The 128491-nt window shown below is 31.7% G+C and overlaps 5 protein-coding genes, 1 long non-coding RNA gene and 1 other non-coding gene across 8 annotated transcripts in view; 3 read left to right on the top strand and 4 right to left on the bottom strand.

Moving 5' to 3' along the window:
• LOC108782388 (glutamate receptor ionotropic, kainate 2) overlaps positions 1 to 14306 on the top strand; it is a 21747-nt gene extending 7441 nt beyond the window's left edge. The window contains exons 4-17 of one of the 2 annotated variants that reach the window (XM_018550663.1): positions 3610 to 3824; positions 7024 to 7329; positions 7578 to 7676; positions 7843 to 8019; positions 9623 to 9844; positions 10040 to 10258; positions 11656 to 11740; positions 11954 to 12092; positions 12247 to 12384; positions 12700 to 12898; positions 12977 to 13061; positions 13189 to 13335; positions 13424 to 13692; positions 13998 to 14237. In XM_018550663.1, the coding sequence (XP_018406165.1) occupies positions 3610 to 3824; positions 7024 to 7329; positions 7578 to 7676; positions 7843 to 8019; positions 9623 to 9844; positions 10040 to 10258; positions 11656 to 11740; positions 11954 to 12092; positions 12247 to 12384; positions 12700 to 12898; positions 12977 to 13061; positions 13189 to 13335; positions 13424 to 13692; positions 13998 to 14237 (2540 nt within the window). Of the gene's footprint in view, positions 1 to 3609; positions 3825 to 7023; positions 7330 to 7577; positions 7677 to 7842; positions 8020 to 9622; positions 9845 to 10039; positions 10259 to 11655; positions 11741 to 11953; positions 12093 to 12246; positions 12385 to 12699; positions 12899 to 12976; positions 13062 to 13188; positions 13336 to 13423; positions 13693 to 13997 lie in introns of both variants that reach the window. The other variant, XM_018550664.1, reaches the window with a different exon arrangement.
• A 791-nt stretch (positions 14307 to 15097) lies between these two features.
• On the bottom strand, positions 15098 to 15180 carry TRNAL-CAG (transfer RNA leucine (anticodon CAG)). The gene has a single exon. It is a non-coding gene; the product is annotated as a tRNA-Leu (tRNA).
• An 11876-nt stretch (positions 15181 to 27056) lies between these two features.
• On the top strand, positions 27057 to 66662 carry LOC108782399 (nose resistant to fluoxetine protein 6). Its single transcript, XM_018550677.1, has 12 exons — positions 27057 to 27510; positions 30771 to 30967; positions 51275 to 51483; positions 61901 to 62154; positions 62252 to 62422; positions 62730 to 62823; positions 62888 to 63007; positions 63134 to 63299; positions 63866 to 64041; positions 64760 to 64889; positions 65245 to 65562; positions 66537 to 66662. Exons 1-12 carry the CDS (start codon positions 27057 to 27059, stop codon positions 66660 to 66662), a joined length of 2415 nt encoding a protein of 804 aa, XP_018406179.1.
• Positions 66663 to 74663: 8001 nt separating this feature from the next.
• On the top strand, positions 74664 to 116084 carry LOC108782391 (uncharacterized). The gene is made up of 6 exons (XM_018550668.1): positions 74664 to 74730; positions 101136 to 101237; positions 103968 to 104153; positions 108500 to 108517; positions 109158 to 109326; positions 115519 to 116084. The coding sequence occupies exons 2-5, from the start codon at positions 101153 to 101155 to the stop codon at positions 109301 to 109303; spliced, it is 435 nt and encodes a 144-aa protein (XP_018406170.1). The 5' UTR covers positions 74664 to 74730; positions 101136 to 101152; the 3' UTR covers positions 109304 to 109326; positions 115519 to 116084.
• A 211-nt stretch (positions 116085 to 116295) lies between these two features.
• On the bottom strand, positions 116296 to 117796 carry Surf6 (Surfeit locus protein 6). Its single transcript, XM_018550667.1, has 4 exons — positions 117599 to 117796; positions 117460 to 117504; positions 116705 to 117207; positions 116296 to 116540 (listed from the first exon to the last, which is right to left on the bottom strand). The coding sequence occupies exons 1-4, from the start codon at positions 117714 to 117716 to the stop codon at positions 116319 to 116321; spliced, it is 888 nt and encodes a 295-aa protein (XP_018406169.1). The 5' UTR covers positions 117717 to 117796; the 3' UTR covers positions 116296 to 116318.
• Positions 117797 to 118987: 1191 nt separating this feature from the next.
• Positions 118988 to 120562, bottom strand: LOC108782387 (uncharacterized). The gene is made up of 2 exons (XM_018550661.1): positions 119885 to 120562; positions 118988 to 119653 (listed from the first exon to the last, which is right to left on the bottom strand). The coding sequence occupies exons 1-2, from the start codon at positions 120560 to 120562 to the stop codon at positions 118988 to 118990; spliced, it is 1344 nt and encodes a 447-aa protein (XP_018406163.1).
• A 122-nt stretch (positions 120563 to 120684) lies between these two features.
• LOC108782404 (uncharacterized) lies at positions 120685 to 121245 on the bottom strand. Its single transcript, XR_001940993.1, has 3 exons — positions 121166 to 121245; positions 120958 to 121097; positions 120685 to 120750 (listed from the first exon to the last, which is right to left on the bottom strand). It is a non-coding gene; the product is annotated as an uncharacterized LOC108782404 (long non-coding RNA).
• Between the last annotated feature and the right edge of the window lie 7246 nt (positions 121246 to 128491).

Here is a 128491-nt window from a genome sequence, read left to right on the forward strand (position 1 = left end):
CGTTCATGCGGTCTATGCGCATGATTTGTAATTCGGAACGAGCAACGAGTACCGGACAATACAACAGTGAACGGACGAATATTTGCGATTTGCGATGGAACAGCGATTACAGCAATTGCATGATTTCCCGGTCTTATTAGAGGATAAAAATGAAGTATTAACTTTATTTTTAAATGAACTTTAAAAATGAATACTTTATAATAAATGAAGAGGATATGGCGAAAGTAAGCCAAGATAAAATTAATGGCATTATTTTAACTTGATTTATTTAATGTATAGATTAGACGTTATATTGATTAGGAATTATACGCGATCGACGTAATCTATAATTTTTTCAACTCCAATTTGTTTTCCACGTAATTTATCTACCATTAATAGAAAAAATAACTTCTGCATATCAAATAAATTAGAAAAACAAAGGACTCTTTATGTAAACATATAATTAAGTATAGAAAAAGGACGATAAGGGTCAAGTAATAAAATGAAAATAATAAAACGGTTAAACGTTAAGTATGTAATAAAAATTTTGAAAAAAATATATCGAACTAAAACTTAAATTACAAATAAAACAATATATTTAAACGCTTATAACATAGATTTGAAATTACGCAACCAGTTTCGACTCTAATTGGTTTGAGTCATCTTCAGGCGTCTTCAAAATTCTAATATGTAGTTTAATTTAATCAAATATTAACTTTTCGATTTCTCCCATTAAATAAATACTATTGGTAATAAAGGAAAATCGTATACTGACCAATATATCTGTAATTATAACATAAAATAGACCAGCATACATCTCAAACCAAGAGTCGAAACTGGTTGCGTAATTTCAAATCTATGTTATAAGCGTTTAAATATATTGTTTTATTATTATTTGTAATTTAAGTTTTAGTTCGAAGCATTTTTTTTCAAAATTTATTACATACTTAACGTTTAACCGCTTCATTTTGTTTCATTTTATTACTTGACTATTATTGTCCTTTTTCTATACTTAATTATGTTCTGCATATCACTTAAAAGATATGCCTTCGACTTCATTTTCACTATCGCCGAGTCGGAACTGTCATCGGAACATTCATCATTTTTCTTTATGGGCTTTCTACAATAAACCATTACTTAAGTTTTAAGTGTTAAATCTTAAGAAATTTACCAATCACAATCGAATGTGAGAAGAATAATCGACTGTGAGTGGTCAATTTCTTATGATTTAATACTTAAAACTTAGGTAATTGCTTATTGTAGAAGGCCTATTAAAAGTATTAAAGAAGAAATTACAATTATTGGAAATTGTTTATTACGTCTTGTATAGCGTCTATCTTGAACTCGCATAGAATCATAGGAAATCGTTCCGAATAACTAAAGCGCTTCATGCGCATTGACTAAACGGAACGATTTCAAAGCGTTACGCACCAGTAATGCAATATACGCGTTTCATGCGTAAAGGTCATCTACAATAGGCACGTAATATACGTAACGTAACGTCCGTAACCGTAACCGTAATGGGCCTTCTACAATAAGCCATAAGTCACAACTCACATAAGTGTTAAGTCACAATTATAAGTCATAAATCTTAAGGAATTTGCATCTACAATAAGTCGTATTAGATCGTTGCATCATAACAGTTCAGCAATTAGATTCAACAATTAAATTCGACAAGTTTGATGAGTTCCATGTCATACATTTCTTGTATACATTCATATTCCATTTTTAATACGATATAAATCACTTCGATCAAAATATTCTCGATTCAGTTTTTAGAAAATATTTTAACAATATGAGACCTTCTTCAACGGACTCTTATGGTTCAAAAATAATACATTCTTCAAGGGCGAATGAGAGTGCAGCGTTGCTCTTGATACGCAATAAATAATAACTCTTATTATTGAATTAAATAGAAAATATTATTTATTCAATAATGGATCATAATATATACGTTTCGACTCATATCGAGTCATCTTCAGTACATTTCCAAAATAAAATATATTAAAATAATATTTGTGAGACACATCACATCAAATTGGCAGAAAAGATGTTATAATCTGTTAAAGAGTAACATGTACCAATCATTATAAAAATTAATACCAATTTTATTATTTAGATTCAAGTGACATACCTCACAAATCACAGTAAATCTCAATCATTGAATAAAGTTGTACTCTCATTCGTCCTTGAAGAATGTATTATTTCAGTTTTTAGGTTATACGAAATCAGTTTTCTCGTAAGAAATGGCAGACACATACTGCTTTTTGATTGGTAAGTCATAACGTAATCATAAGCTATAAGTCAGAAGATTCTGTAAGAATCGCTGAAGAAGGAGCCTGTGAGTTCCCAAACGTACGACATTTTTTGTTAGTTTTTTATATTGTAAAATTTAAGAACTTTATACTGCGTGTAAAATTTTTATATTGTAGAATTTAAAAAATTTAATTATTATTATTAAATTTATTTAGCTCGATTTAAACCGTTTAATTAAATAATTAAACAATTATTTAATTAAAATAAATTGCAATTGTTGATAACAATTCAAAACAATGGGATTATTTTTTTAGGTCACTAAAATTTGTGTATAAATTGAAAAATAAAACGGGTTGAAAAGAAGGCTTTATATTGCACGCATTTATTCTAATTTTGGATAAATTTCCGAAAATGGCCAACGCCCAATTATCATGAAACTTGGCAGAAATGCTCCAAATGACGTCAAATGAATGTCCTTAAAAGGATTTTCACCGACAAGAAAGTTTAGTGCCAAAAATATTTGAATGAAGTTGCAGAAATAAAACGTTATTCTGTACACTTTTAGACTTTCAACGTGAAGCGATTTTTCTCAAAAAAAATTTAAAGAATGACGTTTTATTTCTACGTTGTAAAGTGTATACGTGGATATAGTGAGTTCCGCCCCGCGTGCAACAGTATAATTATAAAAGTCGTATGCACGCACGCACGCACACGCACGCACGCACGCACGCACGCACGCACGCACGCACGCACGCACGCACGCACACACACACACACGGGCGGGTGCAAGGCCTTCGGCTTCCCCCCCCCCCAAACCCACACCGTCGACAGAGGTCTGCCCCGACAGTACTATCATAGCAACAGTACAATCGTAGAAATCGTGTGCCCCTGTGCGGGGGGGGTAAAAGTTACTTCGCGTGGAAAGTTCAACGTTTCTGAACAGGGAAAGGTGTAGAATATATACTTCATATCATGCATGTATAGCATACGTTAAAACTATGATTGTTAATATCTGTTTAACGAAGGACGAGCGACGGTTAAAACCTGTTGCAGGTTACTCAGGGCCATGATCTTGACAACATATGTCAAGGTCAAGGTCATCGGAGGGTGGTAACCCCTTTTGTAAAGGTTTAACATGTAGTATACTAAGAATAATAAGCACAAAATTCCATAACTTCATTCAAACATTTCTAGCATTAAATTTTCTTGTCGGTGAAAATCCTTTTAAGGGCATTTATTTGACGTCATTTGGAGTATTTCTGCCAAGTTTCATAATAATCGGACGTTGGCCACATTCGGAAGTTCACCCCTAATTTTAAACATATTGTAAATTTATTATAATACATAATATTCGATAATACTTTTCATATATAGCTTGCGAACTTCTTGAGGAAGGCGTGGCAGCCATTTTTGGACCTGTAAGTAGGCATACTCGTGGTATAGTTACGAGTATTGCTGCTCGATTTGATATACCGCACATTGAATATGTCTGGCGGAAAGACGAAGGATTAACAGAGGAAAACGAAAGAAAGAAGATCTTATCACCAATGACCATAAATGTATTCCCTGCCAGTGAGCAAGTCAGCCAGGTCAGTCACTATACATATAAAGAAGTGTTTTGCAACAAAAATTGCTTTTGTTGACACACTATGGTATATTATAAAATTTGAAAAAGCACTGTTTAACACTGCAAATAATAATTCAATTTATCGGTTTGTATGATAATTTTTAGTTGCATCTAATCAAACGTAGTCTACGATTCTAACAAGGTAAATCTACCCAAGAGCGACACTTTGATATTGATGAGTTTTTAGTATGTTGTTCTCCAGATAAAAATAAGCGGCACGTATTTTTTTTATATAAGGGGAGGGGGGAGAGAGAGAGAGAGAGAGAGAGAGAGAGAGAGAGAGAAACACCCCTTTGAAAAAAATCAGTTTTTCTCTTTCGAAACGAATATCTTCGAAACTATAAGAGGTAGAAAAAATTTTCTAGAATGAAAATTGAATGGTTTTATGTGTACTTTAGAACTATAAATAAAAAAACATTTTTTAAAATTATTTATTTATAAGAAATTTAAATTTTAAATTACATTTCTAAAGTACTCTTCAGCTATTCAATTTTTATTCTGGAAATTTCTTCTATCTCTTATAGTTTCGAAACATCTCAGGGAGGGTAGGAGGGCCCTAGTAGGCCCCCTGACGAGAGTGCTCAGAGCTAGCATAGCACTGAGACACGTTCCGAAAGCCTGGAGTGACACCAGAGTGATATTTATACCAAAACCAGGTAAAAATGGCCATGTGATGGCCAAGGACTACAGACCTATCAGCCTCACATCCTTCATCTTAAAGATGTTGGAGAGGCTCATTGATAGGCATCTGAAAGACTTCTACCTTCTTGCTGCTGAACCTATCCCAGTATCCTTATAGGGAGGGCAGATCTACGGATACTGCCCTACATCATCTTGTGAGCGGGGTTGAAGTTCAGATGGCTGCAAAAGGATATGCAATAGGTGTCTTCATCGACATTGAGGGGGCTTTTGATAGCACCTCAAATACGTCAATTAAAGACGCCATGAACAGATTTAACGCTCCAGAATCACTGATCGACTGGACACAAAGCATGCTGAGGGGCAGAAGACTGACCGTCAATCATGGCAACAACTCAGTTGAGGGGAGGCCGGCGGCGGGCTGCCCGCAGGGAAGGGTGCTCTCACCCTTGCTGTGGTGCCTGGTGGTGGATGAACTCCTCACAAAACTGAAGAAATCAGGCTTCGAAATCTACGGATACGCGGACGACGTGGCCATTATCACCAGAGGTAATTTCCTCTTAACACTCAAGGAACGGATGGACGAAGCCTTGGTAATTGTTCAAAACTGGTGTAGGACGAGGGGACTGATGGTAAACCCCACAAAGACCTCGGCCATGATCTTCACCAGAAAATACAAACCGGAACCCATTGAGACATTAAGGCTCTGGGGAAAGGAAATAAATTATGTAAATTCAGTAAAATATTTGGGGGTCCTATTAGACCCCAAATTGAGCTGGAAACCACACCTCGAGGAAAAGAGGAAGAAATTCTACACCTCTATGTGGGCGTGCAGAAGAGCCATGGGAAAGAACTGGGGACTAAACCTCACGACAGCCTTATGGCTATACAAGATGGTATTGTTACCAAGACTCACGTATGCAGCAGTTGTCTGGTGGTTGAGGGCGGAAAAGGTGGAGGCAGGGAACTTGCTCAAAAGCCTACGGGGAGGATACCTGAGAGCTGCAGCAGGGGCCATGAAAACTACACCAACTGAGGCGCTGCAAATAGCACTCAGTATTCCGCCCCTAAACCAGGTGATCAAATACACAGCCAGGCAAACAGCATACAGATTAAGATGTCAGGGTGAGTGGAAGGAAACCAGGACCGGTCACACAAGACTGGGACTTTCTGACAAACACCCTTTCAATCTAAAACAAGACAGGATCTCCAGAAGACATCAGTTGGTAAAGACTTTCAAAGTTCAAATACCGACTAGGGAGGACTGGAGCAAGCATGTTCACAAAGCCAATCCAGATGTAGACACTTGGTTCACGGATGGATCGGGAGCAAACGGACGATATGGGGCAGGTATTTATGGGCCCAGTATCAACCACAGGGTAAGCATACCAATGGGTGAGCTGGCCACAGTGTTTTAGGCTGAAGTGCTGGCCATCCAGAAATGTGCGGAACTCCTGCTAAAGGGGAAAAGCAGAAAACAAATATATATTTGTACTGATAGCAGAGCAGCTATCGAAGCACTTGCAAGAACCTCCACAGAATCATCTGTGGTATGGGACTGCATGCAAGCACTCACAACACTAGGGGTAACTAACCAAGTAACCCTAGTATGGGTTCCTGGACATCAGGGGATACCTGGAAATGAGGGAGCGGACGAGCTGGTAAAGCAGGGTACCGAAAAGGTCTCGGCTGAAAAGATCGTCGGAGTCCCATTTTCAGCAGGAACAAAAACGATCGAAGAGTGGCTTGAACGGGAGCACTCGAAGGGAGCACTCCTGGAAGGGGGCAGAGGGCTGTAAACGAGCCAAACAACTTATGGAATCTCCAAATCCAGCAAGAACCAGAGAGTTGCTGGCTATGGGAAAGGCTAAACTGAGAAGTGGCATAGGCCTACTGACAGGACACTTGCCCCTCAGAGCACATCTATTCAATCTAGGACTAGCGGAGCAGAAAGAATGCCGGCTATGTGGAGAAGAAGGCGAGGACAACCTGCACTTATTGTGCCGATGCCCTGCACTCGCTTGTAAAAGATACAGGTCCTGTGGACATATGTTTATGACACCCAAGGATTTTGAAAATGCGAAGGTTAGCAGTTTAATAAGTCTGGTAAGTGACACGAGGCTGGGCTTGACTGAATGACCTACGGAATAAGCAGGGAGCGACAAAGGAACCCCACGGATCTAGGTCGCGTCAGTAGGCTAATAAAGCCTACCTGCAATTAATTACTACTACTACTACTATAGTTTCGAAGATATTCACTTCGAAAGAGAAAAACTAATTTTTTTCAAAGGGGTGTTTCACCCCTTAAAAGTACGTATGTGCATGTATAAAAAAAATACGTGCCGCTTATTTTTGTCTGGAGAACAACAAAACTAAAAATTTATCAAAATCGAAGTGTCTCACACTTGGGTAAGTTTACTTATAATATGCAAGTTAAATCGTAATTTTGATACGTTACATTTAAAAAACACAATTATTATTTTTATTTTTGTAATGTATTATTAAAATAAATACAACTGCAGGCTATCGCTGATGTCATCGCATCAATGAAATGGCGAAATTTCGCAGCAATTTACGAAACTGACGAGGGACTGTCGCGCCTTCAGAAGACTTTAACACTAAAAGGAGATAAAGATAATCCGATTATGCACACGGTACGACAGTTAAACGAAGGGCCGGATTATCGCATGATGCTTAAAGAGATACGCTCTCTATCAGTGTGTAATATAATTATTGATGTCAACCCGAAAAAAATCATGGAAGTGCTCCATCAAGCAAAAGAAGTCAGATTATTAGCAGATTATTGCAATTTTGTTATCACATACCTAGTATGTATAGTATAATATAGTATATTTGTCATAATAATTATTAATAATAAAAGGGTACTTTTCAACATGATGCATTTTATATATTTAAATTCTGAAAAGATTGATGCTTAAAAAACTATGAACTAAACTTTTAAAGTTAAATAGAATAGATGAAACATAATATTGTACATTGTTCTTGTGTATCTCCAATTGCCAGAAAATAAATAACGTAAATAGTTTTTAAAATAATCTTTCCATTGAAATCGTAGGATTCATCCATATTATCTATTCTCGAAGTGCGAAATGGTACCGTCAATATCACTGGACTGAGCATGAGAGAAAATGATGCCATAGAAGGAATTGATTGGGTATTTATTCAAGAATCTCTTAATTTTTTATCAGTAATAAGTATAATATAATATATATTAATCATGATATAATCTCAAAAGTTTGTATTCTCTTATTGCATTTAGATTAAATATTTATATAGAATTAAACTGACAATTTGAATTAATCATGTTTTTGTATATGTAGCTAGATTCAGCGATCCTCTATGACGCAGTATTTTTGTTTCATAAAGCATTAGAGACTCTAAATGCGAGAAATATTGATAACGAAGAATATATGTCCATTGATCCTGTACCACTTTTTTGTACTAATAGTACTAGAAAATATCAAGTAGGACCTAATATTACAAGTGTTATGCGAGAGGTAAGAGATTTTCATTTATAGTTTCTTATAAGGATATAAGTACATATATACAAAGTTATTCAATTGATAAATACTTTTCTATATTTTTATATACAATTGTAAAAATAAAATCTTCAAAGTTAAGGAGGGAACCTAATTTTGGACGTCAAAAAAAAACGATTTTCGCAATTTTTTTTCTCAGCAACTACTAAGTGGATCAATACAAAATTTTAGGGAAGTTTTATAACATCTATAAACAATACAGAAATATATTTTTTTATTTAAAAAATCGTTATTTTACATTGTCATATTTTAATATGTTTATACCGCCGCGCAGCTGGAGCTGTTATTTTGTGTAATGTCTAGCGGATAAATTCTCGTATCTGAAATAAAGAATCAAAATTTTTTATTAATCTTGAAATTTTATCCTAAATGGATTAAGAAAACCAAGAACAAATACAGAATTAAAGAAATTGTATGAGTTTAAAAAAAAAGTTACAATTTTTACGAGAAATTTTCGAAACTTCTTTATGAAAAAACAATTGTTTAGTTACATTTTTTTAAAAACGTTTTTAGTTCATCGAGGATAGTAGGTTATTGGATAACTAAAAAGCTTAGAAAAAAGTGAATCGGTCAAATACTTTTTTTCTGAGATGTTACAAAAACTTGAAAAACATGGTTTCGAGAAAAACGCATTTAAAGTTTTCGATACGATAAAATTATATAATAGTTATTACAAACTTACAGCAATTAGATGCTAATCTGCCATACCAGCCCCATATACAAGAGAAGTATATTTTACTCACGGACTTAGGAATAGAGGGACGGTGCATAACCTAAAGGGGTGAGGCACATTCGCGGCGGGGGGTGGCCGCCATGTTGGTTTCTGAGATCGCACACATAGGACAGTGTATGTGTGAAAGGTGTGAAATAAAACAGTATAGAATAATAAAGTTTAAAATTTTGTTAATCTTTTATTAGGTTTTTGTTTATCTTTTTTTTTGTTTATGTTTTCTAGCTGTCACACTAACACAGCTCAAGCGGAATGTCACTGACACATGTCTATGTGTGAGTTCTCAGAAACCAATATGGCGGAGAACGGTTCCCCCTGCATGCCTGAGAGAAAACCCCCTCTTGCCTAAAGTAGGACTTTATGCTCCGTCCCTCTATTCCTAAGTCCGTGATTTTACTTCTCTCTAACTTATTACACCAGTGTACATTAGTTCAGGAGTAGCAAGGGCAGAAACTGAAAACAGACCGTGGGAATACCAGCTCTCCTACTGTGCGACCGTATACCTGCGTGAAGTGTTCCTGTTCCGTCAGATAAATTTATCGAAATACTTCGAATTTCGGTTTGTTACTTCAGGAACTATATTTTCATGAGTTTTACTATCGATTTATGACAAAAAAATCAAAAATTTTGAGTTTGTAAACCAGGTTCCCCCTTAATGTTATGCCATACTAAATCTATGAAATGTGATTAAAATAATAACAATTTGCAAATTTTTGAATATAATTAAATAAAATTATTTAAATATTTACAATTTAAGTGGTCTTATTTAATAATGATTATGTTAAATTTTTATTAACTAGTAAAGTAATAAAATGAATTTTTGTTACATAGTTGTCGAAAATGGGAAAGATTACGGGCGTTATGAACATTGACGAATACGGTCGTCGACAAGATTTTAATGTAAAAATTTTAAATTTTCGACCATCAGGTATAGTACAAACGGGTTTTTGGGAACCGTCAACTCGTATAAATATCATACGGACTCAAAAGGAGCAAGAGAGCTACTTATACAAGTCCATGGAAGAAAAGATATTCACGATTAGTTTAAAAGTAGTTCGTATTATTATTTAACACGCCAATTAATCCTCGCATTATATAGTATATATAATTTTCCTATGAGCATTCTTCTTTCTCTCTTTCTTTCTATCTCTCCTTGTCTCTCTCACTCTTTCTTTTTCTTAGCTATCTCTACTCTAAATTATATAAATATTTTTGGAGAAATATATAAAACATGTAATAACTTTTCAGAGTCCTCCGTACATTATGGAAGTAACAGATGGTTCAACACGCGGAGAATTAATCGATCAAAAACGCTACGAAGGTTATTGTATCGATCTGATTCATTATATCGCAGATTTTCTACGTTTTAAAGGCGTAATATTTGAACTCGTACCTGATAAACAACACGGCAAATATGATCCAGTAACAAAGACCTGGAATGGACTAATTAGACGTATTTTAGATCGTGTGAGTAAAACGTTTTGCAAAGATATCGCTTTAAAAAAGAATTTGTCTTAAATTTATTTTTATTCCCTTATTTTCTTGACTAATATAAGCAAAAGTGCTTTAATAAAGCTCTGTAAGTATAAAACAATATTATATAGATATAATAAGAACAAAGAGCCAGTTATGTGAAAACGGATTTAATTCAGATATCTGATTCTGAGATCACTCAAATCAGACGTTTAGTCCCGCAAACTAGCTTAGATTTCAACGATAATTTTGTGCACTGTTACGATGTGTAATACCTTCGTATTTTGATTAACGGACGTTCAACATTTTACTCATACAATTGACAAGAATATCACTTTGCTACCTTTTGACTTTATTGACCAGAAACATAAAATAAAGAATGCGAACTAATATATCACATACATTAAGATGTCTACTGAATTTCATAATTATTTTAACTTATGTTAGATTTTAATGATTCTTATTAACAAATAATTGAAGAATTAAAGGACTCTTTTATATAACAATAATTAATACGTTAAAAATGGCGTCAAATTACAATTTAAATTCTGAATCTGATAATTTATTCTAATATTCTATATTGCGAAGAATATCACGTAATTTTTGGCGTTTCGTCCCGGCTTCCACTACTGGACTCATCAGTAAGGTATTGTAATGGAAGCCTACCTTAAACGCCGGTGTAAGTTATTAAATCGAGATGCTATATAATGAGATATACGCGTGTCTCAGCACTTGCGAGAATTTGCGAATATCGATAGACCTCTGATGGCGGGTCGACGTAGTAATATTCTTCGCAATATTTATCCAAGGTAAGAAATAACGTTCTATTAATATATGTAGTCCCCCCAAATTGCGCGCCGGACAATTGTCGGTCTTGCAACGCAAATCTAATAATCTGATTTTTAAATGTCCCCTCTTCTTAAATTATTGCGCGCCGAAAGATTTTCGGTCTTGCAACGCAACTCTAATAATCTGAAATATCCCCCCTCCTAAATATTTGCGCGCCGAAGGATTTCGGTCTTGAAACGCAATTATAAATGCTAAATCTAATTTTTACTTAATGAATAGACTAACAATGTACTACCCGCGTTATTACAGCCCGCAGTTTGAAAACAAATAATTGAAGAATTAAAGGACTCTTTTATATAACAATAATTAATACGTTAAAAATGGCGAATAAGAATCAAATTACAATTTAAATTCTGAATCTGATAATTTATTCTAATATTCTATATTGCGAAGAATATCACGTAATTTTTGGCGCGCAAATATTTAGGAGGGGGGATATTTCAGATTATTAGATAAGATCCCTTATATAATATTGTCATGATAACAAACAATAATCTATTTCAGTAATCTGTTACTTATGATCTATTTCTTAAAAATTTCAGGAAGCCGATCTTGCAATATGTGATTTAACCATAACATACGAACGCAAATCCGCTGTAGATTTTAGTTTGCCGTTCATGAACCTCGGTAAATAATAATACAATTTAATATTAAAAAAAATGTTTTAAATGTAAAAAATATTCTAACATCATTGTAATTTGTTATTTATTATAAATTCTAGAAAAGATTTAAAAAATTAATTAAAAAATCTTAAAATATTGTAAAAGTAATATTACAATAATTAAAAATTTTATTATATATTAATTTAATAACAATATATTCCAATTTTATTTTTATCAGGTATAAGCATTGTATTTAACAAGCCGGAAGAGAAAATACCAGACTTCTTTTCCTTCTTACTCCCTTTAAGTACGGAAGTTTGGTTCTATATGGCTACTGCGTATCTCGTCGTATCGATAATGTTATTTTTTCAGGCAAGGTAAAATTTTTTTAGAGCTAAAATACCTTATAATTTTAACTAAAATGTATAATAATAAGAATTGTCCTTCTCAAATTAATACTAAAATTAGTAGAGCGAATATAACCATTAAAGAAATGTAACTTGCTTTCGTAAATTCAAATTGTTTCTCAAGAATGGCACCTGATGAATGGGACAATCCGCATCCTTGCAATGCCGATCCTGAAGAACTTGAGAACAATTTCAATTTTAAAAATTCGTTTTGGCTCACTATTGGTTCTCTTATGCAACAAGGGTCGGATATTTTACCTAAGTAAGTTCAATAATAATGTAATATTCACAATTATTATATTATGATTAATAAACATATTTTAAACATTAAAGAAATTATTTTTTAATCAAAGATTAATTTTTTAATGTTATTTTATGTATTTTACGTATTTCAAATATGTGGCATATAAATATTTTAACGAGTGACTTGATCTATATTAAATTTGTCTATTTTACTATTGTAATTATATTATCAAATAATTAGATTTGCTCTTTCGACGATTTAAACTATATATTATAGTTTTTTGTATATTATTAGTTTACAATATACTATAAAACAAAATCACTTTCATTATAGAGCGCCGTCTCTACGTATGCTTGCAAGTATGTGGTGGTTCTTTACATTAATTATGATCAGCTCATATACAGCGAATCTAGCTGCCTATCTCACAGTGGACAAAATGGACGCGCCTATTAAAGGTGTTGAAGATTTAGCTAAGCAAACAAAAATCAAATACGGTGCTTTAGAGGGTGGGTCGACATCAACATTTTTTAAGGTTCGTTAGCAGCTCATTTATTGATATTTAGCTCAATATAAAAAAATAACATATAGATAATTCAATATCCAATTGCAGGATTCAAACTATTCAACGTACAAACGAATGTGGGCTACAATGGTAGACTCCAGGCCAGGCGTATTCACATCAAGTAATGACGAAGGTGAACAATTCCAAAATCAGATATGCGTAGAAGAATCTTTCTTCTTTTTAAAACAGCTACGTTATTCGAAAAAACAAATTTTTTTTCACTTAGATTCTCTTAAACTGTCTATTGCGATATGTTCCAGGTGTCGACCGAGTTATCAAGGGCAAACGACAGTATGCCTTCCTTATGGAATCGACTACTATCGAGTACAAAATGGAACGCAATTGTGATATTATTAAAATAGGCGGTCTGATCGATAATAAGGGCTATGGCATAGCTATGCCGCGCAGTAATATTACAACTTCTCTGTATACATCCAATAAATTCTCCTATTTCTTTATCTTATATAAATCATTTCTCTTGCATCTCTTCCGTAGATTCTCCATATAGAACACCGATTGATCGTGCAATCCTGAAACTGGCAGAGAAAGGCGAATTGCAAGAATTGAAAAAAAAATGGTGGCAAAAAATTGGAGGAGGTTTGTGCATAAAGGATGAAACGGAAAAAAGTGCAAGCACAAGCGAATTAGGATTGGCAAGCGTCGGTGGTGCATTCTTCGTTTTGATGTGTGGTTGCGGCGCTTCATTCTTTATCGCAATTTGCGAATTTCTGTGGAATATACGTAAAGTCGCTGTGACTGAAAGGGTAAATTTTCACATTTTATGTATTTATTATTAATTTTAGAATAAATATTACAAATAAAAAAATTAAATTAATTTTCTTTCTTTTAACAAAGAAAAATGTATAAGATAAAAATTGTTTCTTTTTATCGTAAATTAAATTGTGAAACAAAATACACAGTATGCGAATTTTAACTATGTATTATCAATATGCTAACATTAAATTTAATAAGTTAGTTACTGCATTGACATTATTGTCAATAAGGACTAAACTGCATTGATATTATTGTTGATAAGAACTAAACAGAAACTTAATTATTTTTCATACAGATCACACCGTGGGAAGCACTAATTGCCGAGTTGAAATTTGCCGTAAACATCTTTGAAGTAACAAAACCCGTTAAAATTTCCAAGAGTAACAACAGCAGCGCAAGCTCCATGGGTGGACTTGGCAGAGCTGCATCCACGGCTCGATCTATTGTTGGTTCTTTCTTACGTCTTGATATGGTCGATAAATTCGATAAAGACCTCAACACAAACAATCGTAGTAATGATCGTAAAATTAATTGATCATTGCTAACTGAAGTAAACTACAAATTGTTTTAAATAATACACGAAAACTATAAAAATACTAATATAAGGCTCTATAAGTATAAAACAAATTAAATAAAAAGAGGCAAAGAGCCGATAATATAACAAAACCAAACCTTTAATACAAATAATATGTACAGTTCAACACAGACGTTTCGACTCTGATCGGGTCATTTTTAATATTACAAATATTTAATACAGATACATTCGTTATACAAGATTTGTTGTCCTACAAAAATTAACCAGTTCGTGTTCTTCATGCTTTGAGTCAATAACATGAAAATTCAAAAATCAAACTGTATATTTCCTTTTTCTCACAATTATATTTTTTTTAAAGAATAATAAGGTTTAAATTTGTTCACGATTTTTTAGAATACCAAGTTTTACACAATCTGATTTTTGAATTTTCATCTTATTGACTCAAAGCATGAAGAACACGAACTGATTAATTTTTATAGGATAACGAATCTTGTATAACGAATGTATCTGTATTAAATATTTGTAACATTGAAAATGACCCGATCAGAGTCGAAATGTCTAAGTTGAACTGTAGCTATATATTATTATTTGAATTAAAGGTATAGTTTTGTTATATTATCGGCTCTTTGCCCCTTTTTATTCGATTTGTTAAAACTATAAGTTATCTATGTATCTTGTAATCAGAAATAAATACATACAGATTAAATGAGTTTAATTACTGACATAAGACAACTAAAAGTTTTTAATTTAATTTATACATAAATTAATACAGATAAGTATAATAATATAAGATTTTTCATTGCAAATAACAATTGCAAAACAACTAGTGTTCTCACTGCTGCAATGACATAAAAAAAATTTGTCAGAAGTGGGATTCGAACCCACGCCCACAGAGTGGACTGCGACCTGAACGCAGCGCCTTAGACCGCTCGGCCATCCTGACTTGCGAATCGATTCGACAAAAAGAGCAGAAGAATGTCATCGAAATTCTAATTATAAAATATGTTTTTAAAGCTATAATAAATTATTATTGTAGCATGTTGTTGTATAAAATCAACATACAAATTAACAATACGTGAAATGCTCGTTAATGATAGGTATATTAAAAATTATATGAATTTACAACGATTTTAAATAAATAAATTTCAAAGTAAATAAAAAAGGCAAAAGAGTCAAAAATTAAAATAATCTTAAATGTGAAAATTTATAATATATTACGAAGATAAAAAATAGAAAAAAGATGTTGTTAACATTATGTTTTTATACAAGATATGTTGACATTTAAATAATTACATTACATTACATTACATGTTTCGGCTTCAATATCGAGCCATCCTCAGATTTTCCTCATATAAAAAATACAAAATAGATTCGCAGTGGATATTTAAGTTAGGAGTTCTCCGATGAATCAAACTTTGAATGATCAATTGTTCTCATGCAGTTGGTCGACTGAATGTAACCCTTCATCTTCATTAGTTCAACTATAAAAATTCAAAAAATGAGAACACTATGTGATAAAAAATTGTATTAGACCACTATATGTATAAAGTTATAACTTACCAGAGAATTCGTATATATATGTATATAAAAACAAGTCAATAAGTGTGTCTAATATTAAAAATGATTTCTTCCATACGGAAGAGTCAAATGTATATAAATAAGTGTGCACATTACGAGAGACAATCGTGGAACTGAACAGCGGTTAATTTTCGACTGGAATCGGTGATACAAAGTCAAATTCTGTTTATTATTGGTGTATAGGAATTGTGAAGGCCTATAGTGTCTGTTTGTAAATTTAAACTATTCTTTTGTTTTTTAATATTAACCATTTCAGAAATTAATCTTTTTCCATAACAAGGTTCTTCATCCAAAATTAAAACATTGTTCCAATCAAAATCTTTTTTCTATTTTTTATCTTCGTAATATATTATAAATTTTGACATTTAAAATTATTTTAATTTTTGACTTAAGAGTCAATATAGGCATAAGTGCCCTTTATTCACTTTGAAATTTATTTACTAACAAGAGTCCTTTATACATATTTTTATTGATTTTAAATAAAATATCGTAAATGATATTATTATACTGTAATCTACTATAACAATAATTTATTGCAATATTGACAAAAATTGTATATATAAATATACGCATACAATAATTTATATGAAAAAATGAATTTTCAGGTAAAAAAGCAGAACATCACACACACTGACAATATATATATATATAGGTTACTATATATTACAAAAATTGACAGAAATAATGAAGGGCCTGTATAAATTAATTTATTTTTACAGAATAAATTGTTAAAAATTGAATAAATACTTTCAAATGTAAAATAAAATTTCTTCTATTTCTATTTAACCAGAAAATTGCAAAAATAAGAAACGTGGTCCACGCGTCCATTGTCCAACTTCTTTCTGATGATTAATATTAACTTTAGCTTATATAAGTAATGTGTTAAAACTTAATATTTAGTAATATTAAAAAATTTTAATTAATAGCGATTCTAGTCGCTTAGCGTGGCTTTGTTAAAATTTCTTCAGATCGCGTGCGTGTTATCGACAAATGGAATAGCGTTTGAGATGAAAATCACTTCACCGACTGCAGATACACGGTCCTCAGTCGAGTCGGTCAAAAGAAAATCTTGAAAGCGTGCTTGGGAGAATCAATGAAGAAAATTATATTCCGTGAAGTATTGACTTTCACTTCCGCATGTGAAGGCTGACATACCCCACGTGCGTTCCGCATCGTTAGCATGTAACACTTGTATCAACATTTGACCGATTTGCTAAACATTCTCTTCTATTCGTACTAGCTTAAAATTACGATAGTTTGTAAAAATATGTTCTCTATGAAATCGATTACATCAAGCCTAGATTCTTACCTAGAATGCAGCAACCATAAAAATGTGTGATAATATTTAGCAAATCAATTTTCGTATACGCAAACATATATACAGTATATAGCGAACAAATGATTGTTTTAAATCTTCATATGACGATCAGCAAAAAACTTAATTCCATAACTTTTGTTTTCAAACAAATAGTTTACTTTTCGATTCTTAAACGATTTAATTGGGCATGAACTAGCGTCTTTAAGGAGAGTTGTCAACCTTGCAGTAATACTAAAATACGTTAATATGCTAATAATACTAAATATGCATGTTTATCTAAATATATAGCATCGTTTCTCGGACGCTATTTATATTCGAAATGTCGTAAGTTCCGCTTGATCCATATTACACATATACCTCGACTACTCGTAGTCAATTGAAATTGCTATATTTCGCAAGTTTCTACAATATTATTACTTTATATAAGAGATATGAAATATACATGGCACCAGAAAAATTCTTTTTTATAAAAATACATATGATCCCTTCTTTCTTTAGAACTTCTATGAAGAAGATCATAAATATAATAACGATATTATTTCTCAATTCTATAGGTAAATGTTCAAGCTTTTTTGGTTATCTATATAATCTATGTAAATCTCGATGAAAAATGAAATTAAGTTAAAATCAGTGCCAACGTGCCAAATCGCCACACAACCTTAATGATAACCACTGTTTGTAAAATCCCGAGGGCATCGGTGTGACTTGAAAGAGAAAGATTCAACGCCGGTACACGTAATACGAATACTTTCGCGATGCATCGAAAACAAGAGCAAAGATTCGAAACCGATCTCCCGCTTTCTGAGCAAGGACTGGTTCAGAACCGCGCATGCATGCAGTCGATCACGTAGAAAGCTCGGTTGCATAAGCCACAACCGGATCTCGCCAGACGTTGTTTCCGAGAAAGGGAAGGAGATGAGAGCAACGGCGTACGGATGATAAAGAGGGACAGATTGGGAAATTCGGAGAAACTTTGAAAACTATCGATGCACCGGGAACGCGACGGACTTCGCGGCTGGTGAGAGTCGCTGAAAGTTGTTTGTAACAATTTTACGTACATTGACCTTATGTAAACATTAAATAAAAGTGAAAACGCTGTATAAGATCGTTCTATTACTCAATTTTCGCTGAAGATCCGGGATTCGCTTGACACTCGTGTGTTATTATTACTTCCTTCTCGCGCTTGGATATTCCCGTAAGATTTAACGAAAAAAAATGTTCATTACAAGTTTATGAAATATGAGAAACATTAAGCAACACAGCAGGGTATGTAATAAAGGAATTAAAAGTATTTTCGACTATATATACTAATATCTACATGCCGGAATAATTTCTGTAAAAGCTTTTCTCAACTACATCTCTCTTTGGCGCATTGCTGTGAAATGTTGTCAGCTCGATTGCATTTTCCGTAAATTGGCTTGTTTACTTTAGTACGAGATAGTTTACCCGTTTATGATCACCGTGAGATAAAATAACCCGAACGTAATGTAAATCATTTCTTAAGAACATTAGGCTAAAATTAAAGTTTGAAAATATTATAAATTTAAAAGGTTATCACACATTTTTTTAAATAAAAAAATTCATTTTTTGAAGTTAACACATTTTCGAATTTTTTTATTACATGCAACGCCATTGTTCCATTTTCTTAAAGGATAAAATTTTATACTGTAATCTTTTTAAGTTAATTAATACTATTGATTTGATAACACTTTAAAAATGATTCGAACATTTTAACCCAAAGTAATTATCGTGTGACTTTTTTGAAATGAATGAGAATTCTGTGTGTATGATATGAACAAAATAGTGATGATTAAAATTTTGGACTTCTGTATTAAACAAAGAGAAAAAGCCGAATGTCGGCATAATGTCAGACATACAAGAGGTGTTTTATCATCGTTGTCTTTATCTTTATGTCGTTGTCAGTGAAAAAAAGCTTACACTTGCTTCCGGATACAAGACTCATATTTCTCCTGTTTACGACCGAATAAGCCAGATGCCTCTCAAGAGGAAAATTCCCTTCGCCTTGAACCCCTTTTTTCACCATTTTCCGAGCCATACTATCTAGAAAAATACCTGCCTCGTCAATTTCCGTCCTTACTCGACATCACTTATTTGCTGCCAATCTCAACCGAGATCAATCATCCCTCCTCTATTCACGTTATTATTTTAGGCGACAGAAACCTCCTTGTGATGGATGATATACGTAAACCTATCATTGATAAGAATGTTGAAAATTCCCATATATTAAAAAGGAATTTTCTCAGTGTACTTGTATATTTGGGGATATTATGTTTCGCTTATCGAATTTATTACTAAACTAAATATTCAATATCCACCGATTTCAGTTTTGGTATATGATATTATACATTTAACAAAAAGCATTGTTATCATATAAATATCCACGCGACAAAAAAATGAGTAATTAATACTGATTATTAATAATATTAATAACAATACTTTTAACTTAACTATAATTAGAATATTAAATAAATAAATGCTCTCTCTATACAATAATAAGTTAACGGGCGAGAATAGTTGTTTACATTGTAATGCAAATGGTTTCTAAGCCACTGCATACCTCAGAAATATAATCCATATGAGCCTTTTACTAATTAGCCATTCCTCTGATTTACATTCGTGACGGGAATAGTCTGCTAACAGTTTCTGAATTAAGCACCTGAACTATAATTCCCTCAACTAGAGCACCAAAACGTATATATTAATAATTACATAATTAAAACTACAGTTTACTTTTGTTTCAAACAAAAGGTAAACAGAAATAATTATATTACCGTCATTTTTTTATTAATCTTCGATTTAATTTAATATAAAGAAATTGTTATTTTATTAAACAACAATAAATGTACGACCTTTACGAGCAATAATTAGAACTTAAAAATTAAAATATCATAATACTTAAATTTAATATAATCTTACAAAGACATCATACATGAATTTTCAAACGTTTCGGCTACACAGAGCCTTCATCAGTGAATTACAATAATATATTAACAGTCTCAAAATAAATGGAACCATAATTTTCGGTAACAGTTAAATTATGTACTAGGAATTAATAACCTTCTTTATTGGTGTCCTTCTTCTTTTCAATCCACAACAGTCTCAACATCAATTTAGTCATATTAAAATCCAAATTTAGAATTTGAAAGATTGATTTCAGAAATGTTACACATTAAAGAACAACCAAAAGGGTTGAATTATATGAGAGATACTGAGCTATTGAGTGAATCTTATTCTTCTATTTTAAATAAGATTTCTACACGAAAATTTTCGAACTTTTAAGATATTATTGTTAACCAATTATAACATTATATTCTCTTGTATTAAAACTGATGTTTCCAATGAAGTTATGATTGTTTCCGTTGTTGTCGACCAATTATATTATTGTTGTATTGAGATAGTCGGTTGACTTTCAATTGTTCTGTGTTCGTTCATTACATTGTTGTCATGAGATACTTCAACATGTTATTTGACGTTCTTCTTTTTAATTTGGAAGCTTTTAAAATAATGGACAATGTAAGTTTTTACCTTGTATTAATAGCCTATTAAGATTTATGCTGACTTAATTTTTTGTGTAATTATGAATTGTATTTAGATTGTTTGACATAATTGAATTTCTCGCTTCTAAACGATCAAATTCTAAATTTGGATTTTAATATGACTAAATTGATGTTGAGACTGTTGTGGATTGAAAAGAAGAAGGACACCAATAAAGAAGGTTATTAATTCCTAGTACATAATTTAACTGTTACCGAAAATTATGGTTCCATTTATTTTGAGACTGTTAATATATTATTGTAATTCACTGATGAAGGCTCTGTGTAGCCGAAACGTTTGAAAATTCATGTATGATGTCTTTGTAAGATTATATTAAATTTAAATATTATGATATTTTAATTTTTAAGTTCTAATTATTGCTCGTAAAGGTCGTACATTTATTGTTGTTTTTTAAAATTGTTCGAGCTTGATATTATTATTTTGTTATTTTATTATATGTAATAATAAATTATTATTAATTGAACTTTAAATATATAGTTTTATATATCGTAATATTTGAATAGTAGTGTAAGTGCTATAGATCATGAGCAATGTTGCGAATATAGTTCATTTCGCAATGATTAAGTAATGTCTAATTTTGAAACTGTATGCTACACAAGTAAATATGTTTTTACGCGCATATATACATACAATATAATCTGATTTACGAATAGTGCTACAATGTAAAAATTAAATCTTACAAAGGGAGGGCGCGAGGATACTCACCGATTTTAAAAAGGCTTATGTATGTTAAAGTACTCTAGTAATAGAGTACTTTGGTAAAGGGATACGACCCAACTCTCAGTCGCCTTCTCGGCAATGGGTTTAACGTGACCGGTACATACGGAACTGTAAACTTTAAACCGGTTTTTCTCGAAAACGGCTGAGAGTTGGGTCGTATCCCTTTACCAAAGTACTCTATTACTAGAGTACTTTAACATTCATAAGCCTTTTTAAAATCGGTGAGTAACACCTCGCGCCCTCCCCTTGTTAGCTTTCGATAAGAAACTTTATTTATACGATAGTGTAAACACCATAAATCATAAGCAATGTTTACAAATGTAATTTATTTCATAAGGATTATATAATATTTAATTTTAAGACTATACCACATGAAAGTAAGAAAATACATGCTATTAAAGTACACTTAGTCTGCTTTACAAATAATGTTGTAGTATAAACATTAAATAAACTAAATCATATTTTTACAAACTGTTAATTATAATAAAATTTATGTTATTAATAAATTTTAGGATGAAAAAATACTAATATTTGTTTCATAAAACAAAATACTATTTCTTAGTACAATTATACTAATTAGCCCAGTAAAATGGGAAGTTTTGGTAGAAATAATGGTTACAGGTCTGCAAATTTGGGAACAGGCTTATTTTGTGCTCCTTTTGAAGTGTTCAAAAGTCCTCACCCCTACCCCCCCTCTGAGAGAAATGGGGGGGAGAAAAAGTGGTCCAAAAAATTAGTTTTTCGAAAATAACTCAAAAAGTATCAATTTTATCAAAAACAAAAACGTTAAGAAAGTTGTAGCTGACAAAATTCTGCACATTTTCTTTTTTTATTTGCCTCTCTACGACCAATAGGAGCCGAGATATATTTTTTTTTAATTTCGCCTTTTTTGAGGCAAAACGATTACGCGTACGCGCGCCGCGCGTTTATCACTTACATCTCGAGAATGGTCATTCGTATCGAAAAATGCTTCAAATAAAAGTTGTAGTGGATTTAATTACGAACAATTTCCTTTTTTAAACATTTCCGTATGATTAATATTGACAGAGAATATGATCATTTAAACATTTTTATAAGACACAATCGCTGTACGTTTAGCATAATAAAATCAATAATAAGTCGAAAACTGTAGAGTGTACGCACTTAGTGTATATAATGAAAGTTGTAGAGAATCAAATTTTGAATCAAAATGTACATATACAATATCGTTCTGGTAATCAGTATAAGATGATGCGGGAAGAAATCATGAAAAATTGCCATTGTCAAGCGTTTCTTTGCAAATAAGTATGTTTTGACTGCATTTAGACAGTAATGCGCCTAATGATTTTTTGAAGAGAATTAATTTATCTAAAAAATGAGCACCGGCTGAACTTCCTACGGTGAATAGTTCGCGAGTTACAGCTGTTTGAAGGTGTAACTGAAAATTGACATTTTATTAACAATTCGGATTTTCGCTTAAAAATTGCGGTTAAAATTTTTTTAAAAATCGGTTTTATCCTATTTCCAGTACTTTATATATATACAAAGGTAATACAATACCATAAATCGTTCACAAGGTGCAGTTTGTTGTAAAAATACATCATTGAAAACTGTAAATTTTAAGAAAATTTGAGTCGAAATTATTTATCTATTCCGTATTTCTTAAATATCTTCGTTTCTGTTCATTTTACGACAAAATTTGATAGAAACTAATTGAAAGCTTATAAAATTCCCTATAAATTAATTCTATCAAATTTTGTCGTAAAATGAACAGAAACGAAGATATTAAGAAATACGGAATAGATAAATAATTTCGACTCAAATTTTCTTAAAATTTACAGTTTTCAATGATGTATTTTTACAACAAACTGCACCTTGTGAACGATTTATGGTATTGTTTTACCTTTGTATATATATATAAAGTACTGGAAATAGGATAAAACCGATTTTTAAAAAAATTTTAACCGCAATTTTTAAGCGAAAATCGGAATTGTTAATAAAATGTCAATTTTCAGTTACACCTTCAAACAGCTGTAACTCGCGAACTATTCACCGTAGGAAGTTCAGCCGGTGCTCATTTTTTAGATAAATTAATTCTCTTCAAAAAATCATTAGGCGCATTACTGTCTAAATGCAGTCAAAACATACTTATTTGCAAAGAAACGCTTGACAATGGCAATTTTTCATGATTTCTTCCCGCATCATCTTATACTGATTACCAGAACGATATTGTATATGTACATTTTGATTCAAAATTTGATTCTCTACAACTTTCATTATATACACTAAGTGCGTACACTCTACAGTTTTCGACTTATTATTGATTTTATTATGCTAAACGTACACCGATTGTGTCTTATAAAAATGTTTAAATGATCATATCTCTGTCAATATTAATCGTACGGAAATGTTTAAAAAAGGAAATTGTTCGTAATTAAATCCACTACAACTTTTATTTGAAGCATTTTTCGATACGAATGACCATTCTCGAGATGTAAGCGATAAACGCGCGGCGCGCGTACGCGTAATCGTTTTGCCTCAAAAAAGGCGAAGTTTAAAAAAAATATATCTCGGCTCCTATTGGTCGTAGAGAGGCAAATAAAAAAAAAAAATGTGCGGAATTTTGTCAGCTACAACTTTCTTAACGTTTTTGTTTTTGATAAAATTGATACTTTTTGAGTTATTTTCGAAAAACTAATTTTTTGGACCACTTTTTCTCCCCCCATTTCTCTCAGAGGGGGGGTAGGGGTGAGGACTTTTGAACACTTCAAAGGGAGCACAAAATAAGCCTGTTCCCAAATTTGCAGACCTGTAACCATTATTTCTACCAAATCGATAAATTTCCTCCCATTTTACTGGGCTAAATTACTCTAATCAAAATTCAGTTTTGAAATAATTATTTGCGTACATTTTTTTCTTGCATTTTAAAATACCTGTTCAAAATATACATTTAATAAAATGTACTTTTTTAGCACTATATAAATTTAAAAATTTTGGTAAATATCTAGAAAAGGGGAGCCCCCCTCCCCGATGATCTTGACCTTGACATATGTTGTCAAGGTCATGACCCTGAGTAACCTCCCGCAGGTTTTAGACGGCGGTCACTATCCGTTAAAAAGTTATTAACAAAAAAAGTTTCAAAATTAACGTATCATGACATATGTTGTCAAGGTCAAGGTCATCGGGGGTGGCTCCCCTTTTCTGTACTTTTACCAAATTGTGCATTACAATATAAATAAGATTTGAATATATTCACAATTATATATTAATATTAAAATTTAAAATTATTTTACAATTTTTTAACAATAAAATTATCTTTAACTTGACAAAGAGAAGTAAGCTGTTGTTATATCAAATTTGATATCGGTTCGCTTCTTTTTGTCACGCTCAAGATAATTTTATCGCTAAAAATGTAAAATAATTTTAAACCGTTATATTTAATGTTCGACGCATATAGGAATTAATAATATTCCGTTTATATATATAATTAACTAAGGAATGATCGATGTATTTATTAATAGCGTTTCTTGTTATCGGTCATATTTCAAATAAGACTTTGTCATTCCTATATCATCCAGCCATCCAACTGGTTGAGTTAACTGTCTATAAAAGAAAGATTGACTATGTCTTATGAGAAAAATATATCTCATAGAATACCATAATTTTCATTGGATCTTAGTATATAAATTCATTGACTAAATGCTGAAGATGACTAAAAGATTTGCCGAAATATGTACAGTCAGCAATTAAAGGCTGCAACACTTTTTTAATTTCATAGATTTTTCAGAATGCAATCTACTCACCGAGCGATTTTTTCCTTACTTATAGATAAATACCGTAAATAAAAACCAATCGCTCTGTGAGTAGGCTGCATTCCGAATTCCATCCAAAAGAAAGTGTTGTAACCTTTTAGTTACTAACTGTACACATGAAATGTAATGTGTAAATAAATTCAAGTCTTTACTTACATAGCATTACACAATTTTAACAGTGCAAATTCGCAGCAACCTGTATTTTACTGTCTCTTGTTAAAATATTTATTTAAAATACACATTTTTTAATGTTGTATTTTTACGGTACAAGTTTAGATTTTTGTAAAAACGAGGTAATTTTTATATTATGCATTTTTAATACGAAACAAATGGTGTTTCTCATATTTTATATTCTATCTATGATGCCTGCACTATAAATAATTGCTGTTATATAGTATACGCGTATACGCGTGATGCAAAAAACAACTAAAATTTTTGCAAACTCTTTAATTGTTATTATTTATATAAGCACTCTTTACGTTGACGTGTGTAATGATTCATTACATTATTACAATTATGTAGAGCTGTTTTTTGTCATTATCGCGAACAGTGGATTAATAATTAGAAATGGAGCGTGTCCGATAATATAGGTATACTCTTCCGAGAGATTATGATGATGTTACGAGTATAAAATGTTGCTTTCGTTATAAATTTCATTAAAGAATGATTTACATCAAAGTATTTTGTAACAAAATGTAAAATGATAAATATTAATAACAAAATAATAATTAATATTCAAAAATCTTATTATATTATTAATATTAACATAATACTTAATAAGAATTAATAGTAAATATGTATTAACAGCGGAACAATAATAATAATAATATTCAATTTTTTCAACATTTTATTAATATTAGCTACTCAATCAGACACGTCTTCCACGAGTTCCACCACAAGCAAGTGGAAAAACCGGCTAAGCCACGACATTTCTTTGCAACCTGGAGAAGGAAATGCGTTTACAGCGGTAAAGTGCATCGTCGTAAGAGAAAGGGGAACCTACTATCCGCGGGTGAACGTTGCTGCAGACTTTATTCACTTCATTCAGTGCGTGATCCTTAGTCTGTCATATGTGCGGGCACCTTTCTCATTGGAGGAATCTCTTGTAATATTTCTCCATGTGTTCGTTAATCAGTGAAAAAACGTGAGCATATCGCAAAGTGCTGAATGTCGAATAGATTTTCTTCGTACAATTTACGTTATCTCTTTTCGAAACCTTTATCAGTGAAATTGAAAAAAAAATCGCAATTAATAAATATATTTTGACATCAAAATTTAACGAAAGTGAAAACTAAGAAAGTTTCATATAAAAATTAGTTTCATGGAAATATTTTAAATTTAAATAATGGTCTCTTTTTATTGCATGTTGCCTATTAATTAAACATTTATGAGTATTTCATACAAATAATACAACTATCATAACTATATTGTTATTGTGAGCATTATTGATTATGACAATCAATGCAGCGCTAAACTTGATATATCTAAATCATTGCAGTCCGTAGCAAATTCGCGGATGTTTGTTCGCCAAAATCAGTACCACAATTAAGCGTAATTCTCCAAATTCTGAACACTGAATCGACATTTCCTGCAATCACGTATCTCTTCAGGCATGCTCGAGAATCCAATCGAGTAAGCACTCATTACAACGGCATTACAACGACTTCCTAAGAGGAATTGCATCGAAAGCTAAGATGACGGGATCTGGAGATCTTAACGACGGAAATCGGTGAACTCGATCTTTTCCGTTTATAAATAAAAAAAATCTAGTCGATCATTTCCCAAAGCGCGAGTGAATTCTGCAAGGTGGATTCTTTAAAAATAAACAGAGGAAGTATGGCACGTTCGTTGAGTTACCTTTTCGTGATCGTATGCATTACTTATAAAGTGATCGCGGAAAGAGAATCAAACATCCTTAAGTTAAGCAGACCACAGAAGGTTGCTTCGAACGAGACTAAAACGACAAACTTTAATGTAACGGAATACACAACGAAAAAGAATGAATCAGGCAAACAGTCGCCTTTAATTGCTTTCAGCAAAAATAATCCGGAGTTGGACTGGAAGAATTACTTGAAGATGTTTGACGGAAACGAAGAAGAGCACCGAGATCTCGATGTCGATTTTATGAAGGAAAAACTCGAAAAGACGGCTAACAGTATACAATGGCTCGCTGATCTTTACGATCCTCTCAGGTGGGCCAGAGTGCCCGGAAAACTTCAAGACGAATGTCGAAGAGACATGGAAAGGTTTCTCAGTGCACTGAGAGACGGAAAACTCTGGGCGGCAAAAAGTAAGTAACTGGTTGATTAAAATCTAGTCGGAACCCTTTCAAGATTCCCCGAGATTGGAACATTTTTATATTGATTAATTTCCATGATTAAAAGATATAATAGCAGTACGTATTTTATAAATCTTATTTAACAATTCTTTGGAAAATTCTTGGAAAATAATTTAGGTTCTTCATACCTTTATATATATTATATTTCTTATATATATTATATTTATATATCTTATATTTCTATTTTTTTATAAAAATTTTGACAAAAATGATGAATTATTACTTTTTAAAAGTGATTGCGCAGAAAAAGAAAGAAAGAAAGAAGCAATATAAAAAACATAATTATGAAATATAAGTAATAATTGAGTTAAAAAAAAATTATGAGTAACAAAATCTGATTTTTAAACAAAAATCGTAATTAATTACTATAGAAATATATTCTTGAAGTAGGACGTAGGACTGAAGTAGAAATATTTATATTAAATGCACATAATTACTATGATTATCGATGAATTACCAAAGATTGCATCATTTTAGACGTCATCGTTTTATAAAACTCTTATAATATCATAATCGATCAAAACGCTATGACCTAGTTTGCAGCGTTGATTTAGTAAACTTCCTGACACTTTACACACAACTACTCTTGAATCTTTACCCTGTACGTTTCCTGCAAATACAGCATTACGGAAATGAAATTTGGTCGCTAAGAGATTCGGAAGAGAATCAACAATGAAGTCGTGCAAACAAATTGTCTTGAAGTATTAATATAAATTTAGAACGAAACTTCTTATGAGTTTAAAACAAAGAGAAGGTGAGAAAGAAAGATAGAAAGAGAATGCAATTGTTTGCATAAGACAAAATTTGTTTGAAAGAAAATTTTCCGTACCATTCAAAAATGTTATTTTGTTTCCTCTGTATATGCGCATTGTCTATTCTTTTTGTTTTTATACTGTTATAATAAATTTTCCAATAATTTACTTATACTATTTGATATTTTCTCTAGGGCTATAAATAAATTCCTTTTGCTTTAGATAAAAATAAAAATATATAGATGTATCACGTGTTTATATATAATTTAAGCACAGAATGGGCCATAACATAAATATATATAGAGAGAGAGAGAGAGAGAAATGCATATAAAATATTTATTATATACTGTTCAATATTCCGATAATCTTGGTCAAATAAGCATTTCCGATATTTCATGCAAATTTCTTCTGCCATATGAAAATCCGCAATTCAATGCATATCTGTATTGTAAGATATTATTGTGTATTTCAATTCAAACTGTATATGTATATTAATATCGTATAACGAAATTTAATTAAAAGATTGTACCGTAATTATTAATTAAAAGAATATGAGAGGTACATCTACGAATTATTTTACATAAGCGACATAATCAATCACTACACAAGATTAACTAATAACGTCGCCATGGTCTACGATATCATTATCGGGACCGTCCGTCCGCGATTTAGAAAGTGAGAAAGGCTTGGGAAGCTGAAGTAGCCGACCCGATGAAAGCATGCAGCTGCAGCACAGCTCACGGGCTGCAAAGTCACATTCGCGGTACGCGGATTTATCATGATTTCCGGTCACGAGCTGCGTTCGCGTTATCGATATCCGCAGTAATAACAACGGACACATCAATGGCCAATTGGCCATGCCGTCCTATTTCTCATCGTGGCAAAATTTGCGAAACTGCAATCGCAGCAGCGCGACACACGGCACCCGGCACGGGCGGGAGCATCTTCGCGCCACCGCGATCCAAGGTATGTAACAGTGGTTTTTAAACGAGCCGAGAGTTGCACGTCTGCAATTATACTTAGAAAGCGATGCTAATTGTCGGAAGCAATTTTTTTATCCTTGACTCTATTAATGACTTGTTTATCCCTTGGATACCCAAGAAATGGGATGTTTAAAGAAACTGCATAATTATACACATATGAGAAAATTTTTGGAGCGTGATTTATTTTCAGAACGATCAAATGCAACTTTGCAGTCGCACATCACGCGTGTCTGTCGAGCAGGGAAAAGTTTTAAAATGTGCGTTAAGTCAGAAAAAGTCGAAACGACCGTTTTACGAGACGACGGAAATAATTGTGTTAAGCAACGCAATCGCGAAATATACGACGGGAATAAACGAAACTTGGGCAATTATAAAGTTACCGCGCGACAAGCAATAAAAAGTTGCATCGGCAATTTCGTGTCTCATTGTTGCGGAGATTATTTCCAAATGCTACGCGGAAAAAGGACTTGCATTAGGCAATCTCTTTCGATATTTTGATCTTGCGGCTGTCATAACACACCACAACGAGTCATTATTCTTAAAGCCAGATTACCCATCAATCAGTCGGACGCCGTTACGCCATGGTTGAGAATTCCATCGCCAAAATGCAGTAATAACTTTACTGCTCAAAACAATTCTACAGTGACTTTATAGCTCTTTCTGTCTATGCAATATATCACGAATATAGATGGAAATTGAATTACGACGTCTGACGATTTAACTTAACTTTAACTTTCGCTGAGAAGTCACATCGTCTTAGAACGAGGTGGAGAAATTATTATCGTCTATGAGTCGAAAGTATGCAGTACGCTTTATTTTAACACCGTTTAGATTACAGTCTCTTAAAATTTCCACAAGTTAATTTGCGTAATATCAATACTTGCAGATTATCGCACAAAATTGATCACTTTCGCGATAACAGAGCAGCGCATTACGTTCTTGCGGTGGTGATCGGTTGATGCGAACGTATGTGCATATGCAGAAAGCCCGACAACACTTTCTACTCTCGTGATCAACACGAGTCGCTTTACGTAACTGACAATGAACCTTCCGCCGACAACCGTGTAATCAAGCTCCACGGGGAACTTGAGACAAACGAAATTTTATTGCGCTCCCGGTGCAAACGGTGACAGACATTCAAAGAGAAAAACGGGGGAAAAAAGTTATGAAGCAATAGTAACCGAGACGCAGCAACCGAGCGGTAGCTACTCTGTTCCGGAAAGATCTCGAGAATATCTTTCCCGAAAAAGAAAACGCCGCGCATATTGTCCGTGCAAATATTTCCGCCAATTTGTCGCATGTCGTCATGCTTAGCTGCTTTACAATCTTCTACGATCTTAAAAGTCTCTTCTTTCTCACGTCCTTTATATAAGGGACGCACGATAAATGTCACACGAAAGTGGCACATTTATTTCGCTCGTTCCGCCCCGATGATTGACAATTATTTTTCACTGTTTCGTTTGGCTTTCCTTTTCAGTGTCAGACGCGAGTGGCCGCTACTCCTCGCAATTTCACTTTGGCAACGGTTTCTGGCTGGGCTCGATCACCCTTTGCAGGGAACTCAATATCACCGACGGAAAAATTATAATGAACATCGAGGAGCAATCACCTTTTCCCTTGAAATTTCACGTCGCAAGATTTTATCTAAATCTCCCGAAAGAGGTCGACTTTTCAGTGAGTAATAATCAGCTTACGCTATTACCACGTTACACATTCTTTACCACGAAAATTAGATAATTACTTAAATGACAGATAATAAATTTCATTCCGTGCACATTTATGTATATAATTGGTTTAAATAAATTTAAGAAATATCTTTCTATATGTATTCGTTTTTTTAAATGTATGATAATAAATACATATATATACATTTTTTTATATTTGATATATAATTAACTACTTATGTGTGTGTGACTGAAAAGAGGTATATTAATATAGTATTAGATTTCTAATTGCAAATAATCTTATCAATTCAATAAACTTGTGTGTGTTTTATTAAAACAAGAGAATGACGTATTGAATTAACAAAATTATCTCCATCCGACTAATGTCGTTAATATATCATTTTTGTCGTACAAAAGATGCATTAAGTAATTTAAAAATAACCATTTTAATTCTTCATTCTTTTCATCAGTAATTATATACTTGTGATTTTATCATTACCACATCATTAATCATAACGGGACACTACGAAGCGGATTATTATTATATGTGATGCGTTTTGTAAATTAGTGTATTTCCTATTCAATGACATAATTTCATCGTTTCGTACTTGTATATTGCGATAGTACATAAACTACACTGCACGGAAATTAATTAAGCACGCATCGATGCTCCGGGCCAGCTGACGAAATGGTTACAAGAAACTATATCTCTATATTTCTAAAATTATCCATCAGCTATTAGTTGCTACGTATTGCTAAGCAATGATTATTTACATGTAAATAATCATTGCTTAATATATTTACATGTATTAAAAAATAATAAACCTCCCAGGTCAAGACAAATTGAGCTATACAGGTTGTTAGATATATATATATAAATTTATTATAATATATTAACACTGGAACGTTTCGATTTCACAGAGTCCTCATCAGCCGTAAATAACCCCATGTAAATTAAATAAACCAATCAACTTTGAATTAATATACGCATTTTTAACATACAATATCGCTCAGATGAACAAATTAATTTTGACGATTGAAATTACATGTCTTAACTATACGGATGATAACACACAAATGATTTGTGTGTTACCATTTGTGTGTTACCATCCGTATAGTTAAGACATGTAATTTCAATCGTCAAAATTAATTTGTTCATCTGAGCGATATTGTACGTTAAAAATGCGTATATTAATTTGAAGTTGATTGGTTTGTTTAATTTACATGGGGTTATTTACGGCTGATGAGGACTCTGTGAAGTCGAAACGTTCCGTATATCAGTGTTAATATTATAATAAATTTATATATACCTGGTGGGACAATAACTTTGTCCACTTTGAATATCTCCGCTATTTTTAGAGATATGAAAATATTGTTATTACAAAAGTTGTAGGGCATCAAGAGAACTATAACATATGCTAGTCATAATTTTTTTAGGTGGAGGCGCTTCGGAGATTTCGAGGTCAACTTCATTTTTTTAAATGAAATTATATGAATTTTTTTCACTATATGATTTCCTTAATTATTCTGTACATAAAAGTATTAAGGTAGAGATATAAAAAAAACCAATAATTTACGAGTTATTTTACACATTCTTTTGGTGCATATTGACAAAAAATGTTTAATAATTCGTGAACTATTGACTTTTTGATAATCGTACCTTAATGCTTTTCTAAACAGTATAATGAGGTGAATCAATTGGTGTGAAGAAAAGTAAAGATAAAAATCATTGTCCTTTTATTATATCTCTTTCTCTCTTTTTTTTTAAGATTATTAAAGGGATCCTAAAGTCGTTTGTATTACCGACTAAACTATATAATTTTTGTATCGTAAATACTTTTTTTTATCATTCACAGATTCGAAAATCCTTTTACAAGATTAAAGTATAATATTTGCCTATAAGGTAAAATCTATGCTGAAAATGATAAAAACTTTCAAAATTGAGTTCTTTACCATTTTTTAGTCCAATATGGCGCTCCAGAGCTATCACATCGTTGCACGTCATAACAACATTTGTTTCATATAAAAGCTACACGATCTGTACTTAAGAAATAGTAGTCCACAGGCATTTCGCATGAAGAAACAGCATCAAGTGCTTAGAAACTTATTGTTAGACACTTTATCGCGACGAATTTACGATACGAAAATTAACAGGTAATGCGTGCATCACTGTCTGCGTGAGATATTAATGTGGTAGTATGTAAAGATATGTCGATGTGTTGTAAAACAGCGACATCTAGCAATTTCATTACAGTTCACGCTTTGTATATGAACAAAAATATTAATAATTTAAATAATATCGTAAAAAATTTGATTTTAAAATATTCGTCTGTGAAATGTTTATTGAGAATCTTTCTAAGAAATTTATTTTAAATAAAATAAAATCAAATTATCGTTAAATATACATAAATTAGAAAAATGAATCAATTTAACATGTTAAATAAAAAATATAATTAATATTCGTTAGCGCTTCTTTTCAATAAAATTAACATAAATAATTAACTCTGAAATATTTTTATTACCCTTCTTTAATTTATTTCATATATTTATATCTGTGCTATAATATATCTCATAATTATGTGATATTATTATTCTAATAAAAAAAATTTAATGTTGCAAATAAACGATGCACATTGTGAGCTTTATTTTATTATCTCTGTATATACGTTAACGCAATAAATCGACAAAAAGATCCTATACATATTTCGATAGTTATGCATGCATGCTAACATTATAATCTATCTACTTTAAGCCAATAAATCTGCAAAGTATTATCTTTATCTGTGATAATAGTTTTGTGTGCTTTCGATCTGAATTTTTAATTACTCGTATCTTGTATATAATAATATAAGTTTCACAGATCCATTGTATCATATTAAAACAGAAAAGAATTTAAAACTCATCAATATCAACGGGTAGCAACGGAGTGTCGTAATTACGTTGATATGTAACATACAATACAAATATATATTATATTTAGTCAGATTATATAATAACGATCAAAATAGTTAACTTTAAATAACAATTGTTTCATGTATTAAATTAATATTAGTCAATTTTTTCAAATAAAGATTTGGTAATAATTAAATAATTCTTGAAAAATAAATAATTTATAAAAATAAACTATATACTATACTTCATAGTTGCTCCATCAGCGCCCGATGCCTCCCAGACTTCCTCCTCCTATCAAATTTGTTCATTGCACTCACACTCGTGAAACCGATTAATTACACCGTAGTGTACCGATTATAATCCGATTATTACAACACTTTAAAAGGCATCCTTGTATCTGAAACAAAATGAAATATTATTTAAATGACGTATTTCAATTTCAATACTACTTTCCAACGTTTTTAAACATTATATTCTATTAGCAGTAGGACAATATTCGATTTAGATGCTTAAGTATGTGCTATCAGTTTCATTCTATTTTTATCATATAATATTGGGTTGGAGAAAAAGTTTTGCCGCATTTTATTAACTCAAAATTGTATATTGTACATTAAAAATTTAGCAATTACACCATGATTTTTTAAATTACGATACGATGATTTTTAACGAAGTTATGAGCAATTACAATCAAAATGTTCCTTTACTTAACTTGTGAATAACTCAGAAATAAAAAATCTTAAGCAACATTTTTTAAAAATAAATTTTTAGGAAAAACTTTAAGCTTTTACGTTAGATAGTTGAAAATTTCCGCATTTCTTCTTTAGAGGGGTAAACCGGAGAATAAAGGGCCACTTTTGCCATTTTTACTATAAAATAAAGAATATTTAACTTACACAGATCGCGTTGGTATTTTTCGAAACTAGAGACCTTTGGCTACAAAATACATGCAAGATAGTATGTATACATATATACCCTTCATTACAAAAGATATCGTAAATTTTGCACAGTAAGTCACTCGGCACTTCTTACCCCATATGCGAGGCAAGAAGGTCCACATAATGGAGTAAAAAGTACCAATACTTCTACATTTGTTATGTAGGTACAAATAGTAAAATATGAAAAGTAATTCGTTACCGTTACTCGTTACTGATTTGCAAAAGTAACTCGTTACCGTTCCACTACTAAAAAATATAACGAGTTGTTATTTTTTTCGTTACTTTTTTTATACTTATACAATATTATATGCAGATTTTTGCAGTAAATATAAAAAAATATAACAGAGAATTCTATCTTCTAGTAGAAGAATAAAGATCAAAAACTGAAATGTATGTATATATATAAAATAAATAATGAAAAGGCTCTATATGTATAAAACAATACAAATATAAGAAGGACAAAAGAGTCAAGTAAATTTATCAACAAAATACTTCAAATATTTAAAATTTAAAAAACGTTTTAATAAGATCTTTAAAAATTACAAATTAACAGATGTTTCGACTCCGATCGGGTCATTTTCAATGTTACAAATTATTAAAATTAAAATGAATAGTGAACGCATTCTTCTTCTGGTAATCGTAAAATATCTTACACAGTTTTAATTATATTTTATATTAATTGACTAAATAATTTTAATCATGGACTTGTTGCTTTATTTGTATTTTTGACAAGGTAATAGAACTTTTGTATTTATTTATTATTTTCTATTGTTTGTGATTTTATTAATTCGTATATAATTTTCATTAGGATCAATTTATACTTATTATTTCAACATATGACTATTGCTATACCGAAGACTTTATATCAGAAGAAGAATGCGTTCACTATTCATTTTAATTCTAATAATTTGTAACATTGAAAATGACCCGATCGGAGTCGAAACATCTGTTAATTTGTAATTTTTAAAGATCTTATTAAAACGTTTTTTAAATTTTAAATAATTGAAATATTTTGTTGATAAATTTACTTGGCTCTTTGCCCTTCTTATATTTGTATTGTATATATATATAAATTCTCAAATAAATTATTTACAAAATCATTACTCACAAATTAAATAATGCAGAATATTGCGTCTTGCAAAATCGTATCAAATGTCATTACATGATACGAAATATGTACTCGTATCGCAAACTACAAATACATGCAAGTAGCAGAAAGCTACAATAAAGCAAAGAACCTATAACTTACATAAAGTAACGATAAAAGTAACTAGTGAAATCGTTACCATTACCTCAAAAATGTAACTGCGTTACCAAAAACGTTATTCAGAAGAAAATATAACGACGTTACCCATTCGTTACCTTGTAACGGTAACGACGTTGCAAATAACGCGTTACTTGCCAATCCTATTTTTGTCTATTCGAATTCGTATTTTAAACAGCGAAAACTTTTTTTTGGATTCAATTGAATTCAATTGGATTCAATTAGATTCAATTAGATACAACTGGATTGAAAAACTGCGTTTCCTATTCAAAATTATGAATTGAACAGTATTCACTATGGTCACAAACGCATTGAAAAAGCTAATATTATTTTATGATTGAAAAGTATACAGATATGCTCCATGCGATTCCTATAAATGAATAAAAACGTATTTGAATTGAAAAAGATTCATTTTAACATTCATGAATCTGTATATATATATATATATATATTTCTGAAAATTTGAATCCATTTCAACCCATTCTCAGATACTGGGATGTTAATTAATATGGCAACTTTATGCTGGATGCTTATTGGTCCAACAGTTTTATATTATGCTCAATGCTCTATTATGCATTTCATGTGCGATACACTTTAGTTGACAAACTGTGTGGTGGAATTTTCTAGTAAATGCGTTATTACAGAGATACAAGGGAAGGATCTTTTTCCCCGAGGACCTTTACTCTCCGGTCTATCCTACATAATAAACCTACAAAGTAAGAAGAAAATTTTCCCTTTTTTTCAGCTTGTATTTGTAAAAATTAATAAATTTACATGAGCTAAAAAATTATAAAAACTTTTGAGAAATTAGAAATTTCAAACTTTAAAACCTTTTTTTACATTTAAATTTTGTTTATTTTTGACGAAGATATTATACCATCTTTAAAAATCTACGTGGTATTATCCTTATTATTTACTTAATTCTAATGATATGTATCATTTGTATAAAAGATTTGGTATCAACAGTTGGCACTGAGTTAAATTCTATATTCTTTCAAATTAAAAAGTAAAACACAAGTGGTACCATCTTTAAAAACCCATGTAATACTATTCTTATTAAATTCTACTAAATTAAAAAATAAAAAGATATGGTATTATCTTTATCTTCATATATGTATAATGAAACCTATAAAATATATGTCTGTATTCTTATTGAATGATCTTCTTATTTCAATCCAAGTGGTTTAATTCTTCTTTAAAAGAATTATATCACAATTAATTTAAAGACAATTAATTCAAACACATTTATTCGTCCAACCAAAGTAGTAACAATCTTCCTTGAAAACGTTATTATATTACAAAGTTGCATTGCTTTATTCATCTCAAGTGTTACCACAAAAAATTAAAGAATAACAATAAAAAATGAAAAAAATTTATTTAAATAATAAAATTTTTTATGTAAAAATACTTGGTGCTGCTAGATCGAATAAGAAAAACTATGAAAACTATCTAAAAGAGAGACAGAGAGAGAGTTATAAAAATTAATAAAAATAGATGTAAAGGTAATGATAATTTGAAAATAATAGTAAACTTGTTACATTTAACAAAAATAGAATTTACCGTTTATTTCTTTTTATATAATTCATTTGCATATATTATACGCGAATATATACACACTGCATACTTTAACTCTCATGGAAATGTTTCTTATCACTTTTATATTAAATGTCACATCCATTTTTTATGACGTTATTATATCGGGATCGAGATATAATTAACTTGCATATACAATACGCGAATATATACATACTGAATACTTTAATTCTCGAGGGAACGTTTCTTATCTTTTTTCTTTTAAATGTCACATCCATATTTTTACTATGATGTTATTATACCGAGATCGAGATCTAGCAGCACCAGGTGTTTTTACATAAAAAATGTTTCTATTTAAATAAATTTTTTTCATTTTGTACTTTTTTAATTTTTGTGGTAACAGGTAACACTTGAAATAAATAAAATAATGCAATTTTGTAATATTACACTACGCAACAAAATTATCGCAACAAAATTTTTCATCGAAATTTTGCCATTTTTCAAATGCGCATAATTCGGTCAATTTTCATCGTATCAAGACGATTTTTTTTTATTTTATAGGTAATTATCTGTACTTTAAGAAAAACTTGATACGAAATTAGTGCAAATCGATGCTGTATCTTCATGTTTTGATAAAGCCCAAGCATTTTTTTCTTAAAAAATTTGATTGTTTGACGCACTACCTGAATCGCCTCGATTTTTTTTTAAAAATACCACATAGACCATCGTAAAGTGTACTTTTCAACAAACAATTTGAAAAAAAATTCGAGTCTCTACGATTTTTTTTGACCGAGTAATGTCATTTTGAAATTATTCAGGCGTTTTTAACGAATATCGCGATAGAGTCAAATACCGAAATCTCATTATGGGGAAGGATCCGTGTTGAACATTAATTTTATTATGCAGAGTGAATACTAATAAAAAAAATACAGAAAAGCACAGGATATTTTATTTTCTTACTAAACATGCCTTATTGAAATTCAATCTGCTCAAATTATGACCCTGCTAGAGGCGGGATTGAGTCAAAGCGCCGTAGCAATAAGAATGGGTATTAATCGCTCGATGGTATCGCGTGTTTTTAATCGGTACCAAGAAACAAATACTTATCGTCGGAGGCCTGGTCAAGGTCGACTTAGGGTAATTACGAATCGGGAGAATCGCAACATTGTCAATGAAGCTCTGCGCGTCTCAACAAGGGTTGCGCGACAAATCGGGAATGAAGATTTCAGTAAGCCGAGGCATGTTTAGTAAGAAAATAAAATATCCTGTGCTTTTCTGTATTTTTTTTATTAGTATTTAGCGGAAAATATCATTTATATTTAATATTATACGGAAAATAATATACGGAAAATATCAACGATTTACGCCAAAAAATTGTACAGCAATGTAGAGCTATTCCAGCAAATACTTTCCAAATATTCATTCAGAGTTCCAGAATCGCCTTTATTATTGTTTAGCAAACAACGGAGAACATCTTGAACATTTGTTATAATAAATGATGAAATTTTATGCAGTAACTATGCTTTGCTATTTTCTTAAATATCTCCTAAAATAGTTATCGAACAAAAAAATGTTTCCTACAGAAGTTACTTGTTTTTTTACGTAGAATAAGATCCTGTAATAAAAAATATACATTTCCATTTAAAAAAATTAATTTGACCTTCAAATGACGTTGAAAACGCCACCCAAATAAAAAATTGAGAGTGCCATTCTCTTTCCCCCTCGAAATTATGGAATACGTGTTTTAACATTTTTTTGTATTTAGGTTTCATTGTATATGAAGATAAAGATAAAATCACATGGGTTTTACTTTTTAATTTAGTAGAATTTAAATATAATAATAGTACTACATGAGTTTTTAAAGATTAAAGGTACCACTTGTGTGTTTTACTTTTTAATTTGGAAGATATAGAATTTAACTTGGCGCCGACTATTGATGTCAAATCTTTTATACAAATGATACGTGTCATTAGAATTAAGTAAGTAATAAGAATAATACCACATAAGTTCTTAAAAATGATAAAGTTTAATATCAAATCTGTTATAAATTAATACGTGTTATAAAAATTAAGTAAATAATAATTATAGTTCTAATTTACACCATGGTGGAATTAGACAGGTGTTTACTAGGGCGGTATTCATAGTCCATCCTCATTTTAAGACCATCTTCAATATTTTACTAAACAGCAAATGTGATTAATAAGTTCCACAGCCGATTAAGTAATTGGCTTGATGAAACTGTACAAATAATACGTATTATTAACAGAGACCGAAAATAACAATTATCATAAAAATTTGATCTAAAAAAATCGTTGATAAGAAGTTGGTATTTGTTCACAGGAAAAACAATTACCTGAATACTATATTTAAAAAATTGTTCAATAAATATAATACCCATAAGAGAGAGATGGAGAGAGAGAGATATATATATATATATATATCAATTTGTATGTATTCTAGCTGTGAATAATCATCATAAATGATTAAAATTATTTTTGATTACTAATAACTGCTGATGTTGGAAATTTTTTTGGTTACAGAATGACCATTACTGATTACTAATAACTGCTGATGACGTAAATTGTTTCTATTGGTTCCCGGCAATATTAAATACAAACATGTTTTCTGATTGCTATTGGTCATTGTCGATTTTATATTATCAATTTTGTTATAACGTTTGGCGGGAACCAACAAAGTACATAATAAAGAAAAGACCGTTTTTTGTCCACTAACGGAAAAATGTAAAACATAATGAATCTTATAGATTTCGACTTGCTGAATACGATGGTGCTATTAGTTTTCATTGAAACTACAGGGGACATCGTCATTTTTCAAGTTAAAGTCCTATATTTTACCCTCTCTGTAATACATAATTTTCAATATACGAGTAGGTTATTTCATGTGAAACTTAGTATGCGAAGGTTCCTAATATTGTTAAACGGGAATCTAATAAATAAGACGAAGCTCGTTGTTGCTGGGCCCGACTGAGAGCGGTTTATAGAAAATAGTTAGCGACAGCAAAAAAGTAGCCAAATGGCATCAGCTATTTTGGATTTTTTATTTCGAATTTATCTTATTTATTAGATTTCCGTTTAGATTGACTTGCCCTCTTATCTGGAGACACGGTAGTGTCTCGGCGCTAAGCCAAGCGCAGCGACACTGCTATACATATCACAGGGTGTCATTAATCGATGAAGTCACCTATCGTTAGCAGGTAGAGTAGACCGAACTGAGTCGAAAAGTTTTATACCATTTTGCAGTTTACGTAATATTTAACAAGATATTAAACCTTAAAGATAGCCGAATAAACGCGTTCGTCGGGCCTACTATTACCGAATATCCGTCATCGTTAGCTTGGCGCTTGTCGCGCCGCGCACACTGCCGCGAGTCTTTAAGGAGGGATTCAGATCTAGAAGCTTGATTTTTAGGCTATTTTCATGAATTTTTTCTGAAAAATTCGTAAGGTCTATTCAAATCAGGGATTTTCCTACATATTAGTACATATTTCAAGTATCTTTCAGAATTTTTTTTATTATAATATTCCAAAAAATAAGTTCTATATAACAGTTTTTGTCCGATCGTGAAAAAAATAAAGCGTTGCACCATGATTGCGGCTGTTCTATTCATCTGAAACAAAAAAATCAAAGAGATTCTTAAAGCATATGAGTTTGGCTATCGTTACAACTAAGATAAAAAAATATTAGATAGAAAAAATGGCGTCATTTTGAAAATTACTTTCCGATTCTTTCGAATTTTTTTCATCTTTAAAGTGCTGTAAAATAAATAAAAGTAAACATTTTAACTTTATTGCAGTTCCATCGAGAATTATATATGCGCTAAAGATGTGCGGAAAATTTCATCGCGATTGGTCAAATACATTTTGAGAAATCATGGTCACCAGTTAAGAAAATGCTGTTTCAAGAAAAACGCGATTAAAGCTTTTTAACTGGTTACGTAGAGATAACACTCGAATAATATTATTTACAATCAATCTGCTATTCCAGGACCATAAAGGGCAATTTCCTCCTTCTCTTATATATCTTACAGAGTCGCTCTTTCATCTCTAACAATAAGTTGCGCTCATTGGTCTTTTCCGAAATCGGACGGCGCCGCTCTGATCGGCGAATACAAGCTTCGTTGCGGCTGTGTGCGTACATTTCCGCCTGCTGGTCAATAGTCACTCTCATTACGTCCATTAATTTTAAAATGGGTAGAAATCCTTCATTAAGTATTATTACGGCTAAAAAAGTCGCAATTTCAATCGTTTTTGCAATGCAAGTGTTTCGGAAAGAAGATCCAAATCATTACGTTTAAAGATTCATTATTATTTTGCGTTTCTGCATTCAAACATCATTCCAGCAACTCATCACTCGATAAATTTTCATAAATAGGTTTAATTATTTTCAATACAGTGCAGTAACTAAATTATCGCGCGAAATAGAAAAATTATTGGCATTTTTAGAAGTCTTCAATTTTTTTGCCGACATGCTCGTAAATTCTACATCCTTCTCAGCCGTAAATCGATTGCCCGTGAAATGTTGTTTTTTCTGACGATCTGGATGAGTTCGTTTTTCTCGAACTTTTTCTGCCCATTTTACTGCGTAAAAGTATACGAAATATGTATTTATCACACGAAGAACTTGCTTGCGTCCGCTCGTGCCAATGTTCAAACACTGACATACAAACAGATATTCCTCTACAGATAGGTTAAAATCGATCCTACTTTCAAAACAGAAGTTTCTAGTATCTTCAACTTTCAAAAATAACGGTCGCCTGAATTTAAATCGAAATATAATCCCTATACAATGCTTTATTACCTGCTTCTGAGCTCAGGGCGGAGCGCGCCCAGAGCTTCTTACAGAGGCACCTACAGTGCCGCTCCTGAGTGCGCCAACTTTAGACAATATAATTCGTTAATTTTAAACGCTTATAATTCAAAATTTTATTATAACCTCAATATTTTGGTATTAGAATTTTTGTCTCAAAATAATCTCAAGAATCTTCTCTTAAGCATCGTTCGTTTCTTTCACGAGCACCCTGTATATAAATCCTATTTTCTTATTTCTTTTCATAACAATTAAATCTTAACATTCTTAAAATTGTATTTCTTTTCGGATTTAACGCATAAAAGAAGTAATTTGCTCTTATCATTTATTTGGTTAAGGAAGTTGAAAGGAGAATGCAATATGTTAAGAATTACTTGAAATTTTAAACATAGCTTTATCTACAAAATATGCTTTTATGTAAATTTTTCAGATTTTTTGACCAACGCATTTTTCTGTAAATTAATAACAAAATTCTGGATTTTATATTAGACTATCTCTCTTTCTCTTATGAGAGACTCCATTGTATGTATAAGTTTTTAACAAATATAAATATTTGAAATGTTAAGAATTAAATAAATTTATGTTTAATGTATAAAGTATAACATATTAAAAATATATTTGAAGATTAGAACAACTTTTACTATTTAGATTATTAACAATAGTAAAAAACACAACCAACGATATGTTACTTCTGCCATTGAAACTGTTTGAGGGAAAAAATATGGCAACATTGTTAGGAGACGCGGAACATTTTAAATGTGAAATGTAATTCTTTTTATTATTTGTGTTGTAAATATTATAAAATGAATAATCCGTTACCTTCATGGTAAAGTTGCAGCAAATTTTTAAAATAAAATATATGTTACTCTCTAAATCTTTTAAAGTGACAATTTAGCCACTCTTGAAAAAAACTGAAAATTTTTCATTCTTGAACAATATAGTGGCAGATTTTCACTCTTTTAGAACGAAATTTCAATTCAAAGAAATAAAATCTCACTTTAAAAAAAAAAGTGAGATATTTTGTTCCCTTTGGAGTGAGATAGTAGTGAATGCAGAATGACACATTTCCTAACCTAAAAATGGTCAATTTTAATGATTTTGCGAAACAGAGCGATGCCTTTTTTCTGCTAGTGTTACCAACTTCAATTTTTCAGATTTATATCGTTGCCAAGTCATTCTTGCGCTAAAAATATTAGGTGTATATTGTACAATAATATTATAAGAAATTAACTTCTAGTAGTAGTAGTATCTAGTGATGATAGGATTTTTTTCGTTCTATAGACAAAAAACTGAGATTAGTGCGACAACAGTCATTTAAAGATATATTGAAAAAAATAGATATTCTTTATTTAATTATTTGTATTTACACGTCAAATAAATTTTTTTAAGTTTAACAATATTGCACCCATCACCACCAGTAGAATGCTCTTTAGTAGACAACAATTTCGTAGATAACAAATATTAATTCGCACGTAAAAATCGTTTATCAGACGAAATGTTCGAATAACTTTTGTTCTTAAAAAATAAAAATTTATAAAAATATGAAATTGCATTTTTTGTATCGTAAATTGTTTTACTATCTAATAGTTACTTAAAAATAAAATTATCTTAAAAATTATCTAGGTAAATTTTTTTAATTTTATCTTTTATTTAAATTGATATAAAATTAATCATCCTATCTAAAATATATTTTTGTGTGATTTATCTTATCTATGTTTAGATAATTTTTAATGATTTAAGCGCAACACTGGTTGCTTTTTAAATTTACAATTTAAGTCTGTCTTATAGATCATTTCTAAGCAAATGTATCGTTAAATCGTAAAATCACAAATTGTAATGCTTATAACTTTACATAAAGTTTTTACAAACAACTTCTTGCTAACCGTAAGACTAATTCTACAACGTGCTTTTTGTTTCCTGTTTCTTGCTGTTTGTCTCCGTTTGTCTCTTGCCTTTTTGATCAAGAAGGCAAGAGACAAACAACAAGAAACAGGAAACAAAAAGCACATTGTAAAATTAGTCTAAGATTTACGAGAAATTGTAATGTATTTACGAACGATCGTATACTTTATGATACGCGTAGAATTACAATTTCAGTCTTAATTTCTTACAAATCTTACGAGGATAAGTTACGAGCTTGGTTAGAATTGATCCATTAATGTGTTACGGTAATTCTGTGCTCAGACTCTAAATCTCTCTTTTCTAACTTCTAAAGCATAAACGTACAAGCAATATCGATAGACAAAACTGATTAAATAGATATACAGGGTGTTCATTTGAAAACTTTCCAGTTGATTATCTCGAAAAATATAAAAGATACAAAAAAAAAGTTAAAACACGTGTTCCATGATTTCAAGAGGGAAAGAGAACGGTACTCTCAATTTTTTATTTGGAGGGCGTTATCAACGTAATTTAAAGGTCAAATTTGTTTTTTTAAATGGAAATGTATATTTTTTATTACAGGATTTTATTCTACGTAAAAAGAACAAGTAACTTCTGAAGGAAACTTTTTTGTTCGATCACTATTGTAGAAGATATTTAAGAAAATAGCAAGTCATAGTTACTGTATAAAATTTCATCATTTATTATAATATTCATTTCAATTTTTATCAATATTTGTGCTATTTCAACACGGCCGATTGATTGCTTATGTATATGAAAGTACTATCAATAGGCTTTAATAATCAGTGTATAACATTTGATCGGATGCAAAGAACACAATTTTATCACATTAAAAATATCGAGTTTCGTACAAAAAAAAGAATATTTGCGGGAAGTATTACTTTTCTGTTTTAACTTCAAGAAATCTGCTACTGAAAGTCATTGTTTGCTAGTGGTTTATGGGGAACATGCTCAATCTGAAACAACTTGCAGAGATTGGTTTAAAAGATTTAAAAACAACGATTTTGACGTGAATAGCAAAGAGCGCTTTAGTCAGCCGAAAAAATTTGGAGATGAAGAATTGGAGGCATTACTTCAAGAAGATTCATGTCAGACGCTCAAAGAGTTGTCGGAAACATTAAATGTCGATGTGTCAACCGTTAGCAAACGTTTAAAAGTAATGGGAATGATCCAGAAGTTCGGAAATTGGATCCCACATGAATTGAGAAAAAGAGACATTACAAAACGTTCAGTCATTTTGAATTACTGCTCCAAAGACAAAAACGGAAGTCATTTTTGCATCGAATTGTGACCGGCGATGAAAAATGGATTCGTTACGACAATCCTAAACGCAAGAAATTATGAGTGTGTCCCGGCGAACCATCAACATCAATGGCAAAACAGAATATTAATGGAAAGAAGCTGTGCATTTGGTGGGATCAAGTCGGTGTCGTGTATTATGAGCTGCTGCAATCAAGTCAAACCATCAATGGTGAATGCTACCGATGTCAATTACATTACTCAATTTGAATCGAGCACTCAAAGAAAAAAGCCCAATACGCCAAAAGACATGATAAAGTTATTCTTCTCCATGACAACGCCAAACTACATGTTGCACGGTGAAGGAAATCTTGGAGGCACTTGGATGGGATGTCTTACTTCACCCGCCCCAGACGTTGCTCCATCAAATTACCATTTGTTTCGGTTGATGCAGCATGATCTTTCTGAGCAGCACTTCAGTTATTTCGAAGATATCAAAAAGTGGCTCGATGACTGGATTACCTTGAAAGAACCTGAATTTTTCTACCGCGAAATCTATTTGTTATCCGAAAAGTAGGAAAAGGTTATAGCTGTCAATGGACAATATTATATATAAAATATCAGGCATCTTTTTGATAAAATAAGCACAAGTTTTTTAGTAAAAAAACAGCGAGAATTAATTCAAGCACCTAATAAGATTTTTTTTTTTTTAATTTAGAATGATATTTTTTCCATCATGATATGTTTGTATCGTGGTGGAAAAAATATCGTTCCGGATTATTTGTCCTTTTTATTAGAGACAATGCCAAATATTTCTCAAGTTCAGTTTCATGCATTTTTTTTATTAGATATGTCACTAAGTTTTCTTTGAAATTCAACTTGTTCATCATCTATTTCTTAAGTAAGCAATGCAATAATGTTAAAATAATACCAACTATCCAACCAGATATGGTACATATCTGGTATCTGATGTATCCCTAGTTGCCACTTCGAGAGGCCTCACTATATCGAGATCGAGTTTCACGCAAATCCGTCAAAATTTCGTAATTATAGCCGCTATATTGGATCTACCATTTTGAATTTTTTGTTTTTAACATTAGATTCGGAACCAGCGACCTCAAAAACCCCTAGATATCAAGTTTCACGTAAATCCATCAACATTTTGAATTTTGGCAAAGATTTCGGGTCGTCAGGTGCATTCGCTAATCTCTAATTGTAATATTTCAGTAAGATCGCGTTTTGGGAGATAATGATGGCGTAAGACCGCCTAAAAGTGCACATCGCTCAAGAGTTCAAATTTAAAGTCAAGATATAAAATATTATAATATTAAGTTAAATTAACATATTAACAAACGCCAAAAAGTATAAGAAATTATGTAAAAAATACAAATATGAAGCCTATAACAGTCTAGCTTGGATCTTTTAATCGCTTACATATAAACTACCGCAATACTATCACGAATTAAATTAAATTAATAATTAACTGATATACGTAGTCCCTCCAAATTGCACGCCGAACAATCGTCGGTCTTGAAACGCAACTCTAATAATCTGAAAATAGCTGTTATAGGTTTCGTATTTGTATTAGTTATGTTCTTATATTAACGGTCTCTAGTATTGAATATTATATAAAAAAAATATATGTAGATATGTCAAGACATTACAAGTTTCAGTCCCTAGTTTGGACCATTCCTCAGATGATAAAAAAACATTGAATGAAATAATAGAATATAATTAAGAAACAAACATCATATTAAGTCAGTTGAAGATGAATCCTTTTTTCGAGTGATACCAGAGTTAATCGTTTGCGAGCAACTCTGGTATCACTCGGAAAAAGGATTTATCTTCAACTGACTTAATATGATAATCTTAAAAACTTAGTTTGATCCTCAATTATATTTCCATTATTTCATTCAATGTCTTTTATCATCTGAGGATGATCCAAACCAGAAACATGTAATGTCTTGACATATATAATTTTTTTACATAATTTCTTATACTTTTTGGCGTTTGTTAATATGTTAACTTAACTTAATAATATTTTATATCTTGATTTTAAATTTGTATAAAAATTTTATTACCGACTCTTACTTGTCCTTGTTCTTATAATTTTATTTTTGAAAGACAAGAGTCTTTACTATTTATTATTTTAACTGTATTTCACATAGAATGTGCTTTTTTGATTTGTTGATCTGTGTATAAAAAATCGTTATAATCGTTTCAGCGATAAAGGAGATATTTTAAATTTTATGATTTTGATCACTTTCTTTCTATATTTTTCAAGGATGAATTGATCAATTTCTACATTAAATCGTCGCTTAGTAAATCATTTATTTCATTTCATAAGATATTTTTACTTTGCTTACGGAGTCATTAGCACATTAAGTTTAGATTTATGATTTATGTTAAAGTTAAATTATATATATAATAAAAATTTTATTCATAATTTTTATTATATATATAATAAAAATTTTATTCATAATTTTTATTATATATATAATAAAAATTTTATTCATAATTTTATCTGAGCTGTGTTTGTGTTGTGTGTATGGTGTATTTTGATGTATATATATATATATGTATTTTAATCAGAGGCCGTAACTGTATAACCAAAATAAAAAAAGTTGTAACATAACACACACACACACACACACACACACAATTATATTTCCCTTTAAGTGATTCCGGCTATAAATAACCATTATAAATAATTAAAATTATTTTTGGTTACGAATAACTATTGCTGATGTTGGAAATTGTTTTGCTTACAGAATAATCATTACTGATGACGGATAACTAAAAGCAATTTCCGACATCAATAATGATTATTCGCAATCGAAAATAATTTTAATCATTTATAATAGTTATTCATAACCCCAAAAACAATTTCGTTATCAGTAATGTTATTCTGTAGGTTATTCTGTAATCTGTAATTTCTAATTTTATAATTTCCAACATCAGCAATAGTTATTCGCAACCAAAAATAATTTTAATCATTCATAATGGTTATTCATAGCCAGAATATATAAAAGTTGATATCTTATGAATAATTACATTTATTGAACAATTTCTTTAATATTTAGTGATGATTGTTTTCTCTGTGAATAAATACCAACTTCTTATCAATGATTTTTTTAGATCAAATTTTTATGATAATTGTTATTTTTGATCTGTTATTTTAATATATATTTTATATATATGCAATTTAGTTCTTGAAACATTTTGTACGGCAAGGCATTTAAAATTATATAAATTAGAATTTATTTTGAATGTGTCGACACAAATTGTAAAGCGCATAAGTGAGTTTAGTCCTTAATACACACGATTGGATCAGTCGCGTACTTGTACAATTCTTTTCTTTAAAATATATTAGAAGCATTTTACTAAGCAATAGTTTAAATTTTTTTCCTTTTTCACTACATAACTCAAATATTGTATAATATATAATAATACATATATATATATAGTACATTATAAAAACGTTTTATTACGTATAAAAAATATGTAAGAATTACTTAATAATTTTTGAATACTTGTAAAAATGATGGAAATATTATCTCGGGACACAAACGACGAATCGTATGTGATAAAAGACTGGAATATGTGAATCGAAATATTTATCCAAAAAAATCAATAAAATACCAATATGAGCCGACACAAGTTATTAGAACTATTTAGATCTACAAGTGTGTGTTTTTTTTAATATAAAATTTATTCGAAATGAATAATAAAGTGTGTACATACGTTTCGATCTACGGTTAAAAGGTCCTCTTCAGTAAATCAGTACAAAGAAAATTGATTAAATATAAAAGTTACATATCTTGTGTACACCAAATTGTTAAGTTTAAGAGAAGAGAGAATTGAGAGAGAGAAATGAAATTGTTACTTTAATAAATTATAAATTTAGGAAAAATTGTTTATGGATTAAAAAGATAAAAGCTGTAAAAAAAATGCAGTGATTCATTTTCTTTTTTGAATGTTTCATTATATAATTATATATATTCGTAAATTATTTTCAAATTAAAAGCGTGAAAAATATACAACAAATAATCAGATTGAATAATCCAACAGAAAACTTATCCTACATTAAATTATTTATACGATTTATTAATAATTAAGGTAAATGTACTAGTTAATGTACATGAACCAATTGTTGGACAAAGTGATAAAACATTTTAAATATAAAGCTTTTGATGATATGTACGATTTTAAATTAATTTGTAATTAAATTTTTATAAACAATAAATTTATTTGAAGTTGTACATATCATTAAAAGTTTAATATTGACAATTTTGTACCCCTTTGTCCAACGAATTGTGTCATATCTCCTAACTGTCCACTAATTGGTACATTTACCTTATTAACAATTAATTTAAAATATAAGGAATAATATATGTTACGTGTAGATAAGAAATACAAAATTATTTGTGTACAGAAAGAACGATTTTGCTGAAATATTAAAAAATTTAACTAGATACAGATCTGAAAATAATTTTGTTGAATCACACAAATAATTGTAAAAATTCAAATATAATAAACAATGCTGCAAAAAGTTTTGATATTTAAGCAGCTAGCACTATAATTATTTTAATATAGTCCAATCAAATTTATTTTCAGATTTGTACCAAGCTAAATTTTTAGATATTTCAGCAATATCTTCTTTCTGCAAGTGTGCGTATAATGAAAACCAATATATATGTCATAATAAAAACCGAATGAAATTTTAATATTAGAAAATCTCGAACTTATCGAAAGTAATAGAAAATATTGAGCGCATATCGGTGCATTTTTGTTAAGTCAGAGTAACAGCTGGGCAGCCAGTTTATTTCCTATAGGAAAAGTAAGTTTCGGCATTTGCACTAATAAGATTATTCGCTGACTTCAATCTCAAAGTTCGTCGGTAGTTGTTTCGCTGGAAATCCGTTGCTACCCGCCTTTAATCTTGTTATCCTTGCGGAGTTTGACGATATCATTACGTGCTTAATTAATAAAATTTCCTAACTAAGCGATTATGCAATTTGCGGACTATGATCCGCACAATTTATCGAGTGTAAGTTACTACTAATTAAAAAAAAGAGCACCTGTCGTATTTCGATCCAGGACCAGTTTCAATAAATTCAGCATTACTGAGCTGGAATCCTTTCTCTCTCGCCGGTGACGGTAAGAGAGGGGAAAAAAAAGAAAAATAGAACTGCACATAGTACGCTATTACAAGAACCAATAGAAGTAGTTTGAACTACGTTTTTTTCCATCGTCACGCGTTCTCATTTCCATTACTGCACGTCGACGCGACTAAATGAAAATTATAATCTCCAACGTTGAACGAGCTCGACTATCATCATATTTTTACGCGAATACGTGAACTTTTTGTGATGCGGAAGATTACCGTTCGAATCTTCTTACGGAAAATCTAAAATTCCGTCCTACTTCCTCTCATGTGTAAAAATGTGTAGACAACGAAATATATGATACAATGCAGTCATATAGGAAATATGCATAAAATATGCATGCGTATTTCTGTTAAATTTTTTTGTAAACAGCGCACCTTTTAATAAATCAATCACCAGTATCTTCTTTTAAAATGGTTAGCATTTTTTGCCACAAGTATATAAAGATATAAAAACAGAAGGATTTCTATTCTACAAGATTCACTTATTAATGAAGTAATTTTCGTTAAGGAACAAAAAATACTCTTTTCTAACGAGATTATTTCATTTTCTTTCCAGACACGTCAGGTGTTTTTGGGTCTCTGCCTGCCGGGTACATGCGATCGCGCATCCCTGACCTCGATGCTAAGGGCCAGTGCTGATAGAGTCGAACGCGAAGGCAATTCGACCTATCGATCGAGCGGCCCGAAAATTCACGTTGTTACGGTGAAGCCCGTGCCATCCAGCAATTACTGCGCCTGGCAAGATCCCAAATTTTACGTCCTTTCGTGAGTAATCCTAAAAATCCTCTTATAACTTGAACCGTAAATTACTCGAAAAGCTGTAGTTCCGCGGCCAGTGAGTTCGTGATATGACTTTTCGCATCACATAATAAATAATTGAATATCGTTGAAAAACGCATCTATTTAATAGAAAGAAGCAACCGTGACTGAAATGTTAATTAATTTATTTCGCGAATTGATTGTCCCGATTATTGTACATATATATATAAATATAACCATTTATACACGATATTATTTAAGTACGACGTTTTTATCACGCAATCTTTCACGGCATTCTAGATAAGATTGGCCCCGATAATAGAAAAATATTATTCATGCGATTTAAAGTGAGAAAAGCGCTTGAGCTATCTAACGGCGTAACTTAGGAAATTTCATTCTAGGACACAGTGCTCCGATGGAACTTATGAAACTTGCTTGCCGTACTTTCGGTAAATGCAGGTATCTCCTCCCCTTCGTATCCTTGAATACCAAAGTTGATATTTCTACGATATCGAAGAAGAACCGAAACCTGTACGCTCAGGAAAAATCTATTTCCTACAGATCGAAATATTTGTTTCAATTCAAATGTAATTTCGCTTTGTCATATTTGTGTTGAATTGTACTTGAAAGAACAATTTCAACGATATTAAACTGTTATACGTGTACGGCGCGTAAAAAAACGTTTTTAAATTAAAAGGAAACGAATTTTGTGTAATTATGAAAAAAACTAATTTTTCCAATTAAAAAATGCGGTATCGAATTCATAATACGTGTATCAATATATTCGAGGATGAAATGTGTTTTAAAAGCATTATTTTGTTCGATGCATATAACGTTGTTCCGTTTTATCGGCTATTATGAAGTATACGCCCAGCTTTATGGCATAAAATTTGTAAGAGATAAAATAGGGATATATTTCAATGGCCACCGCGATCGATATTGCTCCGCATCAACTTGCAATTTTCCAAACAAAGCGTACATAATTTATGCTTATATTAATTTTAATAAATAAATATGGAGAAACTCGCGTTTATATAAGAGAACATTATTTTCTAACTTTAAGATTTGCGATATGATCAGACGCGAATTTTGCAATCACGCATTACACAACGCAACACTGCAGAGGATCATTACATTTTAAGTAACGAATTCATGTACGACGCAGACAAGATAAAAATCGTCGTAGTTATACGCATGCCCCTACAGTGAGCTTAAAAAGAAATTAATTACAAGCTCCCTCGTAATCCTCGAAAATAAAGCAAGCTGGAATCAGGCGGTGACAATGTATACATACACTACATATACAGTTCCCTTTAAAAACGCCTCTTAGTAAACCCTAAAACGCTTGATAGCATTCACCTATTCTCAACAGCAAAAATCTGCGAGTTTATTATCTTTAATATATCGCAAAAATAGAGAAAAACTTTTTTCATAAATTGTTCATATTTTTTTATATGTATATGAAGAAGTTAATCTTGTTTTTATACTGTATATTTTGTATTTTTAACAGAAATTCTTTCGATCGAATTAACTGTGAATCTGATAGGATTAAAATAGCCAGCTATATAAACGAGTTATACTTCTAAATGTACGAGTGGAAATTAGTTTAAGCTCTCTGACGAGAGCTTAAACGTTAGAAACTGCGTTGAGCCGAAAGACCGAGGAATATTGTCCACGTACATGTACCTACACTAACAGTTCGGGCATTCGAAAAGTTCGATCCACGACAGTAGTTATGTCGCGCGATATCTCTAACGTGCGGGTGAAAGCAAGAGTTCCGCGGGATTGGTTAATTTCGACCACGGATTACTGCAGTCAAAACTTTGGTTATATACACGCGAAGTTCGGAGCCTCGTTAACCGGAATATATTACGGAGAAAGGCACGAACCTCCCGTCTTTCGAAACGTGGAAAAATACTCTTGCATTTTACGCGCTTTCTGATTGAAAATTGTACTTTTTCGCGCGCGCGGTGTTATTACCGTTTTTTAATCGACTCGAACGAACGAGATCGCCACGCCAGATAGATTATTTATTATGCGATCGAGATAGTTGCACGTGAAATACGATTTATGCGCATCTGACGTGACCAGTTACGTGAGCGCGTAAGCGGTACACCCGCGAAAAGAAAGTGTGTTGCACACGTGAACGCTTAATTGCCACGAGTATAAGCGGTATAATCGCGCAAGCCCGCGAATATATGTAGTGTTTGCCCGACCTCACATTATGCCGTGGCAATGAATCAATACTATGAGACAGTTCTCGGATGATAGGTAGCATTGCCATATATTTCACGCCATGTATTTAGGCCAACGATTACGTATTTACAAGAGGAAAAGCTTAGTTCCTATATAAATTACTGGTATATGTACGTTTCGCATAGCTAAGAGTTAAGCAAATAAACAAAATCTCACAAACTCAATCAAGAATCCATTATTTATGAAAGCGAATGCTTCCAATTTAACTTAGTTTATCTGTTAGGTAACTTCGATACACCTTAGCTGGACATCCTTAGTACGTACTATTTCCTAATTTGGAAGGAAGCCCGAGAGAGCAAAGTTTACATCGTCGTCGTAGGTATGTACCGCACGACACGCGCCAAAAGAACAGAGAACTTATCGAAGAGAGTCTTCTTTCCTTGCTTTCCTTTCACACCAAGTTTTCTAATTTGCGCCCGCTCGAGGAAAACTTAGCGAGCGACTATTTGAAATCAGTGCCAAACGTTGTTTAGCATACTTTCGCGGTTGCGTTTCACTTGCGTCGCTCATCTATCGAAAGGAGGGAATTGCAATGTGTATGTACGAACGTCAATCGCGTTGCATAATGACACTCGTGCGATCTAGTAGTGTCCGGCAAACAAGACAAATGCAAACAGCCGGGTATCATGGATGTCAAATTGAGCAAGTGTTCATTGCATAGACGCGACGCGACGCGACAACGCAACTGCTAACGTGTGTCACCATTACTCTTTTCTAATTCCCGTCTCCGCCGTGTCCCTTGCGGCATTCGTTATCGTAATGCATGCCGACTTTTGCCATAAATGTTATGTAAATTGCATAACTCCCGGTCAGCTGAAAACTCACTGCGCCTAATAAGAACGAGACATTTGCCGCTATCGCGGCAAAAGCGGCAAATGTCTTATGTATAGCGTAATAAATTGCACGCGATCTCGGACATGCGATCCCCAATGCTTTACGTTTTCATGTTCGAGCTGCATTTTGAAGAAATGCATATTTCATTGATTCAACGCGATTATCTTAACCGCATCCTTTTCATATTACGCATGTAAATGAAACGTTGTCAGACGAAGCGATTATTGACCTGTCATATTCACATATATAATGCTATTAATGTTCATTCATAAATATCTGCTTTTATTCATCATTTTATCGACATGAAATTACAAGAGTAATAAAATACCATAAGTTATCATTATACACGATTAATCTCAAATTAAGTTAAGTAAGAAGATAACTCAAGTATATACAAATATAAATTGACGGCAGATTATACTAAATTCTTGTTCAGAAATTACATGCTATTACATACGATGGTAAATTTCTTCTCAAACATACCATACGCTAGATTCATAATCATTAGACTATCGACCGGTGCAGAACTATTACGCCATATTACAATATTACGTACATGTAGTATTATTCATTGCGTAAGGACGGTGCAGTGGTACTGTTTAAATAGCCGTTGGCATTACGCAGCTAATTGTGAGTCACACCGATTAAACGCATGATACAGGAAAGCAAAACTTTTTCTCAACGGCATATAACGTTGTTAACCATTTACCTACCGGGACACGCGTATTGCATAATTCGTATTAGATTATAAAGCATCCGATTGAACGCCGATTGCCGAATACATATGCACATGCTGTCGAGAGCAGTGACAAAAAAAAAAACTGGCGTGCGATGTAAGTAATTCCGGGTAGTCAATTTTCTGCATCGGTCCATATTGCAGTATTACATCAGTCAGTGTTGCAACAACAACGTTACTTCGTGTATACTGGCGCAAGAATGTCGGCCGCAGAATTCGAAGCAATTAAAAAATGCTACATACGTTGCATGAAATTCATTATTCAGATGGACGATCTTTCTATAAATTCAGACAATATAATTCAACGTCGTGTTCACATGTTTTCGTGAAGCAAATTATGATAAAATTGAGTTACGTCTTATTTAATTTATGCAAGTACGATAATAAGATCAACGCGTTCAAGACGAAAGCGACTCGGTTAGTTTACAACACTGACGATTATTAACACACAGGATATCGCTTCTAAGAAGATTACATTGCTGATGAAAGTTCCAACATACTGGGACATCGTTTGAGCCCGATGATGCCTCGATATGCTCTACTTGCAGCTATTTACCATTATTGCAGAACAACGCGCCGGGTTTGTGTCCTTGCACGTAATGCATAATAACGATGAAGTTAACGAGACTGACGACACAAGATTGTCCGCATGTTGTCGAGAAATTGCACGGTGTTCAACCTCCAAGGAGAGTTACAATCTAATCGCCCGATTCAGCGACTCATACGGCCTGTCTTAAAAAGTTAATCCGCGTAGAAAGACTAGTTTTCGCAAATTTGGTCACGAAAAGTATGGCGCGGTTTCCAAATAAACGTTTTGTTTTTCGACTCGTTTCGAAACGAGTTACGAGCGATCTGAATCGTATGAATAAAAGTGCATCGAATCTCTCGGATTTGCGGATAAATCGAGCTGCGCTGATGCATTACGAAGATATTAGTCGAGCGTTTAAACGACGAACGTCGATTTGCATTTATTATTGAACAGTGAAATATCTACGAAGCATTTTTACCGACGAGAGAGACAAAATGAAAAATTCGCGTAGTTTCCTAAGTGCGGCTTGAGACAACGCGGATAAATCAAACGTGATAAACAAGGCTCCTCGCAGCGACACGACATGCGCGTTAAGTTATTACAGCTTTAAATTATCACTAAATCGATGGTTGCTTTACCTCGCGATAGTCTCTCTAATCCGTAATGTTGGAGTATAAATCGTAAAATTACATTAAATAATTACCGCATTAATACAACGTTAATCAAGGATGAAATATTTAATAAAGTAGTACAGTGCGTTAAACGATATATAATTTCAGTTTCTCCTCATTTAATTAAAAAATACATAAAGCCTTTGTTATAATATTGTAAAAATTTATTCCGGTAAACACGAGTTTAACATAAAAGAAAAAATTGAAAGCAATTTTAAAATATAGATAAAAACTTTAGTGTACGATCTTTCAATGATAAAATATAGAAGCGAAATAAAAATACCAGTGATTAAATGTGCAATTCACGATGTACATACAATATGGAGAAGTCAGAATAATATATTGCGAGCCGAATTTCTAGATTGCCGAAAATTCAGTTTACTGAGTTGAAATGAGGAGGAAACGGAAGGTGGGTCGTAAATAATTCTTTTGATAGCAGTATGTCACAACTCTCAGCATGTAATTCTTCAAAAATCGCTCCAGATTACACCGACTATATATCGTATTGCATCCACGAACTATACGAGCTACACGTGCTGTTATGTGCAGTCTCTTAAATTTTAATAAACAATTCGATAAATGCTTCGAACGTTTATACAATATTTGTTGTTCATAGGGTAGACCGGGGACAAAAGTAACACGGGACAATAGTAACATCGTCAATATTTCTCAAACTATAACAGATATATGTATGTGACCGCGTGATAAAATTCTATAAACAGTTAGGCATTGAATCATTCATTACATGCTGATTTTCGTGGAACGTGCACGAGTGCAGAAGCAGAAATTACTTTTTTCATGCATCAAGTAACTTTTATTGCGTGCACAAAATTCAAAATATTTTTTTTTCTTTATAACAAAAGTATAATATATTATCTTAATATGTTTTAATGATTATCTGTGTTGATGTTTTTCACATTTGAGTTGATTTTTATCTAGGTTTTTATTTAAAAAATTTAATATGAATCATAAAATATCAGTAGGGGACAATAGTAACTTCGATGCCTGGGATCAGTTGTAACGTTACAATTGTCCCCGAACTTACTGATTTAATTTTAGTAGTGTAAAAAATATATACATATATATGTATATATATGTATATTATATATATATATATAATAATATATATTGTATAATAAAATATAATAATATGTAATAATATATTATATATATAATATATATGTATAATAAACTCTTTGTATATATAAGTATGAACATTTATTACATTATTATTACATGTATTTAGGTACTTATTGCAGATATTGCATTATACTTAAATAATAAAATTTAATGCAAATAAATATATATATATTAATATATATTTATTTGTATAAATTTTATTATTTAAGTATAGGGGACTATGTACGCAGTATACAAAATTCACACATAATTATAATAAGCATTGTGATCCAGCTATGACCGTCATTGGCTTCTTTCTTCTTCTTGTTGATGTTTATCATTTGTGATCTTAAAAAGATTCTAATATTATGTAATAATAATGTAATAAATGTTCATAATTATATATACAAAGAGTTTTTTATTAATAAAACCAATAAAATAATCATTATTTTATTTATAAATAGTGTGGTACAATTGTTCCTCTCTACTGTTACAATCGTCCCAGGGGTTGGGACGATTGTAACAAAATTCCTCATAGTCTTTAAACAAACAAACTTTTTTTCTAGTTATATTGAAAAATTGAATAAAAAAAAATGTGTAGCTAAATAAATTCTACATCTAAAGGTATATTCGTTTTTAATGTAAATGTCATATTTCAATTGTTATAACACTTCAAAGTCAAAATGTTACTTTTGTCCCCGGTCTACCCTACACATGTCGAAGATAATATTTACACAAAGCGGTTTGTTGCATAGTGCAAACAAGACGATGAAAAAGTTTATTTCGAACACAAATTTAAACATGATCTAAAAACTTACCTCTACTAATTAAGTTTTAAATATTTTTTTCATGTAGGCGCGAGAAAGTTTATCGTTTTCAAGTCTTTTATTCTATCGCCTCTTGACTATTATTAATCGAACGAATTAAATTCTATAATAATGATTGGAAATACGGAAATAAAAACGCTAGATTATTCCCTGACGGAACTAGAAAGAAATCGCTCAGTTAAACAGCTGACCCTCAGGAGAACGACGTATTGTTTGGTGTACCGGCGACGACGCGGCGGCGGCGCAGCGTGCAATTATGCACCGCCCGACCGTGCATCGTGCGCACTTGCACGCATGTGTGGACCTATTACGTAAGATTATAGAAAGCCCCCGGTACACGTGAAAGTGTTCGCGCTATCGTCTGCATTCCAGCAGAATGCGGGCCTCGGCAGATGCAAATCATGTCCTGAAGTGAATCCGGGATCAATCGTAGTATTCGAAAACGTTATTAATGATCATACAATTTAAGTTTTTCCTGTCGATTGAGCATATGTAGGTTCAGCCGTTACTGAGATCTGATCATCTCGACCCCGAAAAATTCTCAGTTTCGCGTAAAGGAGACACGGCAGTGTCGCGCGCTTGGCTTAGCGCCGAGACTGCACTACCGTGTCTCCAGATTCACAATATCCTCCCTCGTCAAATTTTAATCGACAAGGTAGTTCATCGATTGACGGTATATTACTAAAAGATATTATCACGAGCTTCCGCTGTCCTTAATTTATTGAAATACATACGACCTCATGCACGTGAACGTATGCTTCACGAGTATATTGTAACCTTGCGATAAGCGCGTAACACTTTCGACATACATTGTCATCGTGTATGCAATTGCGACAGTAAATGTTGCCACCGCGAAGTGACAAACGAGGAAACGGAAAGAGGGCGAGGAAACGAGAGCAAATCAAATGAGAGTTTAATTAATAGTGAACGCCAAACCAGATGTATAATAGCGAGTTAAATATGCTGAACTACAGACTCAGCAGAATCGATATGTATATGTATGCAGCACAGCAACCATCAAGATTTGAAATAAAACATAATTACTAACTAGTTGTAAAAGAAAGTCGTCCTGTTCATTTATTTTTAACAACTTTGTATACAGACAAAAGTTTCGAGACGACTATCGAAGATCTGCAATGTATTCTATTGTGCGTTCAACATTCTACTCGAGAAAAGGAGGAAAAGATTCTTTTAGTAGATAAAAGTTATAAACGGCGATGGTAAGCAAAGGATTAAATCAGAGCAGCGAAAATGCTAAGTATATAAGAAAGATGAAAGAAAAAGGGGAAGAAAAAGAGAAGAAGTGCTACGTAAAAAAGATCGCAACGAAACTTCGTTTGTGAAACTTTTATTTCTTCGCGTTCAGATCGCCTCTACTTATTCTTTTTCTTTGTCGAAATTCGCGCATAGTAGCGTGTTAAAATGGGTCGGTTCTACAAAAAAAAAGGAGAGGAAAAAGAAAAAAAAAAGCCTGTTGCCATTCTATTTCCCGTGGAGAGCCACATTTAAGCTGTGCACAAATGTGCTACGGGAAAGAGAAAGAAATCCACAAAGCTCTCCTCCCGTACTCGGAATGTTCCGACAAGAATAATAATTTAAAGCCGACAAGGAGATATAAAGCGGAAGTTCCTTCGGCCGTTAGCCCCGAAAATAAGTGCGCGGTCCGAAACTGCGAAATTCATTGTCCGAATGGCTTTATTCCACCAAATCCCGTCCGCGATTTCGCGATAGTCGATGATTCAAAAATATACAAATCAGATATCCTATAAAATAACTTTTTTGATTTTACATAATAAGATATATATGTATTAAATATAAATACGATTAGAAATTTTATATATATATATATAAATAAATTCATAATAGAAATTCGAATACATAAAAATTCAAAGAAGATGATATAGAAGAACTATATGTTGTTTATACTTTCAAAGAATGTTTATTCATTCGATATTTTAACGTTAATGTACAATATTAACCAATAGATTTTGTATAAAAATTAATAATTCTTCGTAAATATATATCGATCAGTTAAGTGAAAATCGGTTCATAAATGTCTATAAATTTATAAAATATGAGCGCGTTATTAAATTCTCGTATAATTAGTCTGCACAGGATGTCTATCAATTATAAATTCCAATTGTGCGCTAATCTTCCATGCGAAAATTCGATATCACGTTCAACATAGTTCAATAATGAAGCACGAGTGTCAATTTTTCATCAGCGAAACTGTTAGATTCATCGTGATTAATCAAATCAACGAAAAAACTTCTCACGGATGTAATTTAGAAATTGCATTGAGTTGAAAAAAACATTGAATTAAATAAATTTTATATTAAAAAATATGTATATGTATTGTATAATATTATTGCAAGAAGGCAATTAATTAAATATGCGCATATTTGATTCGTTCCTTTTACACGGAATAAATCCAAAATATACATATTCATCTGAAAGTATGAATATTACAAAGTGTTATATATAATGTAAATTCGTCCTCCCTTCTCTTTCTTTCTCTCTTTTGTTTCAATTCACCGTATTCAATAATGAATAGACGTGAAAAACACATATCTATGTGCCTCTCATCGTAATTAAGACAGAGGATTATTAATTCCAGAAAAGAGAGATTAAATTGGGAAACGACCGTGGAAAATCGGCACCGAGTAATTTTCCGAATTTAATTTCCCAGAACATTAAGCTCTTCGACTCCTGCGACTATACAGTCAGTAGGTACCCTGTCCAACCGGAAATTGAAAAAGTTAACGTGTTATATATGTACAGCGTACTCTCGTGATATTTGATTATTAAATTGCGCAGATTTGTACTACTAGCCTTCTCGTTCTCTCGAGTTAAGCGACATGCGAATTGATTTGCGAAATTTCTGACCGTGTAACATGTAAGCCTTAACACCGTATAAGCACATCCCTCTACGATACAATGCATGTACGCTGAATGCTGAAGTTATAGTATTGTTAGCGACGAACAAAAGCAATACATAGCTATACGACACCTTGCGTCTTTACTTTGTGAGACTGGTGTAAAACCGTGACGCGCCTCTGAAGACAGTGAGTTTCTATTGTCGACGGTCCATTTAATCTTTTAGTCCACTCGTGATACATACACAACAATATTTTGTTATAGTGTTAAGTTTGTCCGCGTGTTTGACTTTGTGATAATTATATTGAGAGTTTTTAAGCAAAACTTTTAAAAAGACAAAAACTAAGATGTTTTTTTTATTGTGTGTCTACAATCGCGCAATTGTAGTAAAAAATAAGGGAAATGAAAACATATTATTATACTAAATAACATGTCTTATTATTATTACGGTTTCGCATTTACCTTTCACGCGATGTAGTAAAAAATAAGGGAAATGAAAACATATTATTATACTAAATAACATGTCTTATTATTATTATAGATTTACTCACGACAAATTATACTATCATTTCAGAGCCATTGGCGGCACGATATTGTTCCTGATGATCTGCGCGATCGTGTACGAATACAGATCGCTTCCTCTTATGAGGGATACCGAGTTTTCGAGCGTATCGAATAACAATGACAAAACCAACGACTTTATAGACAAGAATCTGAATCAAGACCGCAGGATCTCGATAGGACAGGAAAACGATCAGGAACTAATCGAAAAAGGAACAAAACATTCGCAAAAAGAGAATCCCATTCAACGGAAGAATTGCAACAAAGGTTAATGACGTATATCTATATCTTTGTCGGCACATTCTCTTGCCTCAGATATACTTAAAAACAATTGTTCAACACAGTGTTGTCGTCACTTTTTCAGGATTCTGGCTGAAATTCTTACTCGCGTTCAGCCCTATCGTCAATGGAAGTAAGATCATTAGCACCGAGCCTGCGGCCAAAGATAGTCTCACTTGTCTCCACGGTCTTCGCGTGTTCTCCTTGGGATGGGTCATCATGGTGCACACATACATTCAGGTCTTCTCTATCGCTGGTAATTCTGTGAGAGTTGCAAAACCTCTTTCCGAAATGAACAAACCTATGGCAAGAAAGTTTATAGACGCATAAAACGAGAAGATAACGTAGAAAATTGTCGTCTCATTAACAACGTTTCAAACTAATTTGATTGCTCTACTTTCTATGTATAAAAGTAGCGCTTGATGCAACTGATAGGCATTATGATGTAATGGGATGTATCGAGTTTCCTGATCGATGATAATCGAACCTCTCTTCCCCGCTTTATACGTGTATACTTTCACCGACAATTTCGCGATTAAGTGTTTCCTCATTACGCTTTGCAGAGAACAAGACATTACGGACGGTCACAGAAAGGAATTTCATGTTCCAGACCGTCAGTAACGCGACATTTTCCGTGGATACTTTCTTCTTTATTAGGTAACGAACAATAAACGTTTATCGCAATAGAGCAGAAATTAATTTGTAACGATTTTGTCGACAGTGGTTTGCTGGTGACTATACTTTTCTACCGATCCCTAGGCAATCTTAATATCGAAAAGGGCAACTTTTTGAAGACAAGCTTCACCAAATTCATTATCATGATCTTGTATCGATTCGTCAGGTATATATATATATATATATATATATATATGTATAATTCCTCGTTGGAAAATTTTTCTTTCAATTACTCGAATAAACTGTCGATAATACAGTTTCTTATTTTTAACCTATCTTATGTTCCATATAGATTGACGCCAGCTTATCTTTTTGTATTGGGAATGAATGAGATTGCTATGAAACAAGCTCAAGCGAGGACAGTCTTTTCGCCAATTGTTATTGATCATCTGACCTGTGAAAAGTATTGGTGGCGAAACGCGCTATATTTAAACTCGCTATATCCGCGTACGGAAATGGTAAGATGATTTATGTTCTGCTTATCCTAATGCGCTTTCTTTTTTCTCGTTACTATGTACTTCGCGCGAAGTAAAGCTTTTAACGAAATACGAAACTTCTTACATGCATTTATTTTATAATAACGTTCGCTCCAAATACATATACATATATATAATATAGAGGTAAGTATATTTAAAAAATAAAAAACACTAACCTCTCGTAAAAAAAAGCATTAGACGTCGTTAACGGAATGTACATAACGTACGTATTAAAAAACAAGATTCAGCAGTTATTTTAACGTTGCTTTCAAAACTTATCTTAAGTACTTGATGATACAATAAATATGGAGTAACGAAGAATATTGCATAATACACGATTATGTAAAAAAAACGAGTTAACAACTTACTTTCGATGATAGGTAGAAAAGCCATAAAGATCGGTTTTTGCGTCAAAGCGATACTTAATGCATCGCCTTTCCCGCGCGTGAATTTTCCTCCGTGTCCTAGTTCTCTTAACTTTCGCAATCCCGTCGCGATGCAATCTGCTTGGCAATTGATTCGCACATATTACATTAATAACTTTCTAGTGCATGCTGTGGAGCTGGTATATGGCAAACGACACGCAGTTCTACGTCCTTGGGATACTTCTTCTTTTGCTCTCTGTGAAATATTTCAAGACCGCGGTCACTATCGTTTCGCTGTTGATCGTCTCTTCGTGGTTCACTACGTTCTCGATAGCCTACAGCAACGATTACATAGCCAGGTAATGTCTTGAACTCCCGATCAATATTACACGTATCATTCGTCTCTCTACACACATTTCGCGTTTTCTCTTTCGATCTACTACTGACACAATTAACTTGTACTAAGTTAACTACGTATAAAAAAATATATATAATGATTATTAATTTACTTAGATATCATTAATATTAATGCACTAATCATTAATATTAATGATTAATTTTTTGAAGAAATTTTCCTCTAAAAAATATTATTGATATAGGAATGAGCTTATTATTTAAAATGAAATTCGTTGAAATTATTTATAAAAATCGTCAGGGTATAACCATCGTTCGTGGAAAATCTTAATTATACCAACGAGAGAGAAATATGTTCAAAGTAACAAAGGCTTTTCACAGCATTCAATGAAACACAACAATTGGAATACAGTCTCTTACAATGTCCGTATGACTTGCTCTCCCATCCGCGAATAAAGTACCTCGATCTTTTTATATTCTGAACTGGGTGAATACGGAACGGGTGAATACGCAGGAACAATGCAATAAGCCAGGTATCTGTCGAAGCATCGCTTGTAATTGGAAGCAGGCTTTCATTTCAGACAGCTTCATGGCGCACGTGCCTATTATAGCGCGCTATCGACATTGTACTTTGCATTATTCCTCCCCCCCGTTCGACACGGCAATTTCGTCGCGCGATATTGCGTATATACGCTTAATTCTTTTATCACACTCTTCACACAGGATTCAAGAGCCGTTTGCTCTATTTGACGAACTCTACGATAAACCCTGGCTGAGAGCGGGTCCGTATTTCATCGGCACGATCAGTGGTTATATCCTCTTCAAAACGAAGTGCCAGCTAAAGCTACCTATGGTGAGCATTTCGAAACACTGTTCTTAGCTATTCTCAGGTTAATCATTCAGTCAATCGGTCAGTGATATTCGCGTACGCCTCGTTGCGCAATAATGATGCGATAATGCGGATTTATTGAACAATTGCAAAATCCGTATTACGAAGGATACGAACAATGTAATTATTGTAATTAAAAATAATTGGCCAGAACACAAAACGATAATTATCTTTATACGTGTAATTTATATTGCAATTATTTTTAAGTACCACAAATACAACGAGAATTGCTAAACGTATTATTTGTCCACACGGCGAGATTTTCTTTTTTTTAGCGTAAAATGTTTTCTATTCTATTAACTGAATCTCAATTCCACAGGGAGTAGAACTAATTGGCTGGATACTGTCTGTGGGCATCATGTTCTCGGTAGTATACGGATTGTATCCCGGAAATTTGACGGTGATGGTAAGCTCCGTATATGCTGCCTTGGGACACACCGCGTGGGCGATGGCCGTGGCTTTTATCGTGATCCAATGTTGTACAGGGTCGGCACGAATGATCGACAGTTTGCTTTCGCTTAGGCTAATGTATCCTCTCTCGAGACTCACATATTGTGCCTATCTCGTGCATCCTGTTATCATGATGGTCACGACTACACAGATGGACGGACCGCTGCATCTCTACAATGGGATTGTGGTAAAATAAAAAGAATACTTTCTGAATATAAAGTTTCTATTGCGATATCGCTACATGATATCTGTATATAAAATAAACCGCCATTCCATATCTACATTCCATATGATACTTTATTCAGAAAAATAAATAACATCAAATAGAAATCTTGCTTATTCGTTATCGCGACAAATAATTTTAAAAAGAAAACCGAAAGTATCACCAATTCTTATATTTTTTATCACTTTTAAATTGAAAACTTTTAATTATTTTATAACATAAAATATATTTCAACGATAGTAGTTATTAATATACAAATAAATACTCTTTTACAAATTACATTAAAGTATTACTGTTTTCTCTTTTAAGAAATAGAATATTATATTACTTTGTCTCTCCAATTTAATTTTCTTATATACTATAGAAAAAATTTAATAAATTTTAATAAATATTTCTTCGAATAGTCCCAGTGGAATATTCATATTAAACGTAAACGCATATTTATTAAATCCAAGAACAATTAGATTGATTCAAGTATCATTTTTTTTATTATATTTATTTATCTAAATATTTATTTATCGTAAGTAAATATTCCGCTAGAACTATTCAAAGAAATATTTGTTAAAATTTAACAAATTTTTTTCTCAGTGTATAGAAAAAATCTTGTTTTGAACACAATAAAGAAACAGGGCAACGGGCCATAAATTCGTTAAAATATTAAACTAACGGTAAATAAAGACTGTCATTTGTATTCAAATATAAAATAAATTCAATAATAATTAAAAATTAAAAACAAAAATTAAACACAAACGTTTCGACCTCTGTTAGGTCATCTTGTTTTGGTTATACTTATAACATTTTACATGACAGATCTTATCTTTCTACACATTTTGAAAATTTCTAAAAACTCTTATGTAAAATAAATTGCATGAAATAGTATAGTTCATTCTATTCTCAATATAAGAATTGTGTTAAGTCCATGCATGTTTCTTCCGCAGCTTATCCTCTATTTCGGCAACCTAGTTGCCTCGTACCTGCTATCCTTCTGCATTTCTCTCGCCTTCGAAGCGCCAGTGGTAACTTTGTTGAAAATTGCATTCACTTCGAAGAAGAGAGCAAGATAGAATGCAATCGTCTGCCTGATAGAAGGATAAATGTGATTATCCAGCGTAGTACGTATGTAAAAATTATAAATATAAATTATCATATAAATAATTGTATATTGTAATTACGAATTCATTGCTTACCACGTGTGCGATACATGTGACTTATATACAATACATATATATAATTCAATAATGGATAATATATATATTTTCAATTTATTAAATTTCTTACAGGTAACGATATTGTTCCAAATCTGAATCTTAAAGTAAAGATGAGAATCACTCTATTCCAGGATGGAAAAGTTTATCTTTATTTGTGAACATAGATCGCTGATTTAATCGTTCTTGATAATAATGTAAACGTTTGGTGATAATTTATGTGATGTTGTAAGTTTTAACTCAATGATGTTAAAATTCCTTTTTGCAAGATAAAATGCTAAATTCCTCATAATTCAATTTATTATTATTAATAAAGGATCAGGAGAGATAAAATATAAAACAGGTTTATAGAAAATAACAATTAATTATCATAGAAATAAAATAATATTGCAAATGTGAAGAACGTTGAAAATTAAAACCATTGCAACTGATATAAATCTCTGACAAAAAGCTTTATTAGCTTTCGTCGAATCGAGAAGTTCTAAATTTCGAGGACAGCTTTGTATGCAATTCTCGCAGAAGCAAAAGTAAAGTTAATATGTCGAATCATATTTTTTTACGTTATTTTAATATGGTAATAATGTCCAAAACATAAATCGCTGACAACATAATATATAGTAAAGTGACGTAACGTATTAAAAAACCTTTCTCGTCATATAGAAAGTAAAAGCCATGATGGCCGTAAATGTATAAAGCAGTGTATAAATAATAACAACAAGCGTTTAAGCATGCAATACGTTGGATATATTGTAACCTTCAATATAATTTTTTTGCGCGGAAAATAAAAAAACAGGCTACGACAATATTAAAATTTTATAGTATTTTTATCATACATTTGTCAAACTCATTGTCAAACGATATAATAAATTCAGCCGCGTAAAATTCAGTCAGCATAAAGAAATGGAAAAAAAGCATATGTCTATATAACGCCTTTATTCCGGAATTTATGCGTATCACGCGGGATAGCCGATGGTCCGCAATAACGAAAAATACATTGTATAGTACAAAATCGATAGAAAAGAATAGAAATAAATAGAAAAAATATATTACTTTTGCATGCATCAATAACAAATATACAAAGAAAGCAATTTACGTTAAATAACAATGTATTCAATTACTTTTTTTTATTTTATAATTTTTTACATTTCACCTTTCTATTATAAAGCATCTTAAACCTATGTATATTATTGTAAATAATACAAAATTTAATATAACATTGTAAATGATATTAAGATTATTTAAAGTGAATTACTTTCCACAAAGCTTTTGTGATGGAAATCAATTTGTTACTATTATGTATTATATTAAATTTAAATAATAAGTCTCGATTTCCTTATCACTGACTTCTTATCGTATCTAGGCACAAAAGCTTTTCTCTCCTACTTTTAGCAACTACAAAGCGATGCGTGACGTGAAAGGAGGCGCATGTCGCAAATTGATTTTCGATGCTCAAGAGATATCTCCGGATGTTGCGTTTGAACGCGTTATCTGTTTCTTGCACAGACGCAAAAATAATTTTAAATTTCTTCAAGGATGCGACCGTTCATCATCGCAAAGATATGACGGATGGCTAATAATTGCAAATTAATTTATAAACACATTTTCCCGATGAAGCTTAACTCATATTTTCTTGCAGCAATTTCATTTTCTTAATTCATTAAAATCAAGACTTTTTATTTGGAAGTTTCTGCTTAATGTCATGAAGAAGCTCTATATTTAATTCTATATTTTTATATAAAAAGATAGATCTATATTTTTAGATTAATTTCCACATTAATTTTTATAAATAAATTATTACATATTTAACATATTGTATTGTATAATTTAGAGTTTGATTTTATAGATTCGTTAATTTTGTAATTAATTTTACTTGATTAAACGATTATTTAATAAAATTTATCTATATAATGCGATTTCGCTTGAGTGCGGAAGGAACGTACACAATGTCTACAATACTTTCTACTTCTACAAGGTAAGCACATTTCCGGTTTCATGTCTAGCTTATTTTGTATCACGTTTATTCGTATATACTACGAACAGATCACAGAGAAAGATTAAAAATAATATAGAATAAATATTTGTAGAATGTTTAACATATTGTTATATGTGCCAAGTAAACATTGATAAATTCACAGAAAAATTCACAGTAGGTACTCTTGTCGTTGGAAATAGCAGGGCACACATTTTCACGGAAATCTACATTGTCGCAATAATGTTTTCATTTCGATTAAAAAAAATTGTTTTAAACACTGCACAGTGAGAAAAAATAATATTAAACTTAAACATGGATTATAAAATAGAAGACTCGAGATATAATAAAAATTAATCGACAAAATTTTAATTAATGATCAATACGTACGTTTAAATATATTTAGACATGCTAACGCATATGCAAGGTGAACTGTATTTATTATACATGTATATAAAATTAGCCCCTCGTTAAGACAGTAGACGAAATTAGCAGCAATTTTTCACTGAATTTTACAACGATGTTTAACGTACAGAGTTTACTTAAGATAAACGTAGCAGATTAACGTGTCATCATTTACGCCTATTAAAGAGCTAATTGTAGCATTTAAACGCTGAGCAAAACGCCTTTCGCTGACGATACAGTTCCGTAGAGTGATAAATCTTTAGCCAACCAAAACCTGTGTAGTATCCACCATCTGGCGTCCGACACGAACACACTTACGAGAGAAAATTGCTGAAGGAATTAAAGTCGCTCTTAAGATCGATATCCACTCTATTTCAGTAAACGACCGTATATTATTTTTTCCATCCATTAATACATATGTATGTTCATTCATGATGTAAGAAGACCAGTTGAACAAAAAGTAATCGTTCAAAGTAATAAAGACATTTGTGACTAATCTGAAATTGGCACCAAATTGTCATTATGCTCAATGTTACACCTGGGGTGCGTTCAGAAATTACGCTTAGATAACTCTTGGGTGCATTTTTGATATAATACACATAACGTAAACTATAGCCTAGAGTTACCTAGGCGTAATTTCTGAACGCAACCCTAGTCTTATATTCAATTTTAATATACTGTGTGTGTGATTGCCAAAAGTTTTCGGTCAACATATAATTTTACGATAATTTTTGCTAATTTATTTTTTAGTTTATATTATAATAAAATTGTCCGGATAAAATTTGCGTTCTATATATCTTTAAAGATTGAGTAACATAATAGAATAACTCAAATATTTGACAGCCATTAGAGCGATCAAAATTATGATAGAAACAGATTGTACAAAAATAATTTTAAAATACAAAATAAACTTCTTTCTTCTCACGAAGTTTTACTTTCGAGGAATTCCTTATCGAAAATTAGAAAATTACTAATACCTTCTTTGTAAAGCGTGAATAAATATGATTAGTTTCTTAGCTTAAAACTCTTAATTGTCGAACTTATTCTAAACGTTCATTAAAAATGCACATTAATATATATATATATATATATATAAATATAAGATTCCTTTTAGAAAATAATATAAATACATTTATTTCACATTTTGGTTGTCACTATATGATAACTATATATAATCACCATATATAATTCCTTGAAAATGTGTGCACCGCAAGTAAAATATTTGTCTTCTCCTGGGATTCCACTTTAGTATGGAGAGAGAGAGAGAGAGAGAGAAAGAGAGAAGTATAAAGCTGTATTAAATTTTCCTAAATTGCATATAATGGGCATATAAATTCGAAAATTGTCCATTTATTTGCCGCGATTTTGCAGTTACAGAATATAGCAACCTCTATATGTGCATTACCACAATGACATTGTCCATACATATGATAGAGAGAGAGAGAGAGAGAGAGAGAAAGGAAGGAAGGAATAAGGAGGAAAAAGAGAGAATGTATACATACACACGAAGAGAACATCGAAAATGATTACGGATGTGCTTTCGTAGAACATGGGCACTGTCAGATTAAATCCACAACATAACTGAGTAAAGGCACGTGCACGACACGCGCGGCCACAGACATCTAATTTAGAAAATCGATATTACTTTAATTATCATACACAAGTCACAGAGGCGGACACTGAACGTAAAAGTAAGTATTAAATAAATATACCAAGAAACGAACATTCGATCAAAACTGGATTGAAAGTTTAATTAAAAATTATTTGTACTTCTATTGTATGTACATTCTCGTACATTTTCAATGTATTATAAGTTACAATTAATATCTAATTTAACATCGTTCTAATTAAATAACGAAAGTTATGAAAAGATAGCCCTTTGTTAGTAATTATTTGTTTAATGATGACAAATTTTCGTTCCATATTATACGGAAAACTTCTACGTTATCCATACTTCATTGCAGAAAAAAAATTTACCATTAGAATCTATTGACAATTTATTTATAATTAATTAATTTATAATTTTCTTTCGGAGTCCATTCTCTATCGATTTTATCAAAACACATAGGGGAGTTTGATTTTCTGAACCAAAACGTGAAGTGCAGAAATTGGTTTTGAGAAGACCATAAAATGCATTTAGGCACACAAAAGCTATTGCACTATACGTACCTTTTGTACACAAAAGCTCTATATATTCATAAATGATATGCATTCACTATTTAAACGCACTATAGAATTTCAATTAAATTATGCAATTATTATGGCATCTTATTAAGTCTTATTGAGAAAAAATTACATAAAGATATGCCGTACGCGTGACCAAATGTATGTATTTTATGCAATTTAAAAATATCAAAGAATTATAAAAAAATATGGTGCAATGTTGCAGTACGTAATTAATTAAATTCTTTAAAAACTAATTGTGAAAAACGCGGTACCTTGTTCCATTTCGTAATCGGAATATACATCATTTGCATGTGCTACTCACACACACTACACACACACACACACACCCCATGCTTTTGAGCTTTTCGCATTCACTTTGATGAGTGTGTCCGCCTACATTCTTAACCAAGTTTAACGTAACCTACTTCCGGCCGGTGCAACTTCTTGCAATTAGCAGGCTGAAATGCATCTCATGCGTTTTGACGACATTACACCTCTTTAAGAAGGAATTTCCATGTGAGCAAATTTTTCTCGCTAATACTAATGTATCCGAGTTTCTCTTTTTTTCTTTCTCTAGTACAAATTTTTATCTGCCATATAATTTGTCACAAAATTCTATTAAAATATAATATAGAATTCCAAATTTCGAGCATCTCTCTATTTCTCATTGATCATAAAGAATGAGAATATTTGTGTACGATATCTAAAATTACCATAAAATCGACCTATTGAATCTCTTCTCTCGGAAGTTACAAAGATTGTTTTTCCAATAAAAATGGAGAACCTTACCTGAGGAACCTTCGGGGAGATTTATGAAACTCGGCTTGATTAATTATCGTCCCCAAAGAGTATGTCGAATTCTACGAAATTTGAAAGCGAGGTTTTTCATAAATTTATATGTAACTGATACGATCAATCTCTCTATATCGTGTTCATCTTTGTATATGTATTATATTATATATCTATTGCACTGTGTGTGCCATGGGATTAAAATTTATATTAATGTAGAATAATTTCGAGTATATTACAAAATATTCCTCAAGAAGGGATTATTCCCACAGAAATATTATTTATTACAAAAAATAATTTATTTTTAGCAAAATGAACAGGAGAATAAATTCGAGATGTAATATTTTTAATTAAATAATTAAATGCAGCAAATTATAATTTATAAATATAATTATTATAATTAATTTAAGTTATTTCTAAAAAAAATGACCATTTCTTTTATTTAAACTTTAATTTAATAGTTATTCTTGAAAAAAATTTATTTCTTTCATGTAAATTTTAAAATCTAATTCGATATTATTCTAAAATCAAAATATACAGGGTGTCCAGAAAATCGAGGCCAATACTTCGTGATTCCGGAGCTAAAAAGGAGGGAAAAAAGCTATATAAACATAGATCCGGAAATAAGTCATTTCCATTTATATAATCACTTTTAAGTTAAAAAATTGAAATTTATTTTTCATAATTACAGAGATGGATAAGATGTGGAAGTCCGATTGCCTAGCCCCCAAGATAACCAGATATGAATTCACTTGATTTTATTTATGGGGTCACGTAAAATCATTAGTTTACAGAAATGCGCCCAATAATATTGCTAACTTAAGACAAAGAATAATCCACGGATCCGAAGAAATAAGGAGGGATCCAATTGTTTTTCAAAGAGTTCGGAATTCTTTTGATAGAAGAATAAGGGCCTGCATTCGTGCTGAAGGTAGTTATTTTAAACATTTCATTTAATTCTATTTAACCTGTTTATCTAAAAATAATGCAGTAACCATATTTACAAATACCAGAAAATTAAAAAATAAAAAGTAAAAAAAATTTTTAAATAAAACATATTTATGTTGAAATAATGTGAAATAAATTATGAATGTAATTTTATGAAAAAAATTAATTTCAATTTTTTAACATAAAAGTGATTATAACTCAAAAACGACTTATTTCCGGATCTATATTTATATTATAGCTTTTTTCCTCCTTTTTGGCTCCCGAATTACTTCCCGAAATATTGGCCTCGATCTTCTGGACACCCTGTATATGTGTTGTAAATGTAATATGAAAAAATAACGTCACCGAAGTCGAAAAACATTTGTAATTACCATTCATAAATCATTCATAGCGAATTCAAGCATGTTTTTTATGAATGAACTATCGTATATTCAAATTGTAATCTTATAATTTTTCTACACTTTTCACCAAATTCTTGTCTTATATATCTACAGTGGCACATGCGCGGACAACGAGACGCAGGAGGTAAAGCCTAGTTTTCAGTCAGTCGGCCGAGAGCCGTCGAGAAGCTCGAGTTGTATACGAATTTTGGTGCCCGCGACACACACACGAGGTTTTGGAAACCACCAAAGGCTGACAGAAATCGCGTCCAATACATACAAAAAAAAAACGTAATATTTCGTGCTACGAAATGCGTCGGTCACTATAAAATTAATGATAAAATAGAAAACTAGCAATCTTTTCTGCCAAACTGATTAAAATGGAAATTCTAGTTAGATAAACTAGCAAAATAATGTTTCAAATTTTTTCATGTGAAACATTTACATATGAAAATTAATTGTCGTGCACAGCCATATAATTAATTGCAGTTTAAACCTAAACCGAGGAAAGGCTCGATTCTGAAAGTTCGGCAGTGCGAAGAAATCCAAAAAAAAGAAAAAAACGCGAACGTGACATGACTGAGAGGCACAAGACCGACGAACTTGGGCTTACTAGTGAATTTCCGGGGATATGCTGTGTGCTGATGACAGAAAGAAATCGATCTTTAAGCATTTTCAACTCCGACTTGCACTAGATGGAAAATGTACATTAAATCACTTAAATAATATACTTAACAAAAGTGTAATTAACAGAATATTTTAAATACAATGTGTATTGTTCAAAAAAGTTAGTGACATGCACCGATTTATCGTTTATGTAATTTGCAAAAAGTATTCATATGGAATAATTTTCAAATGCGAATCAAAATTTTCCTTTAACTCGAAATTGAAACTTTGTTGATTACATTTAAGAAAATTGCAGACGTTAAATTGAATTCAGAAGATGTTAATTAAAAGTTCCATGAAGAATGTCTCTAATTTGTGTGTATACCACAAAGTAATATAATATATTTATTTACAAAGATGCTAACACACGAAGCATGACACATCAAATTGCCGAACGTGTTTGGAGAAGGACTCAGAAAGGACTCATTATTAGTTTCGCGGAAGTTAGTATGCACAAGGGTTAATGTTCCTGTCTGTCCAACTAGAACGAGGAGAATCCACGAAGTTAGCCAAGCATGAACAAGGGAAGATCCGGTGTGACGGCCACCCGGAAAATTTTCATAGAGCTCACATCACAAGGATTTCGCGTTCAATAAGTTACTAGGTATGTTAACTGTGATTCGTTAATTAATACCAGCTAGAATTGTGGCATCTCCGATATCTGCCACGATCATATTTTATACATATATTTATCGCGAATCATATATAATATACGTCATATGAATATGACAGCATGTGAAATGACTAACCATTATTGCGGCATTATATTGTATATATTATTGAAATTAATATCATTGTATGTTTACAATTGTAAATTACAATTTCAAATTATTTAAAAAATAGTTTACCATTATAAATACCAGCATTAATATCAACAATTATGCATATTATTCATTATACGAAATACTCATTCGATTTCGAATTATACATTAATAAAATTTGTATGAAATAATATTAATATCTAAAAATCATATTTGTGTAAAATATAGATATAAAAATATGAAAAATATTATTTATGATTTTATAAAATAGAAAGAAAAAGTTTTTTTAGAACATCAAGATTCTCTTTAAATATTCTAATTTATTAAATTTGCATTTTTAAATTTATATTTTATTGGTTTTAAATATCAAATTAAATCGATAGAATTTAATTAATCCTTTTTCAAGCTTACATCTTTAAAAGCTTACTTTGAATTATTCGCGTTTATATACACGTTCTGCTGCATTTTCACATGACTTCGTGTTTGACTCGTTATCCAAAAACTCTGCCAATTGTGCGAGTTTCTGTTCACACTTCACAGTATGACGTATCGACTTTCGATACCCGCACCCATTGCTGATTCATATGACTGCGAATAGTTCCGACGGAGACACACTCCTTGCAGCATTATCCTACGTCACACGCTATGACGCTTAATAAGCGAGATATAAACGATTGATCATTTCCAGACTAAAAAATTGCTTTTTTATTATAAAATATTACTTCTGTCTCGTTAAAAATCGTAATGTTTTCTCGACGATGCATGACAATGCATCCGTCAATTTTATTTCGCTAATATTTTTCTATAAGAAAACGTATACGAGAATGTCGAGTCACGTAACGTAAATATCGTAGATAACACGTACGAATAATGTATTAAATGTATTGTAAAGAGAAATTTTTCATATCAATCATCTTCTTTTTTCTATTCTCTGTTGGATAGCTTGCTCTTTACAAGAGGGAATTGTCTATTATCTGGTGTCATTATAATGACACCATTACGTTTAATTAAAGCAGATCATTCCAGCAAAATAATACTTATAGCGCGTCATTTCTTACATTTTTTATGATCCGTTACACGATATTGGAGCCGTTTAATGGCGAGCGTTTATAAAAGACTGGCAGGTAACAGAAATCCTGTCTAGATAAGACCTAAATTCCTGTCTAGATAAGAATTGAATTCCTTTTCAAAAAAATGGAGTCTAATCACGAGGGTAACCCTCGTAATGGAAATTAAGTACAGTGGCCCGAAACAAAGTTGGCGTATCAATGGATGATGTTCAATTTACTTTGGATGCTTTCCAATTACAATATCCCTAGACACTTTCGTGCGCACGGCGACACAAGTTACGTTCCAATTGTCCGTTATTGTCGACACAGTACTACACATCTGTACTCAGCCGAGGGCTGTGTAGCGTTGTATTTTCTAGTGACATTCTAGTCGAGAGATTATAAATGAGGTTGAAGAATATGAATTTTCGTTTTTTTTTTAAATGCAGTAAAGAACAGAAGGAAAAAGTAACGAAATGAACGATGAAAATATTATTGAAGTAAGTAATTATTTGGTATCAATAAATTTTTGTTATAAGTATATATTTAACAAAATAATATATATATATATTTTTTATTTCTTTGTTATATTTTTTTGTTTTACATATTCATAACGTTAAAAGAAATAAAATCTAAAATACCTTTTGTCTTCTCTTAGTCGATCTTTTCGAAAATATTTTTAGATTATATGCATTATAATAAACAAATTTTTGTACAAATTTATAGAGTGCTATGCTAATTTTTCATAAATTGTTCTTCTAGTTGAAATACACGGAAATGCACCACCACGGATTACAAAATATCAGGGTACGGACATGTACTAAAAAATTAACCTTACTCTATTTGAAATCGCTGTTCCAATTGAGTCATGCACAACGCTACACTTTGTGCATTCCTGTGTACATTTGTGTCAAGATGTGTTGAGTAATTGGAAAGCACCCTTTGCAACGCACAGTAACTTATCGCACGAATGATTCCTATCAACAAAAAATCGGCGGAAGAGTTCCGGCTAAATGAAAACAAAATAGATTCACAAAAACAAAAGACAAAAGAAAAAAGTTAAAAACGTGGAAAAATAATGGACCTCTTTTTTTCTTATTTTAACTCTTCGATGTGCTGCTCCAATGTAAGGGATATATTTTAACGCAATGTTTCTCTTGATCAAGCTTGGGACGTAAAAAAATAAATTGATAACATAAATGTCTGCCACGACAAAAAGGTATAAAAAGACAATTTAATAGCGCGAAAACTCCGCGCTAATGCTGTCGGAATTAATTCAATTTTGACTCTTTTATGCATTTAATAACATAATTAAATAATCCTTAATGATGTATTTTAACTAAAATCGTAATTCAAATAGAACACACGAATATATACGAGGATGGAAATTAGTCCAACGGCCTAATTTAGATGTGCCCGGACATGTCTAGTTTTGTCTAAACATCACTTATCCTAATAAATAATACATATACATATACGAATTACGCGGTAACGCAAATATAATTTATATATACGTTAGAAATAACGTGCAAGGGTCTGGAATTATATTTTATGCACAAATTATCTTGCAGTTTATATTTAACTAGCAATTTGTTTATGTATAATCGCATACACTGAAAATATCACTTTTTATTATAATAATTACAAAACTAAAGAAACGCAAAAACAGCTAAAAAAGATTAATAGGTAAAAAAGATTGAATTTTGACTGTATCACAAACCTCCTCTTGATACACAGAGCACCAGTGGCTTGATTGCAAGGATTTTTTTTGCTTTCAAGCTGCGCTGCCGAAACTTTCATAGAAGAGCAAAATGTGTTATCTGGATTTATTCAAAAGGCATCGAATCAATCAGAGCTCAAGATAGAATTGCCCATATTTGTCGAAGAGGAATGATACGATGCCAAGTACGATTTCTAAGGTTCAAGGTTCAAATTTCGTATCTCGTTAACCCCACGACCCCTTCGCAATCAATTTCAAATAAAATTTCATTCGTATAAAAATCGAAAAGCAGAAACTCCCTCAAAAAACGAATACGAGATAGTACGATTTTATTATGACTGATGTAAAAAAACATAAAAGTAGTCTCCTTTTAGGAATTTCTCATATTAACGTTGTCCTCGCGGTTAATTGGAATTACAATAAATTCATATATTTCTTTATCAAACTTTCATCGTTTAAGAAACATTTCAAAATATTTGGTAAAGTGTACATTAACTAGTAAACTTAGTGCACGATATGCAATAAGTAGGAAACTTCGTGTTTGGCAAGAAAGTTAGTAACGTAGAAACCTATATTCTTGACAAAACGTAATATTCATAATGAAACTTATAAAAAAGCATAGCAATTTTATATATTAGGTCTACAATTCTCGGTCTTAATTCTCAGCCTTTTTTTATCAAGTTTCGATGTAAAATTATAAAAGAACGAATATTTAACTTAAAGTATCCCCTTCACTTTCCATACATTTCTGCCATCTTTCAGGCAACTGTCGGATTCCGCTTTGAGAAAAAGATAGTTGTTTTGAGAGCCGATGATAAAAAAATTGAAATTGCTATCACAAAATTTTTGGAATCATTTTTTACATGTACTGTACGACACAGAGTTTCTGCTTAAAGCCGAACAAATCATTTCTTGAGCTTCCACGGTATTTTTCTTCTCTGGAACGCGAAAAGGAGACAGTGCCTCAAATGGTGCTTTTCGAACGACATAGTTTTCACTAAATCACTATTATTTTTTTAGATTAGATTCGCAGCACCGACACCTATTATTTCTTATTTTAAAGCTTAAGGATGACGCTTTAAAACGACTATATGGCGAGAAAAAGATTCAAATTTAAATAAGTGCTATAGTTGATTGAATATAGCAGTCGAGAATTAAGTTGTAGACCTAATATATGTGATAATAAAAATGCAGCGTATGTTCACATATTATATGATATAGAGCTTTTTCGTACCATTGGGCTTTTATAGTGTTGTTACCTTACTACATGTTACTTTTTATTCTAGCACGTTGCTTACTGCTCGAGTAGTAAAACTTTTATTGCGTCTCTGCACTCTAGTTCTATAGATATCACTTCGTTTTCACTCCCTTTTATTCATGCTTTTCCAAATGTACAACGAAAAAGCTATTTAAAAATTCCGTGTTAAAGTAGACGTCATAATAATTGATATCATATCCACACGTACAGATGTATACATGTACTAATTTCATTCACACCTCTGCAGATTTTTCCTTGCAATTCATAAAATTCTGTGAATTGCAAGGAAAAATCCGAAAGAACATCCAGAATTAGTTATAACTTAATAAATATCTTTATTACAGCAAAAAAATTATACGCTAACAAAAATTGCTATTATAATCCCTCGCATAAATTAGATATTCATGAATAAACTGATAAATTCTTTGAAATAATTTTGTGTACATGCAGACTATAATTCAGACTATGATCTTCTCTTCGTGATCGTCTTAAGGAAAAGTATTATATCTATTCATTAGCAAAACAAGTTCTCATCTGTAAAATAGTTCATTAAAATTCTTGTATATAATGAAGCCGTATAATTTCGCAGGCAAAGTAATCTACGAGAACTGCTTTGTATACAAATATATACCATAAGCTCACTGTACATATTTCATGTATACATTAACTAAAAGATATGACAAAATAATAAATAATAAAAAATATCAAAATTAAAATTTATTATACATATATCTATCTAATCTAAACATTTTACCGCGATATTTAATAATACAAAATCAGTTTTAAATAGATTTAGTTATTTTAAAATAACTATCATAAATGTCTACGTCATTCATTTAAAGATAAGGATTCTTTGCATTTAATTTTACTTCCATTCACAATAATATTGCTTGAAAATACGTATTCGCGATTGCTCACGTTCAACTGACACTGAAGAGCGTTTTTACTGAAGAGCGTTTTCTTTTATGGCACATTTTACGGGACCATCTCTTAGGTAAATCGCCTTGGCCTGTTTTATGTCGTAGATCAAATTTTTAAACAAAATTCTCTCGGCGGAATAGATTGTTTTGTGTGAATTACCATATAACCCTTTCGCGAGACTTATACGCGCGAAGTGTAAAATTACCACATACTTTCCGCGGTTGGCGATTACCGAGGCATCTAAAGTGTGAACACAATGAACACAAGGATACGAACATCTTTAACGTTCCAGCTGAACAACTCCTCAAACTTGAACATCCAAAAGTATATCTATACCTCGGTATTATTAGACGTAAAGAGTTTAACAATCGTTACTTTTGCTATCACTGAGGTACTCTCAGAGTTCTCGCATAGGTCTGCAAGCATCAAAACACTGAACAATCTTTTGCAATTTAGTTCTGAACTATTAGGTAGTCGCACTAAAAGCACTGTACTCGGTGCTTAAAACATTATTTTTGACAACTTCAATCTTTGATATTTTTATAAAGTATATGCATTATTAAATATATAATTATATATACAATATAACGACTCCTTTTATCTCCTTATGTGGAGCATAGGACGTCTATAGACCTCTTTTGTCCGAGGCCTATATTCGTTTCTCGAATCAGATTGTTTTTCGGATTTGATACAATCGATGTGTATAATTTCTACTTCAATATAAAACTCTTTTTATTGTGGAAAAATTAAATATCTTCTTACGTTAATTTCTAACAGAATAGATACGAGCTAGTCAGTAACCAGGGGCCGGAAGATACTATTATATGCAATTATCTAGGTTGCGCAATTATACTCCTCCAGCAATATTCCGTACTCTGGTAAAGTTGAAACGTATCTCTGACCTAATCTTTAAAACTACAGTTTGCACGAATAGAAATGTTTAATGCATCCTAAAATCTTCCTACGACACGCTATACCTCGCGAACTTTGGAAATAAATTGATATTATCGTTATAAATTTTGAAACTTTACAGAATTGTATAAATAATTTGTTAGAAATATTCTTTAGTTTAAGGATCGATTGTTCCATCTTTTGATAAAGTTTACCTATTAGGTAAGTAGCAAGATTACCCAATCACGTGCGCGGATTGCCAGATTTACCTAACAGGTAAACTTTATATACCGAAAGATGGAACAATCGGCCCTTAATAAATAAAATATGTATATATGAAGAAGTAACTTTGACATATAAAGTATTCGCCTGTTTTATAAAATTGTGTATTAGCGGAAAAATCAGATTTATACATATATTTCCTATATATCAAATAAAAATATTAGATACAAAGGAATACGCTATGAAATGTGTCAAACTAAACGCGCGAGAAATTTATGCGAAAGAAAATCGATCAAACATGGAAATAAAGTTGTCATAATAATACGGTGATATAGGTTTTTTGTCATAATGTTCTATATGTGTACAAATTCCGCTTTTCAAAACCAATACTGATCTCTTTATTCTTTTTCGTCGTGTTTCCTTAGTTTCTCTCTCTCTCTCTCTCTCTCTCTCTCTCTCTCTCTCTCTCTCTCTCTCTCTCTCTCTACCTCTCTCTCCTTCTCATGTTCAGATGTGCTTTTATTCTCTTACATGTCCGAAAAATAGATCATCGAAGGGTCTTGTTCCGCTTCCTAGTTTCCAGTAACGACATGAAATTTCAAGCAGAAAGAAGGGTGATATCCGTTTACAAAGCAATGTCAAAGGTATTATAATATTTAAAGTAGGAAAACAGAACAAGGATTCTTAAACGTGCTAATAACGAATGTTACACGTGTAATTCTCTTGTAAGAACAAGCATTGAAATTAATTCGTACTTTCGAAAGAATACTTAAAACATTATCACTTCAAAAATAACGACTGTAAAATTACTTGGAATAATTCTTTTTAATTTCATGTAGATTTAATAATTTCAAGTATTCAAATTAATTAAAAAACTCATTTTTTACGAAATGACATTTCATTGAAATTATAATCAAAATCGTACATTTAATAGTGTTTGAATAAATGTCTATATATTAATCGTCATAAAAATACTTTGATAAAAACTTTTATATCAATGCATATATCTTTCTGCATAAATGTAGCGTAGCCTTATTAGAATATTTTCTTTGTTCTATGTTTAATATAAAGACTTTATTGTATGCTTTATTAAAAGTTGATGGATTTTTTATGGGTTATAGTGTCAAAAGGGAAAACTGCACGTTTTATTTAGGGACTCAGAGTATACGCTCCGTCAGACAAGGGTACATTATAGTACCGGGAGGTCAATCGAAATCACGGAAAGAAAAGCTCTTTGTCCCTGAAGTACGCTTTCCTAGACACGCTATTTCCTCCGGTGGTGGTCGCATTGCTTTATCTCGATTTATATTAAGATTCGAAGTACTTTGTCCAACAATGAAACGGAATTCCTACTCATCACGTTAAATTATACGACCATTTATTTAATTAATCATTCCTACACAAACATATTTACTATAATATTATAATTTCGTTATTAAATTAAATACTCATTAACAGTCAATGACCTTTTCAAATTAATTTCAATAAATGAATCAATATTAAATTTTTATTTTCATTTTAAATTGTTCTCAAAGATATTAAATTAATGTTTGTTATTCCAGAAATTTCATGAAAATTTCAAAAGTACGTTTTGCTAATTATAATTCTACTTCAAATATTTGGAAAACTCGATACAAATCTCTATATTTACCTCAATAGATAACTACAAAGAATTAATTTATATATATATGTATAAAAAGAAATTAAATGTCAACAAATTAAAAATCACTATATTTTTTATATTCGTAAAATCCCATGGAAAGCATAACATGCAATAATATCCGTTAAATAAATTATGACTTATATTTACGAATATGATAGATTTATGGCTTTAGATGTAACTTTCACTGCAAAGATGTGTACGCGGAATAGTAGCAGTACTATTGTCGCATCAATTGACCAACAGTAACGTTATTACAGTAATAACGCTCTATTGTGCTGCAGTCAGTATCGTTTCGTAAACTAGCTTCACCACCAAGTACCAGCAGTATAAATATAGCGAATAATAGATAATATGTAGTCGGACGGCGATGTCGGTAATGGCAGAAAGAGAGCATGGATCGTAAAACGCGATGACCAAGTACGATGTAGAAAAATCAGAGCTCTCAGGCGAGAGAGATAGAAACGACGAGGATCGCCTCCCGACGATCGTTGGGACGACAAATAGATAAATGAAACTGTTCGTCGGCTATTATGCGGTGGTTCGTTTCACATCCCGCATGCAATGTCGCCTGTTCCGTTTTCGGTACCGCTTTTCCGTTTTGCATAGAGAGAAGAACCATTCCGCGAACAAAACTTTATACAGTCACTAAAATGATAAAAAAGAACAACAACATTATGCATAACGATACGAATCAATCGTAAAATATCGTAAATTTTATTTTACGATATTTTACAATCATAGTGGTTTTTTTTTACTACTGATTTGTGATAACGGAAAGATGAAAAATGTAGTTAAAATATAAAATAAAATTATTATAAAATTAGTTAGCAAAGATATTAATAAAAATAATATAGGATAATAATATGTAAAGTAAAATTATATAGTAAAGACATAAACCATTTGTCATGACTAATAAACATTTTGTATTTTGTATGAATTGGCCGAAATCGAATGAACATTGTTGTCCACATCGTTGGCTATCTCGTTACATCGAAAGTCCTATTCCCGGATTTACAGATGAAAAAGAGAAATACTCTACCTGAAAACGTCAATTTAGTAAAAAGCGCAATGATATCGGAACGTACAATCGTTCTCAACAATAGAGTTAACCGTTTGTTCCCACTGATATTACTAATATAACAAGATACGAATCTTTTTAATACTTGATAAAAAAGAGACAAAGAGCATTCTTTATGTATATCCTCAATATACCTAATTCCGTATATATAGATACTACAACTCATGTACTTAATTGAAAAATATAATACGTGCGTTTGCAAAGTGTTTGAATTGTGTCTATATAATCATGTTAAAATGCAAATTAAAATTTGTGTTCAATTTGAGGACCAAATTTGGCACGACAAATCTTTACAAATTTACAAATATATATGATTCCACGGCTGATATCGAAGTACAGGTTCCGTGACCAACAGGAAACTAGATCATATTCCTCCAACCGCAAACAAGCAGAATTATTAAATTATACAATCAGCAGCGTATTATAGTGTTCATTACGAAATTCCTAATTTGCATCTACTGTAGAAGCGCGCTTCGTAGCAATACAAAACTTCGACAGTAGATTCTGCACTTAGTTATAATGAATGAAAAGTCCCCTTCCCAACTACAGTTATGAAAATGTTACTTGTATTGTACTTCGAGTGTGAATAACAAATATTGATCAGCATTAACACAAAATGCTCAATGGAGTAAAACAATTTAATAGAAATAAAGAATTAAGAGCAAAGGCTAGTTGTTTGTTGGTAATATTTAATAATCGTTATAAATGCATTAGAACAGACATTTTGATCGTCATTAGGCCATTTTCAATGTTAAACTAAACAATCCTAACAGCTAACCATTGTGGTATCTCTCTCTTCTATTTAAATTGAAAAAATATTGATATCTATTTTAAATTTAGTGTAAGATGAAAAAGAAACTATGAAGTAGCATAGCTTCTTTATCTTTCTTTTTTCAATGTTATTTTAATCACATTATATGCATGATTAATAACTCTTTCATTGACCTTAATTAATTTCAAATACCTTTTGCTTTTTAAAATCCAGAAACGTTAAATTCAATTCGCATCATTTTGATGCAAATAGCTAGGAAAACCCTTGGAGAGATCACGAATTGTTTCCAGCATCTACTTGAAATCGCAGAATATCCTCCGAGAGGCAAAGCTTCGACGTTGTAAAGATGGGTTGAGAACCTGGCTAGAGAACAAAGAATAAAAGGGAAGTCGTCTGAATTCCGAGAATGTTCAAATGCGATGTGAATCGCTGATCTCTAGCGATCTTTAGCGTATAATTTATCGGATGTGCCTGACTTTCAATAAAATTAAGCATCAAAATTTCTGAGAGATACATATATTATAATACATTTCGTAAATGTGTTATTCCCTAAAAGATGACAATCTCTGCCTATATTAAAACAAAATTATCGGAACCATAATTTATTAAAAATATGCTCATACTTATATTATACCTACTTTTCATAATTTAATTTATATCTGTATTACTAGCACCTACGCAGTTAGTTGTGTGTGTTAGCTTTCCATTATATTAATTTAAATTTGCATTAGTTTTTTCTATACATGTATAATTAAACTACTTTTTATCTTTTATATTTTCAAGCATAGTAGATGTATAAATATAAAATAATACTTTACAATTTATAGAGTAATTTTAATGTTTCCTACAAATTTTTCTGCATAACCTTTAAAGAAAAATTTACTTTATACAAAGACTGCAGGATTACTAATTTAAAATCTGCTAAATGCATGTTACGATATAAGCTCGGATTTGCACTTCTATTCATATTATCTTGTTGGTAGAGCGACATAAGCCCCGAAGGGGATTTTGTAAATTATGGTATGACATATAAAAATAGCCATCCATTCCGTGTCTAATCATGTACAAAATATATGTTGATATTACTTCTGAGTATGCTCAACATAATAATGATCCATTGGAGCACAACAGGTGGATCACGATAGATCATTCTCATGACACGCCAACGTGCGTAACGATTATTCATTGGGTCCTTTGGTAATAAATAATATGCCATCACAATTGCAATGGCGATTTTACATATGTGCGATACCATAATAGTGGTTTTTTGTGATGTCCGTATTATGCAGAAAAGGAATTTTCCAAAAGAAAAAGATATAATCCTCTAAATCTGTTGTTAAACTTTGATAATGGAACTTCTCTGGCAAGAAAAGAAACTTTTACTCGATACCAATTATATTTGAAATCACTGTCTAATTGTAATCTGAGATATCAAGTATATTACATAATAAAAACTCTATTATTAATAACAATTAAATTTTAATAAATTATCGCAAATAAGAAAAAAATGTACAGAAAAATTAAAATAAGTTATATAAAAAAGTGTTTCTTATTTTTCACATACATCTCTCTCTCTCTCTCTCTCTCTCGTTTCCTATTTATTTTATTCTAACATAAAAAATACAGGTAATTTTTAGGACTATAAAATAATAATATATTACTTACTCATTTGTTATTCGTACTTTAAATAAATATTTAAAATATATAATTATGTAATATATTTAAAAAAAAATCTCTTTCTCTCTCAGGTATAAGATTTTATAATTTTACAAGTAAAAATTTCTACGTCTTCTATAATATTTATTTAAATTTAAATAAAAGATTTTAAAAAGAACAAAAGGGATAGATGACTCCCAGACATTTTCCTTTTCTCAAATTAGAGTTTATTGCACTTACATAATATTCGTGAAAATGCGGACAATTACGATTGCGCGATACTTTTTACGGCACTCTCGAAACGATTATTAAAATTCAACAATTACGTGACATTTTGTACAATATTCTCTAGTCGATCATGAATATTAAGCTCCTATTTCGATAAGTTCTTTGTAACTGCAATATTAATAAATTGTAACATACAAATGTAAAAAGAAATTATTATTGCAACAATATCAACTCTTTGGACCGTGAGAGTTTCGAATTATATAAATACCGATAAGAATAAGCCATTTACGGCTAAATTACATATAAATTCACATGAAAATTATATTACAAGCATTCAAGATCCAGCTTGACCATAAATGACTAATATACAAACAATTATAAACGCGCGATATTTTGCACGACATTCTCGAAACGATTATTATAATACAACAATCACGCGACATCTCCGAACCGATTACACATACTTATGTTTTTCCTTCGATAAATCCTTTGTAACGACAATGTTTTAATCTATAATAATCAAATATATGAAAATATTATGGTACCGTTCAACAAATTTAATATTTAGAACATTTAATATAAAATATTTAATAAATAACATATACACGAAAATGTGATGCATGTAGTTTTTTTACTGTGCATATAGTTTTAACACAATATATAAACTATCTATAAAACAAAATGTTAATGGAAAATGTATGCCCAATATAATTTACATTATTTACAAGTATCGTATCATAATTCTTGAGGAATTTAAAGCCATTATAAATACTTTCGAACTTCTTCCATACGCGTACATTCTCGAACTCACATTGTTACGCTTTAGGAATGCTTTTTGAAAGTTGTTGAAAGTTTCTGCAGTAAATCATAGTCTATGTATATAGGATCGTACCACAGAACAGTCATCGCCTCTAAGCTAGAAATTTTACTCACAACCACAACCACGTGGCTAAATTAAAAGACTAAAATCCACATATATTAAACCAACTATTCCTTTATTTAAAAAAAATATGCAAAATGAGAATATTATTATTCTATCTATCTAGTAGAATATTTAAGCAAAAGTCATATATTAATATTATTTATTAATTAATTAATTACAGCCAAAAAAAATCAATATGAAAGTGCAATTAAGTCTTCGTGCGCTATTCGTTTCTGGAACGAGAAAACATATCAGCTTTAGTACATGTATCGGTGAAAGTATTTTCGTTCACCCATAAGCAAAGTATCTCAGTTCTTCCTGGCATCACTCGTACCGGTTCCTCTTATCCTTATTCGATCTCTCGACTTTCGTGCTCAAAACCTTCGGTATTCGTTCTGCATTCATCAATATTTCTCGCTCTTATTCGCCAACACCCACGCTCTGCCCCGTGTGTCTGGGTCGCAATTAGTGAGCGGTATGACGCGTAATTGCAGTGACAGTTATAGGTATCGCATGGCGTTAAAAGCATACTGGAAACGTACTAATTCATATTCTAATCGTGAAATCATGGAAAAGCGAGAGTTTATTTTCATTCTCCTCATATAAACGGTTTGTAGCTCTTTAATTATTTCAAACTAACGTAATTCATTAATCAACTGTATTTAACCATTCCTTTCGCTATCCTTTACTCTATTTATAAAACACAGAAGTGCATCTGACGTAATTCATAAAAACAGAAATAGAAGATTCTTTATTTATTTATCATTTAACATATACACGAAAATGTGATGCATGTAGTTTTTTTACTGTGCATATAGTTTTAACACAATATATAAACTATCTATAAAACAAAATGTTAATGGAAAATGTATGCCCAATATAATTTACATTATTTACAAGTATCGTATCATAATTCTTGAGGAATTTAAAGCCATTATAAATACTTTCGAACTTCTTCCATACGCGTACATTCTCGAACTCACATTGTTACGCTTTAGGAATGCTTTTTGAAAGTTGTTGAAAGTTTCTGCAGTAAATCATAGTCTATGTATATAGGATCGTACCACAGAACAGTCATCGCCTCTAAGCTAGAAATTTTACTCACAACCACAACCACGTGGCTAAATTAAAAGACTAAAATCCACATATATTAAACCAACTATTCCTTTATTTAAAAAAAATATGCAAAATGAGAATATTATTATTCTATCTATCTAGTAGAATATTTAAGCAAAAGTCATATATTAATATTATTTATTAATTAATTAATTACAGCCAAAAAAAATCAATATGAAAGTGCAATTAAGTCTTCGTGCGCTATTCGTTTCTGGAACGAGAAAACATATCAGCTTTAGTACATGTATCGGTGAAAGTATTTTCGTTCACCCATAAGCAAAGTATCTCAGTTCTTCCTGGCATCACTCGTACCGGTTCCTCTTATCCTTATTCGATCTCTCGACTTTCGTGCTCAAAACCTTCGGTATTCGTTCTGCATTCATCAATATTTCTCGCTCTTATTCGCCAACACCCACGCTCTGCCCCGTGTGTCTGGGTCGCAATTAGTGAGCGGTATGACGCGTAATTGCAGTGACAGTTATAGGTATCGCATGGCGTTAAAAGCATACTGGAAACGTACTAATTCATATTCTAATCGTGAAATCATGGAAAAGCGAGAGTTTATTTTCATTCTCCTCATATAAACGGTTTGTAGCTCTTTAATTATTTCAAACTAACGTAATTCATTAATCAACTGTATTTAACCATTCCTTTCGCTATCCTTTACTCTATTTATAAAACACAGAAGTGCACCTGACGTAATTCATAAAAACAGAAATAGAAGATTCTTTATTTATTTATCATTTTTAAAAAAAATCTCTTTCAACGAGCAGTTAGTTTATTAAATCTAATTTATTGCAGCTCTTCTATAATATTTGCAAATTATAAAATTTTGATTTTATATTTGCATATTAGCGTTAAGTTCAACACCAATTTCTACTTTTAAAAAATTAAAACTGATTATAGAACTATTTAACATAGAAAATTAAAATAAAGCTATTAATAAGAACATTAAAAAGCGTTGATAAATCGTGTAGGCTATTTTAATTAACTCATATATATACATACGTATGCGAATTGAATGCTTTATCATATCAGATAAATTTAATTTAAATTGAAATATTCAAAAGTTGCGAAAGAGGCATCACAGCATGAAAATTTCCATTAAGAATAGATCACCTTTAAGAATTCAGCAGAGAGCACTGAAAATTATGCGAGAATTTTAATATTAATTAGAATATAGAATTGTGCTGAACAAGAGGGCAATAATTAATAAACCATGACTTAATTGTATTTAGTTAGCCGATCAAATTGAATTGGGCAAGATCACATTTTCTCGTTACCACGGCTCCAATGCGTCATCGGATAAATCCACATTAGTGATCTGGGTTAACGAGGAGGTAACACTGCAGGTATTTAAAGTGGTATTTAAAGTTTGCAAATGTATACTTTCGTATATTAATCAAAAGAGAATCAAGAAAAGATAGAATTATATTCATAGACGGTAAAGAGTTTATTCTCTGCAGAAGTATACATATAAGAGAAAAACAATGGACAATCATAATATAATCTATATAAGTAGATAGACAATTTTGTTCAAACTCTCTCTTCTTTTGTGATATCTCATACGTTATGAAAAGAGACATAGTATAAGAAAATTGATATCAAAACTGCAGGAGTGTAAAATCTGCAAAACACATCGCTTTTATTTGAATTAATGGCAACGCATTTCCATGGAAAATTTCGACGATAAAACCGCAGTTATAAAAAAAATTATGTTTTGTTGCACTTTAATGATTATATATATGTACAAAAGCACTATGTAATAGATTGTAAAGTTTCATATCGCTGCGTTTAAGGTAGGAAATTTTAGAATGAGATTCGCCCAAGTCTAAATTGAACTTTCATGGAAACAGGAAAGATTCCGCGTTGCCGGAGATATAATGTCGTTTACAGTGAAAACAAGTTTTAGAAAATCTACGAGAAAAGTCCCGAAACGGACGGGGAAAAGAATGAGAACGGGATTTTAAAAGTGGACGAATTCTACGAGCAAAAGCTCGATGATATTCGCCCTCGATTGAATCTATTCGAGGTTATTATTTTTCAAATCTGTCTAAAAAAAAGAATAATTTATTTTCCAAAGAAATATAATATACTACCAATACGTGTTTATACATACTTTTTTTCATATGCATTTTCGTCGCAGAGGATATTAAATTTCAGAAAAAATTATATTTTATTTCTTTCGTCGACGGTAACTGTATCTCGCTGAAACCGCAACTCTTGATGTAAACTGCACATTCTACACATTCTTTGGCAAATACAAATTGTAATGACTGAAGTAAGAATTTAAAGTATATATACTGTGGCACGGTCGGTTGCGCTTATTAAATAGCGTGATTTTACTAGTACATAATATAATAAATATAACAGTGAGTCTCATCCTTATGCGGAATTTAATACTTTCCGACACGTGCGCATACTTGGCTGACAATATTTCTCTGCTGGATTACATCTAGAACCTGAGTGCGAAAAATATTGCAAGTGGCCCCGGAAGCAAGACGGGGAAGATGTACGTGTGGAAAGTAACGTCACTCTATAAGCTTGGGAAAAATTACCACGTATGTCAGTCTACACGTTTTTCTACGAGAATACAGTGTATACTATATGCTGCACACGTAAACTTTATAACATGTATCCTTTCTCGCCAGATCTGGATGAAGGGTATACGATAACTGAAAGCTTCAAATTGTTTGTAGCCAGATTATGCTATAACTGCTGTAAAATAGAGTCACTTTAATTACGTAGCGTTTACTTTTGCAATATAAAATAGTATACATGCCGTATTATATCCGAATCAATTTTAAATATTTAACATGACCACACAAAAATAATAAAAATTGTGCTCTTCATAAGTTTTATCTCAACATATTCTTGCAAAAATTCAGGCAATATAAAGTTTCAACTGGATATGTTAACATTTCATATGCTTTATCGACAAAAATGTCTGCCATGAATCGAACAGTAGTGGTTACATATAACACATATACATACGTTCCTGGCAAAAGCCATAAATTTTCAAAACAGTTTTACAACAATTCGAGCACACGACAGCCAACACTCGAGTTTATTGTGGCGAACTTCACAATTTGCTACATTGACATTTTTGTGCATGACAGCAATTATCTTTCGATCTCATTTAATATAACGTGCAGATGAATCGATAATTTTATAACAACATAAAAATTTGCAATTTCAGTAAAACAACCCAAGCATAATAATCTATTTCTATTATACAGTAACGCGCCGTACGTTGATGCAATAATTACGACTCGTTAGCGTTTGAAACTAATTGTTTCGAGAAGTTTGACGCGAGTTATTCTCGCAGAAGAAAGCTTTTCCGCGAGAACGTCCACAGAGAGGAACACTAAAACGTAACCGAGAGAATCTTGCCAACTGAGACTTCAATTGTTAATGTAAAAAGATATCTCTTTGACATTGTTCCATTAAAATGCTTTTTCAAGAATGATGAAGATTCGTTCACGTAACCTAATAAATTGTCAAATACTAAATTCTTTTTAAGACCGTACAATTGATAAACAATAAACATTCAAGAAGAAGGAAACCAATAACGGTCAAAGCTGGATCACAAATGCTCATTAGATTTATGTGTGAATTTTATATACTGCGTATGTAGTCCCTCTAATCGCGTGCCGAAAATTTTTTCAGACTTACAACGCAACACTAAACAACTACCGCAGTAATATCACTTTTAGTTAAATTGACAAGCAATCTAACAATTTTTGATGCTTATAGCATCTTATTGAATCTTAATAATATGTTGAAAGACATATATTAAAATTTAACGATGTAAATGTTAAAGTAATGCTAAATCTAATTCTGTAAAAAATAAGGTAAATACTAATAAATTGTATTAATTGAATTAAGTGGAAAATATAGAAGCAGAAAAATATTAATATTATATTTACAGACAGCAATCGATATTTTATCCAAGAATTGGAATAGCACCAATCAATTAGTCACAGAGTCGATAATCTGTCGTGCACCTCAAATATTTATTAATATATCAACTGCCAAGAAATAAGAGCGCAGTTACAATGGAAATTATTTCTGGAAATAAAATGTTATATACGGAATTAGTTGAGCATCTTACTCTTGATTAATAAATAGAACTCGCATCATTGTAACATATACGTAGTAAATAAAATTTTTACTAAATTAAGTAAAAAATAAGTATCCTCTAAGTAACCACTTCTGCATGGAAAGAATTAACAATAATATTTCTCGACAATACGCTGGAGCGGAATGCCAGCATCTGCTGATCTTATTATACGCAAGTAAAAGTAAAAACTTCTAAGTTGAGCAATAAAAATCTTATATTATCCCAGATATCACCAGACAAGAAGTTTACTCATAACGTGGAATATAGCGCCGGATGTAATGTAGTGATTCAATCTTGAATAAATTTAGCGAGGGTACAACGTGAGGGTGCTCATGCAAACTCCCAAGACCAAGGAGCACGTTCAGAATATAATTCAAGAATGTGCAATGCACGCGGCAAATTCCTCATCCTCTCTGCGTAATTTCTTACCAAAAGATAGGAAATTACGAGGAATTCAGCAAAAAATAAAGATTACGCTGTCCGTCACGGAGAAGTCATCACGACGTTTTACAATGCGCCATGTGCATCCTCTTTCTCGCCATTTATCTTCATGAAAGTATAAATCCCGTAAATTCTTTGTCGTCAACTTATGTTTTTTTCAATTTTGACAAATACGTTTTAGAGCACGTGATATATTGTGTTTTACAATTTATAAACTTAAAGATAAACGTTTGTACAATTAATGAATTCCTTTTTTTTTTTTACAAACTAAAATGCAACGCATTAGAAAAACCTTAATAGCTTTAATAACCATTAGAGATCTATAATAATCGAAAAAACGTTTTCACAAACATTTAATAGATGCAAAACTTATGGTCGCCGAAATTGTTCAGATCTCAAGTCTAGTGTATTATGGTATAATAAATATAATAGTAAAATTATTTATGATAAGAGAAATATGAATTAAAGAATAAAATGACTATACATATATAAATATTTCTTAACACATTTTCTTTAAATTACCGATTCATTGAACAAGTTTAGTTCAATCTTTTTTAAAAAAAAAACGAAAGTCATACATTTTAAATTATAAGTACTTAACAAGATCAGATCGAATCTTGAATTTATTTTAAATAAAATTCATTTTAATAGAACTTTAATTTAAAGATTTTGATTACAAAAGTACAAAATATTAAAAACTGAAAAGCTGCGACAAATAATCTTTTTTGATATTTATATATATACTACAATTTTGCTATCATCACAAGAACAGTAAAGAATTTAAAACTTTTACAATGGAGAAAATGAAATTATTCAGCCAATAAAACTTTACAATTATATATTTATGAATTATTCCTTGTACAGATGTGAATAACTACTCTATCTCTAAGTTTGTTGGAGCTGCTTCGGACTTATTCATGTGATCAGTTGAACTCTATATGAACTTCTTGTTGGAAAGTTTGACAATAACGCCGCCAATTTCACGCAATGCTTAATGCTTCGCGCAACTCTGTTATTCCTATTGGAATCATCTGGTATTGACTGTATCTATTCTAAAACGCGTATCTCTGTCCGTTTCAAAAATAAGTAGTAAAAATTATTATATTTAAATCTAACTTTTCATTCACACGTTTCTCTTTTTAATAATCAATTTTTGTATAAGAATAATGTTTTAATCGTTAATCTCCAAGCTTGGATTAGACCATGTTTATAATTAATCTGTCTATCATCGGAAAATTGAATATGCTTTGGAAGAGCATGCATCAAACGACACGCCACTTTATGATAAATTTAGTTTGCGCATAGTCTTTGTGAATGTCATTTTCGCTATAGCACGGCCTTTCTAGGCAAATGTCACACAAGATTACGTATAGTTTATGATATATATAATACATAAATTTATGGCACATTGAAGCAATGGCATGACATATCGACGAATCACAAATATAAACGTGATAAGTTTTACGATCTTTCATTCTTACTGTAAAATTATGACCAATTCTATCGGATTGATAAATTCTACTTTGCACGTCCGTAATAAAAAATAATCAAATATGAATATTAATCGAAAAGCCAAATAATATTTTACGATAATCTTACAGTCAAGCTCCTTGTATTCGCGTAAAATAAGAGATATATATTTACTTCAAGTTTAAAATAATTTTTATTTAATTTCTAAAGATACAAGTAATCTTTACGTAAGTAATTCGTTTCTGTCTGTTCTGTTTATAAAACGTTATTTCTTTATTTATTCACATTGTGACATTTATTGTCTTATATTTTATTTCGTCACTGTGACATTTGCATATTCCGTTTTTCTTCTCGTAATATATGAAGAATACACCAAGAATGATAAACCATTATTTACATAGTTTTTCAATTCACTGAGACATAAAAATCGCAATACTTGTATTTTTCCAGGATAAAGGAATAAAATACGTGAGCTTCAATACGATTTGAAACAAGAGTAGTCGATCACAGAGGAACAAAGATAGATATTATATCAGCGGTAACTTTTTGTTCCTATGAGATAGAAAAAAACTGGCGGCTCACTCTTTCATATATTTTTTCCAATAAAAGTTGTAATATAATTATTTCACTCTCAAAGAACGTGGAGAATTTATGTTTACATTTTTTCAGAAAATATTTGCAACATAACTAAAATTTCATCAATATTAAGAAATAAAATGTATTGTAAATTCTTGCGAGAAAATCGTTCTGTTCGAAAAAAATTTGACAAGCAGACATATTAAAAATTTAAAAATATTTATCTACCTTGAAACATCTACTTTGAAAAGGAAAGAGGAGTGGATATAGATATTCAGATATATTGAAGGAAGAGACTATTCTTTTGCACTATTTCAGAAAAATAAACTGTATCTTTTGCATCAACGAAACTTTCGTTCAATTTTCATAGAAAAATACTTTTCCGTACTAAACCTCCGAGAAACTGAAAATAAATTGCTTATCGACATATCTTTCAGTTTGGAAATTAAAAACTAACACTTTGGTCTTGTACAAAGCATGTTACTTTTAAAAGGCATAATAACAAAATCCTGTTAACCTTTTATCATGCTGCATTAAGAAACTCTATTAAAGTTAAAAGTGCAGTATATAAGTGTAAAATACCATTTATATTGTTCCAAATATTGAATTTTTATACATTTATAAAACATTTATTTATCAATACGTTTTAAAAAAATATTTTATACGTATTTTTTTTATTATTGCAATTAATTTCAGCATATTTTTCCCTATTAATTATTTTTTGGAGATATTTCCTTTGCAAGCAACATTTGCTTCCTGATATTGCGAAAGAAGCAAAGAAAATAAAAGTATTTATTATTGTGTGTCGGGGACGATTGTATTTAGGTCTCCAACCTCACGTCACAATCACGTTTCTACATGTCATTTTTTCTCAGCAATTTTGGAACGAGATTGTACTCGTAATCTCGCGTGAATTTATATACTAATATATGTAGTCTTCTCTAAACTGCGCGCTGAGAACAAGTAATATTTTTCGCAATAAGAAGAATTATTTTCAGATTTTAATATAGTTTAACATCGATATAAGATGCCAAAAAAATCATCAATTAATTATTAAGGAGGTTCAAGCGTTAGTCAAAATCCAATTTAGAGACTTAATTTTTTAATATGATAACACTGTATACAAATAATCCCACAATTTGAACAATATTGACCGTCTAGTTTTTTTGTAATGTCACTTTGAAATTTTAACATAGCGTCTTATTCCGAGACAATCGTTCCGAAGTAGATAATTACCGATTTATACACACTCAGCCAACTTAGGACTTTGAAAAACTAGGATTTGACAGATAAAATATCAACAATTGTGTACAAAACAAGACAATCAGATTTGACCGTATGGATTCAAAGCTTTATTGTCCGCGATTCTGTATTTCTTCCTTACAATTCGCGATAATCTGTCACTGCCCGTCACGTCGCGAAGTGCAACGTTGCCAAGTGTATACTCGACTTCTCGAGTCGTTGACAATCTTATACATTTGTTAATATTCTATTCACTAATAATTTACTAAGAATACAGCACATAAATAATATCCACAATTTATTACATTAATATTGCGCATGATACCGAATCGCGATAATGACAATTTCTTTCAGTTGCATTTTTTACTCCAAAGTAACGCTCGAACCTTCTTAAACTGTTAATCAATTTAATTCATGATAGTACTACAGTAGTTTATTAGAATTGCGTTTGAAGACCGACAATTGTTCGACGCGCAATTTAGAAAAGACTACATGTATTAGTATATAAATTCACGCAAAATTATATATAATCAACTAAGATCCAAGCTAGACTGTTATAGGCCTTCGTATTCGTATTAATTATATTTTTACATTGACGGTCTTTAGATTTGAATATTGTATACTCATAATGTTCCAAAGAGTCGAACCTTCAAAGACCATGGCGTGCAAGCAACATTGCATCGGTCACGACTGTTTCATGGTAAACGGAAAATTAATAAACCGATGCTATTGGTGAGAATTAATGAGACTCACGAGAAGCAATTACGATTGATAACTACCTCGATGAGAGAGTAGAGGATCTAACTCACTAACGAAACCATGTTTCATAATGACACTGCATGACGTGCAGTGAGAAGCAAACCAATTAAGAAGCTGTTGCTTAAGTCAGTAAACAATTGAACAGTTTTGCATTCCTGATCTACATTTAGTAGATAAATCTCGTGTACAACCTAGGAAATGTTTAGTTAAACCTTGACCGCGACCTCTCAACTCCAAACTTAGAAGTGGCAAATTAACGGTTTCCAAGTTCTAATTTCAATGATGATGTAGTTAAAGGTCAAAATGGGCTTTCGTGACCCAAAGAAAGATAACAAGAGCGTGAAGCGGAAGTGGCGGAAGGTGAGAGAGTAGGCTGGATAAATCGTGCAGTTTATCTATGATATGATCGAGGTTGCCCTAATTAATGCGGAGTGCATGATAAATGACGTGATTCAAATGACCTCCTCTAGGACTAAACAAAATCTGACCGGCGGCATGAGAATTATATTAGTCACCCACAAAAACAAAGCTGCGTTTTTCTTTTTACTTCTGTCCAACCCTGGTGTCATACTATATTCGGCAAATGATACCAGAGATTAAACGTCGCAATCAAATATCAAAAAAGTGTAATCTCGTCATGTAATCAATATCTATTCTATAGAGTGATATGATATAACGAGTAGAAGCAAGAAGAAATTATATATTAGACTTAAAAGAAATTCCCTGCCTCTCGAGATATTCTAATAGGAATCCAAATCTACCATTCTCAAGATGAAACCCCGCAAACGCGGCCAGATGAACAGATAGCTAGACAGTTATAATGTCGATTCTAATCTCACCCATATACGCTGGCATGTGTCTTTCGCGTACGTAAACTAGAAATGCCTGAGTTCACATTCGTACATGCATGTGCATAAAAGCGAATGTGCCTATACAGGGTCTGCCGGTCTGCAACGTCGTATGCAAACCCGGACCGAACATCTCGCCTGTCTCGAAACCACTATACGACGAACCCGTATACGTAAGCGACGTAAATACCTTGGCATTCCATGATGTTGAGGTAATATGGACTACCAACTTCCTGCGGCCATATACGTTACGTACAACATACCGCTCGTATTCCGATAGCGTGCCAAAATGTGGGAAATGCAGATAGAGCTGTTAACCTGCACTTGCTTTTACGCGGCGGGCAGTCGAGAAACGTGCGTGATAATATATAGATATACAGACTCTACTGCAGAAGATGAAAACTTGTTGATAAGACGAAAGGATCTTTTCGCGTTCTCACGAAGACAGGATTTAGATCATCAGAAAATTTTGTCAATATATGCGCGTGTATGGGTCGTTATTCTCCCACATTCTATTCTTTAAATTGACAATTCTTTGCAGGAGAACTAGCACGTTGTGTGTGTTCAACAATTATAAGATTCTCTCACACTTTTGCTTCTTGATGCGAACGATCGTATAATGCCAAGAGATTCGAAGGGAATTGATTATTTCTTTCACATGAATATGTTCCGTGAAACGAGATTTTTCACAACGGACTAGCCGACCTAGTTAGATAACAGGCACGTCGTAAGTATCATTTTCTGGCAACCAGAAAATCTCTCTCGTAGGCTCTCACGGACAAGCAGCAAGAGGAGAAGACGTGTTTCTACTAAAAGACTAAAATTTGATAGGACAATTTAGCTCAACGCGCGAAAGTGCTAGCAACGACTGAAATATCGGCAATATCTCAAACTTCACTGTTTTATTAAAACAGGAAATTTTTACGTAACGCAGTAGATTGATAAATCGACTTTATTCTTTTTTTTAGGACAGTTTGAACTTTATATCCTGGATTTGTGTAACCAAACATCCAAAGCTCTATGTTTTATCAGTAAGTATTTTTTGAATATTGAGAAAATATATTTATTTACGCAGCGCTTTCGACTGTCATCATTCAAAAGCTGCACCTTTCTTCTAAAGTCTTTAGATAAATTCTATCTTCATAAATAATGCCACTCCTTATCGTCTCTTATAATCGAGAAGTCCACTAATCTTACTTTTTTATTCGAGGATAGCAATTTTTTTCTTTCTTCTCTAATTCAGGTTATCTCATCTTATCGCGTAGGCTTGAGTAAACGATCAGGCACTCCCTTGAGCATGACAAAAAACGTTTGGGGCTGTTTTTCACAAGATACGATTTCCTTTTCCTTCGCGAGTATTGTATTCGGTCGAGGTTTTTTTCATGCTTAAGCAATTAAAGTACATCCCCAAATGATTTAATATAATGATAATAGTAATATTCGGCAAACTGTCACGAAAAAACAAGGATGATCTAAAAACCGGATGAAATCGATCGGAGAAAGATACGTCGAATCCTGTAGAAGAAATATCAGGAGACTAATGAGAATCTTATCTATACTATGGATCGCGACTTGGAAATGGCGAAAAGTAATAGGTACTCGATGACAGGCTGATTCTAAATTGGCGATTAAACAATTAGTTCTTTCCTATAAAATATATATGCGCAGTTGATTCTAATGTTAATTTGATGCAAATGCATCACGAAAACTAATTGATAAAGTTTAACAGTAATGCGACAATGAATAAAATTAATTCGATTTCCTGAGGAATCGTTGTACCGCCGCAGGAGATAAACTGCATTTCGCAATTTGTGCTGCGCCCTAACCACACCAGCTGGGCAAGCCTTTACGTGCGCGCATTATCCTGCATTATCTGCCCCTGACGTCCGGCGATATCGCAAATTCTCGATAATCTACCGTCCGTTGTTATTACACGTACATTTCGACCACAGACAATATCCGCACCGTCAATTTTCTCATGAGACAGTACAATAAGCGTTCGTGCAATTGTTCTAGATAAGTTAAAAAATAAAAGAAATGTCGAATTTAAAAAAATTCTAAATGTGTTTGTAAACAATTCTAAAGAAATTAAAAGTTTGTCTACGGAAAGAATATACTTTGAAAATCGAAAATAACTATTCAATTTCTTTTTATTTATTAGATAAAGACTTACAAATATTTATTTGCAATTTATATAATTTGTCAAAATCAATATTCGATAAAAACAGAAAATTGAGAACGGAAGGTCTCTCACATTTTAAATAGCTCTTTGAGCTACTTTACATGATATTATAAGGCGTTTTTAGCATTACTAAGAAAAAGATACAGAGATAACTCCCTGGCGATCATAAATTATAGAATTATACACTGCATATATGGGAAAACCCTTCTCATATTTTCTTCATCCCTTGAGGCAGGCACATTAAATATTAATGAGAAAAGTGATAATGAAGCTAAAATGTCAGTATGATTAAATATAATACGCACTACAGGATTTTTATTTCATTTTATACAATGTAATGTATGTATACGTATACATTACTGTATTTAATTACAATTTTATTAAAAACAATTTATATAGTAAAAATATATTCTTTTATATCCTTTTTCTGCATAAACAGCAATATAATAATATCCGTTAAATATATGGTATATTGCTTCGAATATAACGGGTAAAAATATTCCATGTCACGACGTTTGTTCATTACTTTGCGAAATAATTTGAATCTCGGGGGTAAAACTGAGTAAATCCAACAATGGAACGCAAAGAAATTCGATTCTTGTGAAGATTCTCTGTGTTCTGCGCGCAATGGCAGCAATTTCATGTCTCTGACGAGGCGCGAACATCACCAACTGATTCCCAGCGTGTGCAAATCGCACGTTGAAACCGGAGCTACGGGTGCCAGCTATTGATTCCAAGCTCGCTGAACGATGAGCAAACCAACATGCATTCCAATAGGAGATAGATAAAAATCGTTCCTCATTCAATTTCCCGATATAACAAGTCGAAGCACTCATCAGAAATGACAGCGATACATATTGATGAATTGTTAGGCGACAGGACCTTCCTGATTGTATTCTGCTATAACTCTATTACCTACGCGCAATAGAACTCGAGTATAAGAAAAAAAAACATGCTCTATAATTAGAATTTGTAATTAAAATTCAGTTTTATTCTATTTCGTCCTTTTCTCTCAATTACGACTGTGCATCTGACGGGAACAGGTTACGAATAGAAATCAAAATGTATATCGAGGTCTCTAAAGTCCATTCAAAAGTGAATTTCATTTCAGTTGCAGAACAAAGGAAAATGTCGGTCGAAGTGAGAGCTGGTCGACCTACCATGCCAACGATTCCGCACCCCAAAAGGCCAACAATTTTGGTATATCCGACGGGTAAGTTGCAAACACATTACTATAGTTCTCACTATTACGCTAAAACTAAACTCTACTTTATTACAAGAAATACACGGCAACTTATATCATGTTGGTTATTTTAAGATGCGCTAGTTTCATTTTGAAGACACGGTATATTAACTGCGTGAGAGAGATGACGTTTAATTAGATGCTTGTATGAAGTATTAAGATCGCGCTCGCGGCGATGTTAAATTACAAACAAGTTGTTGAAGCATAGGGGATTTAAACAGAAAGGCGGAGGAGAGACAGAGAAAGAGAGAGAGAGAGAGAGAGAAAGAGAGAGAGAGAGAGAGAGAGATATCTGATTGATAATGTAATTAGTGCTAACCATTCGTTATACAGCGAATTACGAAAAACACAAATCCACTAACAAGTTAGCGATGTGTTAATACAATAATATAGCACTGACCATCATTCGCCGATCAAAGACACACATACTTTACTCGATTACCATCACCATGATACATGCAAATTGTCACATACCGATGTGCCTAAAAGGATTTGGCTAAAAAAGTCAGCGCGGTAAGAAATGCGCAGTACGAAAAATTATTTAATAAAACATAAGATATGTGATTACATCGATGTTTGGACGTTTCGGCTATTCATTTTAGCTATCCTCAGCAAAACATTAAGACGGAATCTCCAAGTATCCGTCAGGAAGAATAATTATCGGTCAAAGAAGTTTCCATGCTTGTGTTGGTAACGAAATTATGTTATCAAGCGGATCCAAGGAACACAAAAGAAAGATACATAGTCACTTATATTAATCTCCAATAATAAAATAAATACAGTAATAACCTCGTCAAATTTCAAAAATCTTAAGAGAAAAAGATCGTCTAGATTTTGCCATGTTCTGATTGATTCTAAATGGGTATTTTTAAGTAATGATTATCTTTAACAAAAAATATTTTCTTGATGATGTAATCTTAAAATATACCTATTAAAAATTGTAGAAAAACTCATTAATATGTTCAAACAAAAACTATTTTTTTTTTTTAAAGAAAATTTTTATTTTATAAAATTAATAAAAAAGCGACTTTATATTTATACATATAATAAATAAATCAATTTTGTTTTAATTTAAGAATTTCAATTAAATATTTTTACTAGGCTTCAGAATATATTGAGTAATTATTTGTATAGTATGTATTTTTATGTGTGTACTTTCAGAATTAATTTGCAATTAATTCTTTTTCAGATGCAATTTAAGAGATTTACAATTAATAAACTATTGACATTTAATGAACCTAGAGAGCACTTTTTCGAACAGTAAAGTACTTAGGTAAGGTGACGGAGCTATTTGTGTCACAGTTTTCTGTTGGATTAATTAGTTGACGTTATAAAACTTTAGAAACTTTGGACTTCGCACAATCTGCAATCGGTGCTTCATTCAAATCCCCACAATAGCTCTAATTTATAGCTATGGAACAACTACTAAAACACGAATATATCGATCTAAAAATACGTCCTTAATTTTTCGAACTACGACGAACAGTAATACGCGAAACACGATAAATAAACAATACAAGAAACGTGACGAGCACGCATAATACGCGAAATATGGAATATCTAATTTTTTTAGAACATGGCATGTTATAATCGTTAGAGGAATTTATATGTATTAATAGTTAATATCCCTCACCAATATTTTAAATAAATCAAATTTAAATAATTAATGTAAATTAATGTACATGCAGTAATAAATTAAATTTTATCTTTCAAATATTTACCGCAAAAATAATTTAATGAAGTCGAAGATAAAGTTGTACCAGCCAAAAGTTGTGTGGTATCTCGTTCTCTAGAAGTTGCCCGCTATCTTGATTAAAAGTTCTCAAAAGAATCAGACTTTTCTTTGCATCGTGTGCAGGAAAAATAGCATACTGTAAAGCTAAATCAAACTTTATGTATTACATACTGAGAAAATGGCGCTTAATCCAAAAGAGAAGTAGGACACTTTTATTGAGAAATGTCGACATTACTATATTATGCGTTGTGCAAAAAGTTTTAATCGAACAATTCCGTTGTAGTAGAGACAGTTAGGATTTAAGTTCTTTTAAATACGGACTGAAAGTCTAATCAGTACCATCTTAAACCCCGTCTTATAACACCGACTAATTCAATTCAAGCAACTTCACTTTTATTACACGCTTGAAATTTTCATGAACTGACAAAAACTTTCAAGAAGTGCATGCCCTTTTTGTCTATATAATAATGTAGATCTGTTTTGTGAACAGGAATGATATGAATCACTAGAGAGTGTGGCATATATACTTCATGGCAAATTACATAGTTTTTCGTATAATTGTATAAAATCATATTCGTATCTAGTAAATCAATTATCGACAGCAACTAATAAAATTGACATATCAATAATTTGATAGGGTAAATCCAATAAATTTAATTCGTATATGAACAATTGTGATGTTATCAAACATAATTCTACAAAAACGGGATATTCGACCAAATATCGCACCACTAGTATATTAAATCTTGCTAAATAATCAAAATGACTCGTCGAAAAATATTGTTCTAGTTAATCTAGTTGTTAAAAGCTTCTACGTCGCTAAAGAAGATAAATACTTAACATTCATGTTGCAGACAATAATGTCGTCGAGAATTACACACCTACGTATTATAGTAATATATCAAAATTAATATTGTATTAATTCACTAATAAATCCTAACGTACGACTAATTTGCATCTTTCAGTTACGCCGGAGAATATAATTATACCTATCGTGTCCTGCATTCTGGGATTTCCGCTGTTAGCGTTAATGGTAATTTGCTGTTTACGGAGGAGAGCGAAACTCGCCAGGGAACGGGCTCGGCGAAGAAACTGTGATTTGGATCATGGCGCATTGAGCCTCGTCCGTTTCAGTCCGGTTCATCGCCTAGGTGAGCACCCGTCGAGTTTAAAAGTAAAACTAGGACACGCGCTTACGCGGAATAGATATATTCGCTGTGTGAATAGAAATACTGAATAGAAACCAAATCGCTCGTGCAAAATTAAATGTGACGCTAACCAAGCGAATAGTACGTGCAAACCAGTGTGCTACGAGAAAATTATTGAATACACAATATATTTTATGCGCGAACCTCTTCAGTATTTTTCAAATTAATCTCATAAATCGTATCCAATATATTAAAATAAAATAACTATATTTATATAAAATATATGGAAAATTAATGTACATACATTACTGTTCGTCATCTGTATAAAATAAGCAACAGTACAAATCAAGTTTATAATGACATGATATTTATTTGAAAGTTCTAAATTTATATTTCGTTCATAGAAACGAAAAAGGGGAAATTTGAAACGTAACAGAGTTTGCTTCAATTTTTCCGTTTTAATAGTGACTATATTGTTCTCTATCTTTCTTTTTCTCTATATATGTTTTTCCTCGACTCTCTCACTGAATACAAGCATATACCTATGCATAATACGCAAGTACTCTTGCAACGGCACATAAATGCACTCGTATAGAAATAATACCGGTCGTGCGCGACTATTGGAATAAACATAAAGAGGACAGAAGAGGCTCAACTGCAGATTGAATTCTGGCCAGAACATTCCAATTCCATGTACTAACGGTGGATATTTTTAGTGTAAAAACTATGATCGACGTGCGTGTATAGCCGATTATTTCTATTCAAAAGCAAATACCCGCTAAATTCCCAGTTAAATCCTTCTCTCGCTCTTTTTAGCACAAAATAAACTAGACGTTATAAATTGCACCCCAAAAAAAACAAACATGTAAAAGAGATGTATGAAATATTATTTTTGGATCTAAATCAAGTGTAGCAAATTCTTTGCTAATTTTAAAATAAAAAAATGCTATAAAATTTGCACAACTATTCTTGAAATCACACATGAAAACTGCACTGGGCTAAATGAAATTTTTACGATGAGCGGAAATAAATTTCTTATCCGGCAAAGCGTGGCATGCGATACCGTAACCAAACGATTTTATAATATCGCGTTATAATATTAAAAATTGGATTTTATATCGTTCATTGATAATCTATTTCCGCGGAGTGCAACACGATGGGTAATGTGTGACGCTCCGGAGTGTTATTTTTATTTCTCTCGTAACCGTGCGACACCTTATCCGAACGCGATTTTATGTGTGCATGCGCATTTCCGCGTGGTTGGTTGGGAATAACCATCAGGAACGGCCGCGTTATTATCTCGCCACTCCTGTTTTCGCATCTAAAATTCGTTTTACGTCGAAAAGTTTTTGTTATCTGGCATCCGGTACTGGCATCCGGTACTTTTTGCTGCAAGAGAACAATGACGTAGCCGCAAATAAACATCGTTTTCGCATAAAAGCATTTGCATCGCTAATATACCCACAACATCATCCATTTACATATTGCTTGAGGGAGTATCGGTAAACAATCGCGTAATTCGATAAACTAATTTATTCACGTTATTACCACTCTAAATCGTCTGCAAAATGCTATGACGTGTAAAAGTGATAATATCAAATCCATTGTATAAATTATTTGCTTTTAATTTAGAATTGTGATAAACATTTTAACGTGTATACCAACATAAAAAAGTTTAGCGGAAAAGAATATTAAATTCTTTTCGCTTATAAATGGATATATTATCTTAACGGACAATATATTTAGCAAATAAATGCATAATTAATAAAACTACTTGAACGTATAACATAATAATATTTTATAAACAATATCAGTATATGACCGAAATTTATAAATAAAATGGAAACATCTAGAATTATCTATGTAATATGGTATATATATCTTTTCACATAACTTTTTTTTACATAAACTGGTGTAAATTTATTTTTATTACTAGCTATACCTGCATTTTTAGAATTTCTCAACGTAATTTAGAGCTGGAAATAATAATATATTCCTACTAATATTAGACAAGAATCTTTTATACAACATGATATCAAAAGGATAGTGCGAGTATTAAAAATAGTACGTGTGAACTTGTTTTCAACTAAATTTTTAATTAGGTTATTTTTAATATACTATATACATTTATTTTAAATTTAACCTCTTTGTGCGTATTAATTAGTGCAAAACAAAAAAAATGAAAAAACGACGCAATGTGTTACTTGAGTGCGGAAAGGCGGATTTATTTCTTCACGTACTACTAATACGGTCTCTCTGAACAGCTAACAAAAAAGTTTTTTATGTCTCTGTGTGGACGATCTACGACGTAAGGTATTGTGCCCGTTGCGACCGCCACAAACTCTCAATTTACGACAATCTAGTCAACACTAGACAGTAGACGGTCGTTTTAGATCACTATTTAGTGCACACAGTAGATGAGGCATAAAATTTACCGTCCGCAATATTCTCTCCTAACAAAAGATTGTCTACTGGAAAACAGAAGATAAATGCTTCATAAATATCACATGAGCATAATGTACAATTTAACTCTCACATTTTTTTAGTAGCTATTAATTTTGAGAAATGATTTATTATTATAGAAAGAAAATAAGTGATATAGTGAGAATTAGTGATATATGATAAGAGTAAGTGATATATGTATACATGTAATGCTACCTACAGATTTTCTTTGAGAAATTTTAAACCTGATTTTTTTCTTATCAATTAATCAACTACCTGTCTTCACTAATTTATAATTTTTAATATTGATTATTTTAACGGTAAAGTCTTGAATTAATTAGTGATAAATATTTAATTATATATGCATATACATTGTATATATATATGTGTGCGTATATACAATAAAATTTGAGATTAAAAAATAAGTTGATTAAAAATAAGAGAAAAGAGCCAATAATTTTTTTAAAAAAGATATATAAATGTAATTAACTCAAAATCGCAATACATTAAACAAACAGAGTAAAATTCGCAAGTAAGAATTCGCACATACGTTTCGACACCGATCGGATCATTTTCAATGTTAAATTTAAAATTAAGTGTGTATAATAGAATTAACGAATCAACAATAATAAAATTACATGTGTATAATTATAAAAAATTAACGAGTTACAAATATAAAATTAAATGTATATAATTGAATAATTAACGAGTCACAAATATAAAATTAAATGTGTATAATTGAATATGGATCTTCCTTTATGATTAGTTTCGCATGAGTTATATAAATCTATTGACAAAAAAGTATATAAATTTAAAAACTTAATTATGTGAAGAAGTAAATTGTATATATTGTTACTTCTTCATAATTAAGTTTTTAAATTTATATACTTTTTTGTCAATAGATTTATATAACTCATGCGAAACTAATCATAAAGGAAGATCCATATTCAATTATACACATTTAATTTTATATTTGTGACTCGTTAATTATTCAATTATACACATTTAATTTTATATTTGTAACTCGTTAATTTTTTATAATTATACACATGTAATTTTATTATTGTTGATTCGTTAATTCTATTATACACATTTAATTTTAAATTTAACATTGAAAATGATCCGATCGGTGTCGAAACGTATGTGCGAATTCTTACTTGCGAATTTTACTCTGTTTGTTTAATGTATTGCGATTTTGAGTTAATTACATTTATATATCTTTTTTTAAAAAATTATTGGCTCTTTTCTCTTATTTTTAATCAATTTGTTTTATACTTGTTGAGCCTTCTATTAATTTATTTTAAAAAATAAGGTTTTATTATATTATCTATTAATATTTTTTAAGCTTACTTTGTATAAGATAATGACTGATTCAAAGTAATTGCTTAAAGTAATTTAAAAATTCTGGATTTTATTTTTACATTTTTGTTAAGAGAAATTTATACAAAGAATTAAAGTCAATTGAAAATGTATCGCAAATATCACAGAACAACATAAATATACGTACATATATTATCGTGACATGCGACATTTATTATAATTGTTTCCTCTCATTTAAATACATTTCTGCAATTAAAATTTACTCTCCTAAATGAGAATACAATTGATACATGCGTCGAAACATACGAAAAATAAATAAAAAATAAATAAAACACGGAGAGGTTAAATTGATTTAATTATATATAATTACTGTATCAGAAAACCCTCTAATTCTCTAAAGTTAAAGAGGATTAAATTTCACACAACAGTGTAAGTTTAAATCAGTTATCTAAATATTCAGTAATTAAATACCTTTGAAAGTAACTTTTATTTCATGTAAAGGAATGCATGTCATATATTTAATGAATAAAATCATATGGTTCAAAATTAATCCGCATTGAAAGGTTTATTTGTGTTGGCAAGCACAGCATCGAGAGAGGATTTAGGTAAAATATAACGTAGTTAAGCATCGCTCGATTCTTAGAAATTTGTTCAAATAATTTACAGCAATTTCTTTAGCATTTGAAAAAAATTGTTATCTATATAATAATGTATCAGCGCTTGTGACTTGTCATATAATGCCATAAGATAATCAAAAGTTAGAACATAATTAAGTTTGTACAAGAATGAGATAATATTAATATTATTCAGTATGCCACTATTTTTAATAAACCTATTAGAATAGATGATATATTTGGAAACTTATTTCCATTTTTATTTTATGAAAATGAGACGCAACGTTTTTTTGTTCCTAGATAAAAAAATAAAATAAAAGCTGCATATATTAGATTGCATGGTTCGTTTGTTAATAAATTAGTTTAGCCAATTAGAAATCTTAGAGATTCTCGTAGTTAATTTAAGTAGAAATTTCCATTGTCGGAAGCTTTGTCAATGGCAAATCGAATTTCCGCCAGTGGATATCCTTAGAATTTCAATAATCGCAAACAAAGCAAGCAAAGCGAATGAAAAGAAGGAAAATATTTTAATTTACGCGCGTCGCATTAAACACGTTTGTTTAAACAAAAATTGCAATGACATCAAGATCTTTTAAATAATATAACTTACATATCGTCGGCATTTTTACAGCTGGCATCGATCGACCGGCACGTACGGTATCCTTAAGAGGTGATAGAGGATCCCGAGCCTTCTCATCCCTGGAGTTAGACACCGTCGTCGAGGAGCGCTCAGATCCCGAGCAGAGCACCGCTCTCGAATTAAGTAGTCCCGACTAGCATCCGGATTTGGCACCGTCGAGGTAATAACGATGAGATACGTTTAAATTATCCCGCTTCATTCATAAATTCTCGTAAAAATATGGCTAATTACGCGATACGAATCTCTAATTTCAAATCAATACTTTTTCAAGAATTATGGTTTTAAATTAATAAAAAAAGAATATCATTACGAAGAATATCATTACGTCGACCCGCCATCAGAGGTCTATCGGTATTCGCAAAAATTCTCGTAAGTGCTTTGATACGCATATATCTCTTTATATAGAATCTCGATCAAACAACTATCTCAGGCGTATAAGGTAGGCTTCCATTACAATGTCTTAATGATGAGTCCAGTAATGGAAGCCGGGACGAAACGCCAAAAATCAAGTGATATTCTTCATAGTATATTAGAATAAATTAATGAATATGGTCACATTCAGGACCGAAAAACGTTTTAAGATGGTCACATTTATGACCGAAAAACGTTTATTTAATTAAATTATATTAAAGACAATTTCTCACAAAAAAGATCCAGTATAGTGGTATATGCTCATTATTTATCTTAGTTAATAAAAAAAGAAATGCCTTATCTATATAAACGGTTCTAGAGAAAATAATTACATCAAGTAAAAAGTTTGAAACTTCATGCATTAATAATTAACTGTATACGAACTCCATCCGATATGTAGATTAAATAACTAATACTTTGTTATTATCGTACAACGAAACCTACATAGTTGTCCGCTAATTAACGGTAACGCGACGCAATCAGAATTTGATCTTTTACAACAAAAATATACGAGTGGATGAAAGATTACAAGAAAACACACAAACATAAAGCTGTTTTTTTATCTATTTGTTCTTTTGTGTAATTATATTTTTTCTTTTCTTTTGTTTTTTACAAATTGAGTTTGTTCGAATTATGCGAGTCATGAACGCGCAAGATGATGCAAATAAGACAACAGCTAAAATCAGAATTAAAATATTAATAATTAAAATACAATAAAAAAATAAGTTGTAATTAAAATATCATAGTTGATTGTCTTATTGTTAGATCAGAATATCTATCCCTCTTTCTCATTTTGCGCCAAGAATTTTTCATATGACGATTTCTCATTTTTTTCATATTCATCCGTACAATAAAAATTCTAATTAACTTCAAATTGATATTCTTTCACAAAAAGCGCCGTTTTAAAACGAATACAAAATTATCTCACCTATGAGTCTTTATTCCGAAAGCAATCTCGCCAATCGAGAAGCAATTTGAATAAAATGGCGTAACAATTGCGCACAAGACTTGAAAAATTCATGAATTATTCGTTGGATCAACGAAAATCAAACTGCCCGCTAATTAACGACCTTCGAGATACGTGAGATTATATCAAAACACTGCAATGTGCCAGAACACTTTATGACTTTTTCTCCCCCGTCTGTTTCCCATGACGTGAATTTTCTCAAAAACATATGACATAACTTTTTATTACTCGTAATGAAATACAAATTAATGTTTATTTCAGAAATGCAATTTAAAAATTAATAAAATCTTACCTTTGACGCCGACAAGTCGCGTCGATTGAAAATAAGCAATTTCGAATGATGGCGTCAAGACCAACTTTCTCTATCAACTGCGCATAGCCTTGAAAAACACAAATTACTCGTTAGACCGGTGAAAATCAAACTGCTCTCTAATTAGCAGCACACTTGTAACGCAATTATACTCGATACTTCTCGAAGAGAACGCGTATAATTGAACAATAACTCGCGAAAATTCGAGCGCGCGTCACACGAAACTGCAATTCGTTTTTACTTCTTCCCTTCGTTTCGCTAGCAATCTGAATTTATCCGACTTACGCGAATTGTAGAAGAAATGCGCTGATTGAACGATCTGCTTGTACTTGAGATAATTAGGGGAACCCGGGGTATAATGATTATAGTTAAGTTTTTTCAAGTTTTAAATATATGTATATTAAAAATAAATAAATCAACTTTCGTATATATTAAAATTTTCTTTGGAGTCTTTACTATAAGAAAAACCTAAGTTTTACTGCAAAAGTATAAGTTAACAGGACGAAATTATTGTTTTGTGAAAGTGTGTCATAATCTCACTATGTCATTTATGCGGGGTATAATAGGATACCACATAAAACTTGTCTACTTTTAAAAAATTAATACTGAATATTGCTTAAAAGTGACTTAGAACACATTATTAAATACAATGTTACTAGATAACACTTCTGTACGTGTGCACTTCGTAATCCGTACAAAATTCTTGATAGTTAAAAATACGCAACACGTAAAGAGGCTGGCGCCTAACCTCAATCATGTGTCACGGCGAATAGCGCCACGGCGCGGCGTCGCGGCGGCAACCACTGTGCAAGTGTGCACCATTATGCCCCGTGTAATTAGTGCGCCATTATGCCTCAAAGTACATTAATTTATTTTAGGTAATATAAAATACCACAGATAAACAATATATTTGTATAGATTAGTACTAAAAGTAACAAGAAAAGATCATATAATAAGATAAATGTATTTGTGACGATAAAAAATAGAATTTTATTATTGCTTAGGGTGCAGTCACATGGAGTCAGAAATAACGGAACGGAACAGTAACGGAACATTGATAGAAAAGAGATAGAACAATCCTATCTCTTTTCTATCAATGTTCCGTTCTCATTCCGTTCCGCTATTTCTTTCTCCATCGGGACGCACCCTTATCTTACACGAATATACCAAAGAACCTGTAACTCATTCGCGGACAGCAAAGCGAACACATTAAACAATTTTTAGCAATATTCATGTAAAAATAATATGACAACTAATAACAATATACATATAAAAAGATACATCTAATAGTAACTATTGTTTGACAATTCATTACATTATATTAGCATCTCTGTAACCAGATATCGAATACATCCCATTATACCCCATGGTTTCATTATACCCTGGGTTCCACAGTGGCGCCAAAATACTTTACACGCCTTTTTTCTCTTCTCTTCTCGAAAAACCGGAATATTTTTATTCCTCATCCATTTAATAAGAATCCAGTATCCGAGAATGGATTGAAATGGATTAAAATGGATTCAAATTTTCAGAAATACGGATTCATGAATGTTAAAATGAATCCTTCTCAATCCGAATACGTTTTTATTCATTTATAGGAATTGCATGGAGCATATCTGTATACTTTTCAATCCGAATACGTTTTTATTCATTTATAGGAATTGCATGGAGCATATCTGTATACTTTTCAATCATAAAATAATACCCAGCTAGCAAGGTCACGTGATAATGACGTGAATTTTTGGCACAAATAACGTCAATTATAACATAAAAGTAACGTTTTTCTGACGTATATATCACGTGATTATGTCACATCTTATTGACGTTATTTTATTACGTCAGGGAGACGTAAATATGATTAAAAAGTACTATTAGTGTCACTACTAGTGCAATAATGCAGTAGTAAATTCGTATATACTTCGTGTAGAAATTCAAGTAGAATACCGGTCAGTTTTCCCTAATTACTGAAAAAAAAAATTTTCTCTAAATTCGAGAATTAATTTTTTTTCATGATGCATCCCAAACGGTCACCCATCCGAAGTTGTATGTACCACGACCTCGCATGCTTAACCTTGACAATCGTACGGGAACTGCTGTACTTCGATGATCCACAAATCTGTATGTCAATGTCTGTATAATTGTGATATATTCAATGGAAATATTGAAAACAAATGGTTTATGTGTTTATATGATAGTGTATGTATTAGTGCAGTATGTATTAGTATACATGTATGTATCATTTCCGCAAGTGTAATGCGCATGACATATCATTTTATCCTTGTTTTTCATCGAATATTAAAGGATAAAATGATACATCAAATAATAATACACATAATAACAAAAAATAATTAATTAGTAATGGTCATATATATGACGTCAATGTAACATCTAGTTGACGTCATATCGGTGACGTCAACTTTTGGTATTACAAATGACGTCAAAATAACGTTCCATTTATGTCACTTGACGGCATTGTCATCAAAATCACTTCATAATCACGTCATTATCACGTGAGCTTGCTAGCTGGGTATTAGCATTTTCAGTGCGTTTGTGACCATAGTGAATACTGTTCAATTCATAGTTTTGAATAGGAAACGCAGTTTTTCAATCCAGTTGTATCTAATTGAATCTAATTGAATCCAATTGAATTCAATTGAATCCACAAAAAAGTATTCGCTATTTAAAATACGAATTCGAATAGACAAAATCCAATCCATTCTCGGATAACTCTCAAGTAGAACAGAGAAATCATAATGACATCTCAAGGATATCTTCGTGATTTTGTCATTTATAAATATGATCTTTTTAATTATCAAACGACATCATATGATGACGTCCTATATCATGACTTAATTATGACTCTGTGTTTTAAGAATAAAAGTCAATATATTTCTCTTTTACAAAAATTGGTTCTCTAAAATTAACAAAAAAGATTTATCTTATCTACGACGAGTCTCGTGCCGAAGGCAATATATATATATATATAATTGCCACGAACTATACATGCATGCATTAATTGCGCCAACTATATATGTATACGAGTTTCAATCAATTGACAAAAGCGATTAATGTTTTATTAAATCGATTAGACGAAAATCAAACTACATACCTATAGCTATTACTAATGACAACCGCAACGCGATCGGATTCGGATATTTCTCGAAAATGATATCGAATAAAGATTGCGAAATTGGTCACTCGATACTGCGTTTTCTTCCTTCTTCCTTCCGTTAGCAATCTGAACGTATCCGAGTTATGCGAGTCATAGCATGGTGTATTACTATTACTACTTACACCATGAGTCATAGCGTAGGAGACATAAAAACTGATTAGAGACGCGACGCTTATTACTTCTACCTAATAAGATAATTACGACAATATAATGGCGCCAAAGTACTCTTTCCACCCGCTTTCCAGTGTCGTAAATATTCTGATCGAAATCAGGATGATTTTTTGTTCCTCGCTCGCATTTAATGAGAATAATATGGTTATATATTATATATAATATAGTCTGTATTTCCTTTTATAATATAACAAGAATATGGTTTCTAAATTAATAGAACACAAGATATTTCACCTTGGAGCTTTGTGTCGAAAGCAATCGCGTTAATCGCAGATTGAATAACGGAACTATATGGCATTAGCAATTGCCCTAACTACGAGCTTTAATCGATTCGATCGATGCTTCGTTAAAATGAATGAAAATTGGACTAGACTGCTATTTAACAGTAACACGACGTGATCAGCCTCGATATTTCGCAAGGACAACGCGTCTGGTCGAATAAAAAATCACGAAAAATCGGCGCAAACATCATACGAAGCATCCCTCCTCTCACTCACTTCTGTCAACGCTTATTTTCGTCTAGCACGTAGCGTATACATATTACGTGCATGCACGCTGATTGGTCGACGCAATTGTGACTAAGTTTACAGAGTTCAAATATTGGAAAGAGGACGCAATTTTCAATTCAAATTATTCCATAATGTCCACTTCCAACAATATAAATTAACTTTAATCTCAATTTAACTTACTTTTTATCTTTTTCTAGTTCTAAAAATCAAGAAAAGATAAGTTAAATCGAGATTAAAGTTAATCCACATTGGTAGAAATGAACATTTTATATGTAGATAAAATAAATTATAATTTTTCAGCATAAAGGTTGCATTGCTACTAAATAAAAAAATATTGATACATGTTAATTTCTACACACACATCACCTACCTATACTCTCCTGACAAATAGATATATTCATTAATACTGACCAATTCTATAACTGATAAATATTTTCAATAGATTTTGTTGGTGAAACTTTTTTGTTGAGAGCATGTATACAAAATGTGAATATAATAGAATATCGACAACAAAAATCTAAAATATATTTTTTACGAAGTAAAAAATAAAAGATAAACCAAATTTGAGAATGAAGTATTATAAAACAATTTACCAATACATGTGCATGCATAATCAATTGTTTACTCATTGTACAGATATGATTATTTCAGATTGTGATCTGTTTTATAAAATCAATATAATGTCTCTATGCTATGTTTAAATCATTTGAACATTCGACATAATGACTTGTAGAAAGTTAAAACTAATCTAGAGTTTTCGTAAAACGTTAGTGTGTTTTGCAGATGTGGTTACATTTATTCTGTTTTTGCAGGTCTCCACGACCATCGAAATCTTTGACGGTGCCGTTGCCTGTGGATCATAGTCCGCTGTGGACGGCTTTGACACACGCTAATGCGGTCTCTGCGGCGTTAGGAGACACCTAGCAGGAGGTGAAAGACGGCAGCTATATCGAAACTCTCGTCCTAGATCTGCCAATCATTTACTGACCGGCCTCTCTGAAAATGTCTCTTGGAGCATCGGAAGGAAATCGGATGTCTGTACTCAAGCACTACCATATCGCGATGATTGTACAAAATATCAGAAAAATATACAATGCTTTTATGTCAAAAGAAATAAAATAAAATTTACAATAAGATGATGTTCGAAAAATAAAGCATCGTATTTCTTTTGTGTGAATGTGTGCGTGTACGCCGTAACTAAACATTACGACCGACATGAAATTTTGTACTATTTACTCGTAACATTTGCGAGTAGAGCTTTTTACACGATAATTAAAATCCAAAACGTACGCGGTCACTGTAGGAAGTAGCTGGTCTACAATACTAATATATCAATGTAAATACAGATTTCTAATTAATGTAAAACTAAATTATATGAATAAAGTTATTACTCGTGATTGTATTATGAAGATTGATATTGTACACAAGTCATCATTCCAAGTATGCTTTCATAAACATTTAACTATTCCATTAACCAGCAAGTATAACAAAAGATAGAATGTCTGCCTTCCTATATCAGATTGATGAATAGAATGATTCTTGACAATCAAGGATACATAATAAAAATTTTACAAAGTCAATTTACAATTACAGCCTTATAAATGATCGATGGTTAAAATCCGGATACTATTCGTCCTTTCTTTGCTACCTTTTTCAATTTATTCTGTTTCTTCTCCTTCTTCTTTTTCATAATATTTTCTCGTCGTTTTTCTTGCTTTTCTTGTATAGATTTCTGTATATTCTCTATCCTGGAATTCCATTTATTTGCACTATGTTTCTTTTTCTGTTCGTTTCGTTTTATAGTACGTTTCAGCAATTCGGGATCATCTTTAATCTGTCAAATAAGTATAATAATGCATTAAAAGTGTAAAAAAACATTAAAACATACGAAGAACAAACAATGACAAATTCGCTATATATATTTAATAAAAAGTAAAAAAAAATTTTTTTTCATATGTATATGGAATAGATACAATTAAAAAAAAGGTGAGTACATACCTTTTCACCAGATACTTTTGCTAATACAGATTTCCATGCATCTTTTTCTCTAATGTCTTCAGCTTTTTCCTTATCTCCTAAATCTTCTAATTGCTTTAATTTTTCTTTTTTCAGTTGTAGTTGCTGTAACACCTTTTTAGGGTCATTCTGACTCTTAGGTAATTTCTTCTTTACGCCGATCTCAGAGAAATCAAATTTGCTAAATACCATTTTACCTTCCGAATTGAAAACTGGTTTAGGTTTTGGAACTTTAGGTACTTCCTCATTTTCAGTCTTTATTTTACTGCCATTAATTGTATTTTGTTCTATCCTAGCAAGCTTTCTCTGTAATAAACGCTCTTCCTTTTTCATCTTCTTCTTGAGTTTATTTTTCAAAGTTTTCTTAAGAAGTTTCTGTTTATAGTGTAACTTCTTTACACCCTTTAATTCCTCCAATTTTGCATGTAACTCTTTAAAAGACTGTGCTCTTTTGGTTTTCTTTCCTGGTATAGCAAAATTTTTCACTACAATGGAAAATACAATTAAAAAAATATTAACAATGAAGAATGACAAATCTATTTTAATAAACAGATAAAACCTAAATTTACTTGAAATAAAAAGTATTATCCAATGAATGATTACCACTTTTTACTAGTCTTGTATATTACATATTAAAATATGAATATAAATATTATAGAATATCATTGGTTAGAAATTTAGATAAACTGAATTCTGCAAAATTATGTTATGCTTTCAAATAAAAAATGAGGTAATACCTTTTTTTGTGGGCTCTTTTTCCTCCGTTGAATCATTTTTTTCAGCTAAAGAAAAACATAAAAGTACATCCATTTAATTATTATTTTTAAACATCTCTTACATACCAGAAATTATATTACTTGAAAAATATATATTTACCTAATTCATGTGTCGACATGGGCATTATAGATAATATATGCGAAATGAACTGTTCTTCTTTCTGAAGTATTTTACGTACTTCGTCTTTATTAAAACCTTTCGACATTGTTAATTGCATCTTCTCAAAACTCACGTGTACTTAACTTAAAATGTCAATAACTATGATATAGGTTATGTTACTCACATCACAGCTTAGACATATATAACATAGGATGCTAATAGGTTAGGACGCTCAGGCGAAGCCAAGATAGGTGCGAGAGAGAAAGGTATAATGGAACTAAAATTCGCAATGCGCATGCTCAATTTCGTCAGGTGGTTCCCATCCATTGGTTGAGTAACCGGAATACGGAATGGATTGACGAACGGAGTGACAGAACTGAGCATGCGCATTATGAATTTTAGTTCCACTAAACCTTTCTCTCTCGCACTTACTTGGCTTCAGCCTGCGCGTCCTATTAGCATTCCATATTATACATATATGTTCTAAGGGTGCAGTCACATGAAGTCAGAAATAACGGAACGGAACAGTAACGGAACATTGATAGAAAAGAGATAGAACAATCCTATCTCTTTTCTATCAATGTTCCGTTCTCATTCCGTTCTGCTATTTCTTTCTCCATCGGGACGCACCCTAAGCACCAGTGTTGATTGACTATAAAGATAATAGACTCAGGATTCGCATTGTCACATTTATCTACGAACGTTTATTAAAATAAAATTAAAAATAGAATCTTTTTCAATCTTTTATTAATTCTTTTATTTTACGTTATGCAAATGAAGAAAATATTTCTTTCAGAGAACTTTATATTTTTTTTAAACATCCTAAAAGGTCCAGGAATCCAAGAATTCGTAAATCTTACATTTTAATCTTTATATAAAAATTCTTTTGAATTTCTTTGATTTTTAATCTCCTCCTATATTTGATAAATTTATTCTTGATATTTTGATTTTGCACAAGAAACAGCAACTTATAATAATGGACAAACAAATCAAGGATATGACTTTAATTAATATAATCGAGGATATAATTTACTTTATAATTTAAATATACATGCAATAAATTGTAAATAAATTACTTTTTAAATAAATAAAAGGGAGAAGAAACGAAAGGAAAAAAAACAGGGAAATACACTTATACATACTACAAACTTTTACTATTAAATTACACACAACCTTATAAATTATTTTTGAAATTATTTTCATACTGCATTTTAGTTTACAACTAAAACTTATTAAATTTTATGAGATTGTAACACACATGTATGTTATTTTTGTACATCATACACAAACATTATTTTCTTCTGTAAACCAAATAGTTTAATTAAAAAAATATCAATATCTTCACAAAGAAAAAACTTATAAAAATTCAATGTAACAAGAAAGACAAAATTATTCACAGATAGTTTCGTCTATCAACCGTGATTTTCGTAGAACAATAAGATTTTGGCCATATAAATCAAAATTATCAAATTCTTCTTCAACAGCTACCGCATCTTGTACAGTTTTAAAATAAACGTGACAATATCGTATATTAGTTTCAGAAATCGTCAGTACAATTGTTGCCGAAATTGGACTGTATTTTTCAAACAAATGTAAAATGTAATGTATGCCATAGTTTTTATGAATGTTAGCAACAATTATTTCTTGCATTGGGATGTACACAATTTTAGATAAACTCCTAGTCTCGTTTGACAATGAGCTATTAGACATGACATCAAATTCTTTCAATTTAATTTCTGTGTTAGAAACTAACATTGGCATTTTCTGATCATGTGTACTAAATCGCCTATTTTTATCTACCTCAATCATCGTTGAAGAATCTAATTTAGTTCCTTCTTGCTTCTTTCTCATTACTCGACTATAATCTTCATTATTAATGGATTTATGTTGTCTCAAAAATGAGTATTTTTCATCAAACATTTGAGGACTCATATTCTTATATTTAGTTGCATCATTATTAGATTTATCATGTCTTGAATTGCAAGTACTATCTGAAAAGTTGTCAGCTCCATCAAATTTATTAAAATCACAAGCTCTTATATTGTAAATTGGCTTTTCTATATATTCTGATAATTTTTCTTGTTTATTATTCTCATTATGAGTAGAATTCGAATTAAATTGTTTATCAGTATTGAACGTCTTTTGTGAAATATCTTCTGTCCTTGATGCTTGCCACCGATTCAAACTGTTTTGATTAGTTGTTCTTGATTCACCTGCCGATTTATTCTTTTCTGGTAACAAATATATCTGACTATCATTTTGAAGACCTTTTATACAATTTATTACTTCATCCAATGTTTTATATGTTATAACTTTCAATCCATTAACATTTCCTCCATCATATATGGATGTAATAGTTCCATAAGATGAAAATGTATCTTTTATAAATTCCGAGGCCAAGTTTTTCTTATTTGCAAAATGTACGCTATAACTTCCATCTTTTGTTATCTTATAGTATTTTCCATAATCTATTGTATCCAAAGAGTTATTCTCCATGAAAGTTTGTCTTGAAGATACTGAAGATTTTCTATCAAGTGCTGATGAATTGTCATTAGTTACATTTGGGATAGGTCTATGATTATGCATAGAATTTTGAAAAGTATTTGAAATATCAGATCTATCATTTCCATTAAAAGTTTTATTTGTGCAGTTTCCTCCATCATTCAACAAATTTTCATCATTTGAATTTCTATATGACTTTCTATCCTTTATTTTACTTTTTTCTGGCAGTAGCTGTATCTTACTACCATCTTTTAAACCTTTTAAACAAGCTATTGTTTCATGTAAGGTTCCATATTTTACAAATCTAAATCCAGTTTCGTCCCTAGTAACATTTATGGCTAAGATATTTCCATAAACTGAAAATATTTCCCTTATCTCATATATAGAAAGTTTGTCCTTGTTTAAAAAATGTAGATTGTAAGCCCCATCCACATCTTTTTTAAAATACTTGTCGAAATCCATGATATCAAAAAACAAATTTTTGTTAATTAACCTCAGAACTCTTTTAGTTTTATACTAAGGTTAAGTCAAGGTTAGGTTGAGATTTAGCAATATAAATTAAATAGTAAATAATCTACTCTTAAGTTCCACTTCAATTTTCAGTCTTTTAATGCTTGATGTATAGTTACGTTGTGTATATATTTTTTCACCTAAAATCATTTCAATAAAGTTAGTATTATTTTTCTTTTGTTTATTACGACACAGCCTCTTTTTTTAGATGCATTCTGTTTTGCGTATGATATGCATAATACATCAATTGTCCTTGTTTAACATGTTATGAGCAACAAAGATAAATGATACATTATGCACATCAAGCGTGAAACGGAACGCACCCTTTATTATTTAATAAAACATACCTGATATTACAAAGAATTTATTTGTTATTCATAAACAATATTACAGTAATATTTCTGATCAATACGCAGGATCCACAGGACTGCACGTGCAGAAATTCCAAACTACTCTCTATTAAATACGTAGTGTTGTGCACGTGAACCTAATCATTAGAAATTTTCTCAGTTAAAAATTATTACACATTTAAAATGAAATTTTTCTTGTTATTACCTTATGGCTTATACCGTCATACGTGATGTATAAAAATGTATTATATTCACATGATTCTCGAACGCACAACAAGCGAAAAAAATTATGCTCGACTAACAATTAATTATCTCAAGACTAGACCGACTAGCTGCACGCCTAAACACCTCGCAAACAGCCATTACTCAACGAATGCCGATATTAGAGTCCTAGCACAAGTATATACTGTGGTCCTAGATAGGACTCTAGCCGACATAAAAGGTCTGTTCGCGTTGCATGAAATCCCCAAATAATTTTGCACTTAAAATGAGATAGATGTATATTCGGCTTTAAAAAGAAAGAAAGCGAAGATGGTAAGTGCAAAAAGTGCAAGCAACGCGACAAATCTGTGAGCTGATTAAAGGTTGATTTATACTGGCCGTAAACTGTTAACTTATGCCGTAATCTGTAAAAATTGACCAATCACAGTCGAATGAGAGGAGAATAATCGATTATAATTGGTCAATTTTTACAGATTACAGCATAAGTTAACAGATTACGGCCAGTATAATCCAACCTTAAAGGTTGATTTATACTGGCCGTAAACTGTTAACTTATGCCGTAATCTGTAAAAATTGACCAATTATAATCGATTATTCTCCTCTCATTCGACTGTGATTGGTCAATTTTTATAGATTACGGCATAAGTTAACAGTTTACGGCCAGTATAATCCAACCTTAAGGCTGCGGTCGAGTTGCCACTACGAATGCTTTGAAGCGTTTGATTGACCAATCAAAAGAAAGAGTTATACAAACTGACCAATCAAGAAACGCTTCAAAGTATTCGTAGTGGCAACTCGACCGCAGCCTAAAAAACTAGGATGAAAGAAGACGTAAAGCGGGGAGCACAGACTTTTGCATAACGCATAAAGCATGTGCATAAGGAATTTCATTGATCCAACCTTAAGGCTGCGGTCGAGTTGCCACTACGAATGCTTTGAAGCGTTTGATTGACCAATCAAAAGAAAGAGTTATACAAACTGACCAATCAAGAAACGCTTCAAAGTATTCGTAGTGGCAACTCGACCGCAGCCTAAAAAACTAGGATGAAAGAAGACGTAAAGCGGGGAGCACAGACTTTTGCATAACGCATAAAGCATGTGCATAAGGAATTTCATTGGCCCATTTTCTTATGCATGAGTCAATGGACCAATCAAATTCTTTATGTATATGGTTTATGCGTTATGCAAAAGTCTGTGCTCCCCGCTTAAGGCCGCCGGCCGGTAATTAGTACGTCGAGTAGAGAATGTAGAAACGGAAAACTATCAATAGCGACTATTGCTGGATTCACACTGCATCCGATTTTCGTCGTACGATGACTCTGCAATCAGAAAAATCGTATTGTCGATACGAAGCAAAATTTTGTTTTCCGATTGGTTGCAGAGTCATCGTACGACAAAAATTGAATGTAGTGTGAATCCAGCAAATCAATAGTCTAACCTTAATTCGATATGTCGATAGTTTCATTAGTTTCTTTTTTTGCTATCGTCATACAGAGGTCGAGAACTATCGATGGTCTATCGATAACTGTCGATTATCCTGGACTATTGAATACTATCGATAGTTTTTTAATAGTTAGAGCTGCGCACAATGGAGGAACAGATATTAGATATATTAAAATATTAACCTATCAGATACCAGTTCCACTGGAATGCACGATTCTGATAGGTTAATATTTTAATATCTAATATCTGTTCCACCATTGTGCGCAGCCTTAAGGTTGGATTATACTGGCCGTAATCTGTTAACTTATGCTGTAATCTGTAAAAATTGACCAATTATAATCGATTATTCCCCTCTCATTCGACTGTGATTGGTCAATTTTTACAGATTACAGCATAAGTTAACAGTTTACGGCCAGTATAAATCAACCTTTATGAGAATTATATCTTAAGATTATGATTAAGACTACGGTTTATTTGATGCTTCGAAGCATTTTTTGATTGGACAATTAGTATAATTCTTTTTTCTGATTGTTCAGTCAAAAGCTTCAAAGTATTTGTAGCGCCAAGTAGACCGCATCCTCTAATGTAGGATTCACATAAGTCCGATATTTCATGTATCCAAAAAATAAAATTAACAATAATCCTATTTTATTAATGATAGTACTATTTTTTAGGAAGCAAGAAATGAATTTACTCCTTTAGATGAATTATTTCGTAAATATTTATGTGTTCTTGTCACTTCGGTGGAAAGCACAGTATAAGGATCATACAGTAGGATTATCGACATATAGTATGGACTGCGCACAGGCTGTAATAATATGACCGGCCCGAAAGAAAGAGATAGCGACCGGTGTGGGTCCACTGAAATATAATACCTACTGGAACGCGCGCTGGCGCTAGTTTCGCGATCCGACAAAGAGGGTCTCAAGTGGTATCCTTGTCCTTTTTTAGTACAATATTATCAAAAATTTAATTCTTTCTTACAAATTAAATTATACGTTGAATTGTCTGTTATGAGTGACATATGTCATATTATTAGCGTTTTTAATTGACAGAGCTAGTGTGCACTCAGTGCACTTTAACAACGTAATATAACAACATAATTTCATAACAACATAATATTCTTACAACATATATTCTTTATTTGAATTTACAGCATTTACAAAAGCAAAATAGCCATGCCCAAACTAGAAATAGAAAGCAACAAAAATATATACAACACGTAACCATTCACTGAATAGATTTTCATTTTTAAGTGGAAAATTAAAATGAGTTTTAAATGATTTGCATTTCAATTTCAAAAATATTTCAGAAATAGAAGTTATTCTCATAACTTTAATCAAATTTAATTACCTAAAGAATGAAATATCAATGTCTGGGGCTCTATTCTTGAAAAGAAACGTATACGAAAGTCTAGGGAAATACTATAGTATACGTTACGTATACTATAGTATTTTCCTAATTTTTCGTACGTTTCTTGTCAAGAATAGACCCCCTGATCTCCAAACTTGCTTGCAATTTTTAATACAACAGTATTTCACCATATTTAAATATTAAACAATAATAATTGATATTTAACATACATTTAACATATGCATGCTACGTATATTATTAATTTTATCTGGCTCTTGACCTTTCATGTGTCTGTTTTTGTTTTATTAATTTTAACTTTTCCCGGGATTGTTGTACGAGCACCACTACTGTTTACTACACATGCGCAGTATAACTTCGAAAAGGACAAAGATACCACTTGACATGCTCTCTCTCGGATCACTGCCAACAAAGGCGGCGAGGGTCAGCGCGCGTTCCAGTAGGTATTATTAGCCCGGATCCTCATACGGGCAACAGCACTTTGACACCGGACGCTGATTGGTGAAAAACGGGTTATGGGGGTAAATTTTACCCTCGCCACCGGTTTTTCACCAATCAGCGTTTGGTGTCAAAGCGCTGTTGCCCGTATGAGGATCCGGGCTTAGAGTTCCTAGAAGTAAGGGTGCAAACCCATGCAGCGGAATAGCGTAACGCGAAACGAGAGCAGAACCAATAACGAGCATTCTGTGGTTCTAGAGAATCTCGTGATTGGTTCTACTCTCGTTCCGCGTTACGCTATTCCGCTGCATGGGTTTGCACCCATAAGGAGATAAAATACACGTAACGTTACGGACGCAATGCCTAGCAACTTTTGCGGACATCCGGTGCGGATTACGGATTGCGGGCTGTATGTGACGGCACCCTTACTTCTAGGAACTCTAGGTATTATATTTCAGTGTGTGGGTCAAGCTCTGTCTCTTTCTAATAGCTCTGTCTCTTTTTATCGTCTAGCGATCTCAAAGACATAGAGAATGGACTGCGCGATCCTTGTGTCAAAATGGTCAACAAAAACGAGAGAGAGGGACCGTGGAAGACGGCCATCTCCCTCTCATTCTCTCTTCCATTACATCATGGAATGGAAAAAGATAGAAATGGCCGTCTTCCACGGACCCTCTCTCTCATTTTCGTCGACACATTTTGATACTACATAGATACGGGATCGCGCAGTCCATTCTCTATGCTTTGAACGATCTTAAAGCATATATACATGGAGGAGGAATTTCCTATGCCGCCTATAGACCAAAAGTGTGTCCAAGATCTGTACGAGAGAGAAAGGTATAAATTCCTAATCGTTTTCTGTGCGCATGCGTCACGCATGCGTTGAACTGAATTTAATATGTAAAATCCCGTTCATTAAGAGTTGTTGCCTTGTCAACAGTTTATTTGAATATAGTTTTGCATTTTATTTTAAAAAATGCTCTGCGTTTATTGTGTTTTGTGCGGCAATTGTGATAAATCGGTTTCTTATTATGCGTAAGTATAAGTGTAATATTTTGTTTCTATTTGTATTATGTAATGAAACGTAGGTTAGATTTTGTACCAAAAAATGCGTAAAAAATAATTTCTTGCAACTTATAAATTTAATTATTTTTGTTATTAACAGATTTCCAAAAGAAGAGGATATTCGCAAGCAGTGGTTATGTCAACTATTATTCATTGTAACTGACATATTTTCAGCGTAGTATCTGATAATTTCAACGCATGCGCACAGAAGACGATTAGGAACTTGTATCTATCTCACTCGCACAGATTTTGGGCACAATTTGAATTGGCCATTCCCTCTCCATGTACATATATATGCTCTAAGGTTAGTACGCGTATCAAGTGCACGATGTAAACCAGGCTACTGGCGGTGCGAAAGTATGAGAGCCCCAACACACACTTTTGCATAATGCATAAAGCATGTGCATAAGGAATTTTATTGGCCCATTTTCTTATGCATAAGCTTAAAGCGGGGAGCACAGACTTTTGCATAACGCATAAACCATATACATAAAGAATTTGATTGGTCCATTGACTCATGCATAAGAAAATGGACCAATGAAATTCCTTATGCACATGCTTTATGCGTTATGCAAAAGTCTGTGCTCCCCGCTTTATGGCCTTGTCAACAGCTTTATTTGAATATAGTTTTGCATTTTATTTTAAAAAATGCCTTGCGTTTATTGTGTTTTGTGCGGCAATTGTGATAAATCGGTTTCTTATTATGCGTAAGTATAAGTGTAATATTTTGTTTCTATTTGTATTATGTAATGAAACGTAGGTTAGATTTTGTACCAAAAAATGCGTAAAAAATAATTTCTTGCAACTTATAAATTTAATTATTTTTGTTATTAACAGATTTCCAAAAGAAGAGGATATTCGCAAGCAGTGGTTATGTCAACTATTATTCATTGTAACTGACATATTTTCAGCCGTAGTATCTGATAATTACGACATCCAATGGGCGGTAATAAAAGCAGCCAATAGGAGTATTAGAAAGAGCGAGCGATTGACACACACCCATAGAGATAGTAGTACTAGAGTACGCATTGTAGGAGTGGGGGTAATCCTATCTAGAAAAGGACGCATTCATTTGGGCCTTTTCGTTCTCTCTCGTTTCGCGCATGTGTATAGCCATATATTCTGAGAGAGGGGATCGAAAGATTCGAAAGAAAGAACGAGTCGAACGAGAAAAGTTTCATCATTACATGACCGGACAAGCCTGATTGAGCCTGATCGCTTTGGAATCAAACAAAGAATTGAGTTTGATAAGGTTAAGGGCTCTCGATGAATAATATCAATAAATATTAATGATAAAAATCTATTACTTATACTTCTATAATTCCAGTTATGCGAGCATATTGGCCAGCACCACCAGATTGTTTCTTATAAAGATAATCAAATTCACATGGTTTAGTTAAGTCTCGCGGAAAGAAACTTTTGGCTTTCCAAGAATGACCGGACAAGCCTGATCTCTTTGGAATCAAACAAAGAATTGACTTTGATAAGGTTAAGGGTTTCCCAGTGCCAAGAGTTGCTCTTTCAACTCCTCATGATATAAAGACAAGGGTATGCTCGTCCGGTGGTAATCCACTGCGCATCTATCAAAAATAGAGGGGATAAGCACGTGACTGTCACCAAGTTACGTCACATTCGATTTATTTCGGTTAATTACGGAGCGGTTCGAGTTCGGGTAATATGGCCGCAAAAACGATCGCGAGCACAGTAATAGTGTATGTGCGTAAGTAGCGTGTATATTTATCATAAAGTGATCGTGCGTGATAACAATGAATTGCGCAGTAAATATATTTCTTGAATTTTTTACAACAATGTTTTTAAACCTATAATTATTTCTTATTTGTTCAATTCAAACATAATAAAATATAATTTCTTACAATCGCTCATAATATTAAATGTTGTTTTAAAATTCTATTTTTCAATTATTGATTATGTAAAGTGGGTTTTATAAATCGCGCGCTTCTATAAGATAATGTTTACAACAATAATAAAATGACTTTTTATAATATAAAAATTATTAATTTCAAGATAATGTCATATATAGTACTAATATATTACATGATACGTTTTATTCTTAAAATAAACATTTCAATTAAAGTACTGCAAAGACCGTTGTAAGTATATTGATAAATAATACATTTTAATTTACCGGAAAAATAATGATGTTTTTTTCGTATTTTTTTTTATATTAAAATGTTTAATGTAATTGATTTATTTGGAAAATTTTATATATTTAAATTAATACAATATCAATTTAATAAAATAATTTATGTATTAAATATAATATATACATTAATTTACATGTGTTATCATTAAAATTTAATTTAATATAATAATAAGATTAATTTTTGTTTATTTCATACAAGTTTATTTCATACTTAATTAATAAAATATTACTTTCATACAATTTTTCCGTCCAAAATGAACTTTACATATACTTAAACATATTATACTTTGTATCTCACATCTCAGTAAAGTAATGCGTATTAATGTATTACAAAAAATTCAATAAAAGATTATTTTTTATGCTGACACTTATAAAAATAGTAAAATAGTAATTTTTTATAATGTACATTGCAAAGAAATTATAATAATTTCGAAATTACCGCGTAATGATGACGTAACTTGGTGACAATTCTGATTGGCCAGTTGACAGTCACGTGATTTATCGATGCGCAAGAGCATACCCTTGTCTTTATATCATGCAACTCCTTATTTTTTCTTTCAATCTTCTCTCTCAGAGTATACGCATGCGCGAAACGAGAGAGAACGAAACGGTTCCAAATGAGTGTGTCCTTTTTTAGATAGAATTACCCCCACTCCTCAAATTCCGACAATGCGTACTCTAGTACTACTATCTCTATGGATGGATGGCGCTGTTGATGTCCTTCAAGTAGAGACCCTCTAACAGAGACTGGCCATCAGGGGGCCACTTTTGATTGGTCCGCCATTTCCTAGCGATTCCCGCTCGTATTGAAATTTCAATTACTGTATT

Source organism: Cyphomyrmex costatus, unplaced genomic scaffold (assembly GCF_001594065.2).
Source record: "Cyphomyrmex costatus isolate MS0001 unplaced genomic scaffold, Ccosl1.0 scaffold125, whole genome shotgun sequence".
In the NCBI taxonomy this organism is placed as follows: Eukaryota; Metazoa; Arthropoda; class Insecta; order Hymenoptera; family Formicidae; genus Cyphomyrmex; species Cyphomyrmex costatus.

Coding starts and splice junctions, on each gene's coding strand:
- Surf6 (XM_018550667.1), bottom strand. CDS start 117,716: ATGCAATTAACAATGTCGAAAGGTTTTAATAAAGACGAAGTACGTAAA. Junction 117,505..117,598: donor CATGTCGACACATGAATTAG/GTAAATATATAT, acceptor GTTTTTCTTTAG/CTGAAAAAAATGATTCAACG. Junction 116,541..116,704: donor CAAAAGTATCTGGTGAAAAG/GTATGTACTCAC, acceptor CTTATTTGACAG/ATTAAAGATGATCCCGAATT.
- LOC108782399 (XM_018550677.1), top strand. CDS start 27,057: ATGGCACGTTCGTTGAGTTACCTTTTCGTGATCGTATGCATTACTTAT. Junction 62,423..62,729: donor TCAGGTCTTCTCTATCGCTG/GTAATTCTGTGA, acceptor TACGCTTTGCAG/AGAACAAGACATTACGGACG. Junction 62,824..62,887: donor GATACTTTCTTCTTTATTAG/GTAACGAACAAT, acceptor TTTTGTCGACAG/TGGTTTGCTGGTGACTATAC.
- LOC108782391 (XM_018550668.1), top strand. CDS start 101,153: ATGTCGGTCGAAGTGAGAGCTGGTCGACCTACCATGCCAACGATTCCG. Junction 101,238..103,967: donor AATTTTGGTATATCCGACGG/GTAAGTTGCAAA, acceptor TGCATCTTTCAG/TTACGCCGGAGAATATAATT.
- LOC108782387 (XM_018550661.1), bottom strand. CDS start 120,562: ATGGATTTCGACAAGTATTTTAAAAAAGATGTGGATGGGGCTTACAAT. Junction 119,654..119,884: donor CATATAAAACATTGGATGAA/GTAATAAATTGT, acceptor GAATATATAGAA/AAGCCAATTTACAATATAAG.